At 49.2% G+C, this 144,179-nt stretch overlaps 2 protein-coding genes across 2 annotated transcripts; one reads left to right on the top strand and one right to left on the bottom strand.

Moving 5' to 3' along the window:
- Nucleotides 1-3,469: 3,469 nt before the first annotated feature.
- LOC119465794 (caveolin-1-like) lies at nucleotides 3,470-97,571 on the bottom strand. The gene is made up of 4 exons (XM_037726246.2): nucleotides 97,431-97,571; nucleotides 51,443-51,960; nucleotides 6,339-6,581; nucleotides 3,470-5,634 (listed from the first exon to the last, which is right to left on the bottom strand). The coding sequence occupies exons 2-4, from the start codon at nucleotides 51,851-51,853 to the stop codon at nucleotides 5,509-5,511; spliced, it is 780 nt and encodes a 259-aa protein (XP_037582174.1). The 5' UTR covers nucleotides 51,854-51,960; nucleotides 97,431-97,571; the 3' UTR covers nucleotides 3,470-5,508.
- Nucleotides 97,572-102,753: 5,182 nt separating this feature from the next.
- Nucleotides 102,754-120,242, top strand: LOC119465795 (ubiquitin-conjugating enzyme E2 N). The gene is made up of 5 exons (XM_037726247.2): nucleotides 102,754-102,899; nucleotides 103,445-103,546; nucleotides 105,393-105,537; nucleotides 109,621-109,761; nucleotides 119,210-120,242. Exons 1-5 carry the CDS (start codon nucleotides 102,870-102,872, stop codon nucleotides 119,245-119,247), a joined length of 456 nt encoding a protein of 151 aa, XP_037582175.1. The 5' UTR covers nucleotides 102,754-102,869; the 3' UTR covers nucleotides 119,248-120,242.
- The last annotated feature ends 23,937 nt before the right edge of the window (nucleotides 120,243-144,179 follow it).

Consider the following 144,179-nt stretch of genomic DNA (forward strand, 5'->3'; position numbering starts at 1 on the left):
GCCCTGCCGTGTTTAGAAAATCACGATTGCTTGGAAAATTAGAATGAAAAAGCGTAACAAAGTTACGCAGATGCAACCAACACGTTGGAATATAAGAAGCGAACTTTCGTGAAGCGGTTAAAGAAATGGCATGCGAGTGACTATGACCTGCATGGTGTTTTGCACCATAGCGATCATCTGCTTTTGCCAGTGAAGACGGCAAGACGCGGAGACACCCCACCACGTGACCTATGTGACCGCGCGTTATTACTACTTTCTCCGGGACTGGCCCTCTTTGCTATGCCACTGTTTCCATGGTCGGCTAGCTTGCCGACTAGAGCGCGCCGATACTATAGTTAGTGCAGTTCTAAACAACCCTTTTCTCGGCGAAAGATCGACCAAGCCGATGCGCCGAACCCCGAACCCTAGGAACGTAAGCGTAGAAAAGTTTGCTTTATTTATGGAATTGTGTGCTTGATGACGCATAATTGTTGCTGGAGGATAATTAGGTTTAGCGGTGAACTGGGGAGGCGACTGCAGGATTTCAATTTTTACATACATTTCACTGCCTCAATTATTGGTAATCTTCTGCACTAAAAAAATAGTGTGAAAAAAACGCTAAATAAATAGTGTTTTTTTTTTTTTTTTTTTTTTTTTTTGTAAAGATAGTTTTACAGCATCCATTCATTCTTGGAAAGCTTGTTTGCGACCAGGCTCTGAAGTTGTTGACAGGCTAATTCGGTACAGTTCCTTTAACGACAATTAGTGACTCTTTAATACTTATATTTTGTCCCCGACAGTTAGCTGCTGTTTTTTGCACTAGTCAGTACAAGCGTCGTACCTCACTAAACCAAAGTAATTATTCCTGCTTTAAATTAACGCATCTGCGTATGACTATTCGATATTCGTTGCTTACTATATATATTCGAAAGAGTTGATATTCGCCCATCTCTAGTGTATATGAGTGGTGTATGATACATCAATTTTGTCCTCTTTACATGTCTTAGCAGGTTTAATTTAGTAAAGTGCAACATCTTAAGCCGGGCCTAATGTCTCTGCTGAATCCAAAAATGTGGGCCGATCCTGGCGGCAGTGCAGAAAGGATCCAAGCGCAATGGCACGTACCTCTGTGAACTAGCGAAGCTGAGCCTGGCTGGCTAAGTCTAGCTAAGCATGGTTGGGACTACTTAAGCTTAGGCAGTCATCGATAGCGATTCATAGCCAATAAATAGCTGATCGGTAATCAATCAATAATCAATAAATTCAGGAAAACGCTGGGGATGACACAAGTGCTTCGCCTAGCCCAAATAAGTGGCAAATAGCTTGCGATAGCTAGTCGATAAACGATCAATAATAAATAAATTCTATAAAATGCTGGTAATGACTTGGTAGTGCTTAGCCTAGCCCAAAAGCGAGGACTAGCTAGGTGCCCATGAGCTCCGCTGCTTCTTTGGCATCGCGCCTCCAGTGCAAGCTACGCTAATTTTTTTACTAGCGGAGCTGTTTAAGCCGTAATTTGTAGCACGTTAACAGAAAAAAAGAGGGATGTGGGCCGATCCAGGCGGTTGTGCAGAAAGGGTCCAAGTGCAATGGAACATACCCCTGTGAACTAGCGTAGCTGGGCCTGGCTAATAATAATAATAATAATAATAATAATAATAATAATAATAATAATAATAATAATAATAATAATAATAATAATAATAGTCATCACTATTTAGTCGCTGGGTTCCGCCTGTATACTCAGTCGTAATATATACATATAAGATACTGTATTCATGACTCCATAGAGATATAAGCACCGTTATCCTCAGCATCAGTCACCAGAGTCATTGTCACTGTTTCTTCGCTCTTCGTAGTGTGGGTCATCATAGCTGGCATGGCGATGGGAGGTGTGATGGGCGTTGTGGGCCCGAGTCTCTCTAAGGGGATAAGGGTTCCAGACGCTCACACGCCGGTGGGGTCGACATGCGTCCAGGTTGTACGCGCAACTGAGGAGCGGCGATGGGTGGTGTGATGGGCGTTGTGGGCCCGAGTCTCTATAAGGGGATAAGGGTTCCAGACGCTCACACGCCGGTGGGGTCGACATGCGTCCAGGTTGTACGCGCAACTGAGGAGCGGCGATGGGTGGTGTGATGGGCGTTGTGGGCCCGAGTCTCTCTAAGGGGATAAGGGTTCCAGACGCTCACACGCCGGTGGGGTCGACATGCGTCCAGGTTGTACGCGCAACTGAGGAGCGGCGATGGGTGGTGTGATGGGCGTTGTGGGCCCGAGTCTCTATAAGGGGATAAGGGTTCCAGACGCTCACACGCCGGTGGGGTCGACATGCGTCCAGGTTGTACGCGCAACTGAGGAGCGGCGATGGGTGGTGTGATGGGCGTTGTGGACCCGAGTCTCTCTAAGGGGATAAGGGTTCCAGACGCTCACACGCCGGTGGGGTCGACAGGGGTCCAGGTTGTACACGCAACTGAGGAGCGGCGATGGGTGGTGTGATGGGCGTTATCGGCCCGAGGGATAAGGGTTCCAGACGCTCACACGCCGGTGGGGTCGACATGGGTCCAGGTTGTACACGCAACTGAGGAGCGGCGATGGGTGGTGTGATGGGCGTTATCGGCCCGAGGGATAAGGGTTCCAGACGCTCACACGCCCGTGGGGTCGACATGCGTCCAGGTTGTACACGCAACTGAGGAGCGGCGATGGGTGGTGTGATGGGCGTTGTGGGCCCGAGTCTCTCTAAGGGGATAAGGGTTCCAGACGCTCACACGCCGGTGGGGTCGACATGTAGAGCGCCGCATCTTGAATCGAGACTCAAGTCTCGGCGCCATTCTGACGCCACCGGGTAACTGAAAACATTCCGAGGAACATGATCAGTGTGTGTTGCCGGCCGAGTGTCCACTGGCATGGTGTGAGAAAAAAGCAATAGTGATCTGAAGAGGTATACGCTGCTCAATAGGGTGCCCCAGGCTGGGTGTTTTATTGACGGAACCAATATAGGCCACATTCAGTGAAGATGATTGTGGTGCGAATGCGTGTGGTGCGACAATGCAACACGAATTGCACTGGCTCCTGGATATTGGCCTTCATGCAACCGTGAACCGCATGTCCCTGGGTAGCTACAAGCTGTTCGGTTGACAGCTTCAGCACCCCATGCTGTCGTAAAGGGGCGTTGTTAGTAGATCTGCGCCAACGGTTTAGCGCAGCGCTCTGGTCTTTCGCGTATGAGGCATCGCAAGTGAATGAAGACAGTGCGATTTTAACAATTCGCATGGTGAACTGTGTTGTTGCATGTCATCATTTGCAAGGCAGTGAAGTTATAGCGTTGTGTATAGCTTGCACAGGCGTCGTGTATGGTTGTTTATCGTCCACCGGTTCCACCAATTCGAGCAATTCAGCAGCATCGCGAAGGCTGCTGTAGATTCTTTGTTGCCGTTACTGCCCGCAGGTGGGACTCGAACACAGAGGCACCCCAAAGAACGAAAGACGCAGGAGCTTAAAATGGATAAAAGATACTTTATTACTTTTTTTATTTCTTGCACGAAAAAAGGGGGAAGCATGGTTACAAACTTCGGCACATTCGGACCACAGAGCTACCTGCTCTGTCTTCTTCCTCGTAAAAATACTTGTGATGCTATTACACTCGCTGGCTGCAAAATGCAAACCTCGTATTGGTGGACCCACATTGCTATGAAAAGAATACGCACTTCGCTTGGTGAAAAATACGATGAGATAGGAGGAAAAAATAGTTTGTTCGTATACAGTTTTCTCCACTCGCCAAGGCTTCGGCGTTATGAAAACGTCTCATGTGAACAAAACAATATTTAAAAAAAAACATGCACAGTACGGACTGAAGCTTACGATGAAACGCAGTTGACATGCAAGAGAAGCGACGTCACATGCCGCCAATTGCTGCCTTGCTTGTGGTGTGACAATGAGTTCAGTGAGAAAAGCTGCGTATAAAAACTCTGCTTTAAAAAAAAAAAATGCAACACACGACGCCATCGCGCGTTACGATAAAAGATATACAGTAACTTTCACACACAGACACGCGCACACACATACAGACATAGGCTAAGTGAAAAATACTGTATCGGCGTGAGATTGCAGACACACATATATATAATTTTTTTTTTATTTCTCATCTCGAGCACCACGGGATTGTCGTGAAGTTCCAGAGTGCGCAAGCGTCGAACGGCCGGCTACACATTGCGCTTAGCACGAATTTGATGCTAAATTTAAGGGATTTTGGCAATGCAGAATGGCGTTCTGAAAACTGTACACACATGACTTGAGCTTGAGGCATAAAAGTCGGTGTTGCGAAAGACGCCGAGACAAGTCGTCATTGAGTGGGAAATGAGAAGGCTCACGAGGTCTTAGGCTTAGTACCCGCGGTAAGCCAAAACTGTGTTAACTTTTCCATATGTTTTTCCTCTATAGGCTATTCCTTGCAACTAGTTTGTACTATCCGTCAGTCTAGTTTAAAGTTATCTGGCTGATTCAAGCTTTTAACTATACAATGAGCTTCCGGAATTCACGGAGGACGGTTCTGAAACTTCACGACCAGCTCGTGGCGTTTTGGTTTATGCGCAATGTCATAAGGCACAAAAAAGGTATTTTTTGATGGTTTTTGATGGCAGCTTTGCGTTCCTGTGAGCAAGTATACAATGACATACAACGTGCTGTTGCAGAGTCGTTACGCAGTAGTACACTCGTCCACGTGCGCACAGTGTGCTAAAAAATGTTCGTTACGAACTCGAGAACGGTGGCCCGATACGAACCACGGGGCAGTAAAGAGGGCGACATGTTCACACTTAAAGGGGCGCTTAATCGAACGAAAACTCTATTAACGCTGGACCGTTATTCTCGGAGCTGTAGCGCCACTTCGGCGATGTGCTCCGACTTCCAAAATAAGCGTTCGGGGTACAGCAAGAATCCGCGACACTCAAGCGAAAAAAAAAAAAAAAGACAAGTTCTTTTAAGGCCGTCGGTGCAACATACTTTGGCAAAGATGCGTACAACACGTCAAGCCCTTCTTGCCCTGTTTTTCGCGCTGCAAGGCCAAGTCACAAAGAACCACCGCGTGTACTAGCTTCTTGAGCAAGGTCCAACAAGCCCACTCGTCAACACGGGTGGCCATTCACCGCAAAACTAAGGATCGGCCGAATGCCTTAGCTCGGACGCTCGTTCGAACATTTTTTTCCTTTGTTTCTCAGGATACTGCTTCGTTATCATCGAGGAGGTGTGGGAGGGGATCGGATTGCCAACCGAGAGAAAAGAACGAAACGAAACTGGCGTGGGGTAAGGGGTTGTTGGGCTAAGTGCGCGACGGGTCAGAGGTCATCGAAGCTCGGTGGGTGGGCCTCCTCGCCCCGTTGCCGAAGGGTCGACGAGGGGGGTGTGGGTCCACCGTCGTCGGGGCTTCCCGGCTGCGCTTCCGCTGGCCTCCGCAAAATTTGTTCCGGCACCGCCTCCATCCGCTGCCGCTGGCTCAACCGCGGACACGGGAGCCACGGAGCGTCCGCAGCGCCGCCTTTACGGGTCGTGGGCGAAGTCGTTCTTGGGGTAGACCTGCGTTCGGGTGACGCGCACGTCTCCGGCCACCTTGCCGATCGACTGGAACACCGGGTCCAGCAGGGTCCGCACGAGGCCGCCCCACACCTGCACACCACAGCGAAAAAAAAAAAAAAAAAAAAAAAAACGGGTTATGAGGTGAAGGAACTGTGTGTGACGGCGCTGTTCTGCCCTGCCTTCGACGGCCAACGAGATACTCTGCGGTACTAGGCCTCAGCTGATTAGACGATAGACCCTTCTCGGAAGAAAAGATACTGGCAAGCTGGCCGAAGTATGCTCTTCTATGCACAAGGCCAATAATGCGCATGCTTGCGCTTCTTGAAGGCGACCGGACTACGCTGCCACGTGTGATTACTTAAGTGGACATTTCTCCGAGGGCATGAACATTGATTCTCCCTCTATTGGCTACTGTTTTTTAGTTTCCCTTTCTCTAAGTGAAGGGTAGCCAATCGGGCACGGCCTTAACCTCCTCCCTAGCCTATTCCTTCTCCCTCAGCGAAGGACGACGTCAAGCTTCCTGCCGGGGAACCAGATGGTCGTAACCAATGCACGCGGGTCATCGCTGATAACACGGACTCGCGGAAGCACACTCTTCACGCGTCACGTCCAAGCACAATCACGGGGACCGATCGAGCGTCGTAAGGTTCATGAAACTCTAAACTGCCGTTCACCCTTAGAACTTATAACAGCCGGTTTCAAGTTGTCTACACCAACAGGTGCTCAACGGTTTCCTCGCTACTACAACATGAGTCATACACGTGCGTACAGACAGCAATAGACAAGCGTCGTACCCTGTGCACGACGTGCAGGATCACGTCGAAGATGCGCAGCGAGGGCGTCAGCAGCCACACGTGGACCAGTGAGAGCAGGGAGAAGAGGAGGCCCCAGGTGAGGCCGCAGGGCAGCGCCAGCAGGGCGGCCAGCAGCCGGTAGCACCACAGGCGCGTGGTGGAGAACACCAGGTAGGTGAGCTTCCAGGCGCCGTCGAAGCCGTGGCTCGCGTCGGGCTCGGCCAGCACGTCCTCGAACACCAGCTGCGTGGCAGAGGAAGGCACAACACGGGTCAGGCAATTGAGATGCTACAGGGTCAGTATATATAGACTAGTGCGCATTCTGGAAATGGACACGACGTGGACGAAGTATTATTTTCATGTCGGTACACGCGAATACGATAGGAACGCAGAGAGGAGAAAGAGCTAGCCGGCAAATGTCACCAGGAGGGGCACAGCGCCTGCCGGCTCTAGAAGTAGAGTCATAGAAAAAAGATAAGTGAGTGGAGAATAGGAGGGAAGTAATATGAGTGAAGAAGAGCAAGAGAATATAAGAAAAATGGTGGGTACAAAGAAAGGAAAGAAGTAAATGGGTAAATGGAGAGAAACACAAGAACGAAAGATGTATCAAACATTCATCAGGCGACATTTAACGTCCGGCATACGGTCCACAGATTAGCACAAAATTAGAACTTATCAGTGATCAGAATGTTTAGGCCTTAATTGGGAGTCTAAATGTGTCGCCTTCAAAAGTTATAGAAGGGCTCTGTGAGTTTGATCCCAAATCAGGGTAGCGGAAAAACATGCAAAGCACGGGCAGGGCAGGGGCCCGTCTGGTGGTAGCTTCAAGCGAAATGATCAATCGACCTATGTATGCATTTATTTTAATCCATTTCTGCAAAACATGGACAAAAGAGCAGCTATACTTTCAGAGGATCGTACGCGACGACCGGAAATGACAAACAAGGGTCGATACCTGCGTTAAATCCGTGAACGTTTGCTCAATTGTTTCCGCGCATTGCGAGCGCGCCGAACTAACAGCGACGCGCGCAATTTCAGCCGATAGCAACGATGTAGTGGAGTGGCTACACCATAACAGGCAGGTGTGATGAAGAACGATTGAATATGGGATGCACTCAATGATGACACCCTCATACTCATTACCGCTTGAAACATTTAAACGTGTCACGCCTTATACAGGGTATTACATTATAGAGGGAGCCGTGCACTTTATGAGCGTTTGGGCACCCAAGCGGAAGCGCACGGTATATATTCAGCTGTGATCTCCCCAGTCACCGACTTCAGTTTATTTTTTTACACGAAGTGGACGGGAAACCGAGCCATGCTAGAACCGAGAAGAGAAACAAGCGGCATCGGTGAGTATTGTGTCGTGACACGACAAATGGTATATCCTGAGAGCACCAGGGCAGATTGAGCACCTGTCGCCGCATCTGTACACAAGTCTTCTCGGCGCTGTACAGTTTTTAGGAACTTTTCTTTTGCTTAGCAACCAGCTAATGAGGGTACAATCACACTATAGAGCCAGGAGATCCACACGCGATATCAACAGATAGCGTGGAATGCATGAACGACGTATTAAACGAAGGCAGGCTGACGCCGCCCAAAGCGAGCACACGGAAGCCAGTGGAGTTACCGCTACGGCAGTGCGACGACTTTACGACTGAATGTTTTCTCTTTGTCCAACAGCCCGTCAGCTACTTTGATCGGAGACTTATCGCACGGTCCAATAACGTTCTTTATTGTAGCACAGTGAAACGAACAGCTAACTCCCCGACACCGAGCAAGATGACGAACGCCGGCCCCTCTTCTCCATCGACGAGCGAAGCGCTCGTCACTGAAATGGGGAGCCCGGCGTTGCCCCATCACACTGCTCTCGCGCGTGTCTCGGATGTAACACTTTTTTGAAACATCGCGACGGCGTACGCGCGGGGCACAATGTGCACCTTTATTGGCGTAACCGCGTGGGCCCGGCCATCAGCCTTCCTCGGCTTTACAACGCGGCAAAAAAGAGCACCCCCCCCCCCCTCCCTCCCTTACTCCTCAACCCCACTGTACAATCATCTCGGTCGCACGGGGCACGTCTTGACACCCTCGGGCGCGCGATCCCCAGAGAATTATATACCCCCGCAGCGCGAAGAGCGCCTGTCTCTTGGGAAGGCGTCGAAAGGCGGTGCTAGTCTACGACGACGACGCGGAAACGATCCCCCTTCCAAACAGAAAGGACCCGACCAACTAGACCAACCGACCGGCCGGGCCCGACTGATGCCGTATGCTGCAGCGCCGGCGTGTGATCCCAAATAAAGCGGATATAGACACGCTCCTTTGCGCGCCGTCAGCGGCTCGCTCGAATCAGCAAGCACTGGAAGCGGCGGGCCCTTTTCTTCGCACGCGAGGGACACACACGAGTGATGGGCTATATAGTCGCGCAGAGGAGGGGAGGGGTGAAAGAGCGCGGACAAAGGCGAGCCTTTCTTGCACGACTCTCGTGTATCGCTTAACAAGAACGAACGGAATTCAGGGCTTCCCCCCTCTTCACCCCCACATCTCTTGCTTGAGCTTCAACCCCCCCACCACCACCACCACGACTATACGCTCCCTCGACGAGAGAGGCTCAAAGGCACCCGCCGCACGCAGCGGCAGCGAGCGATGCGGCGGCCAGCTGAGTTTGGGGTCGAAGGAAGAGGCGGAGGCCCTCGGGGAATGCGGCGTCGAGAGCGCCTCAAAAACTCGCGGGCGGAAGCTTAGGCTTCATCTCTCAACGGCCCACACAGCAGCGGCCGTAGCGCGCTACATGTCGTCTTCTTCCGCCGTGGTCGTACGCCGTTACCGACCCCCCTCCTTTTTGGGCGACTCCGTGTGCTTGTGTGGAAGGAGGCGAGAGGACGGTGTCTGCTGAACGTCAAGTGACGAAGACGACGATGACGGGAAGAAGAGAAGGAGTGAGGCATGCGCGTGACGGGGAGGCCCCCGCGTAAGGGGGTAGTGGCCGGCGTTGTTTAGTTGCTTGGCCCGCGGAACTTGCGTGGCATGGCTATACGTCGCATCTCTTCTCCGTTTGGCACGGAACGATCGTATCGAGAGAGCTCGAGTCGGAAATGAACGTAGGGAGGAGGCTTTCACTTTGCAGGGACGGTGTACCGTCGAGTCCACAGCCGGAAAGTTTCGCCAGGACGATTATAGATAGCATGGTGCTCCGTATGGAGAAGAAGTAAGTCGTCAGTACGTCGTGCGTAAGTCGTCAAGAGGAAAAGAAACACAGGCAGGCGAGAATGACAAACTCGCCTGTTAGAACGATCCCGGTGTGTCTGTTCTACAGAAATATAAAATCGCCAAACTCAACGGCCAACTCCCCCTTCCTTCCAGTTCCACTCTTGTCGCGCAACAGTTAAGCGGTAATGACGATGTCATCACAAGTTAAAAAAAAAAAATTTAATTCAGGAATTTTTTTCGTGCCAAAACCACGATCTGATTATGAGGCGCGCCGTATAGTGGGGGACTCCGGATTGATTACAAATTGATTACAACCTTGATTGATTACGACTCTTCTCCAGCGGCACGCGTAGAATCTGCATCGTCGTGTCCAACTCTTCTCCAGCGGCACGCGTAGAAGTGCATGATTATGACAATACGTCATCCAGGACGCGTGGACACGTGACCATTAGCTTCCTGTAGCCTCTTTAGCTCAACAGGGCAACGCCGTATCGGAACGCGTACAGATGGAGCGCAGTTTTTGCCTGCAGGAAAAGCATTCCGTGGTTCATGCTCCCTGGCTCCAGACAGCTAATGAAGGATGGAAACGATCGGAATGCCTTGTGACGAGAAACAGGGCACGGAGCACGATTTGGCGCGGTCAGTATACCGCGGAGAAGTCAGGAGGTCGGCCGCCGCGGGGAGACGCGCAGACAAGACCTTGGCCGCGAACGAATGCCAGACACCGCGCCGGCAACGGCCTCACGTCAACGCTCGCCGTCGGGCGTACACACACACATACACACGGGACCCAAGAACCCCGAGTAAATACACGGGGCCTTGCACTCTCCGGGCTCACCAGAGTACGAGCGTATATATGTTATCTTTACGTGCCATTGTCCTTTCTGGCACCACGCGCTTGCGGGAGAGATTGCGCGTTCCACGACGGAGTCCTTCTTAGCGACCCTGCGGCCTTGTCCGTTTGTATACGGCGCGTTACAGGCGTCTAGTACGTATCGTAGCGGCGACTGTCTGTTCTTTGCAAAAAGCGTGATAACTGCCAGGATTGGGGCGTTTCCGGCCGAGCAAGCTGGAAGGAAGTCGTGTAAACACGCCAGGACTGAAGACTATGGACCGCAGACAGAGTGCTCTGGGTCGGGGGGACATCTGCCATCTTTATACTTGTCATCTTCTCGTGGCTTCGGTGTATGCGAGGGACCGTTTTATTTCGCGTGTACGGCTGACGAGCCCGACTGTTTCTATCCTATAGCAGTTCGCAGTGGCTTTTCACTCTTTTCTATTTCTCCTATAAGATACAGTCGCGTTGCAGCGGCCGTAGTCGGTGCATCCGACTGTAAGAAGCTGGCACGGCCGTCTCTTCGGCTGGGAATTGTTTCACTAAAGCAATAGAAATTCTCACTCCGTGTTTCGGTTGGCTCGTGTATATGCTTTGTGCGGGGAAGGAAGTCGTAAAAAAGATGGAGCGTGGATAAGTTGGCAGGCAGCTCGTTCTGCCGTCCCCTTACGGGTCGTGCATTCTGCAGTCTTCGGCCTGTTTCAGAAACAGCTTGACGTGGAGTTGCTTACACCAAAATTTGCTACCGAGCAGAACGACTGAAAGCGTATGGAGCCGCAGTCAACCTACGAGGAAACTAATTGATCTGAACGGGGCAAGCAAAAGAAAACCCAAAACACTCCACATGTGGCACTCGCGGACGAGTCAAGTCTTTATCGATGTGTCCAACGATAAGACGGCAGTTACGCCGAGGAGAAACGCCGCATTAATTGTGACCACGTCGTGCTCTTTAACGTGCACTTAAAACACAATACGCGAGCGTTCTCTCTCTCTCTCTCTCTCTCTCTTTTTTTTTTTTTTTTTTGCTCTCATGTTACACCTTTACCGGCAGCGAACAACGTCGTAACCATCGAGCAAAATACAGGCAGCAAGCTCGTGCGTCTACCATACTGAAAACTGATCTCTCTATGCCTGGGAAAAAAAGAAAAAAGAAAAAGCAGCCAACCGCAGAATATGGAGCGAACACAGTGCGAGCATCAGAATGCGCGGTTCGCACCTTTTGAAAGAAGAAAAAAAAATCATAAAATGAGAGTGCTTGTTTAGAAGCGGCCGGTTGGTGCTCCCGCGGTTGGGGTAAGCTCTTAAATTTTGGCTCGGCAGCGGGCGGTGGCGGCTGGCGTGTAAACAAATGCCGCGCGCCCCGTCGAAAACTGCGTAGACCTTTTGCGAGGGCGTTTCGAAAAAAAAAAATAATAAGGAATGAAGGACGGCCGGAGTTAAAAATATCTTTCTTTACCGTGGCGGGAGTGGCTCGCAAAGGCAAACACTACTGCCGCCTGGTCCGGCGAACGATATATAGGACCAACACGGCGAACGCAAGGAAGAGCCAGTGAGTGGGTTTTCAACGCGGGACTCACTCGATAGAAAAATAGCAGCATGACGCAGCAAGTTTTTCACGAAAGTACGCGGTACAACCGGAGAAGTCGGGCATAACCGCACCACATACTTTCTGCAACGGCGCTGGCATACATTTTCTTTAGCTCTTTTCTCCGCGGTGGTAAATGTGGTCAAACGCTAAGAAACGAAATTCTAGGGTATTGCGTGACAGAACCACGATCTAATTATGAGGCACGCCGTAGTTGGGGACTCCGGATTAATTATTACCATCTGGGGTTCTTCGTGAGCGTGTTAGAGAGCGCTTGCTATGTAGACATTACGATATAAAAAATTCTCAACTCTGACACCGCAATGTATCTCGTAAAAAGGCGAAGCAGTTTTTAGAAATATGTGGTCAGTAAGCATTTTGCCGTCAACATAGGCAAATCTCAGCCCGTATTAATTATACGAGTCTCAGATGTGTCTCTCCAATATCTGCAACGTCACAGCCATACAACTGATACTTGGAAAAATAGGAATGTCCCACTTACTGTATTTGATCTTTGTTTCGGCTGAAGCTTTTTTTTTTTTTTCTATGACATTTCTAGCGAATTCGCAAAAAGTGTTTAGCGAAAATGAACCTCAGATGCGTGTCGGACGTCATTAATGCGGTCGGAATTTTACGCTAACAGGATGTTGAAACGAATTGGACTAGCCATAAACCCGAGCCAGCCTATACCCCTGGTGTCAAGTGCCACACACGCTGCAAATAATGAATGGCTTCCGAGATCGAGGTAGCGCGCGAAGATCGAGCGCGCCACCCGAATCTCGGAGGCGTGAGTTCTCGTCCTACGCGTCCTCACATCGCGAGGCGCGTTTTCCCACAGCGTCACGTGCGGATTATGCGTGGCCGAAACCGTCGGTTCGACAGACAATTGCGTAACTCTATCCCGCTTCTGTCCCTGCCGCGACGCGGTCACCTTCTGTTGGCAACCGAACCTTCGACCTTGGTCTACCGGAAACGCGTCTACCTCTCTCGGCGTATAGTTATGATCCTAGTCGTACACACGTGGTGTGCATGCGACTCCACAATGCATAACGAGAACGACCGAGAAGAATGTGATTGTTCCTAGTGGGGAGCTCGCGCCAACTGCGCGGACGTCACGTGATACCGTTCCAGACGGGTCTGAACTGCACCGGGGAAGTATAGAGAGCGAAGGGAACGGAGCAACTGCTCACGCGACACCCCAGTTACTTGGCCAGGCTAATTGTCTGTATGATTATTTAGTTGTTTGCAAATGTTGGTCGTGACGTTGAGCGCGGTGCTTAGCGCAGTTGGAAAGGTTCCTCTGCAAAAATTACGAATGATGATCAATTTCATCTCAAAAGGAAGTAATGAAACACAAGAAAAAAAAATAGCAGAGATACAATATTTCCATAATGGCTTTTTGTAAGAGTTCCGATCACAGCGCAACCGCCCTTTTTTTAGGAGAATTTCAACATGTTTCCTATTGTCTGTCTTTTTTTTTTCAGTAACTGGTATGAATTTTGTTTTAATTCCTTATAATTCTTATAATAATAATACGGAAGAGATATGCGATTACTCGGTTACTCGACAGCATACTGAACTTTTTGCACTGGAGTACTACGATCCAAAGATCGAGTAACGAAAGAGTACTAATGCAAGCACGCGTAGGTTACACCTTATCTCAAATGGAGAGGTACGAACACTTAATTCGCGTTGTTTGCCGGTGGTTACACAAAGAGCTTTGTGTATTACTTTCTTTGACGTAGACTCCGCGACATACGTTCACTATCTCACACGAAGTATACGTGGCTGAAGTTTGCACTGGTTGGGAGCTTCCTAAGCGCAGTTCCGGGGCTGTTTATATATACTTAACTACGTGATCGGCGTTCTTTTCTCCGTGCCTTATCTCATTTGCGTGCAGACGAGAGGACAGGATTACCCGAGCGCGCGCCTCGCAATCTATGCGCACGTTAATGGCCGCCGGATGTATAGTTTCGTAATCGTGACTGATTACCCTTATTAGACGGTCGCCGATGCAGTGGCGGCTCTCCTTTATGCCTCTTCTAAAAGGCTTCGGACTATAACGCCCCAAAGCCTAAACCACGGATGCACGCAACGCCGCGTGAAACACAGTGGTTGAAAACGCTATCACGCGGGGCCCCGGCCTCGTGATGAACAACAAGCGGTTGCTTGTACTCGTCGCGGGAGCTCGCTTAAGTAAGCGTACGGATGTGGAAACGCATCCACCGCTAAATTGAGGCATCATGCCTATAGTATTACACCTGGTGGTCGGAAGTGAACCGCATCGCAACAAACAACGGCGGAAGCAAAACAAAATAATGACGAATAGCAAGCCTGTCACTCTCTCTCGTGCACTCTCCACCAACTTGCTTATTCTAGCCCCCGTTGGGCACAGCGGAAAGAGACATCCCATCTCGGTTCACCATGCATTCCTTCTCAAAAATTCATTTATAGGCGGTCTGTAGAAGGTCTCTAGACGTTTTCTCTGTGTCTATCGGCAGCACGCAGACTCGGCGACCTTCACTCAAAGTGAAGCTCTTTATGCCTCTCTTTGTCGAAGAAAACCTTCGCGAATTCGACCAAGGGTGAGTGAAACTTCGTTTTCTTTCCTCTCCCACTTTCTTTCCGCGCAAATAAACCACAGATTGTGCGACAAACTCGTCCTGGGTACATGGATAACGCTTCATATTGCAAGGCAACGCCTATGGTCCCGTAGCATTAGAGGATGCCGTGTAGTTGACGATGACGGATAACACCGAACTTGCCAGGTTACGGCCCCGTTTCGCGCCGTGCTTGGAACGGCCCCTTGTGCTTACGGCCCCTTGTGCTTGGAGCGTAAGGGCAACTTCTGCCACATTGCTCAGAGAGAATAAAGAAGGGGTGGGGGGGGGGGGAGAGAAAGAAAAAGGCGGGACACGAAACGAGCTTCTCTTAACTTCGTTACCAACTTCGTAACGGAACTTCACTCGAAAGTTGGTTATACGAACTCTGCAACGAACTCTAGCACTTTTCGCTGAACTGCAGAAGCAGGAGGAATACCAGAGGCCATTCATCTTCTCCGCCCGAGTCTATATATCTGTTTTCACCACTTAGTTTTCGCATTCCCTCTACGGTCACGAGCGTCGATATTTTTTTTGTACAAACGCGTAATAGTTACTCGCCGCAACGTCTGCGACAGTGCGCGCGCCTCTCGTTGCAAAGCGGCGGGGGGGGGGGGGGGGGGGGGGGGGATACGACGCGTTCCAGACACGACGACCCGACACACCTTCCGGTCCTGCCCTTCCTCGTTCCACTTTGCCTATTTTTACGTCTGCACGTTTGGCCAAGAAGAAGAAGAAGAAGTAGGCAGACAAACCGGAAGAAGAGTGGAGTCGGGATCTTTCTCGACGCAGAAGCGCGCACGCGACGACCTGCCCTTGCCCCCGTGACGTCGCCTCGTACAGAGACCGTTCGTCTCCTGCTTCTTAGCCACAAGCCGAGACGAAGCCGATCGCGAGAAAAAAAGAAAGGCCGGCGCTTGCACGCTGCTACCAATCCGGGCGTGCGTGTGTGCCTATAATTCAGCGCTGCAGTGACCGTGAGCATCCCCCCTCTCTCTCTTTAGTTCGGGCAACTCGTTACGTTCCAGACCTTCATAGCGGGTGCTCGCGACGGGCCCATCAGTGCATCTGCATGCGGAATCGAGGGAGGGTAAGGGAAGCCGAATCGGTCAAGACGAGAGAGAGAGAGAGAAGACCGGCTGTCTTTGAGAAGCCGTAAAGAAGCCAATGTTGGGCCTGCGGCCCGGGCCTGAGGAAACAAAAGACAGACGCAATAAGACGGGGATAGCAGAGCGCCCGGTCGCTTGAGAGGGCGATGGACATTTTGGCGCCGGGGATAGCAGCTCGCCCGTGCACGCATGGCTGACTGCTGCTCCCTCCTCTTCCTCCGCTGAGCTTCGAGTGAGTGAAGCGGCGCCGCTTTTCGACGCTGCTCCGTGTCTCTGCGTGTTTGTGTATACGTATATGTATATATGCTCCTTACTTGGGCCCCATGGAAACAAAGTTACGGGCTAAGTGCGAACAAAAAAATAATAGGAAAATGGATAGAAAAGCGGGGGTCAGGTAGGATAAGAAAAACAAGAAACAAGGAAGAGAGGGAGGCGCTGAGTGGAGAGGAGGAAAGAAGAAGGAGGAGGGTTGATTGGTCTCCCGGGCGGCAATGGCAACAAAGCCTGACACAACGGGCAAGCAAACAGATGCATGCGAAAAGAAGCACCGCGTCCGACTCGGTGGTCACGCGAACCGAACCTGAAGAGGAGGAGGGGAGAGGTTGTTGTTGAAGGGCGGAGAGTCCAGGGGGCGGTAGTGGGGGGTGAGGATGATGGTCTGCGAACCGCGAAGTTCGATGACCGCTGCCAGGCTTAACACCCCCCCCCCCCCCCTCCCCAACCCCCTGGTCTCCCCCGTCCCTGTTCCTCTGATGCTACTGCGTCCCCGTCACATGGCGACTGCGCGTTTTTTCGAGAGAAAGGGAAAAAGGGCTGTTGAGCTGCTGAAAGGGGATGTGAAGGAGGGAAGGGCTAGTGCGCCGAGTCCAGACGAGAGGATGTCGTCATCCTCCTTTCAATATTTTCTTTATTCCATTGTTTTTATTTGCTTTCTCTACTTTCTCTTCTGGCGAAGCGTCCGCTAGCCGCAGCGGAAGCAGTTGACGATCGTGCCCCTCCCCCTCTTCACTTCCAGCAGAGGCTCGCGCGCTGACCGCTGGTCTAGCGTCGCCGTACTCGGAACAGGACAGGCAGAGGACAGACACTTGACAATCGTGACTCGAGAAACTTTTAGACATAAGTTAGCGGCGATGAGGTAGGGACTGCGTCGGTGTCAAGTAGCACTTACACATCGCAACGGCTTTTTATTACTATAACACGCGGGCGCGTCCTCACAAACACACAGGCAGCGGGCATTAGAACTGCCAACAGAGGAACATGGAAACGCCAGCTAGTGACGCAACAGCCCACCTGAGCCAGCCTAATGAAAGTGCCTGTTCTTATGATACACGTCTCTTTCTCCGCCCATCTTCGATTCTTTTGTCCTTTATGAAGAGGGGCGTTAGCATTCATGGGCGTTTTGTACCGGATCTCGCCCACCGTTCAGTATTCAATCAAAGCGAGCATAGAGAAGGGAAACGCGCTTCACGGCACCTGTCCTTTTGTCTTTGAGCCAGTTAGAGCGCTGTGAAAAACCCGGACGTAAAAAAAAAAAAAAAAATATGGTTTGACCCGCGGACCCCCTGCATATACTAAGTGGAGCGACGCTCGTTGTTTAGAAACCTTTGTCGCCATCTGTTGAAGTGCGTGAAAGCTGTACGCGCTACCGAATCAAGCAAATAAGAAGTAACACGAAAAGGGAACACTTTCGCTTCCGCTTGTAGCTCGAGAATCACACACAGAGACGGATTTGCCAATAAAATCAGTAAATTTAATAGACGCTTACACGCGTGCTGTTGTTAGGTGTTCTATTAGTAAACGTATCAACAAATAAAAGCGGGAAGATGTGCTGAATATTTCTGGCACGCGCGCTCGTGCCAAAAAATTCGAAACGGCCTGCGAAGTGGAGGATGCTCGCCGTAACTTCAGCTATACTGTAACAACTTAAACGCTCCGTCACTGCATATTCAGCAGTGACGTCAGAGCTGTACGGGTCGCTTCAGCCATTCCGGAATGAGAACCAAGAAGAGGGAGTCTTTCTTATGTCCGCGCGCTTATTCTTCCGCGCGTGACCACACCAGTTGTATACGGAAGGATCACAGATAGATTAGCAGCGCGCAATTAAATAAACAGGACAGTGGTAGAACCCTTCACCTCGGTTTTTGTTCCTCAGAGGCAGGGGGAAATCGCTAGCTGCACGGATCTGCAGAGACCAAATGTAAGCATCGGATCACGCGTCTCCTCGAAAACTGCGCCTGATGCACATGACGTGAAGCAGGCATATTCTTCGCAAGGTAGCCGGAGGCTTTCTTTCTTTCGTTCTTTCTTTCTTTCGCGGTGCAATGGAGGCACACGAATTCTGTCCGAGTTCCCGAAACGAGACGAATCGCGCGCAGCTATAAGGGCCATAAAGCGATTTCCGCGCGCATGAGAAGTCCGCGCACTCGAAACCCCGAAAGAAAGAAAGAAAAAACACCGCGACACGCGGCCAGGGTTCAGTGTACACACATCGCACCGGAGGAGCACGGTAGCAGCAGCCGGCGAGCACACGCAGTGGTCGTTCTGTACGCGAGACATTAGTTTATATATGGCGGCGGCGCCACTGGATGTTGCTGTACACACACGTGAGGGGCGCACCAGCAGCAGATCCGCGCCCGGAGAAGGGACGCGCGAGCCATGGCGGGCGTCTCTTTCTGGCGGCCGTTTCGACTAATGGACCCCTTTCCTGCACCTGCGCACACGCGGGGTCTAAATTGCGTCCCGTGCACCCTCCACTTGGCGTCGGTGGGAGGGGACGGCCCCCTTTCAGCGGCGTCCGAGTCGCCCCCCCCCCCCCCCCCCCCCCACTTCGTCGGATGCGAGTGTGCGCGCACGCACGCGCGCTGCAGAGCGGACCGACCGACCGACCCACCACAAACGGCTGGACGGTTGGGGTCCCGGCCGAGGGCTATACCGTAATATCCGCCGTACGATACACGTTCACGTGTGCGGGGTGTGCGTTTTAGCTGAGCGAGAGAGGGAGAGACTTGAGACGTCATTAACCACCGCGAAAAAGAACAACGGACGACAACAGGAAGAAGTACACAGGGCAGAACGCTAGGTCCCGTGTGCTTCTTGCTGTTGTCCGTGGTCTTTTTCGCGCTAGTTAATGATGTCTAAAGTCTGGAAATAAGCACCAACTAGCCCAACTGGCTTATCTGAGAGAGAGAGAGAGAGAGAGAGAACTGTTCATTTAAAATCAGGTACGTTTGCCGGCGTAGGAGTATTCGTCTACGTGCAACTCTGCAAGGAAGAGGTGCAGAGAAAGTGAAAAAATAAGATAACACAACCTTGATATCTCGATTTAACTTTTGCAGCTTCTTCAACAAGAAGACCTGCGCGCATTTATTTAATTAAAATAATGCCGTGCGGCACCCTGTGCGGTCAAAAAAAAAAAAAAGGGGGGGGGGGAGAGAAGTGCAGCCATCTTTTTATGGAAGAGCGCTGAGCGACGGGACAAAGACAACACAAAGAAACGCTACATTTTCAACCCTTCTGCATCTTCGTTTCTTTTCCTCAGTAATCTACCGTTTAAGCTGTATAATGTCAGGGCCCTCGGTTGACTTCTCGCTACTTGAATTTTTATTGTAACTCTCACTTGAACGTAAAAAAGAGTGATCGCAACTACCGTAAGACGGAAGAATTGTCAGATAGGAAATAGCTTTTTTTTTTTTTTTTTTTTTTTTAGTTCTTTGATTCTCGTGTATTCAAGCACTAACGAGTTTTATACATTTTCTTAACTTGTTTCTATTGTTTTTCATTTTTTTTTTCATATTATACCCAGATAAGTCGCTTCCCCTTTCCACTCCGTCTTTTCGCAACCCCGACCATTGTATTTCATAACAACAAGCTTTCGAAATAGCCGCCTATAGAGAGAGTACCGTATGGAAGGAAAACGTCGCAACGACGGTACAGCGCATGCGCGAATCCCGAACTCGGCCGCAGCCACTATATCCTCGCGCAGGCCCAATATCGCGGGCTTATTAACTACGGGTCCGTTATATTTCCAACCCCCCCCTCCCCCCTCCCCCCCCCTCTTCCATTCGAGTTCGCATTATACGCGGGCATATACGGCAACTCGGCTACTACCGCCAGCTCTCACTCCCCGCTGCCGGAGAGAGCGAGGGTGGGCTTTCCTGCGACGCGTTGCCATTGTGCGCGCGTAATTCGCGCCGAGGTCGTTGAACGCCGTGCACCTATAGTCGACAGACACTGAGTGTCCCCCCAGCAGTGCGGCTGGCCGCACGTTGGCGTCGCTCTCTGCCTCTGCACTACGCACGTGACTGCACTGCGCGTCTGGCGGTGCCTGCGTCTCTTGCACTTGCGCGCAGTGCTTACGTAATGCGCCTATACAAGCGACCGAGAGACGCTGCCGGCTGTGCGCGCTTGACAGCGCAAACGTGCAGTGTAGTTAGTCACGCAGCTGCACCAGCCGTGGCACTGCGTCGTATCGGAGAACATCAGACACACCGGAAAACGGCGCATCGAATACAGCCCCGAAACTTCCGTATGTTTCCAGCGAAGTTATACACAGCACCCAAGCCTCGTAGGGGCGGGAGTCAAAGGAAAAACATATCGGCCGGTGTGTGTAATGTCAGAATTTCTTTTTTTCCAGGCCCGATTCTATTCCCTTCTCATAATTCACCAAAAAGGAGTTTGCCAAGAAACAGCTATCTGGTTGCGAGTGTATCCTATCGAAATGCATGCCGTCACGGGCGAGCGTACTAGAACTTAAAGGTGGCGTCGTCTATTCGCCCCCCCCCCCCCCCCCTGCTTTTTTTTTCTTTTTCGTTTTTGTGGCTTTTATAACGTATAAAGTGTTCGTGCGGGGTAAAACTGACATTTTCGGTGTCGTATAAATCAAATTTATCAATCCAGCTTAACTTAATGTTAAAATCAGATTGTCGGCGCTGTGGGTTTATGGATGCTGCAGTGGAGCACCTCCTGAGGATTAATTTTGACCCCCTGAGGTTCTTGAACGGGCACCGAAATCTCAGCACTATAGAGCGTGTGTTGCATTTTGCCTCCATCGAAACGTGGTCGCCGCGGTAGGGTATCGAACCTACGACCTCTCAGCGGTACAACGCCACAGCCACACAGTCGCCGCTGTGCCTCTAAAGAAAGAAAAAGAAATAGAAAAAAAAGCAAGGGAAAAAAACGAATTTGCACGTTGCGTTTGTAGGCCGCGTCAGGGCATATGTGGAGCACTGTATAGGTTTCACCCAAACAAGAAATGATAAATCAACAAGGCCCCGGAGTGGCAGCAGGAGCACAGAACGGTGTCTTTTCGATTCGTGCTTCCATATTTAGCCCCCCCCCCCCCCCCCCCCCCCCCGCTGCGCCGCTGAAGCGCGCAGAAGACAGCGCAAGAACAAAAAGGAAAGCAAGAAAGCTACTTTAAAGCCAATTCAAAGCCAAGACCATCCCAAGAAAGACGCGCTCGATTGGTTGACCCGCGGCCACGCTTCTCTTGGCATACATTATCGGCTCACGACGCCCCTGGCGTCAAAAAAAAAAAAAGGAGCCTGCTCATGATACGTGGAGTGTCGTCTATACGGTAACGATGTTACCTACATTCAAATATAAACGAAGAAAGAAAAGAAAGAAAGGGCTCGCTGAACCACGAGAAAGCGTCGAGCCATTGGGCGTAAGCTTTGCCTCACAATTCGTTTCGCTACGTAGCTACAGAGGGCCCCGTTTCACCTCAATCCTGAACGCCTTTAGCACGCCTCGTCGTACAATCTCACTTTCTTTTCTTTCTTTTTAACCCAACGCACGTGGAACTCCCAACCCGTCTCGACACAGCCCATCGCCGATGCCTAACCTGGCGGCTCCTCACAAAGCTTACGACGCTGCTAGAGAGATAAAAGAGAGAGGGCAGGCAGAAGCGAGCCCGCGTGGCGCGAAGCAAACCAGAAGCCAACGAGTTAGTGCTGTGCCACCCCTCCTCTCCGAGACTCCTTCCGCGTGTATATATATATATATATATATATATATATATATATATATATATATATATATATATATATGCGCGGTATACTAGACGCACGCGCATCGATGCGCGCACGTTCGATTAGCTCCGTTAAGCTGTCTGGTCCCGCCGCCGAGCGGGTTCACCGAGCATCGCTCGTTATTTATCGGCTCCGGGCCGGGAGTCTTTTGCTCGCCGCACGAGACCGCGCGGCGAATCGGTTTCTCAACGCGATGCGGGTTCTCGTTCTCTGCGAAGTCTGACTCGTGCGCGTTACCTAATGATGTCGCGTCGAAGAGTAAGGAGAAGCAAACGAGAAAAGAAAAGAAGTAGAAGCGTGTCCGATTTGCATCGTGTCCACTGCGGCCGCTCATAATGCGTGGATGAACCCGATCGATGTCTTAATCAGAGTGCGAGATGAAAATCCGCGAGAAATGATTAACGAAATATATACGAAACAATCAAAAAAAGAGTAAAGATGTAGGACACACTGAAACACAACTTGTGAGCATACCTCGGCGTTCGTCTCGCTTGGCCCCGATAGCCACGGGCTAGTCACGAGACCGCGTGATCGGCTTCTGGCGGAGGCGCCACTGCAAGCGCTGCCCCCCAAAAACCAACGCTGTTTTGTTACTCTCGTTGTTGCCGGCCTTCTCCGCTGTATCCGTTCTCGCGTTCCACCTTCAGCGGGAACTGTGGCTTTCCTGCAAAGCAGCGCGTCCCGCTCGGAGAGCCTACCGCGCAGGGGCGTTCACTGACGGGACGTGCCAGGAAGTGTATAACGCCTTCGATCGTCACGTGGACGGATGCAAACGGCGTTTAAGTTGTTCTAAGGGACTCGTTTGAAGGATCATGCTGGGCGTGTAAGTAGTCCGACAGCGCAGTGGGTTGCGGCTCAGTAGTGAATGTGGAAACACGCTTGCGATTCTCGAGTTCCCGCCCGAAAACGTTACGAATTACCAGCGCGCGGTCGAACGGCTTCATAACGAAGTTCTTGCGGCTCCCGAAATCATTCGCTATACAGGTCACTTCGTTGTAAAGGTCACCCACCGCCCAGCTCACAATAGAACGAGGACATAATTATTCCTTCGTTATACAGGTCATTTCGTTGTAGAGACGTTCGTTGTACAGAGGCGCTCGACTGTATTCGGTTGGTCGTCTCAGAGAGCTCTGGCAGCGTTATAACAAAAACAAAAGTAGCAATGATAAAGCAGCTTTTGAAAGCTGTATTGCGAGAATACCTAGTAGCGACGACTTGCAGCTTCTCCATCGTCATTGCAGCCCGCTTACGCTTGCAGTATACGCCAACGATCAATTGTCGTCTCGCGGGACCTCTGAATAGCGAGGCGCCCAGAAGTGCTCCCTATAACTACCAGTCGCATACGCGTGCCATTAGTTAAAACGCTAATCTCATGAAATAACTCGCGCGACGGTTTCAAGGCTTAAAGGGCAACTCCGGCGATTTTTCGATGTCAACGCATGTCGATGAAATTCGCTGGGTCTGTTCCTCTGAATACCTCCGTCATGTCCTAAAAAAAGCAGGCTTGAGAGTTGCACAGATTTTTTACAAATGAATTTAGTTTATTGCCTCGAGCACACTACCTTACCCCCTCCTCAGTTATAGGCCACATTGTGTATGACGTCAGGAATGGTCCACGTAGAGCATGCCGGGATCATGCAGACGACAGCGACGAGAGCGTGCAGGAGTCGACGATCGTTAGCTAGTGCTTGGCGTGAGATGTTGCTGTCGCGAGAAGTTGCATTCCCTATGGACGGGCAAGTGATGCGGGGTGGCAAGCGGTGTTGCGTTGTTGGCTGCACGAACTTCAGCCCTCGCCATCCGCAAACACAGTTTGAGCCGATGCCGATCGCGTTCAACCGAGGTTAAGCCTATCACAGTGGCCAAGTTCGTGCGTCTGCTGCTGGCGGACCAGACCCATTGATATGAAGCTAATTAAGCTATTAGGATGAGGAAAGCTGCTTCTGTAGTTCAGTTTTGACTATACGGATTTGAAGTAAGCCATTCCTCATTTCGTACAGTGCACACGCAAAAAGCTATAAGCGACAACACGACGCGCAATCAATATCCGTATACGTTGCCGTCCTCGAATGCGGCCAGTCGCACTCGCCGGCGCTTCCCTAAATAAAATGTGACTACGCAAATCCATGGGTGTATTATTACCCATTGTTATGCTGACATTATTTAGCTTACGAGGTGCACTGTTTGCCTCGTATCCCAAATGGGCAGCAAGCGGAGGCCCCTTCGATACAGCATATGCGTAAACAACCGTCTCGTTCAGCTGCCAACGATGTCATACTTCATTACATCGGCGTTTCCGCGAGAAACATTCTCACTGTACATTCTCTAAATGAACGATCATACGCGCAATGTCCCAATCTATGTCTACTTTACGGAACACTAATTGTGTGCATGAAGAGAATACGAAGAATAAATAAGCAGGCTGCACAACGCTTCCCTACTATACGGTCTCCCGCTCGCTGTTTCGAAGGTGCGTGGTATCAGCGCGATTCAGAGTGATGTAACGGTGCTTACATGCACAAAATCGACGTGTTTTGATATGTTCTGACATTAATTGATGTCACCGATGAGCGGATATCTCAAGCGAACGACGTACGAGTGGTCGCTGTACCTGCCGATGTAAAGAAATGCACCGGTCGGTGCTTTGGACTGTCAGCGGCGTTCTTGTGGGATACAAATGCGGAAAGTCGTGCTCCACATCTTACAGTGAGCATGCGAAGCGGTTCCCTGAGAGGGGTAAAACGCCTAAAATAGCAAGCAGCACGTATATCAGTGGTTAGGGCTACCCTTGGTCTTCATGTCGCAGCGCGATATGTTGCGCATGGGTGCTGGCTCTAGTGGTGGAGGACGGCGATTCGTGGCTATTGAATTCTTCTGAATCATAACTGCCACTGTTAGACAGATCCGAATAGGTGGTGCAGCTTACATGCAATGTCACCCGAAGGTCCGGCGCGGTCACGAATAAGCTGAGCGTCTGCTCTTCGCCGGTTTCGTTCACCCCGCGGGCGAGACCGGCATGCATAGCGCGCCTTCCACTGTACCGCCGGGGATACATTCGTGACGTCACATGCAGAGGTTGGCTCGGCTGCTTGCTCAGGTTTCGGTTTCGTTTTTGCGCTTCTTTGCTTATATAAAATTATTTTCGAATTTGCGGAACAATTCTGCTATCAGGTGCGTCACAGGAGGGTCTCGGGAACCTAAATATTTTATTAGCTCGACATGGTCAAAAAATCGCCGGCGTTGCCCTTTAAGGAGGGGCTCGAGCGAGAGCAGAGGGCGGCGATAACGAGGTGGCGGCGGGCAGAGACGACTTCTAAGAAGCTAACGCGAAAGAGAGAGAGAGAAAGAAAAGAGGAAAGAGTCTCTCGAGAGTCAGAAGACGAAGCAGAGTCGGCGCCGAAAAAGAGATTACTGACCCATGACAAATTGGAAGCCACCGCGCGACCGAACGCACCCGTTTTGGGGCGCGGCCTGCCTTCTGCGAACGCGAACGTATATACATAGATGCGCGGTCGGGAATGCGACCGCCACGCCGTCACACGGTCGCCCGAATGCGAAGAAGATGCCGGCAGTGGCGCTGGCAGCACGGAAGAGGAAAGGAGAGCGGTTGCGTCTTGTCGCTATAGCGGGACAGGTAACACTCCCCACGGGCCAGGCCAACACCCACACCCTGCAGATAGAGCTCTGGCGTCTCGCAGCTTCGAGGTCTTGCGTTTTCCTTGTTTCCTTGGATGTCTTCTACGCCGTCTCTTCTCACCTTATGAGACGGTTTCTATTATCCATTAGAGAATGACCCTTGGTGTAGATCAGTCTTGGGCTACCCACCCCCATCGCCTCGTGCATTGCCTGGGCGAGCTGTGCGGAAAAGGGAGACGAAACGCGAAAGCTCGTAATTCTCGTGTAATGAAACGGGGCGTGTACCACGGCCTCGGGTGGCAGCAAGTTGATACCTTGTGCCGTTATTGCTGAGATTTCGCGCGTTTGTATGCGCGCGCGGAGCTTGCGCTCGTATGTGCGTGTGGTGTGTATAGTACTTGCGCGTGTATAAGCGCCTTAGAACGTTAGGCGAAAATGGGTGTTCTCTGAAGTGACGCGTACGGCCTAGTGAATCCTCGGGTCCGAGGATTCACTGACGGGCTTGTTGGTTCGTTATTACAGGAAAAAAAAAACAGCACTATACCTGACGGGATAGTGATGTGTTTGCGCTTCCTCCAGTACCGGCACATCAATTAGCACCTAGTTTCTTTGATTTTGATTTTTAGAAACGAACATTTGAACATTAGAAACGAACATTCGTAATTTCCCTTCAGAAGGGTTGCAGTAAAAATAAGTAACACGCAAGCGCCCATAACAAAGGAGGAGAAGCGATTGTCATGATAACTTGCAGATCTCTTGCGGAACGCTTTGACATCTAACGACGGCTAAGCGTTATAATTGAACAGAGATGTGCACACTGCCTTACTAAGCAAAGGTATACGGAGCACATGCTCGCCGAAAAAAAAAATCTGGATTTATTCGTAAATCAGAAGCATAAACTAAAATTGACGAGTGTACTGGAAAGTTCGTAATGCCAAGCTGGGACTACAGTCCTCCAAGTCAAGAGTTACATTCATAGGCGCGAAAGAAAAGCTGGCCGGTCCGTGTGCTTTTGCTCAGGGGAGTACGAAGAATGCCCATGCTAGCATATACGTGACCCGAAAGTACAACAGGATAAATTTGCATGCTCGCATTAACGCCGCAAGCCGCAATGATAGATAGATAGATAGATAGATAGATAGATAGATAGATAGATAGATAGATAGATAGATAGATAGATAGATAGATAGATAGATAGATAGATAGATAGATAGATAGATAGATAGATAGATATCCAGTGTAGGTAAGTCGCACATCTTCGAAGAATCGTTTGCGGCATCGAGCGATACCCAGAAACGTATGAGACAGAGTTGCCTCACTGCGCTTTTCTCCGCAATTCGTAAGTTTGGGAGGAGCGCCACCTGGTAGCACCTTTGTCGAAATACCTTCAATTAAGACCGCCAGTCTTCGCACCACGCCCACACGCTTCTTCTTTGGCAAACACGCTTTTTGGTTCGTTTATTTTTTATTTCATTTATTCATTGGTTCGCTCGCACGGACGCGGTGGTGGCCCTAGGTCCTTTCCTCGGAGAAATTGGAAGCGTTTCACGCCACGGGAGTCTGTTCTCGCGCGCTTTTTTAGCTCGCTTAAACAATAACGGCTGGCGCCGCACAGCCGAGAATGCGGAACACGAACTCCGGATGGTAACAGCAGCAACCAAGCAAACAAACAAAGAAATAAAAGCCAGCCATCCTATACATTCTTCTCTGACAAACAATGATAAAAAGAAAAAAAAAACGCCGAAAAGACAAAGAGAAGCAAAGTGAACGCGTATAGCGAACCGTCGAGTGAGCAAAATCGATTACAGCGAAAAAGGCGCGTTGGCCGCGTTCGCAGTCCCGCGCGAGCGCGCGCGTCCCAAGCAATTTACGGCTGACCCGCTCGAGAAACAAACCACCACCACAAGCCACGAGACGCGTGGAGACGGGCTCTCTCCTCTCTCTCTCTAGTTTCTTGCTCCTTTCTTTTTTCTTTTTTTTTTCCCGGGGAATCAAGAAACGCCCCCTTGTGTAGTTCGCCTACAGTATGAGCCCAAGCACCGATGAGATCGGCCTTTGAAGTGTATGGATACGTCTTACACACCCTCGCCCGTACGCGGAAGAGTCCAGCGAACCAAGCGCACAGCGGGGCTGTTACTTCCCCGCAGGTGTTAGATTAGGACATAACTAACGACCGATAACGAGTTTTGGAAAATGGAACAGTAAAGAGAAAGAAAAAGAAAAACATCTCCCTGCAGTAAAGGGGGTTCGGCGAGATCCATTATGTATGCGCGCGAAGTGCACCTGCTAGGGTAAACATAACCGAGTGGCTCTCTCAACCACCGTCAAAATATATACGCGCTATCTGCAAGGCGTGTCATCGGTCGACGTCCCCGACAGGGTAGTCGAATATTTGCCACGTATACACAGCAGTAATAGAGGCATTGCGTAATCAAGGAGTGGAGGAGGCATACGTGAATATCTTGGCAAATATCTACAAGGATTCCACAGCTACCTTGGTTCTCCACAAGAAAAGTAGAAAGATACCTATCAAGAAAGGGGTCAGGCAAGGAGACACAATCTCTCCAATGCTATTCACTGCATGCTTAGAAGAAGTATTCAAGCTCTTAGACTGGGAAGGATTAGGAGTGAGGATCGATGGCGAATATCTCAGCAACCTTCGGTTTGCAGATGACATTGTCCTATTGAGCAACAATGGAGAGGAATTACAACAAATGATTGAGGACCTTCATCGAGAAGTGCAAGAATTGGGTTGAAGATGAATATGCAGAAGACAAAGATAATGTTCAATAGCCTGGCAAGGGAACAAGAATTCAGGATCGCCCGTCAGCCTCTAGAATCTGTAAAGGAATATGTTTATCTAGGTCAATTACTCACAGGGGACCCTGATCATGAGAAAGAAATTTACAGAAGAATAAAATTGGGTTGGAGTGCATACGGTAGGCATTGCCAAATCCTGACTGGGAGCTTACCACTGTCGTTGAAAAGAAAAGTGTACAATCATTGCATTCTACCGGTGCTAACATACGGGGCAGAAACTTGGAGGTTAACAAAGTGTACACACAAATGCCAAAATAGGAGTGAAAATAAAAGGTTGAAGTCAATACCACAACACTATCTACGTGCCTATCACAGGAAAAAACCAGTCGTTTCTGGAGAGCGAAACGAACATATGCTAAGAACGATGGGCTATACGAGAACGATAGCCTGTACGCCTTAGTTAAGAGTTAGTTTCCTAAGCTTCTGAAATACGTAAGTGCATTGTAAATTGATTCATACATACGTACGTACATTCATACATACCGAACAGCAAATGGAGGCCCCTCTTTGATTGCAGGGATAATTTAAGCAGCGCGTGTAATTAAAATACCACGTACCGATCGCGACTTTACATTTGCATTCGTAATGAGGGGGTCGTTATATAGGACCAGGTATAATTCCGATAACCAGAGCAATCATCAACGAGCACAGGAATGTCAGGACACGGGCCCTTTTATATGCATTTTGATTCCTTCCAAGCGCGGCAGCCCCCAAGCACAGAACTCGAGACCACATGCTTAAACGCAGGTCAGTGTGCCCTTAACAGTCACTGCCCCCGAACCGCAGTGACTCCACGTGGAGAAGTCGCAGTTCCTTCAAATCCACGTCACCATCGCCCATCTCCGTGAAGGGCGTCCGCAACGACCAGACGCGCCAAAGGCGCGCAACAGACGCGCCGCGCGGTTTACGCCGGTTTACAGTTTAACACGAACCTCTTGCATATGCAGCGGCACGGCAGCTACCGACCGCACTTTAGTCTCGGTCCGGCCATTCGCAACGCCTCTGCCGACCGCGGTGTGACGTTCGTCCATTCAGGTTTCTTGATTAATGCCGGCCTTAATGAACTTCGAACCGCCGGGCGTGCATCACGCCGACGCGCAGCCCCCTTCGCGATGAACACACAAACGCGCGTGCTTGATTTTCTTCACGCCTATACACACGCTACACCATCGCGTGCGATCGCTTCCTATATGCAGCTCAGCCACCAGAGACGCAGCTTTCGTCTTCTTATCGCGCTCGCACGCAGTAAAAGTAGCGGCGTAACAAAATTAAGCGCGGCAGGCGGGCCTTTTTCTTGTTTTTGTTTGTATTTGGGTGGGCTCCATATATAAGAAGGCAGCGCAGCGAAGTTGAGAAGCCAGCCCTCGAGTCCGTCTCCTTATTATGTAGGGGCTGTGCGCTAATTACGCAAGGCGGCTGCTGCTTGCTGCTGCGCATGGGAGAGGTCGTTATCACGATGAGGGCGATCAATTAAAAAGAACCGCGGTGCGTTACAGATGGAGCGTGAACTTAATGCGGCAGAGCTGATGACGATTATCATTATCTTTTTTTCCCCCGATTACACGGATCACACGAGCCCGAAGCTCTGGAGAGAAGCATGTCTATTAATAGCGATTCGTCACTGCTTGCTTACTCTCTATCAAATTTGTATTCATCTATTACCGTGCGACCGAGAATATCGTGGTAAGTGTTCTGTATAACCACCGGGCTGACGCACCTTTAAGTGAAACGCTTTGGTGCTAAATGCACCTTTTGTGTGACCCCTTTTTAGACTTATTTCAGCGAGCGTGTAAGATATGTCTCTAGACCTGCAGTAAAGATAGCCATCTGACTGCGTTGTCCTCACCTTTCTGGTACAACTGCGCCACAAGCATTTTCCTTACGCATATGCACAATTATTATCTCTTGTTATACATAAACCAAGATCCACTAAAAGCTTAATGTCTAAAATCTAGAGTCACTAATATTTTTATAAGCTCGAAGCCGCAATTTCTCTACATTGGAAGCAGCCTACAGAAACTTCTACAGACGAACGTCAGACTGCAAAGGCGCCTAGAGACTCTCCGTAAGTTGGCGAAATAAAATTTTGTAAGCGTTGAGTAAAAGAACTAAGACGCTCCTAGCAGGAGTATTACCGCGTCAGTGGCGAGTCACTTACATTTGGCGCCACATCACAGCAAGACGTGTTTTTCAAGCAGCGTATATAAACTAAAAAAACCAGCAGGCGATTCATGCGACGCGGTCGGGCGTTTCCGGCAACACTTGCGAGTACGTTAAGAACAAGCACGAGCGTTAGTGAGCTTCGAGGATTTTGCGGTTCGACGAGGACGTCCATCGCGAGATCGCTAACCTACGTGGGCGTGAAATGAAAATCGCGTACATCGCATAGCGCTCCCCGACACACACACACACACACACAAGCGAAGCACGTGACAAACTTTGCTGCCAGCGAATTGCTCTCTGCACACAAAAAGTACTGTAACAATGAACAATGATGAACGTCGACAGTTCCCTCCCAACCAATCATTCTTACATAACTTGCGGACAAACGCTGCGCCCAATTTCGCCTTTTGATTAGGACCTCGTAAATCATCAAGTCTTGTCTTTCCGAATCGAAACCCCATTCGTTTCGTGCCATTAACCGAGCCTCTGTCTGTGCATCGAATGGAACGACGCGGCTTGAGTCAATGAGTTCCAAAACTAAAACAAACACCGGGACGCTCGATCGAGCTCGGGTGTATTGATGATGCGAGTGGACATGTTCCGGAGGCGAGTTTTCCTATTCGACGGCGACGTAATTATTTCGGCGTAACGAACGACGCAAACGCGGCATCGTCTTGACCCGGCAAATGAGCCGAGACAAGACAAGACGAGCTCCCATGGCCGAGCCAGAGAAAGAAAGAAGGCGCGCGCGTAGATGTAAGTGGAACGTAATTATTTCTGTCCGGCTGTAATGGGGAATTGCGCAAGCGACGATGCCTGTGAGTGTGTGTTCCCATGCATTGACGAAGCGAGGAAAAGCGCCCGCTAAAGAAAGTCGCCGAGAAAGAATAAAATACGTAAAAAAAAAAAGAAAAGAAACTGAAGGGTATGAGAAGGAAAAAGACGGGTCGCGTAACAGCGGTTGGGGGGCATCCGACCGAGGGGTCACCGCGCATTCCTCCGCCAACATTTTTGTGTCGGCCACACGTGTTCCCCCCGCCTCGTCGCGGCAACTGCGAGACCGTGGGAAAAAATACAGAAGCGGCCTCGGCAACGAACCTGTAGCACCTCGAAACTTCAAATACATAGAGCGCGTCCCTCCCCCGTCTCCCAAAAATCTCTTCCCCCCTCCTCTTTCGCCCCACTTTCCCCGCCGACACCCCCCCCCCCCCTTCAACTCGGCTTACGGGAGACGCTTCACTCCACAACGGACTACACACTCTCGCTTTTCATTTGCTATCGGAAGGCTGGTCTTACGTGTATTTTTATCGTAACATTGTTATTATTTCGCTACTTTTCTACGCGGAGTGTTTCTAACGGACCAGTTTCGTCGTTTACTGTTCTTTTTTTTTTTTCTAACTCTCTTTCTCTTCGCTGATGGATACGTCTTCTTCGCAGCACAATTTTGCGGCGTTGTTTCTCTCTCCTTCTTTTTGTACTCCGTTTACGCGTTTCACTTGCCAAGCGCCCTTAGGATGTTTCTCTAGATATGTGTCTTTTTCTCTGTCGTTACGGAAAGGCTGCAGCCTGGAACGGTACACCATCAAATCAGGACGTGAATAGATTCATTGGTAAAATCAGGACGTGAATAGATTCATTGGTAGAGCGTCTAGACATATAGTAATGTGTGCCTGCGTACGTAACACACACACACACACACACACACACACACACACACGCACGCACACACACACACACACACAGACAGAAGAAGGTGCGGGCCAAATATTATGAATGATAAAAAAATAGTAAAAGTCTCAACAAAGATGTAAACACAGACAGAAAACCGAAAGCTCACTTGTTTTCAGTACTTTTGAGTGTCCGACTTCTGACTCGTTGTTCCTCCCTCAATTCACGCGATAGGTCTGAACTATTGTCAATCCTTCCTGTATTATGGTTTAAATGGTCGCTCATACAAAGATCTTTGTTAGTCAGTCATGCGTCATCGTGCTTCCCTCGTGTGTATCGTCCACTGTCTTATACAGGGTGCTCTCTGCAATAATTATCTTCCAACGCGAGCAGCGCACATCCTTCAGCGTCCTGATGCGGCGCGATCGTGGCATATCCTCCTCACGGGGACGTCGAAGGTGACGCCATGCATACCTGCTGACGCCCTGCCCATCCCTTTCGCCGGTCATTTTACAAATTATCGGCTCGCGTGCGCCAATCCGTCAAGGAGAGGCGCCCGAGCAGCGCCCCGATTAAACGACTCTGCCAGCGGGACCGCGCCAGATTTCCCGATCATGATGACGCCCGGCAACCTGAGCTGGGCCTCTCGCACCTCGGTCAAGTGCGAAGCGCCGCGTCCCAGCTACCTCCGCGTGGGGATCGCACACAAAAAAGTGTAGCACAGCGGAGGTTGGCAGGAAAATAAGAGAATAAGAAAGCAAATATAGATATGGTGCCCCTAGGGGGTAAAAGGGGCGGGGGGAGGGGGGTTTTATGGTTCGGCTCGCGAGGGTGGCGACAAAAGAAGCCGAAGGCATAGTAGAGATCAGCGGGGCACCGCGGAATGTTAAAGGCTCTATTCCAGGTGCACGCGGTCCTTCGAAAGCAGCTTCAAACAGAACTCGATGCGAGAGAGGGATGGATCGGGCAGGGGGGCGAGAGGCGAAGGAGTCGCGCAACAGAGCATTGATGTACGAAAAGAAAGTAAGAAACGAATATAAAACGAACGAAGGAGAGCGGGAGCGCTGTATGGGGCACCAAGGGTAGACCGTGCCAGCCGCTTTCCGCGAATCGAAGAACAGTCCATCACTCCGCTGCCATCTTGCGGAGAGGGTGGCGCAGCTAGGGGGTGGTGTCGCCGCTCGGACGGCGAAAAATGAAGCCCAGAGGGGGGGGGGGGGGGGGTGGAACGACCCCCAGCTGAACGGAGCGATTGCATGGCGAAGAAAAGGTGGGCCAGCAGCGTGGCGTGGTCCTTGCTACTCGCCCAGGGGCAAGGTCGTTCGGCGGCTTCCCCTTCCTCCATTAAGTGCGAGGGAAGCAGGCAGCCCTGCTAGTTAACGACGGGTCTGGACTCGGGACAGGGGCGCGGTGAAACTACAGATGCCGACGTCCCGAATGACGCCGCAGAGCGTTCCCTATCGCCTCTTAATGTGCAGCTCAGATGCCCCCCCCCCCCCCCCCCCTCATTTTTTCTCTTATCGTTGGTGCATGACGCAAGCGCAGGTTTTTGCACTCCTTATACTCTAGCTATTTGTCTTTGCGCATTTCTCTCTCTCTCTCTCTCTCCCACTGCATCACTGCCACCACACTCTCGGGACATCAAGCCCGTCTAAAAGGAAGCGCGCGAAGATCGACGCTCGTCACGCCATCTGGTGCGACGCGCGCCGCGCCCTCTCGCGATGGCCTTCGGTATCTGCGGTGGACGTGATCATTACGCGGCGCTGAGCTGCGAACACCCGTGTTTTCCTCGCTGCATCTATAGACGCTAGTATACGGGCGCTATAGCGAGCTATTGATATACATTTTCGGTCACTGGAGCGAGGAACTAACAGCGCGTGACGCTTCGATCACTGTGGTTTTGAGAGTAGTACGCGCGCTCGAAGGTTCAAAAGGCGCAGCGATGCCGAACAGAAGGGCGCAACGATGAGCTACGTTTACACTCGAGAATCCGCCACCACCCCTATATACCCCGATCCTGCGCCGCGTGTATCATTGCGGAAGAAAGTAGTAAGTTCTGGCAATAAAGGCGAGCAGGGCGGAGAACTACATAAAAACACACGATGAATAGAAGTTGGCACAGAAGGTCGATGTGTTGCCGGCAGTGTGTTGAGTTTCGAGGAAGAAAAGGGAGCGACCGCCAGCGAGAGATTAGCCTACTTTTCAGCTGGCCGCGAACTTGGAACGCGATCTCGGCATTATCGGTGCCTGCGTTCAATGACACGCTCGGACGCCACTGCCGCAGGAGGTCACTTAATATCAAAGGCGCCGACGAAGCATCGTCAGTAACGCTGAAGCTACCTGAACTAAACTTGGGCGTGCGATCTACGTTCGCGCATATATTTAACTTCGTCTTTTTTTTTTTGCGGTCTTTTTCTGTCTTGTTTTATAGCCTAGTGTTATTAAGAATTCCCAATAGACTTTGCCGCATGGCATAAACGCATTCGCGGAATCGCAAGTAACGAGAGAAGATGGACAAGGAGCCTCAAGGCTGTTGGGGACGGGGAACGAAACCTACAGCAAGAGTTCTAAGCATGCATAACTGTCGGAAACGAACAGCAGGCAACGCTGTTTGACAAAGGAGGATGTCAGGATAGTATAGTACGTATTACAGGATGAAATCAAAATCAGCAATTATTTGTGACTAGCGAAAAGGCTAAACGTATACGGTATACATGCTGTACTGTAAGCTCTTATTATTTATTACGACCTTACAGTAAAATCCCCCCTTTTTTTCGCACTTTCGCTTTTCAGACACCGCCAGTCAGCTTCGCTGGTCGGTAAACTATATTAGTTACATAAGTCGATCTACAATTTTCAGAGTCTCGTCGATCGAGCTTGCTTCCATCAGTGAGAGCGACATCCCTTCGGAGTCGACATGGAATGACAACTCGATGGTTTATTTGTTTGTTCGTTTTACATTGGGTTGAGGAGGGATGGGTCTTTTTTTTTCCGCCTGACGTAGTAAAGCTACACATATGGGAGGCCTTTCATGCATCAGCCAGACGACGCGTGGCTCATCGTACAGTAAGTACTATTCGGCACCCGCCACTGCAAACGGCATTTCTGATTCCTGAATGGCTGTCGTTTACGATGTCAGACTGGCTCGGAAATAGCTGGCAGCCGAAAATAGCCCACTCATCGAAATCCGCGCACTTTGCGGGCAAAGGTCAGGGCGACGTGTTCTATATCGACGTCAGCGAGATGATTGGACGGCGGACGCAACCAATCTTCGGTATACTCGCGGCTACAGCCGACAATTTCTGAATGACTGTCGTTTACTACGCGAACGTGGCAGGGAGAACATAGGTGGCAGCCGAAATAGCCCCGCCCGTCAGAGACTATACGCATGACCGCGGGCAAAACGTCACGTGACGCGCACGTGTTTTACGTCGGCGAGATGAATGGACGGCGAGAAGGCAAGGCACGCGCAGCTTTCTCCTCCGCGATCGACCGCTGGTGGCGCGACGAAAAACGAACGCTGACAGGCCTCTGACAGCAACGTCAAGTCGCGGAAGAAATACAGGTCCTGCCATTCGCGTTGTTCCGTCTAACGTCATACGTATGGACATATACACCAGCTCTCGGCACTAACAATAAGAAAAAAAGGCATGCGGCGCGTGCGTTTTCTCATGTTTAAGAGAACAGCCTCAAAACAATGACAGTTCGCACTCTCTCTCTCTCTCTCGTTGTGCCTGCCACACGCGATTCCGCTCGCGTAAACGAGAACCCCTGACATGCGCGCAGAGCACGGACGACGTCTGGAACACTCGACGCGAGCGCCGCCGAGCGGGCGGCTGGGGCGGCCGATGGTCGTGACCGAACCGCTGCGGCTAATCCCGGCAGCCCAGAAAGGAGACTATATTTAGCCGCGCGTATACAAAAACGGTCTAGAGAATGCGCACGCCCGCGGACTACGGCCCCGGGAGCGATATAGCAAAGCGAACGCGGGGCTTGCACTCGGGCCTGCAACTTTGGCGAGGGTGCAACGAGCCGAACAGTTTGTGTTTATACACGCGCACTAAAAGTCGTACACGCGGCGAGGAACGTTTCTTGCACTCCTCTGCGATACGTCAGCGAGCGAACAATGCGAGCCATGCGCTCACCGTATAGAAAGGGCAAGAGACTCGGCAGATACTCCCGTTTTATTTTATTTTTTTTCTTGCACGCGAGCTCGGGGTTCCGTCAGCTGGTCCTTGTTAACACGCGGGTTCTTCGACCTCCGGCTGGCACTAAATGTGCCTCCCAGGGTTGTCTGGACAATCGGAATTTTTCTTGGCCGGCTCGCGTATCCGGATGTATATACGCTGTCAAACGACTCGGTTTATTGGAGACAGCACTTAGAGAACTGTCGGTGACGTTGTTTAGGGAACACGTATATATATATATATATATATATATATATATATATATATATTTAGTCTCGCCAAATTCGTGTACTGCGGCGAATGCCATTGGGTATCAGCGAGCCAGTGAGGACAACCGGCTGTTTCTCAAGATGGCCTTCTACATATACTTTTATATAAGAGTCTATAGTCTCAAAGATGGAAGGATGGGAGTTGTTCATCGGACACCGCTAATCTCCCGTTGATCCTCCCATTTACGCTGGCGCCAAGCACGAACAGATTAGCAGGGGACAACGGACAAGGCAGTTCTGATGCCTCGCTCTGTGCTTGTCTGATGCGACCTATAACTTATGTAGTTGCGTTGGGTGGTATTATCGAGACCGAGTAGAAGCAGGATGCACTCTGGAAGAGCAGCCAATGATCGCCTCGCAAGCTATACACCACCGTCTAATCCAACGGTGATTTTTTTTCTTTCGTATTTTTCCCCTGTGGGACATATTGGAAATCACTAAATTTAGAATGACCAGGATACATATATCCTCCCAGAGCTCATTCCCATTTACAGGCCCTCTCGACGTGAAGCTTGTTGTCAGGCAAAATGTATCCGGCCACCCAGAAGCGTTCAAATTTTAAAAGATCGCACGTACATAAGAGCGCAGTTAATAGAAGAGCGCACCAGGTTCAAATACACAACCGATAGAGCCACACAAACAGAGCCGTCGACGTTTCCGACGCACGGAAGCCGGATCTGAGATCCGATCCCCAAAACGACTGGCGTTATAAAATGACCCGTTAAATGCAGCCTGTATTACTACCCGCACTTAAAAAAGGACAAACTTGGAAGCGCTTAAGCAAATTCACCCGCGAAAAAGAAAGAAAAAAAAAAAAAAACGCCATGTCAGCTCAGTGCTTCGTCGGAATACATTAGGCGTGTCGAAAGGTGCGCAGAGTAGGTAGGTAGTACAGGTCAAAAGAACTCTATATAGCTTCGCAGAAAAAAAAAAGAATTCGCAGCGTCCACTTCGTATACAGCATGGCGAAGCAAGCATCCGCGTCTTCAGAGATCGCGCGCCTTGCGTGTGAACTGGGCGCGTCGTCGTCCGGCGCACGCTCCCATTTCGGCCTCCCCAGCAGCGCGTGCGAATCGGCACCGCGCAGAAAGGGCCACGGGCGTTCCATCAAGGCCTGTCATAATTTGGCATTAGGGAGTATATACACTACACAGCACTCGCCGGAGGTACGTGGAGGGTGTACAGACGGCGATGAAGGAATGGAGATCTAGCCGCGCAGTCTTCCTTGCAGGTCACGTCGCGGTGCCACGCGAGGTGCCTCTGGCTGGGTGCGCGCGCAGTATGCCTCGTCGCTGCATGCCGCGCGCGCACGCGCGCTTAGGAACAATGAGAGAACATGTGCCGCATTTTCGCGGCAGTAATTGGGCTCGAGCGCGGGTCAGCCTACGGCGGCACCAAATAGAGAAGGGAATGACATAAGCATGCAGTCTGACTCCTGACAAAAAAAAAGAAAAAGAAAGAAAGAAGGAACAGCTCGCCGTTACATGCACTGTATTTAACCGCCATCACCATAGCAATCATCACATTTTAAGCACTCTGCAGGCCGAATGGGACTCCCGTATTCGCGAGAGCGTAACCCGACCCGAAACAATCGCGACTTTGACAAACAGCTGTAGTATAAGTTAACTAGTTAACTATAGTATAGGTGCTAGAGAGCCTTATAAGCCTCTCTCTACCTCACCCCATTATCTGCTTTAGCGCTCCTTGAACTTTGAAACTGTGAGACTAGAAACTTAAGGGCGTGTCCAGCGCTGCAGCTGGTGAGATCGGAGAGTCCCTGGGTGATTTTCGAAAACATTCAACTGACTCCGGCTTTCACTATAGGAGGTGTTGAGCTCCCACGAACTCAAGGGTACAAGCGGAATTACACAAAGTAAAGGAGAAAAGAGAGAGGGACAGATCGAAGATGAACGCCAAATGCCGGAAAATTTTAGCGCGTCTCACTCATTTGTCTGATGTCGCCGACTTCATCGTCATCATCATCCTGTTCTATACGTTCACAGCAGGACGAAGACCTCTCCCATCGGTGCCCAATTAACCCTGTCCTGCACCAACTTACGCCATCCTATACCTGCAACAATTTCCTCATTTCATCACACCCCCCAGTTCTTTGCCGTCCTCGACTGCGCTTCCTCCTTCCTTTGCGAGTTATGTGAGTGTAGATGAGGTACACGAGCATTACAACGCGCGCATACGGGGAAGGCACACGCGGTCATTCTTTTCACCGCCGTTTTGCTCGGGAGGGCCGCGCGATTGCCAAAATTAGCCATGCAGCGTCGCTTCCTTGCTGTACGAGCGGGTGCTGCATGGGTCACGTGCGCTCCATATGACGAGCAGAGACGAGGAGGCTGGCCCTCTCCCTTGTTCGAAGTGACCCCAGGTAACACGACGTAATGGCGTTCGGTGTATAACACTGACAAGAGGCGGACACACTTCACGCTCGAGAACAAAACAATTGCCGCATGTTGAGTCCGCTGCCGATGTGAGGTTGCTCCGCACCCTGCAGCAGCAATAATTCCCGTTTTCCGCGTTGTCATCGTTTAAACCTGTTTTCTTTGTCCCGCCACCAGCGACAAGCGTACGCTCATGAGTCATGGCACAAACCGGCAAACATCTGCAAAGCCGAGGGGAGCAGACGACTGAGCACGTGACGCCGGATTTAGCGCGGTGCGCGCGTCGCTCGTCAACTATACGTTAAAGAATTACGGGGTTTTACGTGCTAAAACCACCATCTGATTATGAGGCACGCCGTAGTGTGGGTCTCCGGATTAATTTAGACCACCTGGGATTCTTTATAATGTGCACCTAAATCTAAGTACACGGGTGTGTCCTGCATTTCGCCCGACGCGTCGCGTCGCCCGGCGTCAATAGGCGCATCTTGCACTGCGCGGCTGCCGTATATCCCGCTGCCCGTTCCTGAAGTGTATATACTCCCTTAATGCAAAATTATGACTGGCCTTGATGGAACGCCCGTGGCCCTCGCGCGACAGTCCAGAGAGAAGGTATTGTAGCATGCCGCGGTGTAAAGTATCTCGTGGTACATGTTCTTAGTATATATATATATATATATATATATATATATATAAAGCACACGTCTCAAAGACAAGAAGTAGCTGCAAGCGGTGTTCTCAATATGGAACACAGTGCACGACGTCTGTACCGTAAGCAGCGCGCTAATTGCATCACAGCCGCGTTTAGCTTCTTTTTTTATATTGTTACATACAGCGATTAGGCTTGAGGAAGCGCGCGCTAAAACACTCAGACAGCGATAAGGAGAAAAAAAAAGAAAGAAAGAAAGAGAGATGATAAGGAAAGCAGCCAACAAAACTCTTTCACGACGACCACCAAAGTTGAAATCTACTACCCTTCCTATTTCTTTATTTCCTCGTCTGTTTGCTTATCTCCATCCGCTATACACCTCTCTCCCCCCGACCCCCCCTCCCACTCCACCCGCGCACAGAGATTGCGTCAGCGGGGACCACCATAGTATATGCCAACCTCATATTCTATGCCACTTCTCCGTGGGGCCGGAAATCCCTCTTCCGTCGCTCGCGAAGACGCCGCCACGCGCGGGCCAAGCCCTCCTCCTCCTCCTGACTCCTCTTCTTTCTTTCTTTCGTCTACCTCTTTATCAGAACACACGCTCACGCGCGCGCGCGCCCAAATTCGAGCTCACGCCGAGCCCACGCCGCTGGAAGTAACATCGTCGTGGCCGGCATCCCCGCGGAGCGCGTGTCGGAAGTGCCGTCTCTTCGCTCGCGGCCGCGACCGAACAAGCAGCAGCAGCACGGCGAGTCACTGACCCTGAAAGATCGCCTGCTCGCCGCGTCCTTTCCTTCTAATTTTTTTTTGCCCTCCCCCTCTCTCTCTCGCGAAGTTGCCTATTGGTTTGCGCGTACGCGAATTGCCACGGGAACGTGAAGCTTAATTAATGAATTGAATGTGCACGCACGTTTGAAGTGTTATGAACGCAAAGGCGGCGAACTTCGGGGCTGCGTTTGGAAAACAGCTCGTACGCTAGGGCGCTTCGTTCTTGTAGACTTAGTTAACGTGCTACTTACAGTTTCTGAGTAGTCATGACTCCCGACTTGTTTTTACGAACGCAACGCTTCGTTCATTCCGCCCCTGATAAGCAGTTCCGAAACAGCTGTTCAGTTTGTCTTCAACTTCTATTTAGTTACTTGTTGGCTTGACTGACTCGTTGATTGATTGATTGATTGATTGATTGATTGATTGACTTATATATTTATACAGCTGTCGGTAAGCGCAGGAGCTAGCGGACCGATCAGCATTTTCAGGACTACTCCGAACTATTCCGAGAAGTGCTCAGCGGGACGGACCGGGCATTTCAATTGCGTTGCAGAAATATGACGCAAGTTCAGCTGCAAGCTTTGGTATAAGTGTTGGTCGTACACCCATTAAACGCAGCCGCATAATTGAAAAAAAAAAAAAAAGGACGGGAAAGCCGAGAAACACAATGGCCTCATTCTTTGCGTTCTACTGTCCATCTATCTCTCTTTTAATTCCACTTCCGAGATCACGTTTTCCTTAAGTATACCCTCGTGACGGAATATGAGACGCGTATGACAACACCGTTCCCGGGGGAGTTTCCGTGTTTGCGTGTGTATACCCTCTCACCCCAGGACAAATCGTGCGTATATATACGAGGCGCGTGGAATGCGGCGTGCCGTGAAGGACAGCTGACCTCCGCGCTAGATGCGTCGGATCGTGAGAGTATACAAACGCATGAACTCGCCAGGATAGGCATTATATACCGAATACACGGTGAGTGTGTACGATGAAAAACGACACGTGACCTCTGCGGAGCTCGCCCGCTCCTGGACTCCTGCTGAGCTACGACCTTTTCATAGCGTTTTGCGAAATCATGCGTCATCTTGCTATTTATGTTTGCAGCGGAGGCAAGTTATTGACGGAACCTTATTTAGAGACGTCGAGTGCAGATGATGAGTTCCGTAGCCACAGTTCATATTTCGCTTGAACGAACTCAGTGGTGCGGGCCAGTGTTATCGGACTGCAGTCGATTGGCACAAAAGGTTCGGACGGCTTGCGCAACTATCACGGCCGCTGACCTCAACTGCGGTGGTCAACGTTCTCGGCCGAGAGTGCCTCTGTCTTGTATTTCTTTCCGCGAAAGCCTCGTATAATAACGGCCGGCCTTGTTCACTCGGAAAGAGCCAAGCGTCGATGTACGTTTGCCGTCGTCCAAAGCCCGCCTATACAGACTGTGAAGACACATACTGCTTTTGGGCATAAGAGTCATTGTGCTTCGTGAATTCTGAAGCAAGATACAGGGAACGAAAATAAAATAAATTAGCGCTCACAAGAAACGTGGCTGGTGGTCGAGCAATTTCCGCCTGCGGCTTCTATAGAACACCCACGTGGAAGCGTTAGATTTGTGCCCACTAAAGTTATATGTATGCGCAAGTAAGCCTCGAGGAACGCCCCCTGACGAGGTATATGCTCTCGGAGTTGTGCCCTTCCGTCTTATGCACGACGCTGATGTTTACGCCTTGTATTACCGTGCGCTGCCACATCTTTCTTGATCCTTTCAAGCTGTCCTACCAGAACGAAGAAAGACCGGATAACTTTTTTTCCCCCAGCGAATGAGGAAATAAGCAGACTAATTACCACGTGCGCTGTGGTGTTGAGCCACGCTGAACCTTAGCTCCAGTGCGGAGAGAGAGAGAGAGAGAATAGAGGAAGGAAAGGCAGGGAGGTTAACTAGGTCCAGTGCGGAGATATACGCTCCAGGTAGGACGGTAGGACTTTGCGGTATGGAGTTTGTCATAGCATCCCGGCAAGCTCAGTTGGTTGCTCCTCGTGAGGCCATGGACCCGTGGGTTTGACCCCCGGATAAGTGCAAATTATTCCTCAACAACGAAGTTTTTCTTTTTTTTTTTTCCGAGGGAACCGGCGTGCGCGAACTATACATTTGTAGCTTTCTAGAGCAAAGATGTGCGAATTTTCTTTCGCGAATCCACCCAAGTAAAGATTGTGCTACTAAGGGCTACGTCAAACACTTGCCTTTTCTTCGAGTTGTTAATGAATTCTACTTCGCCCTGCCATCTGCTAGCCGCCTGGTTAGCTCAGATGGTAGAGCAACTGCCCCGGTAAGGCGGTGGTTCCGGGTTCGAGTCCCAGACCAGGACGAATTTTTCTTCAACTGCGAGGCTTTTCTTTCGAGGAACCCGTTTGGGTTTCCTTTGTAGCAATTGCTACGATTGGGCGGTTTGTCTCATTTTGCATTTTAATTACTTCTCTCCAGCTACCGGGTTTCCTCTGAACTGTTATGCGTCTATAACTGAAATTGTCGCCGTCCTCTATATATATATATGAAGTCCCAGCTCGGGTGATGTCATTCATCGACGCTTCGACGCTGCACATGTGCCTATAGCACGCCCTCACTCGCAAGATGCGTGACGCGCGCGTCACGTTTTGGTGGTTATAGCGCGCCCTGAACGCAATCAACGACCAACGACAGCCGGCGACTACTACAGCACGTCCCAGACAACCTGGCGTGTCCGCAAAAACGGTCCGCTGCGTCCCCGTACGCGAAGGCGATGAACCGCGAATTCGCTTTGTCCATCTGTCGACGTCCCGTCTGTTTGCGCAGCCGCAGAGACGGCATTTCCACAGAACAGCCGCAGCAGCGCGGCGCGGCTTTGGGCTTCGGCTTAGGCTCGGCTCGGCCCCGGATCAAGCCGAGCGTGCAGGTGTTCGTCGTCATGGCGGCGGCGTCGTCGGCACACATTTTTTTTTTTTTTTTTTTTGCTGACTACCAGACAGACGCACGCCCCCGCGTCTCTGTTTGAACAGAACCATTCTTGGTACTCTCAACCCTTCCGTTACCATAGCAACAACGCGTTTGGAATGGTTACACAGGTGACGCTTCGTCGGTTTTTCTTACGAATGACAGCAATCACGTGGTCACGTACCACGCTAGCCGGATGAGATGGCAGTTCGCACGGCACGCCATTCTGTACTCATACTGTTCTACACCGTCGCATATCCTGCTTGCAAAGGTCTGCGCACACAACGAATACATTTTCTACGAAAGGCCGAGAAATGCTAATAATATGTGTCCGTGCGTAAACGTCCGACAAAGACGTTCCAGTCTGGAAAAAAAAGTGTTAACGTACGCGTTCTTGCTATAGGGTGCATTGAACTTGTCCAAAAGAAGCCAAATCCCGCTTTTTTTTTTTCTCCCGTCTTTTCCGCGACTGTTTCCCCTCGCTCTCTGACGTGCAGGTGGTCCACATTCAACAAATTGAGTGCATGCCCTGCACTGCACGCGAGCCCTGCGGCAAAGCCGACTGTGGTGTTTGCTTTTGAGTGCGTGTAGCTATAGAACCCGGCGAAACCGTGGGAAAGTCAAACCACGCATACAACGTGACGCGATGCAAAGACGCGGATTTAACCACACAGCGCGCCGCAGTTTACTCAATCTACTTTCGTTTATTTATTTCTTTTTTTCTTCGGAGTGCTTGAGTACGTCTGCATGCGTGCTTGCAAGTCGGTGTACGCGGGAAAAAGAGGAGAGTAAGTGGTGGTAGTTTCCGACGTTTTCATTATTATTAATGTTATTTGCACATGCGCGTATTTCGTGACAACTTTCAATTCAGTTTTTATTTCTTGGTTTCGTGCTATTGTTTCTACCTGTCCTCGCTGAGAACCTCCTTTCCGCTAAAGAGAAAACGCAAGCGCGATCCCTGTCTCACTGGTTCATTATCTTTTTTTTTCTTTTTTTTTTTCGTTTGTACACGTCTCTTCATGCTCAATCATGTATGCGTTACATTTGGACTTTACCTTCGGTCTTCTATAGGAGCGGTAGGGGAGATCGTATAGCCGTCACGTGACTACTCTCGCTTAGACAACAAAGGCCTCTAAAGCCCTAGCTAGGCTAACCAGAAAGCTCCCGTACTCTTCGCTTTCACATACAGCACGACGCGCCCCAGTTCTTATGCGAACCGCCGTATAAGCTAAGGGTGTCACGTGACACGCCACCTGGCGACGGCTTTCGCATTGCGCTTCTGAACCACGAGGTCAGAAGGCGCTAACAGAAGAAAAAAAAAGAAATGATAATAATAATAAAGCAACATTAGCCAAAACGTCACTGTATGTATATCCGTATATACAACTCCCGGTGCCGAAGTGTCGACGCGAAACTTGAGACGTCGCGCGCGTCAGCGCGAGCAGACGTACACAAAGTTACCAACTGACATCCAGACGACGGGGTTCTCGAATGTCCCAGACGACAGAGACGCGCGCGAAATAAAACGCGTTGCTGGCAGGCAAAAGAAGCAGACGATCTTGCGTACGCAAACAGACGAAAATGAAACATGTGTGTACGGCTTTATATATGACGACCTGGCGGGATGCAGACGGCGCTTCCGTCGTCTGCTGCTGACGCACCAAAAAGTTTGCGCAGATTTTTCGGAGACGAAGCAAGGCCCGGATGGAGAGTGGACTCGTTTTGTTGGTCCAATTTTGCTAAATGTTTTTGTTTTAGGACAGCGGATGATTTATGACACGTCGTCGGGCGGGCGAGCCTGTTGCGTATATAGACGTAAGAAGCGGCGCGTTGAAAAGCGGGGAGGACCCGGTTCTCACGCTATAACTGCAGTTTTAGGACTATAAAACAGCGCTCCGGTTTGCGTGACTGTCGGTGTATATTTCAAGGTCGCCGGTTACTTCCATCGCTATCTCTGTTACTTTTCTGTTGCTATAGTAGGATACAAGATAAACTTAACACGTCAATCTGAGCAGTTTTATCATTAGAAGTAAGTTATTAATTCATTCACGAGAAGTGACTAGAGCTTTGTTTAGGCGAAAGTATACTTGATGAATATTTTCAGCACGCTATGGTCATTGCAGGCACATATAGGAAGCACTTGGCTGACGCAATATACAGAGGTATACTTGGAGATCGCTGGGCGAGGCCTTCGTCCTGCAGTGGTCATAAATGGTGACGATGATGATTCGAGTGTGCGGAGATTATTCGATTGATTGGTGGTCTGCTCCTGCGGAAGCGCAATGCCCCATTACAGCTGTCGTACTTAGCATTCTCCTTCAACGTCCCCTTATAAACAGACGCCAGGAAAGCCGTGGATATGTAGTACGCTCGACAGTAACAGCGAATATGTGCAGTCACGGAAAAATGAAATGCGAACAACAAAATAACGAAGTATAACGTCTTTGTCAAGTAAGAACTCGTCTCGACGGCAGAGACGGTGTATAGGCCTCACACTAAACGTACAAGCGGAAATCATGCCGATACTGCGCGTATTGGCGCAAGCAATTTAAAAGAAAGAACGCGGTCTAGTTAGGCCTAACTTCTCCGCGTAATTGTCCATGACCATGCTTTCCTTAAGGCGCTCGCCGGAGCACACACTGAAAGAGCTGTTCCAACTCAGGCCAACAAGAAGGGGCGGGGCTGAACTACAAGTGACAGCTGTTAACAGTTCAGAAGAACAGCAATGATGACGGAACGTGTCGCGAAGACGAGTCAGAAGAGTGGCGAGACGCCGTTGACCGAGCGTGACAGCCGCCGAAGCACAGCCAAGCGGCCGCCCACGTTCAGGCTAGGAAGGTGGCGCCGACGGGACAGCAGCGACGAATAATGCGTCCGACCGCGACGCAACAAGTTACCCGTGCCGCGAGATAAATAGAATAAACAAATAATAAATAAAAAGAAGCACGTCACCAAAAAAGATAGGAAGAAGGAAAGAAAGAAAGAAAGAAAGAAAGAAAGAAAGAAAGAAAGAAAGAAAGAAAGAAAGAAAGAAAGAAAGAAAAGAATACCATGTGGCACACATGCTGTGGGGGAAAAAAAAAAAAAAGAGCAACAATATGCTTTGAAGTTGCCGGGGCACCATCCCCGCTCCACAAACGACAAAGAGACCCCCGTTGTGTGCGGTTCAAAGGCGTCAATAGAGGGAGCAGAACGGATGGGTTCACAGTTGGCGCCTGCAGGCGTCAAGTTGCGCGGGGGAGGCTGCTTCCGTGCTGGCGAATGAAAACAGATAAGATCAGAACACCAGCGAGGAGCCAGATCGACGATCGGGACAGACGACTACGATCGGGACAGATGACCGTTAGTCTATAGACCATGCCGATGAACTGTTGCGCGCGCCCGAAATAGTCTTTATGTAAAAAAGAAAAACACGGGCACTGTCCGTCTGTGTCTTGTATTTAGCCGATTTGGCCTTTTGCGGTACTGCGTGCCACGATGTCCAGAATGTGTGGGCCGATGACGTGTGCAACACAGTTGGAAATCGGCTTTCATTTTTAAAGCCTGAACGGTATCCTTCGACACCCGGAGAAAGTTCGGCAGGGGCCGTATTATGTATCGGTGCTTTTCATTTTCCGTTCTCTTTTAAATTGGTAGGATTGACTGGCAGGACGCCATGACCACGTTATCGCCGGTGTCAGCCGCTGGTTGCGATAAGTGATAAGAAAAGAACATATTCAGTGGAAAAGTATCACTAAATCGGACGGCTTTAGGACACCGTTTACGTGAACAGGCGTCAAAACCAAAGTGCCGATAAAGCGATAGAAGACAAGGCGAAGCAGAGGAGCCCGTCAAAAACGAGTCATTGAAACGTAAATGTCGGAGGCCAGCTGTTCTCCGGAGCGTTCGTTTCCTCGCGACGACAAGTTCATCGCCTCTGACGGCAACACTGTGACGTCACCGACCAGCAAAACCAACCCCCATCTTTCCAGACACCGCCGCACCGACCGTCACACCCGAAACACATGTTCGACGCGTCACGGTCCAAACTCGGGAGTTATCTCGTGTCCCCCTCCTTCCGGTGTCAACTTCAAGCCGTTCTGCTCCCCGAGTGGGACGTCCCGCGCACCGACTCCGTGCCTTTCACGCAGTTTATCTCGACGAACCCAACACAGCCCGACCTTTCACGACACGTTGCTGCTGCTACATGCGCCGCTAAGCTCGTGGAACACACACACGCCGACTGAAAAGATTGATAGAGCAGACAAGGACCTTCCTCGTCCTCCTCCGACCGCCTACGCGTCCGCGCTGGTAGTTATAAAGGCAGGAGGGGGGGGGGGTCGACCGGCGTTTCCTTTTGTACATCCCAGTTCGTTTCACACATCCCTGCGTCCGAACACGTTCTCGTGCATACGAGATCTCCGCCCGCCATATAACTCCTCTCCTTTTATTTCTCCTCTTTCTTTTCTTCTTCATCTAGCGGCCGCCTCCCCCGTTCGTGCCAAAGCGTCGATGCCGGCCGGCGAATTCAATATGCGCCTAGCGTGCTGGCTTGCTCCTTATACGCGTACAAGCTGAGGAGAGACCCGAGCTGACGCCAACCGCATTGCCCTAAGGCAGTAAGTAGCCCAGGCGCGAGAGTGTCAATTTGCTTTTTTTTTTTTTTTTTTTTTTTCTGATACGAGGCGAATATCTCACGAAGGAGCGACTCTCATGGAGCTTTCAGAAGAGCGTCGAGGAGGTACGAGAGGCTACGGTGAGAGAGAGAGAGAGAGAGAGAGAGAGAGACACGCAACGGGTTCGGCCGTGTCCTGTGAAGGCAGGCGTAACGAAGTCGTGCTGGCGGCGTGATGGGCTGCGGCCGCCGGCTTCGGAGAAAGAGGGCCTCCTCAAGAGTTTGCCGGCCCTGATGTTTGCTGGCTCCCTTGCTCGGGCTGTTAACGTATTACCGCGCACACGCGCTCTGGCCCGGCCGAGAATAAAGGGATTCCCGGCGTGTGGCGAACAAAGGGCCGCGGAATTAACGGCGCTGCCCACCGAGGACCGCCGGTCACGCTGGTTAATTCGACCGTGAGTTCAGTTGCGTGCAGTACGTGTTTGTCTTAGCGCACCGCGCTATAGTAAACTGACAGATAAATGAGCGAGTGGTATTCGTAGCTGATTTATACAGTACGAGGAGACAAGGAAAAAAATGATCATGATATCCCACGTACTGTGGGAATCTCGTAGAGGATTTCAGCGAGGAGAGCGTCTCGTGTAACATTCATCGGCCACAGTTGCGTACCTTGCAGAGCAACGGTAAGTTTTATTCGGGCGCCATATTCTCGAGCGATACGACTTTCAGTGATATGCTATCACTTTGGCGAGAGATTCCGCGAGACTCGGCACCCGGACGCGTTGAAGTATACAGACGGCCGAAAGCGTGTACATGTTATGTACTGTGCGAATATGTATCGTGCATGGCATAGCACCAGAAACGCTGTCGGTCGCATGCCAACTCGTCCTGTGCCCAATCACGCCAAACCTCAGGCCGAAGTGACCCTGTCCTCAACACGACCCGCTTCTACATGGCGAGACTGCCGACGACCACGACACGCCAAATCGCGACACGCCAAACAAAGCCATGAAAGCGTCGTTTTTTTTTTCTTGTCTTTTTTTTTTTTTTTTGGCAGGACTCTCCGCAAAATAAGGATGGAGCTGACAAGACATGCGCAAGTAGGACTCGGAAGCTCCGAAACGCACACATCTAAGTCGCGCGCATGCCCCAGCCTCTGCCATTCCGGAACAGCTTCCCGAAAGGCCAACGCTGCTGCTGATGATGATGATTTAATGGCATCCCCTTTGAAACGGGGCGGTGACAAATAGCCACCTAGCCTGCTTGATTTAATCAGGTATGCTATATATGTGTTTTTATTTAGCACTTTTGTATACATCTCCTTATTTTTTTTTTTCATTCAATATCTACCTCGTACCGCACCTATGCCTGTAAGAGATCAAACCAGGTCGTATCAATCTCTTCCCCGCTTTCTTTTTTTCACCAATACCCTAAACGTCTCTCGCTTATCTCGACTGCTTACCGGTTGATGCTTCCGTCCACTTCCCACCAAGTTGATGCTACCATGTTGATGCTTCCTACCATGGTGATGCTCCCACCACGCGTCTCACGCCTGTGGCGCCCCTATCTCCCGGCGGCCGTCCGTTCAATGCGACCACGACGCGTTGCCTCAACTCTTGACGTTGGAGCACGGCGTCAGTGGCCGCGGATGAACCTTAAGCGCTCGACCGGGCCCACGTCGCCGTCGTTTCTCCAGCGCTGGGCCGCGCGCGGCGTCCGTCCCTGTATATTTCCATCCGCCCACGGCGCTCGACCCAATCGTGACCGGTTTGAGCGAAAAGGGCTGCTATTTTTTCCTGCTTCTCCGCTAGCTGACACTATACTGCGCGGAGTGGCCGCACCAGCAACCTCCCTCATACCCCCCTGCGGTCTCATCTCGACCTGGGCAGCAAGCAGCAGGTCTGTCGCCGCAGGCGTTATATACAACAACACACACACACACGCGCTCTCGCGTGATCTTCGAGCCGCTTGCATGTTTGCGTGTGTGTATATAAGGAGAATTGCGAGGCGCGCCCACCGGCAGAAAACAAGCCTGTGTCTGGGACTTTTTTTTCCTTTCTTCCTTCTTATTTTTGTTTCGCTTGCCATCCATGTATGTAGCGGACAGGCGCTGCCTCGCCCGCCCTTCGTGGGGGTTTTTTGGAACGTAAACAAAGCCGTAAAGAAGCTATATAGAGGCTCGCATCGAGACATCCAGGTCAAATCCTTACTCGCGCGGGATCGCGAAAAAGCCTTTGAGGGGCGGCAGCGAATGAAGTGCAGAGAAATGGCATGAGAAAACATGCGCGCATGTCACGCACAGCACGGCGCGCACGCTTACACTGACCTCGACCAATGAGCAAATAAGAAAAAAAATAATAATTGTACACGTCTTGGTTTATGGGCAGTAAGCTGGTCTCCAAGCTCGTGAAATGTGCGCGTTCGTGCGCGAACACTCAAATAATTGAGATGCGCACAGGTAGCCGGTTTGTAGAGGGGCAACGATATAACCGCGCACCTGAGAAGTAGACGTGCATAAACACTAGCTGCTATATATATATATATATATATATATATATATATATATATATATATATATATATATATAGGTGCGCCCGTGTATATACCTGAACGGGGATGGCGCGGGATGGCTATAACCGTGAGAGACGTGTCCGCCACGATCGCTGTTTGCGTTGAACGCCATACTTGCTGCAAATGTCTCGTAAAACTTTATGCACGGGGCAAAGAAAACAAGAGAAAAGAAAGAAAGACATATAGAAGAACAAATGGCATTTCCTTGAGATAATTGAATCGGGGACCAAGTTCATTAGGCTTGTCGCTGGGAGGATCTGCTTGCCATTCGCCGGCCGCATTCGCTAGTATATAGTCAAACACCACAATCAACCAGCGCCTGCCCTTACGATAAATTCTGGCGTAATAAAGCGTTTTTGTGAACATATATGGGCTCAGGAGAACACGCTTCTCGTTCATTTCCGTCACAGTCGTTTAACGTCGTCTACTATCATCAAGCTTCTCAACACCACTGCCTCTGGCAATTGCCCTCAGTCGAGCACTAACTTCGGAATTTTCGACAAATACCAAGTTCATCAAACGCGACGGCACTGCCCAGAAGTCGTACCGACAGGAGGATATTTCACCTCGAATCTTCGCTTAGGAAGTGAACTTGCAACCTGAGGAACCGGATCATACTAATCACCGAAGTACAGCAAAGGAACAAAGGGAACTCTTGGAGAGACGATTAAAGAAATGCCCCGCTTTCTTAGTAGCTGTCAGCCCCCACTGAATTTCCGATTGAATTCTCTGTATCGTAACGACGTTGCTTAGTAACCGGCACGTTTAGTGATACTATCAGTCATATACTAATCGGCTGGTAAGTTATATGGAACCATACGCGGAACCATTACAGGATAAGTTGAGCACTGGTCAGAAAAGAAAAGAAAAAGCACTTAAGTACACCGATTGTCCTTCCGTTTCCTGCAAAAATAGAGGAGAAAAAGAAAAGAGATCGTCTTCTGCGCAGATTATTAAAATTAGACGGAAATAAATTGAGAAAAAGCGAAAACTGTACAGGTCACGCGACATGACCCAGCAGTCCCACGACCAAAGGGCAAACACATTAACACTCACGTTCACGCTGTCGTTGACGTGCTTCTCGTCCCGGTCCAGCAGGTTGAGACCGATGGTGAGCGTCTCGACGCACGACGGCGAGCGCTTGTGCGACGCCTTCTTCTCCTTCTTCTCCTTCTTGTCCTTGGACTTCTTGTCCTTGCCCTTCTTGTCCTTCTTGGAGGACCCTCCCTCGGCGTCCGACTCGCCGGTCTCCTTGCCGCCGGCGTCCGAGCCGGGCTCGGCCGTGGCCGCGTTCGAGTCCTCGCCCTTGGAGCCCGAGTCGCCTCCCTTGAGCTCGAGCTCGATCTTCTCCTTGGACTCCTCGGCCGCCTTGACGTCGCCGCCGCCCACGTCCTCGAGCAGAGGAAGCGTCGACTCGTTCAGGTTGGCCCGCGAGCCCGACCGGGAGCTCTTGTCTTTGGACTCCATTGAGGTGTTAGGGTTGTTGTGGCTACTGTCGGAGAACACTGGGTCTAGATGTCAGCGAACTTCCTCGGCAATCTCCGGGTTGCACGTGTTCCTGGTGACGGTATCACCTGTGCACAAAAGAAGGCAGCAGAGGTAAAAAATACGGTCTTCATCAACTGCTTTGAACTCTTTCATCTAGTAGCAATAACATTAGTGACAGTAAAGGTATAGCAACAGTAGTAGTAGCAGTAGTAGTTGTTGTTTAATGGTACTGGTAAACAGCTGTTAAAGGGTACTGCAAGCAAACAAAGAAGAGCGCTACATGAAAAGCGACACAGTAACGCGACTTTAACCAATGAACTAGACCAACGCTAGTAGTCTTCGCTCTTGTCTAATCATTTCGTTTCATTTTAATTAGTACGATACATGATTAGCAGGAGCAGATTTAAGTACACGATCAAATGACCCGAAGTAACTACTGCCAGGGGGGAGGGGGGTGTACGTGGTCGTAGGCAATCCTTGTCGCTTCTCGTAGAGACCGTTCCTGTTTGTTCGTTCCTTCGTTTGTTTGATCGCTTTCTTGCTGTTTGCTTGTTTGTACCATTTAACAGCATGGCTTTTCGAAAACTGCGCACCTTCGCCCAGCTTGGCCGGCATACCAAAAAATGTTTACACGCAAGCGTTGTTCGTAAGAACGAGTCCCAGCCTATCCTGACGTCAGACATATTATTAGCGAAGGCGACCGGGAATAAGATGGCGGAACTAATCTCACAAAAGAAACCCTTTTGTATAAACTTGGCCCCTTTACTACTAACCATAACCCATACGGCTTCATGGTTAGCAGGGTTAACCCCTTTAGCCGGGCTCCTCGAGCGGAACACTTGCTCCGAAAAACAACTCTCCAATCCGCGGCTTATCATTGCGCAAAGCATCTTGCAGGGTTCGTTGGGCGCCTTTGGTTCCGAGGTCCGTGCCATATGTAACATTTCTGCGACGTGCTGTTCAAGAGAGCGTAGCGGCAAAAGCGTCGACGCAATTTCGGCGTCTTCGAACCACGTCGCGCTGTCTTTGCGGAGCTCGCTAAAGACGAGGAACTGGAGGGAGCGTTGGAGGAGGGAGGGGGGGGGGTGGAGAAGGGAGGAAGGGAGGCAAACGGAGCGGCCTTGCGACTCGTGCTCATCGGGCGTACATCCGGCGCCTCGGAGGGCGACCACGCAGAGTGCCCGGCGTGCCGGCAGATATACCGCGTTTGCGCGAGCACAGTCCCTGGCGTGTGCGTCTAAGATCTTTAGGTTCTTCATTTCCTTTTCTTTTTCGGCGGAAGGTTACCGTGTTTGTCATCGCAAAAGGCTCTTTGGCGTGTACAGACACGTGTCAACCAAGATGTACGTCATGAACATCATCTTCCGCACGTTGTCTTCGACTTCCCTGGCGAACTTACTTCGGGGACTTCCTCCCTCGCCTGAAGCGCGGGAAGCGATACTCATGAACCCGAACCTGGAGGTTCAACTTCGGGCCATCAAAAGAGTCGAGGAGGTGGCTGTAAGGCATCACCTGGTAGCCCCACCCCTCACTAAGCCAAATTAAGAAAATAAAGTTGTTTCCTCCTCTTCCGAACTTCGTTCCGAAGAACTAAGGAATACCGTCGCCATAGTCTTGGATTTAGGGGTAAAACATAGCCCCATAGGAGTAATCCATCTCCCATTCCCGTGCAAGATATGTTCGTATGAGAAAAAAGCAAGTGCAAATGGCCAGGTCCTATGTAATAGGCAGAACAGGCAAATCTTTTGTCTATTACTGAAACAGGATTTGGCGTTGTGCAGTTTAGGACATTCGCAGGCAGAGATAGGCTGAATCAGGGCCATAGAAGCTGGGGTTCATATCGTGAGGCCGTCTCCGTGAATATATAAACTGCATTATTATTATTCTTGTTCTTGTTCTTCTTATTCTTCTTCTTGTTCTTCTTCTTGTTCTTCTTGTTGTTGTTGTTGTTGTTGTTGTTGTTGTTGTTGTTGTTGTTGTTGTTGTTGTTGTTGTTGTTGTTACTAGTATTAATGATTACATTCTTCCTTCGCTAGGAAAGGATGGCAGTGCCGCTCTCATACGAGCCGATACGGTAAGCGCGGCACATCGCTCGTCTCGTCAACATGAAACGAAGACTATAGTCAACGGACTCCGCACTCACCCACTTGCAATCCCCCCCTTTTAGCGCGGGGCTCTCTCATTAGCGGCGAAGAGCGAGCGCGCGGTTTCGAACACGTACGCGCACGCGCCGCCGCTGATTGGCCCTCCATTACCTCGAGGCGAGAGCAATTAGGATTAATGGGCACGCTTTCATGCGACGCCGCGTGCTATGCGACGTCTGGCGCTGGTCGCGTGCTTTGACGACAGCTAGCGGCGGTAGACGCGAGAGTGCGTCCCTCAGGAAGGGGGGGGGGGGGGGGGGTCATATGAGATTACGAATGGATGGTGCATGTACCAGATGGGCGGCTGTGTGTGTACCGAGTGCCGACGCTGAGATCACCGCTGAGAGCGACCACGAAGCACTCGGGGAACGAAAGCACAAAGCAAGCAAGCAGGGCATGTGTGTTCGCATGTAACGGCTGTTTCAGTTTGAACGACCCATAACGATTGCTACGTGAGTCAACAGACGAATGAAAACGAGGTTGATGTTTCCAGAGCTATATACAAAATGCTCGAAAAAGCGTTCGCTCGCATTGCTTCCTAGACATTAGTAAGATTGGAGGTTGTGTCAGCTGAAAGGATTGCTGCTCTGTATACTGTCCATTGTGTTGTATAATTTAGATGTGGGCGTCCACTGCAATCACGGAGCTGTGCGTGAGAACCGACATGATTCATAGCGTCACAGTCGAAAGTTGCACACGAAGTGCAAATAAATACGGCCGTGTCAATAGAACAGCGTATGTTGCGCCGGTAGAGTATAAAGAGGCAGAGCGTCTACTTCTACTATACAAACAGATGGAGTAGTTGCATCGCGAACATCATTGTCCATCGCTTCTCTCCCCTCTCACTTCAAGTACCACTTCCTCAAGCATGCACTGTATATAGGCCAGTGGCGTGTCTATATCTATATATCTTGTCGCAGTGGCCGTTCGCCCGTGAAGATGTCAACGCCTATCTGATAAAAGTCCCCGAGGCCAGAAGGCATCAAGGTGTGTGGTAGTGGGGTGTTCGGCTTGGGACGTTTCTGCTTCACAAAAACGCGATCGTGGCTTCTCCCACCGGACACAAGCAGCCACAATCGACTGGGTGTTGCGATTAAATTCGCGACACCCTCATGACGTCATCGGCGCCGCGTTTAGCGGGAGAAATTCCGAGACCAGCTGTTCCTTCCCTCTTCCAGGATAATAAAACGTTCTTCTTCGCGGAAGGAACGGAAGAGATGGTTCTGAAAGAGCCATCTACGAGTCGAAACTAATCTAGTGCTTCTCTTGTGTGTTCCATTCAACGAACATGACGTGTTTAATTAAGGCTATATCATCTGCAAAATCGTGGCGAAGTGGGTTCCAAGGTATATATATATATATATATATATATATATATATATATATATATGCGTGTTGTGAAACTTTTGTAAAATCGGTGACGCGTTTTGTTTCGTTCATATGGCGGGTATGCCAAGTCACGGTCAACACAACAACTCGTTAGTAACAGCCCGTGCTCTATTCCACACAACTTGATAGCGATGTGTTTCTTAGTCTGCAAGGTAATCACGTGGTTCGCGCTCAACTTACTGTATAAACGATGCACCGGCTTGTTGTTGTTGTCGCTGTTTAGTGATAATTGAGGAAACGAAAAGGTACAGGCGACACCAGAGCCGCGGCTATCCCAACACACAGTAATATAGCCCAACTTCAAATTTCTACGCTATTCACAGGACACATCTCTACACGCGAGCACCGCAATTAACGCAGTTCTTTCTTCTCCCATTCCACAAACAACAGCCCTGAAAGACACGCGCCGGCTCCATCTTTAACAAGACCTATAATCGCGCCCAACGACGGATCAGACAGAGTACAGGAGAGGGTGACGCACTGTGACGCGTGCCAACGGGTCCTTGAAAGGAGGAAGCCATAAAGTTTGGCGCCCGTACACAACGCGGACGGCGCGGCGCAGCATGCAGTGCGGTGCCCGTTTATGCATACGCATATTCCGGCGCGCGCTGCCAAACTGGCGCCAAGGTCGCCCGAGTCTCAGCGGTGGTCGCTCGCCTCCAGAGAAAGAGGGGGCCATCACGCCGACGACACAATGAGGGTGTCGGCACAGACACAACCGCTACAGTACACGCCCAGGCAAAAGCCGTCCCGCAGCAAACAAAAAAAGAAGAAGAAGAAAAAAGAAAACAGCCCAGGACTGTTTTGTATACGAGAGAGTAAAAATAGGAGAACCCGTCGGGGCTCGATATTTGCTAACCATACCAAGCCTAAAGCAAACCGCATAGGGGGAGAGTTAACTGATCGCTTTATTCAACTGTACGATTAATTGTACATGGGGGCAAAATTTGCCATATACTTCATGTACAAAGAATGGGAAACGAAAGCTGAAGAAAAAGGCAACCTTGCCGCCGGTATGAGCCAAACCCGCAACCGGAGCATGACGCGTGTGGTACTGCCCTAACTGACGTACGGTGGTGGCTCCCACTCCACTGCATATACGTATATGATACTTATACGCGCATATATTTATAACCTATAGTCACGGAAGTGTTAGCCAGCGGAAACTCTCACTTTGTTAGTTGGTTAGTTGGCTTCGTACGGTTGTTCGCTTTGTACGGTTGTTCGCTTTATACGATCCTCAATGCTTCGTCCCGATTCCATATCGGCCACTTGCGAGCGTGTCACTGTCATAGCGCGTTCATTCGCTAAGCCAGGGCAAGCTGGCATGACAAAAGGAACGATGCCTCCCGTCGGTGTTATTTTCACGTCCCGCAGTTCTATAGCTTACATTAAGAGGAGACATGACGATGATGAGGATCTTAAATGCTGTGGCACGTATACCCCCCCCCCCCCCCCCCCTCCCTACGAGGCGTGTTGGCCAAGACTCGGGTGGTTAAAAGAAAAGCTTCAACTTCTTCACCTCAAAGCATATTCGGATCATGGGTTCATTCGTCTCACTCTGCGGGCAGCTACGTTCTATTTCAATATGTATATAAGAGCGAACGTTCCAAGGTGGAGAAGTTTACCGTTACGAGGCATGCTCCGGTTCTGTCCTAAAGCGTGCTTCATCGCAACCAAGGAAGTTTAAAATGTTACTGTTTATGAGTAGCGACATCACGACCTCCCATACCATTGGTCAATACGATCACGTGTCACCATAAAAAAAGTGCACACAAAGGTACACGTCGACCAGTGTCTATAGTGCAAAATTAGCCATCTCAAACCAGCCGAAAGTCAGAGCAAAGAACTTCCTATTTATTCTTCGCTATATATGCTACAGCGTTTTTCAATTCCCCTGGTAAGGCGGCGGCGGGCCGGCTTCACTTTCGGAACGTCATCTTCACTCCACAAGTATTTGTTTTTTTAAAACATCGTGTTGCCGAAAAGCCGTGTTGGCGATTCGTTCCAACACCTGCGAGACCTCGATGTGTGCGGATCACTGCGACATGTGTGCAGACTAGGTTACAAAAGCTGTTAATTTGCCTAGCGTTTAATTCCCTGCACGCGCCCTAAAATTAAGCCTTACTAGATTCCGGAATTGCTGTGTACCCGTTAAAAGCAGTTCTTATGTCTGCCTATACTCGGTAAGTATACAAATACGGGCCTTCACCACAGGACTGCTACACGAGATGTTGATGCACTTTCAAGGTTAACTTTTCACTTGGTCAGTGCGATTACTCGTATTAGTTGGCTTGGTCTTGTGGTGGTTCTTCGCAGTTGTGGTTCCACATACGAGAAATTCAATGTAACATGCACAACACGTCGCCGGTTTGAGTTTGTGCAATTTTCCAACGAAGTGCTCGTCGTTCAGGACTTCCACGACTTTCTGCGTTCGGTCTCCAATCACGAAACTCAAACTACAGAGAGAAAGAGAGAGACTTCAATGAGGGCCATTGATGTTTAGCCTATAGCGAAGTGCCTTACGTGCTACTCCTGATAATGAGGGTGAAAGATGAAATTTAAAAATAAAATTGAAAGGAATCGGAAAGAGCGAAAAGAAAAGGATGAAGACAAGAAACAATAAAAAAAAGGGGGGGCAATAAATTTTAATAAAATGAGAAAGCAATAACACTCATTCATGAAAACAGCCGACTTCGGCAACTTTAATTTCGGGATACTTCATACAATTAAAGTTCGTTCATGAACATCGCTCTGCTTTTCTTTCCTTCTCCTCCCCTTTTCATTAGCTGATCTGGTTAGCAGGCCTTCCTCCTCCTTTTCCGCCAGACTCTTCTTCCCTCTATATCCGCCCGTGTTTTTCCCAACCGTATGACGAATTCCTTTCCGCCGGAGGGTTTCAAATGTTTATTTCTTTTCACGGTATTTATTTACCCCCGAATGGAGCCGCCACGCCTGACCGGAAGTCGGAAAGCGCACGTGTGTTGGTGCAGCCCGATTTTTTTTTCTCTTTTCTCTCTCTTCCCCCCCTCTCTCTCTCTCTCTCTCCTTTTTTTTTTTTTTTTTTTTTTTTTACCAGCGTCTTACAGCGTTGACCAAAAGTGTCTACAGATGGTTCGAACAAACAACTGAGCCTGGGTTTCCCCCCAATAAACGTTTTCTTTTTTTTTTTTTCTATGTGTGGAATGACTTGTGCAGAACATTCACGGAGGCTTGCCCACAAAAAGAGAGAGAGAGAGAGAGTAAAAAAAAACAGAAATCTAATTCTTCTAGTGATCTGGAGGATCAACATGAAAAATCCGGGGTTTTAAGCGCCAAAAGCACAACCTGGTTATGAGGCACGCTATCTATGCGAAATGGATGGTGGTATACGAGCTACAAATATTCAGAAATACCGTTTTTCTTTCTTTTTTTTTTTTTGCGGACCCCGCGCTCCGAAAACGTACGTGATACTGCACACGCGTACCTGTGTTCGTAATATGTCATCGTAAGATATCATCTACTGCTGGCCTGTAACTTCTGCAGGCCAGCCCCTTTCACACTCATATGCATATACTTCGGTCAAGGAGTGATCGCAGCATTTCATGAATAAACATCTCTTGCAATTAAGCCAGCAAGTGAGTGAAACTTTACCGCGGCGCGTACAGCACTATCTTTCAATTCATTCATTCATTCATTCATTCATTCATTCATTGGTTTAATGTTTCACTGCAGTGGCTGTGGAAGTCGCCACAGTGGAAGGCTCGGGAATATATTTTGAGCGTACCTGGACCTTCTTTAACGTATCTATTATATCTAACGTAACATGTCTAATTATACACAAGCGTTTGTACGTTCCGTCCTCATTAAACGCGGCCTCTAACCGCCAGGAATCGCGCCCACGACCTCGTGCATGAGCGATAGATCGCAGACACCAGAGCGAGCCACCAGGGCAGGGCGGCAGGCATTCTCTTCCGGAGAGCTAGCAGGTGACACCCCACTCCCCATTCTCTAACGCTTCTTTTTTTTTTTTCTTTTTTTTTTTGTGCGGTGCCGCCGCACAGCGACTCGTGTCCCCAAACTACAGTGTACTAGAATATTGGGCAGTGTGCTCTCTGCCCTATGCGGCGCACGCTTCCAGCTGAAGCCGCGCATGTCGCCGGAGCCGGAGGCCGCTAGGGGCGCTGGAGCTAGTTCCACCTGAAGACCCGTGCCAGCGTGTGCGCTCCCGTCACTGCCATTCACTTGCTGCAGTCTGCACACGAGGACGCGAATCAACTTGATTTTGATTGTTTTTGTAAAGTGCAACGTTCGTCGACTTGCCTCGGCAACGTCCTCGGACTTCCTTTGTGCTCGTTCTACGGTGCGCTAAGAAACTCCGGCGCAATTACTGTTTTAACACGAAAGTGTTTTATGCCGGGGTCCACCAAGACTTCACTGACGTATTTCCGTCACGGAAATACGTCATAGAACATAATACAAAGAAAGAAACCAGAAGAAAAAGTTCCACAAACATGCAAAATTTGGGAATCGAACCCACGACCTCTCGGTCCGCGACGATAGATCGCCGAGCGTTTAACCCATTGCGCCACAAACGCATCTGCAGAGAGCTACACAGACGCGCCTTATATATCTAACACTCCTCCGTGTACCCGCGCTCTTGCTCGGGGCGGTGCCGCCGCCTACGAGCAGAAAAGAGAAGTACTGCATTATGACACTAACGCGCACCGACAGTGAACGCTTCGGTGGTCTCAGCACAACGACGTCTCGATGCCAGCATTCGAAGGGACGCTGGCATCAAGAAGCACTACCAACGCCACCTAGGTGGTGGCGTTCACCGTACTCAGCACAGCGGAGCTTGGCCTCCGCAATTAGCGCTGAAAATGGTTCTGAAGTTGATCGCGGAGGCTGCAATTACGACGCGCTGTACGCGCTGATTTGACTCGGTGACGATTCAGTTACGTGCTTTGTCTTGCGCGTTGTATTGTGTGTCAGTTACGTGCTTCGTCTTTCGCGTTGTGCTAGCGTGTGCAGCGTAGTGCAGCTTCCATATGCACGACGGTTGCTCATGGTCATCGACGTTGGTAGTCGTGACGGAGGAGACGTGCCACCAGGCGTCAGCGTGGGTGCATCAACGCCTAAGGGCGCTTTAGCCACAAAACACCAATAGACATTATATATCAATGTGCAATAAACATTACACTACTTCTGTGAAGACACGTTTCACTTTCGTGTTCTATACCGATTCCTATATAAGAGGGATCAACCACATTTTTTTTTTTCACCAGGGTGCCGGACAGGCTATAGTCGAGTGAAAGACTCGCCGAAGGCGTCTCTTTTCACCGTCCCACAAGACGAAAAAAGGAGACATCAGTGAGAAAGAAACTTACACCGTGAAGACAAGAAGCTTGATCAGACATTTGCCGTGTGCGAATTGCACTTTGAGCCGCGTTACATAATCAGAGACTTCGTTGACGTCGTTAACGGCAAAGAGTTTTTTTTTTTTTTTTCATTTCGCCGTACTGCATATTCTTAGGCATGCTCTAAAAGTGCTTTGTATCTAGTGTGTGCTCTTTGAGAAAAAAATGGTTTGTTTTATTTTGTAAACATTGTTATTGTTGTACGTAAAAAGAAATATTTTCCACATGCACTAGCAGGGAGATTTGTAATATTTTTGGAATCTGTGCAGTACTTTGAGTATTCTTATTTGGTTGTGCTGATTTTGCTTATTTTTCACTGCTGCAACAATAGTGTACATCGCTTTTGTTTCGATGCTGTTCCTAATAAATTTGCACGAACTTGAAAGTGCATTCGAAAACAAAAGCAATTTTATGCGCTCAAAGAGCAATGCCGCCTGCCCGCTGAAATCATTGCTCGAATTCAATTACAATTATACAATTAGAAATAAGCTTGTTTGATATTTTAAGGAACATAATTTTTGCATAAATATATGCGCCGTGTTTTTCTTTCCGGAGATGTGTACCCACACGTCGTGTATATGCATTTATGATGCAAGAAAACTGCCCGCAACTTGACCAAGTGCGGTCAGCTTGGGCAGCAGTCCACTGCTAATGAGAGCGGCGCGAGCTCGACACTGGCCTTAGTGGACCGCAGTGGACGATTACACGGTGATAACGACTGTTTACTTCAGCGTCACTACTACGTGACAATATATATATATATATATATATATATATATATATATATATATATATATTGTCACGTAGTAGTGACGCTGAAGTAAACAGTCGTAAAACTGTGTATGACGAAAGTGATTCTTTATTGGGCGAACCTGTGCCCACAAAAGCAAGCTACACTCGAAGCACAACGAAAGCGGCGAACACAGTCGGCGATCGTCGAAAATCTGCTCAGCGGCGAAACGCGTCGGCTTTTATACATGAGTCATCGAACGTTCCAGATTATTCCCTGGTGCCTGCGTGTCTTCCAGAAAGTTCTAGACAATTCGCGTCGGTCATACAATCAGATAACATTGCGTCGGTGAAAACAGGCAACGGAAAGAAGCATCGATAACGTTCTAGAAACTTCCGGTACAGGCGAGCAATAACCATTTGTTAGCCTATGGAAAGCGGCCACCGGTGAAAGATAAACATGTATACGTGTCAATATATATGACGAATCATCGTGCTCATATATATAAAACGAATCATCGTGCTCACATTATCGTCACAGTAACTGCTACAAACTACCGCAAGCTGCCCACTGCGGTGGCGAACCAGCGCCCAAATTCATGCACTCGCGAGGCTATCGATAACGCCGCCCGAGCCGTCGCAGTCACAATGGTAAACTTTATATATAGCACAAAATGCGAATTTATGCCTTTCAGGTAATACGGATAGCAAGAACTCCTTTAGATTTACGCTATGCAGTGAAATAACCCGCATAGCGTAGGCGCAAGACTGCAAAACGTTTCAGGTGAGAATGTTTGAAGCGCCATCTCTCGGAGGCGACATCAAGGACCTCAAGGGGAGCCGTCATCTGAGCCCACTACCCCTATTCTAGAACACTATACCCCAAACAAAACGCGACCGCGTCGCACGTGACAACGTCGCCGGAGGGAGCGGACAACCCGCATCAGCAACCACCCCTGTTGCCTCGATATGCCCGACCAAGGCCAGCTGTTGCTTGTTGCCGCTCAGAGGGAACCGCCTTGCGGTCGGGTCCCAGCTGTGTGTTGGCGGTGCAGCAAAGCTGCGTCGCAAAACACGCACGCGGATGGGGGGGGGTCTCCGGAATGGAATCCCAAGCAACGGAAACCGCCGGCCCCGCCCGCAAAGTTGCTGGACGGGCAAAACGGACGGCACGACTTCGCAAGCGAAAGAGGAGGAGGAAGGCACGCCTGATGAAGAGTCGCACGCATGCAGCTGGCTTGATCCTATAGCGCCAGTGGTGCTATAGCCCCACTGGCGCTTCTTCTCTCCTTCTTCCCTTCTTCTATCCCTTCTCTCCCACTCCCTATAGCTCGTTTCTTACTTTTTTATATATAGTTTACAGTTGTTTTCACGCACGCACGCACTCCAGCTGCGAAACGGCGTGTCCCCTGTTGACAAAATGATACGACCTCGGCCCCAGCCGGAACGCGGCTCCTCTTTGGGAAGATACTGGGCCGGCGATGCGGAGGGCTAATTGCCAGAAAGGAGAGAGAAGTGAAAGAAAGAAAGAAAGAAAGAAAGAAAGAAAGAAAGAAAGAAAGAAAGAAAGAAAGAAAAAAGTGCATCGTCTGTTAACATTTAGCGTTCTTGAAAAAGAAAAATAATATAGTCTGCACGCTGAAGTTTCAAGGGGCGCCTTGTAGTAGCCTTTCTTGCAAAGTGCAATTTCTCTGCCTCCGAGGCCTTCAAGTCTCTCCCGCTTCGTTGCAACACTGCCGATACGGTTGAACGCCTGCGTAAATTTAGAGATCTCGGTAAAACACGTTGCTGGGTTAGTCGCCCCCTTTTGTCTTGCTACGCCACAATTCTGATAAAGAAATTACAGTTGCTATGCGGACGGGGGCTGTATCAATACGCTATCCACGATGTAACTCGATGATAATCCGCTGTAAGTGGATAAGAATCCAATCGGAACCTAAGAGCATTCAACAAAAGATCGTCACGATCTACTCAAAGCCAAAATAAGAGATTGGAAGCAATCGCACCGCAGCTCGAAGCAAAAGTCCTCTTAGATTGAAGGAAGCGCTGTTTGAAAGTCGGTGCGAGAAACAGAGTATAAGGGCCGCTAACGTTCCTTTATTTATTCTCTTTTCCTTACAGAACGAGAACGTACGCAATAATCATCATTACAAATCACTTAGCGCCACAAATTGTGCCGAAAATTACAGAAACCACCACGTAGAAAGGCACGCGAAGGGTCGCGCAAAAAAATAAAGAAAAAAAAAAAACACCAGAACGGCACATCTTGGCATTTCGCTTCCTTATACCACTCGCCCCAGCTGAAGAGAATTCTTCGTTCACTCCGATCGCGAAAGGGTGCAATCAGCCGAAGGGCTCGAGCACTTTCGCGTTCGTCCTGCCTATGCTCGCGGAGATCTAAGCTTGCGATAGTACCGTACAGAGGTTGCGCTTCACCGCAAATCACACGTCGAGTCGATCCCGGGGTATACGTCGCGTTGTACCCCCTTCGCCCCCCGAACGTTTTAGGCAAGATGGGAGGACGCGAGCGACGATTCGAGGCATGGGGAAAGGAGGTAGAGGGGGGGGGGGGAGGGGATGTTGCGCGGACATTCCGTCTGCCACCCCCGCAGCCTGATATCAGCTACACACGCGACCCGGTGGTGCAGGGCCACACCCTGAGTTGGGACACGACTCCCAAACACGATTCGAAGGGGCGAAGAAACATCTGCGTGTTGCATCGAATTTCCTAGCGCGAGAAAAAAAAAATGCTCTCGCGTGGTATGGAGGATGCGATCGCGGTGAGGAGGAGAGAATGTCGTAAACGGAGGAATTAGCTCGAAACGGGGGGGGGCGGTGTCGCCGGGTGTCGCCGACCTCTGGCGAAATAAAACTTCCGGGTCGCGAGAAGTGCTTGCTTATTTGATTGACTAATTCCCTTCATTAACGCGGATGGGTCTACGGCTTCAGAAAAGTGCGTGTAACAGATATGCCACGAAATAACAAACGCATATGTTTAAAGTGTTTCAGGTGGGAAACACTCTAAACCAAGAAAGTGGATGGGAGAACGGCACCGCGGTAGCTCAATTGGTAAGAGCTATCGCACGCGCAATGCGAAGACGTGGGATCGTTCCCCACCTGCGGCAAGTTGTTTTTTTTCTTCCATTTTCATTTCGATTATTCTATAATTTCTTTAATTGGATTAGTAAGCAAAAGTAATTTCCCCTATGTTGTCCTTGGTGTCTTTGTTTGTTGGCTAATTCTTACGATCAGATGCGACAGAAGTTAAACAAACGAAAAATACTGCCGCGAAATAATTTGTCGCTTCGACGACATTTGTGTTTCAGCCCTCGCGTGAGCTTAAAGCGCGGACACCACGACTGGGCTGGCGCTGCTGTCTGCAGACTGATGGTGGCAGCTGATTTGGTTTATCTGCGCGCCCATGTGTCCACATGTGAGAATGTTTAAATGAAGACAGCCACGGCGGTATGCTTGTCACGCGGTTCAGCTAAACGAGAGAGAAAAAAGTAAAGAGAGAAAGCAGGGATGTTAACCATAAACGTATATTTGCGTTGGAAGAAAGGAAAAGGGGAGTTGAAAGAAGTGGGAGAGGATAACGGTGAATGCGCGCACATGCCCGGACGGAACCACGCAGCCAAGTCACATAAGAGTGGCCTTTATTTATTTTTTATTTTTGGTATCATAGAAGAGTAATCTACTAATATTTGTTCTCTCTTTAGTGACCCTTTCAACACAGCAATAATGTATTTTTTTTTCTGGGCTTTCCCTTCGCGCGGCTCAAATAAGAATCGCAACTCGCAACTGCGCAGTTTTTCCCCGCCGCTTGTAACACACACAAAAACCGCCACATGGCGAACCCGCGGAATCAGCAACACCGACAGCGCCGATGGTGACAAATGCCAGCCGCGAGCGTAAAAAGGGCTTGCGGCAATACCCCCCCACCGAGCGTACAAAACACGCGAGAACGCGAAGTGGGGGGTGCGAACGCCAAATGTTTTCGCTCGACGCATTCCGGGGATTCCGCCGCATACAGTCATTAAAGAGACGGATGAAACATGACGGGAGCGTATCTGTCTCTCGTTTTCCGAGGAGGCATGTGTGTGCACGAGCTCATGTCGCGCGAGCAACAACCACACAAGCCCCAGTCGTGCGCTCGCTCGAGAACTCTCAAGTTAGGAGTGATGGGGTCCCGGATGTTTTTGCTTTTCCGGCAACACCTACTTAGGACCGCTAAGCTGAAGCCGCGCGGTGCAATAAAAAAAACTGTATACAGCCGGGATTGGCGTTATAACGTTCTTATAACCCCATTGATCGACAATCCTTGACAGACCACACCGAGGTATAATTGGCTAGGTTGATTATCAAGCAAACGAGGAAAAGAGTGAATGCAGAGAGAGGTGCAGGCTTGAATGATATGGCTACGGGCCGAAAATGCGCCGCAGTTCAAAGCTCGCGTCCCTCTGCAAGTGTAGTGTCACCTTCAAAGACTGTCTCTCTCACAGTGGATATGTCGCAGTTGCCGCCTTTTGAAAACGCGAAGCCTTTCTTGGAACTCGTCTCTTGGTTTGCGTGATTCTTAGTGATGCATTACCCTCAGTACCGATGATGTCGGGTTCGGGAGCTTCCCTTTGAAGTCATTTGTACTTTACTATAGAAGGATTCAAATGTTAATAGGTAATGCGCTGACAACAAGCTATGATAGATGAACCATTGCCAACACTGTATATAGGCGTTCTCCGTTCCTCCAAATTTCTGAAGAAATAAGGCCCCAAGACCGCACACGGCGGTGCCGGCATACGAAAAAGATGGGAAAGTTAAACCCTGTTCCAATTACCGGCATTTGTTAAACCAAATTTTTCGTATGTTCGCTCCGCCATGCAACGCGGTCCCTCTTCGACCACGGGGACCGTGTTGCAGCTCGTATTGAACGCGACTCGTACTGTATGCGTTCAAGCTTCTATAGCCTGTATACTGCACGGTTCTAAAGACGCAGGGTGTGCAAACTCGGCGTTGTGAGCACACCGTGGGTGGGAGTTCGCATGTTCGGCCGCAATGCCTCGAGGAAATGATTCACGCAGGGGCATCCGTATCACGTCAAGCGCGACCGCCTGCAGAGAATTCCTCGTGTTTATCTTTCTCTCTCTCTCTCTCTCTCGATGCCATGCTTCCTGCGAGGCGAAGGAATCCGTGTTGCAAGCGAGCCGTGTTTGGCAAGCCAGTGCAAGAAAACCACAGTTGTCTTATCCGCGCGCGACTTATCCCTTCGCGTTATCGCGTTATCCCTCTGCCGCATTCGCGAGAGAGATATGAACGGGCACACGAATGCCATTCTGTTATCGCATTGGTACCCTGTTTATCAGCAGCAGCAGCCTGTTATCAAAGCTGTCAGTCATACTCTTGAACAAAGTTTCATCTCCACATAGAGAGGCACAGGCACTATCGTGCTGAATATGAGATACAATAACTCGCGAGTGCACTGCCACGCTTTCGAGTTGTATAACTGATTCTGAGCGCGATAGTTTTTCTTATCGCGTTAGATTTCTGCGGCCTTCGTCAGCGACTATTACAGAAACATGACGACGCTGAACACTCCCCATCTCCAAATAGCCGTTGGCTCGTACCTAAGATACTGCAGGCTTGCAAACAGCGATTCCTAAATCTGGCTTTCGAATAGATTGTGTGAAGGACATCAGCTTGCGTGACTCGATCGGTATAATGTGGCGATTCCTTTCGCGCGATTCTATTCCTTTCTTATCACTTACCGCTCACGACCGGTCGATCCTGGTGATAACGCAGGCGCAGCGCCGTTCTGACCACTGACGAAGCGAGTGAAGGAATAGATTTTCGGAATATATAATCGCTACGTTATCCCGGTCCATCTCTACGTCACTTCTCCTTGCCGTGTGCGCCGACAAGCTGGAGTTTTCTCTCATGTCCACCGAAGGTGGGGCTCATCGTTAGCCTTCTCCGCACGCGCGCAAGTGACACGGTGAAGCTACCTTTACAGTACTCGAACACCAAATCGCTTTTTATTCTTTTTCTTCTTCTTCCTTTCTTTCTTTCTTTTTGCATACAGCATATATCTTGCCTTCGAGAACAGCTTGCTTCCTTGACAATTTGACACTCCTTGCGTTAGAGTGCGCTTTCTCTTATGGCGATTTGCGACTTCGTCCCTTCCCGCAAACGTACCTCCTCGACTCTCCTCTTAAAGCTTCTTCTTATTCAGACTTTTCGAAGTATGAAATAGCAGCAGTTTAAAATGGCAACGAATTCTTAAGCAAATAAAACCATCCAGACAGCCGCACTACAGAACGCACAAGGTATGAGGATACGCGAGAACACACTTGTCGTGCGCGTGCGCGCGAATTTAAATAGTTAACAAGCTAACACGTTCTCGAGCCACGTCTTGAGAAACTCCGCGCCGGAGCAAAATGGGCGACTTATCCTAAATAACGTGATACCCTTCGGGACAGAAATGAGGACGCACGTATAACTACACCAGAGACAACTAACCTCGCTTCATGTATATAGAGCACCTCCTTCTCGAAGAGCGTCGTCATTTCGGCATCTCAAAATCAGAGGTGGCAGAGACGTTCAGTCTTGCCAGGGCATCGGTTAGCGCTTAACTCGACTACACAGCTAAGCTAACGCGGTTCCCACGCAAGGAGAGCTACGAGCTCACACGTTTGTGACTTCCAGTACTGGAATCACAGTAAACGATCCCGCGGGGCCGAGAAGAGCAACCATCCGAGACGATGGCTCCCACCTCTTCCTCCCGATGATATATATGTAACGTTCACACGAAAAGCTTATCGACGCGTCAGAGACGCATCGTGCCGTCAAGCCCGTTCGACCATCGCTGGAAGGAACGACTAATCGTATAGCAACACGTTAGCCGCCGTATAACTACACAGGCTCCGCCCAGTTAGACGCCTCGATCGATAACAACGCTCACGCAGAGGCCCGTCCAAGCGAGAAGTCCCGTATTCTTTACTAGCATGTCCACGGTGTTCCCAAAAATAAAGCAGAAGCGTACGTTAGACGGAATGTCGGCAAGGCCGCAGCCCGAGGCGGGAATTACACGGCCGACTGGAGGTGACGTGCTCGAGCAACGCGTGTAATCCTAACAATGTGGTAGTCCGCGCGTAACTAGGCTAATGTATACGTTTACTCTTGGAGGAGATTTAAAAAACAAAGAAAGCACGCACGCATGACCAAGCTCACGGCAAACCCGATTACGGCCGCGAGATTCGTAAACGAAGCGCGCAGGGAAGCCTAGAAAGAGGAGCAGATTGTTATTGTTGTTGTTGTTGTTCTTGTAGTTGTTGTTGTTCTTGTTTATTAAATGACGAGCAAATGGGGAAATAGGCCACCACAGGCTGGCTATCCCAATCGCCACAAATAAGCTCCAGCGACTAAGGAATGTGTGTAATAATCAAAACAAACGAAAAAAAGGGAGGAAAAGGAAAAATAAAGGAAGTAAATGTAGCGGAGGAATAGGTTATCACTTATCTCAGGAGCGATAGCACAGACCAGTTGAACCAAAAGCAAGCCTTCAATCGGTAAAAAAAAAGTGTGAAGATAAAACGCTTCAGGAAGTATAATTAGGCTAAGAACTATCGACCTCTTCACAGCGAAAGAAAACATTCAATGAAGGGAAGCCACCTGGCAGTAGATCTTTCTTTCTTTCTTTCGTTCGTTCTTTAACTTCGGGACCTCACAAAACGCTGAAGGATCACTCGCGGCTCTTGAATATCGTTTCTGCGCGACAAAAACAACATTAATCTTCACGGACCTTCAAGCTCCCGAGGCGAACCAGGTACAGCGCGTCGTAAACCGGAACGCACACTAGCATGACCCGAGAGCCCCCGAGCGCAGTTCGCGAGAACCCCCTTCGAATTACTACAGGACCAAACGCAAACGAGCGAAGCATAACAACGCGCCCACACACACCGTCTAACTAGGCTAATGTGCGTTGACCTCCGCAACGAAAAGAACGCTATAGTTTATATAATAAACGTTCGCCCGAGCCCAGGGCGAACCCAGTTCGGGCCGCGCGTTCGTCTTTTAACGGGGCGCGCATCCGAGAGTCACCGTGTACAGAAGAAGAGCCCGGACAGCCGACCGAGATGAGTTATACACAAGCAAGAGCCGTAAGGGTGGCTAATCATAACAAGGTCCTGTCCCTAATTGCTCCTCTCTGCTCGGATCGGTGTCACACTCCGCTGCCCGTACATGTGGCAACCCCTATTCGAGCGCCCCCTAGAGGCAAACTGGAGAGCTCGAAGGGGTCGCAACCCACCCGCGGCTCCTCGTAAAGCGAGGCTCGCGCGGAATGTAAACACGAGAGGGGGGTAGTGGAAAAGCCGGCGGCGAAGCCAAAGCCAGGAACAGAAACCGAGCAGACAGCCAGGCGCGGCCCAGCATGCCAGCTGGCGGAAGAAAATAATAATAATAATAATAAAGAAATGAAGAAGCAAACGAAACACTGGAGGATGCCCTGGTCTTGACACACGCCGCTTCGCGGAGCCAGATCTTTCTTCAAAGTCGGAGATGGCCGAGGCGGGTTGAATGGCATTACAAATTACTACGGCCGCGTCGAGCGTGTTGTCTTTTCCGTGAACTGTATCTCTCACGAGATGAGAGGCAGTTTGTTGATACGCGTTTTCTTATCGAGGTGGGACGCCCGCTATACTCTCCGGCACTACGCGTATTTGCGCCCGATGTTAATGGCCGTACATGCTGCCTTAAATCCTTCGGCGTTAATGGCATTCCCGTGGTGATACAAGGAAATTTAAGGGCATTAAACCTTAAACGCGGAACTCGTCCTGTGTAGAGCTCCGCGGAATTCGTCGCCGAAGGGTTTTGCACTCTTGAAACCTCGTAAGCGCCATAGCATTCAGTGAGAGAGACTAAATGAATTATAAACAAGTAGCAGCGCTTCGCGCTATACAAGTGATCGCAGAAAAGCCTTCCCGTCAACTTTGTTTAAACGTTTGCAAAATGTCTTTATGCACGAGGAAAAAAAAAATAAACATTTACTTTTGCAACCGGAAGTTCCAACCGCCTCATTGACACTATGTATCTCTCTCAATACGTATAATTTCTTTGGAGGCTGTACTAAACATCTGGTTTATGATCGTACTCCTGTGAATATAGAGTGCGCACGGAATGCCATGAAGGCGCAAAATATGTCAATTAACGCGTATTGCTCGTGACGCAATTTCAAGATTGATACTATAGACGCTAGATACTTAGGATTGACACCTAGCGTGTCAGGCAGGTCGTTCCCTTACTAAAGACTGAGGTCCTATTAATAGGCTGGTTTGTTCTCTTTCTCGGTTTTATCAGGTAAAAATTAACACTACCGTTTATTTTTAATACATGTATACACGTCAGCGTATTCGGCTAACATTTTACGAAACTGCCTTCGTCGAATTTTTCGTTTTTGTTTATTTTTTTTGCTATGCAAGGATCAACTTCTCTAAGGCCGGATCAGAGTGCTTTGATAACTGGCCTGATTAAAGTTACGTCACTCTAGACGTTGCATGATAATTTGGCACCTTTCTTATTTTAAGACTCCACGCCAACGACTTCACCTCTCTTGCTTTCATTAGTTCCTTCTGTCTTCCTTTTTTGTTTTTGCTTTCTTTATTTCTTCTTTATAAATTTTTTTTTTCGCTATTCAAAACAGCGCCACCTGCCGTTAAGCCGTGACGCGGACTCAAGTGACGTAATCTCCGCGGAACGCGGAACAGACCCCTCCGCACTACAAGCAAATATATTAAAAAAGAAGGAAGAATTCAGCATACAATACAGAAGAGAGGGCATTAACGACACGAGCGAGGAAAACGACTGCACACGACGCGAGCTTGCAACATTGACCTCCTGAGAGGAGGGCGAAAAAAAAGAAAAACAAGAAACATACATCAAAGTGCGACAAAGACTCACAAAGAAAAAAAGAGATCGCGAAGGGGAGCCACATTCTTTCTTTTCATCCAGTTTTCAAGGTCACTTATGCGCTCTCAAGTGAGGGGAGAGTGTCCTTTTTGACGGCTTTAAAATATACATGTACATATAAAGATAGTAGAGGGATGAAGGCGACGGAAGAAGATAGGGCGGAGTATACAGTAAGGCGGGAGACGATGGCCGCTGGGGCCGTTTTCCCCCCACGAGGAAGTCGGTCGATCAAAAGATACATTGTTGCCTTATCAGGCACGCCGAAGTGGCGCTCAAAAGACGCGCCGCGGCGTCGGGGGCTTGGACGACGAGACCCCCCTCCCGCCCCGCCAACACGAAGAAGAGGGGGGGGACCCGACCGCGGAGTGCTTTCTGTCGGTGCACATAAGCTCGCCCTTTCGCCGATGCTTTGCAGCAATCCGGGCGACTGCGAACGCCATGTGGAGTCCACTTGCGCCATACACGCCGACCAAGAAGAACACTTCCTCCTTTATGGGGGGTGCAAAAGAAAAGGGAGGGGGATTCCATCAGAGATTAACCCAGCAAAGATGGCTACCCCCAAGTGCTGGCTCGATGGTTACGCTGAGACGAGGGGAAGGGTAACCGTGGCTGGCAGATCCCCGACTGCTTGGCTGCTTCTGTGTGCTTTCTTTCTTTCTTTTTGATGATGCACGCTTCGTTCGGAGGAAGCGCGGGACTTGAATTTTTCAGCAGCCGTGAAAGATAAAATCAGAGATCCGGCGAAGGTGAAAACAAGACGGAGTGGATATGCCAAGTCCCGTGTTCTCGTTAAAAAGGCGAGAGGAGAGGGAAATAACGGGAAGAGAGAGAGACAGCTGGGAGACGGAAGGCAGGGATGCTTACCAGTAGATCGTCCTGTTCGCCACACTACACTGTAGATAAGGAAAAGGGGAAGAGAAAGAGACAGAGAGAGATAGTGAACATTGTGTGCACGCGGGAGGATGCGGAGGAGGAGGACTACAAGCAGTCACTCAGGCCGGCGCGTTTCGAGAGCAGCACTAGTGGGCGGATAACTTTCCGTGTCAGCGATGGATGTGGCCGCGGTGTCTGGAGTCCAGCCGGTTTAAAGAACGCGAAAAACATATAGGCACTAATCTGCTGGTCTTGTTCGCGGATGCAGAGTGTCGCATTCCTTATGCATATTTTTTTAACGATACAACTGATTGACTTTGACAAATAATAGCGTGAATAAACGGCTACTTATTCGCGCACTGACTTAAGCACGTAATCCCTAACGTATCACGGCACGCACACCATTCTATAGTTAGCAAGCGTCGTAGGGACACAGTATGTCCTTGGAATGTAGTAAACGCGCAAAAAGAGGTAAAATTGAAGGGAGATTGAAAAGAAAAAGCTAGCTCATAACATATTTCTGTAGCGCCCCAATAAATGGCATTCCCCATATCGCTCGTTCCGTCACATCGTCTCTTTTCTTTTTCCTTTTTTTTTTCTTGTACAGTTGTAAGCAGGGATAACACTGCACGCGAAATCGGTGTCTCGAGAAACGCTATACCGCAATCATTACGTAAGGCCGTCGCGTTCCTCTTTGCGTCAACGCTCTCTCCAACTCCAGAGTCTGGTCTACCACGTAATGCGGGCGAAAATTCAAACGAAGCAAACAACAGTGGGTTACCAGGCTAGCCGCACATGACATGCATCTTTCTCTCCCAGCACTGCATTCCTTATTCACGTTGCATTCCCACGGTATCCAGCTTGTTGTCTTACGCCCCCCAGCCCATATTTTTTTCATTCCATCGCCTTCTCTCGTCACCCGCTCGAGCAAGGCCCGCGCATCGCTGCTTGCATCGCCGGCTTTCAGGGTTACCGGGTCGACCGATCACTCGTCAATCGCCGTCACCGTATAATGAAATAGAAATAATAAAAAAAAAAAACGTACCCGCTGCTTCTCGCGCTTCTCTATATAATTCGCGCTGTCATTTTGTTGCTACCATTACTTCCTATACTATATGAAAGCCCCTGCCTCGCCTCCGTCGAAGTGCAACACAGCAGCATCGCTCGCAACGCTTGCCGAAACGAAAGCCTAACGAGGCGTGGAGTGAACTCTTTCCCCTCTTTCTCCCTCTGCTTTCCTCAATACCAAATCCCGGCGCGTTCACGAGACCCACCTTCCATCGTGTGTACCTGCCACGTGCTTGATGGATCTCCAGTCAAGGAGCGCCGCGGGCACTCCGTCGTCTCCCCAACCCAATATTAAAAAAAAAAAAAATGCAGAACGCGAGTGGCCCGATGCGCGGTATCGCGGAGCTAGAGGCGAGCGTAGTTACGGCCAACCCTGCGCCACAAGAGACCAACCAAAGGATCGGATCACCTGTTCTGTGTCGCACTTTAATACCGTGCAGTGGGGTGAAGACCCGCTACCAGGCAGCCGGGTCCCGCCACGCTTAGAAGCTCGACAGCGCTTGTGCTTAATAAGGCCCGCGTCGTATATGTATATATAGGCTCCGTCAACTGGTTCACGGAAACAGACCCTGTCGACGAGAATATGGGACAACTACCTCTTCACCGGCACGTGACATCGTTATCGTTCCGATTCACTTCTTTGCCAATGAGTCTTGTTTACTGCTCGAGGTGCTCGAGAGAATAACCCGTGATAACACGCTGCGAGCGTTGCGGGGTCGAATGTCTGCGCACAGTGTGTGGATAGCACGGCGACGAGTTTCGCGCAAATGCGGTACACGCTCGAAGCCTATTGGCTTGGCTGTGGTCAGCTGACGTGAAAGGTGTCGATGACAGTAAACATGCGCTAAAGCTTCTATAGAGACAAGTCAGCAGGAGCCCAACGAGGCCCCGCGCAGCTATAAACACGCAGATATCTCACAGTCGCTGTACACGTCTCGGAAAAACGCGCCGCAACGCATACCTGTCCGTCCTCTTATCGATGTATAAATATGCACTATTCCATATAGTTGACACTGCAGAGACATGCGATGTGTTCTTTTTACGATTACTAAACATTTCCTATATGCCTGAAGACCAACTGACCATCACTCAACTGCTGTTGACAAGGAAACCACATCCACTATACAGTTCTCAAGGTTCTCGCCATCGGCGTTTCGTACAAGTATACTACTACTAATATTTGCACCAGCGGTAGCAGTTCGCACCCAGCTTCACTGCACCCAGCGCGTACAACTCAAATTCTCAATGCACTCTCACAAACCCGCGCGTTAATTATAGCAGCCTGGTGATGCGCTGCCAGACATTCGGAAAAGGTGCCACGTGCGTATATACTATAGTTACATGTATAATTTTGCCATGTTTAACACCGGATCGCTAGCAACACGCGTTTGTTGAACAAGAAGCAAGTCAATACAAAACGCACGTGTTGGCAATTCTCCTGCATGCTCTCGAGCCAGGCTCGTTCACACTCCCCTCGCTTGAAAAGGTACGAGGCGAGCTCCATGCTTTGTAAAAAAGGCTGCACGCAGGATTCGCCGAGACAAACGCGCACCTCCACAGGGACTATATATACGCGCTGCGGTCCGCTTCGACGACGCGACAACGAAAACGAGGTACACAGTATAGAGAAGACCTCGGCATTGAAGAATAAAGGCGCCATCGCCTAGAAAAAAAGCGGGCAGCGTCGACGCAGCGAGGCTTGGCGGTGCGCGACAGAGCGAGACGGCCGTTCGCACCGCGGGCGCACGCAGCCGGGCGCGAGCGAACCCAACCACACAGGCGCGTCGATCTCCGCTGGCGCGCGCTCGCGCGAATGCGACGCGCCGTGTTGTATATACACCCGCACCGGCAGCGCCGAGGAGTTAGCGCCTAGAAGAGAACAACGACGACTCAACGGATTTAGCCTGCGTGAATGAGGAGCGGATCGCGGGCGCATTAGCGTGGCCTAGAAAAGCGCCGGCGGCGATGAGGTGCAGCCATGCGGGCGCGCTGACCGCGACGGAGCGGGCCCGGAGCGAACCCAATTGGACGTTTTGGATGCGCAGCGTTTGTTGTGAAGACAGACCTTGGAGCGTATTTTTTTTTTCTTTGAGTGCACTTTGATCGAGCCCGACGACACCCGAGATGCTAGTCTCTAGCACCTTCGGAGAGAAAGCGAGTGAAGGGAATCGGTTACGGGCCTATACGTATGTAGCTACGGACGCGCTGCTTAGTATTGTCACCGAGGACAGGTCGGTAACGAGGGTGACACATACAAGACGACGCGTGAGCTGGGCGAAGCAGCGGGCATGCGTTTCACGAACTGCCACCGTTGCTACATTCCAATAACACGTATGAGCGAGCGTATCCGATGATGATGGCGACCTAATCGATGTTAGGGTGTAAATTCGGCCACGCTGATTTTCTGCCGGTTTATACGCGTGTCGTCGCTTTCACCCGAAGGCCTAATAGAGAGAGACAACGGAGTCTCTCTTGACTCCTGCCGAAACGTTGACATCGTTTCGTGCGTGTCTATCAGCGAGCAAAAAGGCCAGCTAGCGCCGCTGACTCGGAGCAGCCAGTTAAGGCTTGAAACGCACGCGACGCAATCAAGAGCAAGATGCGCAATTGCTTAGATTACTTCGACGCTTAATGGGGTTTCCTCTAGTCTGCTTAAAGAGCTCACCCGTGATCAGGGTGTACTCATCCGTCAGGCCCAGAGTGAAACACTCCCTATGCCAGCGCGAATGCACCTCCTCCGCGGGCTATTACCTGAGGATCCCCCACCGTGCCGACACTGTGGCGAACACCCGAACACATCCCATATCCTCTGGTCCTGTGGACCGCCCCCACCTCCCTTGCCTGCCCCTACAAATCTTTCCCTTAAACCCCATGCCGGGTGGCTGACAGAAGCCACCAGCACCGACGACCAACGGTACCTTGCGGCGTTTATCGGTGCTGCACTGAAGAATGACGCAAGCGAGGCTCTGGACTGAGGGCCTTTTCACCACACCTCCCAACATGAAAATGAAGTTTTTCTCTCTCTCTTTCTAGTCTGCTCGCTTTTTACTCCATTACACCTCCTCACCCACGCCTTCTCGCTGGCCAATGTTCAGGTGTCGGAGGTCGGCTAGGCAGTTACGGTGCGACCAGAAGAATTTCCCTTTGTTTTTTCTTCTAACAATACATATTTTTAATTTTTTTAGTCAATAACGTACTAATTAATTATTTGAGGCCCCATACCTGGCGAATGGACGATTATTTTTAGGTTGACGGCAACGTTATCCGTTGTTCCAAGTGACGACGTTTCTTGCATTGTGTTTCATTTTCTATACTCCCGAGCACCACCCCCCCCCCCCCCCCCCCCACACACACACACACACACACTTTCTAGTAGCACGTGGTAGCCGCCACTTCAAGTGTCCCGAGCCAGATTTCTGCGCACGTGAAAAACAGCCACTTGAAACGTTGCAAACCAAGACTTCTATTTCAAGGAGTATAACGGTCTCCGGGCGAGCACGAGGAGAGTGCCGCAGGGCAAGGAGCCACTCGCACCCCCCCGGTGACCCCGTCGAGGAGGGTGGTGGGGAGGGAATGCGCGCCTGACCTTGTCACGTCAACGTCCCGCGACCCCGCCGTGCATCTTCGCCACCCCCCGAGCCGAACACCCCCCCCCTACGCTTGCTTCGCACCCCCCCCCCCCCTCCACATTTCACGACCGTTGCCTGTCCCACTGCAGCCCCCGCCGCTCTCTGGGGAGAGGAGATAGTCCTAGCTGGCACTTGTGGTCGCTCGTGCCCGAATTGCAGACAGAAAGCGAGCGAAGGGAGAAAGCCTGAAGCCCCTCAAAATAAGGCCGGGCCAGGCGCGGTGTCTCCCACCCCCACCCCAAGCAAGAGACCCGATGCTGACTTGGCTATTTCGTGGGGAGGACGACCCCTATGTGCGACTCTGGTTTCACTTTTTCGCACCCGGCTCGAAGCCGTCGAAGAAGCGCCGGCAAGTCAGAGTCGCTACGGCTTCGCTTCTCCGCATCGCTTTTGCCGAATCCGAGGAGGTGGGCGGTTGAGGTCAGAACCGGAAGATGTGAGATAAACTACAAACGCGAGCGCGCTGCTTGCCTCTGTAATCCATGTATTGGATGCGTAGGCTTGAGTGCGCGAACTGACTGATTCTTTCGCAAAGTTTTTCTTCCGAGTCCGCTGGCGCTGCATCACGATATGTCGGAGATATATCCCGGCGCCCAAAACAGCCCTTAATATTTTCACAAACAACGCTAGAAGAAACATATATGTGCTTAGAAAAGCACGTGAGAGACGTGCCTCGAGATATGGGGTTGCTGATTACGGTACTATTCGGAACTGAACGGTGCAACAACAACCACAATTACTACTATTACCACTACTAATACTACTAGACAGAGGGAACAAACGGACGGAAGCGTGCCCCTCAAGCCGTAGTCGCTTCATACGCGGGGAACTCCGATCGTAACCTCCCATCTTTATTGTTGCCCAGATTTAGCGGAAACTGCAAAGAGGACAACCGGAAGTACTTCAATGTCTCCGTTTGCAAACAGCGATGTGGTCTGACCGCTAATCCAACAGGTCAGTGGAATTCACGCCGATGGACGAACGCACGACGGTTGGCTCTAAGCAGCGCGACACTAATGATTTTACATAGCCTCACCACCTAGTCTATGCTTGTTGAAGACGACACCGACGAACCCTCCCCCGCCTGACCCCGTCAAAAAAAAAAAAAAGGGGGGGGGGAGGGGAGGGGGAGAGATAAACCTGTCACCCGCTCGTCACGGAGCGACGGATATGAAATACCGCCGCGACGCCAAACGATGTCTTTCCCATAGACAACGCATGGGAAAATAAAGAAAACAAGCCGTAATATCAGCCGTGACGTACGTCCGGCGCCTCCTTTTGTCTCCATCCCGAAGCAAAGCCGCCGCAGACTACTCGTTCCAGGTGTCTCCGATTCCTCGCAAACGGCTCGTGGGAAAACAGAGAGGAGGAGCCCACGAGTTCGAGAGGCACGCAGTGGGAAGAGAGAGGGGTTACAGAACTGTGCGACGACTGTGACGTCACTTGAGGTGTCGCGTTTAATCCGTTCGCGTTCCGCATGCGGCATCTCACGCGCGCGTAGCTCCAACGAACGCGTCTTGTGTTTTATTGCCCCATTGTCGAGCGCGACAGGGACCTCGACGACATGATTTTCGATACGTCGCGAGCGGTGCCGTCAGCGTCTGGGACTTTCGGATCACACCACACGAGGTTGCGTGTGCCGCCGTGCTTCGAGAATGACGTAAGAGTGCGATTATATTAAGATATGCGAATAGGGCTCACAACGCCACGCGAGGTGTGAAACGACTACAACTTGTCTGTACGCCTGAGCATAGAAAACGCATTGCACCGATCAACGCTGACGGATGATGACGCAGCGAAATAGAGAGACTTCATTAATGGAAACTGGAGATGTTTGCAACGGACCATGAGAAAGAAAGTACAGGACGTAGCGGCGGAATTGAGTATGTGATCAAAGGAAGTTACGGCAACCTGTTGCTGAGGTTGTAGACGTAAGGCTCGTGTGCAGTCGGAAGCATATGGAACGGAGCGGCGACTCCCAAACCTATATAACGTTTTAAATGGGATAAAAAAATTTGCGTACCCCCAACTACTTTCGTGCGTCTGGCTATCTGGCCTCGAAGCTGTACACCAACGCACGTACGTAGGTTACGTTTGTCAAAATAGTTTACTACGTTAGTCAGCCGAATACAAAATTGTACTTTGTATACGGAAATAGCATTTGCGTGCAGTAGCAGTTATGTCTTCGCTTACCCCCGCCCGCTTGAACATTGCTAGCTACCTCCGGTTCGAAGCCGTAGCAACGTAAAATAAGGATGAAAATAATTCTAATCATTCGTTGTAGTCCGAAGCAAGAAACACAACGGCTTTCATACGTTTCTTTCTATGTAGGAGGTGCGCAGACTTTCGAATTTCTTGCAGAGCACCCTCTCGTCTCCGTAAAAATAACCACTGCAACCAACTGAACCATGATTGCAATACGAGCAGCGGCAACATGGCACACTACTTGTTCAAGTTATGGCCCATTGTAATTTCGTCATTTGTTCGGTCGCTGTGATGATTACAAAGTTACGCAGCGCTACAAACAGCGGTTGCCCCCGAATCCCAGCGCAAAAGAGTTGAGCGCTTTCTCGTAACCATTTAGGCACGATAGCTAAATCACAAGTTTGGCAGTTTGGGCGAGTTTGGTGTTTTATGACGTTTTCATTAATTAGCGCAACTCAGGAAAGGAGTGGCGGAGCTAAAGCATATCTCCGGAATACCGCTTAAACCGCGCAAACCGTACATACGCGTACGAGTGGGGAGGGAGTTGCACAGCTCCTCGTAAGCAACGCTGACTTTACACGTTTAGCGTGACGGGACCCCGACTGCACGGAACCGCTTAATTTAGCCCCGGACGCTGAATAACTCCGCGTGCATTCACCGTTCGCATTTATAACCCGCCGTTTAAGGGACCGTCCGCAGCTGTCCTGGCTCCGTGAACTGACAGCGCTTAACCTGTAAAAGACGGCGCGGCTCGCAACAGCCAGCTGTGACGACCGTACGCCCGACGCAGCACACCCGAGACTCCTTGGGAAACTACGAAACGAGAGCCCTCGGTTAAAGAGCAGCTTCTGTACAGGAGGAGGAGGAGAGGGGTGAGGGAGGGGGGGAGAGAGAGAGAGAGCGCGTACTCCCGAAGACACAGGCGAGCTTTGCACGCAAATACATGCAGTGACGGTCGTCGACGTTGCGAGAGAGGACGTTCGCCGGAAACGGAGAGGCACCAGCGAAGGACGGCCGGAAGAACAGGAAAAGCTACAAAAGCTCAACTTCCGGTTGCTGCTTGGCTGGCTGGACGGACCCACCTAATGGAACTGCCTTCCTCCTCTTCCGAGACTCTCGCTCACTCTCAGCTTTTCCTCTCTCTCCTTGATCTCAGCGCAACGAGCTCCTCATCCTTTTTCTTCTCTCCGTCTCCTTCCTCTCGAGTCACTAAAAGCGTGCTGCAATGAGATAATAGCCGGTGTTATTAACCAACCAACTTGAGGGCCGCAAGATCTCGCGATCTTGCGGCCGTCCAGTTGATCGACGCCAGCTTTACCTGCCATAGAACGATGCACGCTACTACGAGAGTCAAAGCGAATGCGCATTCAGAGGACGGGTGACGTCCACGTCACGTGGTCCTGCCGTCTCCAGAGCTACCTTATGTAACTTTCTCTAAAAGACATGGCGGGCGAAGAAGAAGAAGTAAGGGGAAGGAGAGCGCGCTTCGAGCCCGCGTACACTTTATAGACTCGACTTTCGACTGCACAGCTTCGGGGTGAAGCGTCCCTTGACGGCGCAGCAGTTAAAGCGTGGAAGACAGAAAGAGGGAGAGAGAAGTCATCGGGGGATGCCCGTTTCGCCTCGGAGACTCCTGCGCTGCCGTCGTGTCATCAAGCGTATGCCAGAGCAGCAGATCCGCCTCGGTAAAGGAAAAAAAAAAAAAAAAGACTCGCTCGATGGGCGGCTAATGTGCATCGCGTTCTCGGGAACTCGCCGCCTCGTTTTCCGAGAGCAATGGAAGAAGAGAGGTAGCGAGGGAGAGCCGCCGAAGTCACTTGCTCGAGGGTTTGTGGCGGCGTCTGCTCCTCCTTTGCGTCGCTGCTTGTAGGAGTATCGTCTTGTTGCTTTCGCTCGTCGTATTCTTCTTCGGACGGAGAGACACAGCGTCGCCAGCCTTGGGTTCGACATCATGGTACTCGAACGGATCCGGCCTCTCTCTTCTACAAAGCCTGGACACTCACTCTTTCTTTTTTTCGGCAATGATGCAGTGACCCGCGTCTTGTGAAGTTGGTCCACCTTTCCTCGGAAGGGCATTCCGTGAAGTGGCTGACCGGCGAAGAGAGAGGCAGGCGGTCGTTCGGAAGTCGAGCCATTGTACTCTACACTATCTGCTGAGAAGCCAGGAGACACTCCCCCCTAGCTCACGACAGACCTACTGAACTTCACGAGCCAGAATGTCGATTTGAAGGAGGGAGGTCTGTTTTGTGTGCGTTTCGCTGCGTGGGGGGGTCAACGCCGACGTTACTCGATTTGAACGTCAATGGACCGGAATAGAGCGGACGGATGGAAGAATGACGCTGTTAGAGCATTGTTCTTTCCTTAAACTTGCTGTTTCGCTTGTTTTGTGCCTTAAATTATCTATAGTTTTTGTTGTAATTCTGTCGCATTTGTTACTATATGGCGCTGAAAGTGGCCCCCTCATCTGTATTATTTCCGCCACTGACCAATGAACAGCATTCTTCATTCGGATACCGTGGGATGCGCTTCTTTTAGTCTTAGTACCGCTTCGGGAGCGCCAGACCGGCATACCACAGGTTCGTCTTCGTTCCAGTGATTCTAATGACTAACAATTCAGTGGCGAACTGACTGAAAACTATTCGAACTGGCTTTGCAGTGGAGGGAATCATAGTGGAAGGCTTCGGATTATCCTAATCGACTAAGGGTAGATCTTAATTCTGTAAAATAAATCGCAGCTTAAGGCGGTAAAATGGGCGAGTGCGAAAAGATAACCGTGAGGGAAGAAGAAATACAACGCCGAGTAACAAGAAAGTGACATTGTACAATGGACGTCGCTTCACAAACGCGCTAATGAGCGTACGCATCTGTCCTCATAGAAGCAAAAGTGTTCCAAGCAGCACGCAGAGACAAAATGGTGTCGTTTAAACAGGTAAGACGCCGTACTCTACCTACGGAACCGTTCAGTGCTGTGAAGCGCGCTTGCGGTGTTTCGACTGGATCTGTTTTCATCGTGACGCTGCAATGACTACTAATTACGCATGGATTTGCGCGTCTTGTCGTTCGATTACGCATTCCTCTGGCTTCATTAGCAATCTTCTATAACTAATGTTCGTCTTTCTTCTCCGAGCGACCAATTTTCAGCCTGTGCGTCGCGGTGCGTCACGGTGGATTGACGTCACGGTTTAGAAACAACAGTAATATTGATGTACAGTCAACCGCAAAAGTTAACGGACCGCTGGATCCGGAAAAAAAGCTGAATATCTCCGCAGCCTGGGAACAAAACCTGGTATTTGCATTTCCAGCCTGCACTATATACGCTGTGAACAACATAGTGCTGTAAGGTTTTACTGGCTACAGTCACGAACATCTCGGATATTCACCGTTTTCTCTGATCCCGCGGTCCGTAAACTTTCGCGGTTGACTGTACATACACCGCTTGTGACTACAGTACAAAAGACGGCGAACAAAGAAAGACGGGACGAAACGACGTGCTACAGCTCGCATCCAGCTGGCCATTAAATGGCCCGCTAGAATCTCTCATCTACTGGACTCCCGTGGGTCTGCCAAATGGGCATGACAGTGGCTCGAATATATAGCCGCCGTGGAAATTAATGTGAGAAAGCTGCGCGGTGCGCGAGGCAGGGACAAGCTCTATAGAGTCGGCGACTTCCAGCCAATGGAGCGCGAAACGACAGACCCCGTCGCCGACAGGAGAGGGGGGGGGGGAGGCTGCCATGACCGAAGACCCGCAGGCCAGACATCGTTCGGTCATCGAGCACGCAAGGAGGACAGAGCCCGCGCAGCCCGTCGAGCCGAAGCGCGATGCGGGTAATCGTGCGCAGGCAGGTTGCGAGTTACCGCATTTACTCGTGTAGAATAGAACCCGCGCACACGTCCGAGTTTCGCCAGATGTTTATTCCACTGCTTATTAAAACGTACCGTAAGAAAAACCGGCGTGTAATCGATATACCAGCAACCTCTTGCCGTGAAGCACGCCTTAATAACGCGTGCGGCAGTTGCAGAAGGAAAGACGGAAGTGTTTTCACAAACTTTACAAAACGCTAACTCCGCTTCACTCTTCTTTGATCTTGTCGGAAAACGCACCTGACGATGTTCTTGAGCTTTGAAAGGCAACGGGCATTTTAATGAACTGTGAAGTAGTGATCGGTGTTGCTACAAGCGCTTCTATGCAACTATAAAATCTTATCTTGTGGTTGGCGCATACTAGCCTCGCTTGCTATTGCGCCATAAAAACATTCATAACTAACTAACTAACTAACTAACTAACTAACTAGCCAACTAATTAAGTAACTAACTAACTAATTAAGTAACTAATTAACATACAATACACAGCCACGGCCGGACGGGACAGGCGCGTGTTTTTGAAGTTACTGGACTATCTAACAGCATGGACGACGACCACATCTTATGGTAGAGTAGCAAAGATGACGCAGAAAGCTCCTGTGCTAACTTTCAATAATAACACAGCGCTACTTGAATTAAACTTTAGTAAATGCAACTATATGACGAAGGAACACAGAAACAACACACACCACACACACACACAGCTATTAACTTTCAACAATATGCCGTACAACCTTAAGCCCAGCGTGCAACCTTTATGTATTGTGTGAGCCAGCGTTCGCATTTTTCCGCACATCACTCGCGACGTCGCCCGCGTTTGCAGCGCGCGTAGTCCAACTTGAGCGAGAACCACGCCCCGCCAAGACTCCCAAAAACCAGACAAGTGCACGGATCCTATAGGTGTAAATGCGGTACACGCTTTTCTCGAATAGCTTCTTCTTGGAACATTTTTCTCTTCTTTTTGTCGCAATAATGGAGACGGATCTCCCGTCACTGCCATTTCTCGCCGTGTTTAGAGTCCCAGCTCGTTGTCGTGGCGAGCAGCTGTTACGTAAATGGGGGAGGGGGAGGCATCAGGGGTCGGTTTTTTTTTTTTTTAACCGATGCTGCTTAACGTCGGTCGTGACACTGTTTGCCGCCTCGTCTGTCTGAAGACGACCGTTTACTCTGCAATCCCTGGGTTATGCGCTGTGGGTCTAAGTGGGAGTGCACTGGCTACGGCTACGCCCAGGATGTACGGTCGTGCTCTGATCAACGCACCGGAGCACAGCGTTTTCGCGGTCGATCAAACACCATGTAGTACCATTGGTAGTACTGCGAAGCTGACGTCGTCCGGGATAGCTCTTTCGCTCGCACGAAGCACGACAGTCAGCGTCGCCCAAGAAAACGAAGAAACGAAAGATGTGGCGGGTGAAGCGAGTGACAGCGCTGGAGACATAATGAGCCGAACAAGGATAAAGCGCGTACAATATACAGAAAGGAGACATTGTTCCCGAGATGTCTACCGAGTCACAAGAAGTATGAAGCACGTCATCGATAATACTTGTGACATGCCAGTGATGCTTACCTCATCGCCCTGACGTCATCAGTTAAGCGGGGACCTGCTATTCGAAAACGAAACTATAGACACTTGGTCAGTGACAACAACAGAAAGAAGCGCGAGTTCTGGACGCTCTCAACAGATATGCAGAGCTTCGTATTATCTTGTAGTCTTTTCAATACTGCCTTTTGTTTATTTCCATTTCATCTCTTGGCACCGCCGCCACCGCTCGAGCGTGTCCGTGCACTCTCGGTTATCTCGCCATCCGGCTTACCGGTCCGCTAAGCTTCCGCAACGACGTAATGAAAGACTGCGTCCTTAGGGCTGTCGCGCTGGAGTAAACTAGTTTCACAGCACAAAAGAAAGAACGGTATTCCTCGGTATAAAGAAACGACAGTATTCGCTTAAGTGGAAAAGCAAGCAAGCAAGCAAGCAAGAAAGAAAGAAAGAAAGAAAGAAAGAAAGAAAGAAAGAAAGAAAGAAAAGGTACGCGCACGAGAACGAACAGCGGTGGATTCGAGCGGTGCAGTTCATTTCCCCCATCCAGCCGAAATACGCAGTAGCATTTGATGCAGTAAGGACGCTACCAGTTCCATCCGGAAAAAATACAAAACGAAGAGTCGCAGAAGGAAACCTCACTGAAGCAGGTGGCGCGTCTCTTCTTTACGGCCGCAAACCCCCCCTCCGGCTTTTATGCACGCTTAATTGCAGCCGCGCCAAGGTGTCCGAACCGGGTTCATCCTTTACTCGCCTCGCCGCAGGAGCGTTCTCACCGCCCCCTTGCGGGCATGCGCAGTAATATACACGGGAGCGCACGGCGCTGCGAGCGCTTTGCATATCCGGAGGGAGAAGATAGCCGAACGTAAAGAATGCGTTTGAGGCGCTCCCAGGTGCGTATAGTCAGCGCGGCGATTAATGAAAGCAAACATTGAGCGCGTTACCCCCTGCACGTCGAGGCCGTTTAACGCTAATTGCAAACGCCGCTTGCGCCCTCTGCTGGCAGCGGTGATTGCGGAGCATTATTATTATGCCTTTTGTCAACGTCGGAACCGACTGTGTGTACGTAACGCGTGACTCCTAAGCAGAAGAAGCTGGTTAGTCCGGTTTGTGCTGACTGTTTGTAAGGTAACTATAACCAAAGGTAACGCGTTCTCGCGAAGCGAACCGGCTCCCAGCGTGCGTTTCCACCGATGCGAACGAGGAAAGCGGTTTGACATGTGCGAATAGTTGGCGCGCGACGACGTACGGCTTCGCACGATCAAGATTGAACCCGGAGCTAATCACGCGCTCACATCTTCCGGTTCAGGACATTGAGAGGGGGTAGAGTTGGAGGAAAGACGCCATTTACAAATTATATACGATGAAGTAAAATGAAATAAAATACAGTGCCTATGTGATCGGTTAAAAAAAAGTAAAAAAAAAAAAGAAGTAAGAACGCATAGTTCGCTTGTGCTGACATTTCGACGATGTGTTTGTGACGCATTCAGGACGAGAAAGACATCGCCCGCGTACTCGCGGATGACGTAACACTCGAGGGCGAAGAGGTAAGGTTTTATACGAGAGACCCTAGCCTACGTACCAGAGAGATGGGTAAAGCATCGGGGGCCGGGGCAACGAAAGAGGGGGGGGGGGGGGGGGGGGGGGGGGCGTACGTACGCCTGTGCTAAAACGGCTCTCCGAGTCTCTCGTCACAGAACGATTACGGGAAGCTCCCTATATGTGTATGACCTATGAGTCAGCCTTTCTGCCTCTGTCGCCATTCCGCATGCTGCTGACCATTTGATTGTGTCGTAAATTAAACCAGTCCTTGTTTGCTCAGAATACTCCGACGTTCATATTCATATTTGCCTGGCTACTGAGACACCCGATTCACGGCACTGCCCCGCTACACGGAGACTCTGATGGCCCAACTGTGTGTTCGTGAACGCTTAGCCTAACAATTACTATTATTATTGCTACTGCTGCTGCATTTGTCAGCACGCTCCGTAAGGAGTTCCAACGCATCATATACCAAGTATAGACAAGCGTGCACCGTAAAACGAAGGGAGTGCTGAACACTGCTTTCATGGGTGTACATACCTCACGCCTAAAGAGTGTGAGCACTTGAAAATGCACTCAACTATTGGACACAGAGTTGCTCCAGCAAAATTACTCCTTGGACAGCGTTCTAAAGGGCGTATACAGCGTGTTCCGCAGTGCAATACTGTTTTATTTTCCGCCAGCGCGTCACGCCCACGTCGAGTGTGTGTGTCTTTCGCTATAGAATGAACGACAAGTACCCATTCTGAAAGTTCTCGCAATGTTTCGCTCTGCCAGGCTCCCTACTACTCGACCTTCGTGAAACTTTTCATTCTTTCCTTTTTTTCCTACCTCGAACAAATATAAAGTCCTCCGCTCACCCTTCTCCCGTGTTCTTTTCATCTGCCGCCTACTACAGTGAGTAAAACATCTGCTTGCTTTCCTGCTACAGACATGCGTGTTCTCTCTGTTTGTTGCCTTCCGCCTCCCCCCCCCCTTCTTCTTCCTATATGTTCTCGTTTTCTCATTATTTTTGCTTGTTTTTTACGTAGTCGTACCACAATGAGCGGCTCGCCGGCGCCGTGTACGCGAGGGCTAATGGCTAATTCCTCTGCCCGTTTTTCCAATGAAAAAGTAGCCCGTATCAGTAGGCTTTATCTTTCTCCCCTACGCCTTGCTTCCCCTCCTGCAGCAGAACGAGAAGAGAGATGGCGATGCAGTGAGCACACGCAAGTTGTACGAGAGAGAACGCCGGCGGCAGTGCGGTCGAAAACGCCCGGTTCCCACACGATGCCGACCGCGATAAACAACGCACGTCTCGTCTCATCTTTACCCCCTCCTCCTGCGTTTACACACACACACACACACGCACACGCACGCACGCACGCACGCACGCACACACACACACACACACACACACACACACACACACACACACACACACACACACACACACACACACACACACACACACACACACACACACACACACACACACACACACAAATACACAAACCGTTCGCTTGCGCTGCGCAGTCACTGAGCTCTGCGTCCCTGTAGTACGTACTTGCGCAGAAAGTTTGCTCAAGAACCGTGCGCGCGCGTGTATGTGTTGGTGCGTGTGAGAGGGAGAAAGACACAAAGAGAGAGTCTGCGTGTGTGTGTTTTACTGAGAGCGCGCAGCACGCGGATATGTGAAGACTATAATCTCGCGTGTCCGGCTCTTCGCGAGCCGCGGTGCGCGCCTTTGTGTTCGACTCGACGAATGATACAACAACCACCTGTGGATGCATAGCCCGATAGCGTGAGGGGGGTGTAGAGGGGTGGGGTAATAGAGAGAGAGTCGGGCGTCACCCGCATAGACCGTTGCGCTCTCGAGAAAAAAAGCATACTGCCCCACATTTGCGGCGCCTGTTTGCTTGCTCTATAGATGGCCCGCTCCTGGCCATCAACTCACGAGCGGCGTGGATGCGTAACGCCACCAGAGAGAAGGAACGCTGGCTGCATTACGAAGCGTCTTTATAACAGTGTAGTGTAACGCAGTGTCTTCGCTGGCTATCACGTGGCGTTCACCAAGTCGACGCTTCATTTCCCACTCGACAAAATGGACCGGTAACGCGTTACAAGCGTTACCGGTCTATATACTTCATGAACAAATAAGTTATATATATATTCGTTTTACTTTGTAAAAGTCACAAAACGGTTTTTCATTTTGTTTCACTACGTTGAATTTGGCCAGAGGGCGCTGCAACTACGAAAGGTCCGCTCTATGCTACGCTAAACTCATAACTAAAACGTGAAAATTGCCCTGCCGCTCCGCTGTGGCTTAACGGGGCTACTCGGAGCGGACCGTAAAGATGCTAAACATGCTAAAGATGCTAAACCCTAGCCGATCCGACAAAGCCGGAGACTAGGGTTGTCGGGCTGAAAACCGGTCTTCCGGTTCATAGCAAGTCGGGTCGCGAGCAAGCGTCGAAGCGAGTTGCGTCAAGCCGCTTGTAAGGATAAGGACCGGGTTCACTCGATCGACCCTCTCGGCAAGATATACATGCAAATGCAGTCGGGTCCGGTTAGCTCGACTTCCGACGCAACCCGTTCGCTCCAAGTTCGTGCTAACTACAGAAGGGTGGAGCGATTGGGCTAGCTGGCATACAGGGTGTTCCAGCGAACACTTTTTAAAAATTTGTAAAGGTTGCCTCTGGAAGATAGCACAATTCTAGTTCATTAGCTGGTCTACTCGAAGAGGCGGACATTACTTGCACAAAAAAAATTGCATAATCGACTAATCAACGAAAATCCACTAATTAAGTTTTAAGCTAATTACCTTATGGCCCTTATTGCAATTTACAAATTCTAGTCGCGGAGTTCGCAAGGCGGATCCACCTGAAACGAATTCTCAGGATGAGACCAGTTTCGAGATATGGATCACCGAACTCTGCGGAGAAATGCATTGGCGTTCCAGTTAATTTGCTGCTTCGATGCATAAAACGCCGTTTAAGAAAGTTAAGAAAAAGTGTGTTAAGTTCGTTAAGAAAGAGCGCGAGAAGTCGCTCATACTGCTTGGCTGTCTTCGATGTATCACTCAGATTGATACACACCTGCGAAGGACTTTGTTTTTCAGCACAGGTTTAGATATTGAGGTGTGCGTGGATCCGTATCGGATCCCCAGGTCCTACAGTATGTGTCTTCCTACTTGAGTTTTGGATAGCATCTCCAGTTGGGCTAGCCTGTGTGCCTCGACCAGCTCCATATATCTAAGCTTCCCCTAATATACCACAGGAATTTAAGGATAGACCCAATACCAAAAAACATGCATCCTGAACATCACAAGGACAGAAGGAGAGCAAGCGCTAAAGCTCTACATAAACACTACTCTGGTCTGCAGGATATAGTCCACGTCGACGTTGCGGAACAGCCAAGTAGAGATGCCTTCTCTATAGGCATAGTCAACAATCAAGGTCAGGCCCACTCCGCAGCAACAATTTGTTGCATGCATGCAGAGGAAGCAGAAGAGGCAGCTATAGCTCTGGCTATAAATGGCACCACCGCGGAAATCATTTTAGCGATTCCAAAACCGCAGTTAGAAACTTTGCCAGTGGCAAAATCCACAAACCGGCCATGCAAATTCTAAACAAATAGCCACCACCTGATCGCCAGATTCAAATCATCTGGGTCCCGGCACATTCCTCGCACCCAGGAAATGAGGCTGCCCACAATTATGCCCGAGGTTTCGTCAGCCGGGCGGTGGGAGGCCTCGACCTGGGTTCAGCGAGGGATCGCATGGTGACTTTCCATGAAATTACTGCGCACTACCGCGAAGGTAGACAAAGATATCCCCCTCCGCATAAATCACTGGATAAACTGCAACAGGTGACGTGGAGACAGTTGCAGACTGGCTCATTTGCCAACACTTACAAGTATTCACTAATATATCCGGGCTGCTTCTCACCTAAATGCAAGAACTGCGACGCCTATAAAGCGGACCTGACACATATATTGAGCGACTGCCCCGGGCTCAACCCTAGGGCGGAACTCGAACTTAATAACACTTCAGACTGGGAGGTAGGTAGCGGTGTCCAGCTCGGATCCCGCGGTCCAGCTGCGGACCGTCAACTGGGCTTTGGAGGTCGCCGAAAGTCAAGGGATTACGGCCACCTCACGCCGCCTAGCAGAAGAAACCCAGTAATTTAAATAACTCTGCATCTGACGATATTAAAATAAAGTTTTCCCTCCTCCTCCTCAGCACAGGTTTGGGGTAGAATTCACGAATCGCTTCGTTCAAAAGTGTTGTTTGCCGTCGACCGGCCGGCCACCTTTACTGTAGTCGGAGACAACCTAAGAATTCAGTAGAAGCTCCGCCCACAAAAAAGAAAAAAAAAAAAAAAAGAAAAACCGCAGTAGAGCTGCTCTGCGCCGATCAGCTGGAGCCCGCTCACAGCTTTTCCGTCGCCAGATTAAATGTTAGGCCGATTCTAAAATAAAAGCTCGTTGTTTCAAACTAAAATATTAATTTTGGCTGAACACTGATATCAGGATCACCCGTAAAATTTGCCAGGACGTTCCAGTTTCAACCTAAAGCCAGTGACGCAAGCTGCTCTAAACACGCAAGAACATTTGACGTCTCAGAAATGAGAGTAATTGGCTGGCGCACCCGGCCATATAATAAATTGTATTTGAATTGGACAGCGTATTTTCCTTTTTTTTTTTTTCATATGTCGCCACTACCTACATAGAGCGAGAGTATTAAAATCGGTAGAAATCCTTGCATAGCTCCACTAATGCTATCACCGCAAACAACCGTCATTGCCCTGGTTCGCTCAGGCAGAATAGGCTAAATATTTGTTGAGCGCTTGAAAATTTTCGCAGTACAAGAAGCATTCTTGAAATTCTACCACTAACAACGTACACCTTTATATTGTACTATCTCAAAAGCGTGAAGTCACGAGCCAAAAACTTTTGTTTTCAGCAAACATCGTGATCCCCTTTTCCGCATGTAAAACACGGGTGTGCTTTCACCATGCGCCAGCCATGCTCCTCGCTTGCCGTTTCCTGTCAAGTGTATACGTGTGTTAAAATCAAATAATAACAATAATAATAGCAATAACAACAACAAGCACTAGCTTCATTAATTCGTCGTATACGGTGGGTGAAATAAAGGACCCTCCCACCTCGAGCGACTAGTCAATCTTTCAAATAAACGCTCATTCATTAAACGAAGGGAAAAGAGTCACTGGGCTGCTAAGCCCAAACTTCTGAAAAATCAATTGGTACTGTTTAACTTCATATGTGCATTCAAATTTCCGAGTCCGACAAATGTGAAATATGAGAAAACTGCAGACGTGAAAAGTATAATACCGAGGCGCCAAGCTTACCGAACTCAGCAGGAAAGTAAGATAGTGTTGTCCTCCGAAGTACTGCTGACAAGCATTAGGGCGGACGAAGTAAGCGCCCTACATTACGTTGCGTGCGGTATTCGGAAGTTATAACGTTAACGCCCGTCTGTTTGTTCAAAGCCACCATGCGTGTTACGCTACGTTCGTTCACTTTAATTAGGCGCCCTACGGGTTAGTTCGGTTGCGGAATCACGGTGTTGCAATATCAATCGGCGTTTCTTTCTTTCTCGTTTTAGTTGCGTTATTTTCGTTCACATTTATAATATTTCTGCCGACATACAATCAAAAGTCTGATCCACTGGGAGTCGAACCCACCACTACAGTGTACCGCCACTCGTCTGGTTTGTCGTAAATTACGGCATTTCGTGCATTAAATGAACACCAAAGAGGAATATCAAGCGGGCACTAAATATTGGCATAGGTCGAGCTGTATTAGTAAATTATGCGCACGTTATTACAAAATGGACACTCTTACCCTAACATGAGGCTTGGTAGGCATGAAAATAGGCTTAAAAAACGATATACCGGTGGCGCCGCCACCGTGAAGTTCCCGCACTAACGCTCGCCGTTGTGTTATGGATTTTGACAGCGTCTACTCGGGTGTCTACTTGAATTTTTAACGGCGAATAACGGCTACAATGCATTCTAAAGGAACCGATGACACCTCCTAGCGCGTTTATAGATGTTAATCAGCGCCAAAACAATGCCAATATCTTGGAATCCGTGACGTCACACTGGCGTACCGGCGCTAATTCCCCGGCGCGAAATTTGAAGGGAAAAAAAAGTGGGCGGGGATTTCGGTCTTCATTTTCTCTTGCATCAATTATCCTTTTATCCACCGAATGATGCAAAATGAGGTTCCAAAAAAAAATGGCCTCACCATTACCAGTCAAAACTGCTGCGTCGGTCTTGAGTCTCCTGAAACCGGTGGCGAAAATGCGATTCGACCGAGAACGGAAATAAATCTGCTGAAAGAAATGTTGTAACCTTGTGTGCGCCACGATTCATCGGTTTATCTCTTTCCATCTGAACGCCACATCCTGTACAGACCTAAAGGGATGTCCATAGCGGCGTGACAAATAACCGCAGCCCGCTTACTCGAACGGCTGCACTAGCTGTCTCTTCGCACTACAGGGTAAGCATATACTATTGCCATCCTTGTGAAACGATGTCGCGTCTATCGAAGAAAAGACGGACGCGAGAGCTATCAGAAAGCCGCCTGCCGAGTTGGTGCAACCGTCTTTCTCACGGGAAAGACAGGATATATCGATGTCGTCGAGTGATAAAAAAAACGGAAACGACACAAGAAGTGCGCACCGAACTAACAGACGAAAAACCGACAAGGCCACACTTTGGCGCAAACGACAGCACCGGTCTCAAGTTGAACTGTCCATCAACTTCTGCTTTCCCTCAAAACTGCAAACGTGTGCGTGTGTGCGTAGCACAGAGAGAAATTATTGTACAGAAACCATCGACGTTGATTGTAAATATAAGCGAATAGCCAGCCGAACGGTTCTAGAACGGTATTCGCTTATTAAAGGACAGTACCAACCACACGAAGTAGATAGATAGATAGATAGATAGATAGATAGATAGATAGATAGATAGATAGATAGATAGATAGATAGATAGATAGATAGATAGATAGATAGATAGATAGATAGATAGATAGATAGATAGATAGATAGATAGCAGTGAGACCGACAAGACCGCGTTTATGTAAAAACGACCGCCAGCACTGTAATAGCCTCCACTTATTTCAATTTGTCTCGAAAAGACAACTTTTGCTAACGCTGTTCATACTACTGCGGTGCTTTATTTAATTTATATTTTGTTTTCTGAAAACTGACACATTCCCTCGGCATCTAACCGCCGTCTCTCTCCCCTACACACAAGCCTCCCAAATACCAGGCTCAACGTGACGGCCCTGCCACAAAGAATGCCGCCGCACGTTCATTTATTTTCGCGCACACAAAGTGCCAACCGCGTTCGAGCATTTTTACAACGCTTTGCGAGAGACAGGCCGTACATATTGCAGTCGGTCGCCTCCAGGTTGCGCATCAGGTGAAACGTTAAAAAAAAAAAAGAACGTTCAACGTGACTTTAAAATAAAATAAGGCAACGGTCTTGTACGGACAGCTTTGCTAATGCTCTTTTTCTCGATGCTTACGGCGTAAATCGCTCAATAAATAACACCCTCTACAACAAAGAAACAACAGCGCTGTCAGTGGGGGGCGTGAATGCACTCCAAGATGAGAAAGAAAAAAAAAAACATGAATTGGGGAAGGGGGGTGCGCTCCCTCACTTTTCGGGTCACGAGGATCAACGCGAGAGGTGCAAAAGCACGGGGACGTAGTAGTGACAATACGCGGCAAAACGTGTACAGTACAGAGGTGGGGCATCCGCTATACTATTACGTGTCCTTACGCCTGCAATGGTTTCGTTTCAACTCCACAAAACATCATACGTTATGTGGTGAATAGTTTAGTCCCGCAGTAATTACTGCCGTTGTCCTTGTTATTCTTATCCTGGAATGTTCTTTTTTTTTTTCTTCTTTGACGCAGCAAAACGGCGTCACGCCCAGCTAGAGTGAAAACTTGACCGTGGGGCCTTTATTCTATGGTGGGGCCGCCACCACCGTTTCGCTATTGTATACAGCTTCACTTAATACAACTATTTAGCGTCCCTTTAAAATAAGTGTATTGTGTAAAAGAACACAACTTCAGATAGAAACACGAATATGGCGCGGATTATAACAGCTGCTGGTCGACTCGCGCGATATGCACGATGTCACAAAAAAGGTATGATGTTTGTCCGCGTTACATAACAAAACACTGAGGGACGGCTGTGTTTATTGCGGCCAAAGACGACGTTATCCGGACATGCTTTGCTCTTCCGAGCTCCTCAAAGGCCGCTTGTGACCGCGGACAGGGGAGCGTTCACACTCCCGTCGCGTGACTCGTCCATTTCAAGGCCGCGCTGTGGTAATTGCCGCTAATATGCGAGTGCCGGGCGGTAGCCCGAAAATTGACGCCGCATACTTTCCGCCTATTAAGTGTTTATACCGCGGGCTACCGTTAGGGAGGTCCCATTACTTATACCGTGCAACAGCTTATTCTCTCTCTTCATTGTTTTCGCTTTTTTTTTTTTCATGACTTGGTACTATAGTACGTCCACCAGATCACTCCGCATAAGTTTCTGAGCGTGACTGCATACACCGTCAGCGCGAAGTGTAGTACAAGTGCCGGATGCTCTTAAATCCGGTGCTTGCAAATCTCGAGTAAGCTTCATGGCTCACCCGCAGCCTCATATACTGGCCCTTGGGTCATCCCAGATGTCTTCAACGCACGTCACCAGCTATGGGACTACGGTGTCACGGTGCACACAGAGCAGTGTTCGCTCTCTCCTTCTTTCTAATCCCCTTTCCCTTACCCCCAGTGTAGGGTAGCAAACCGGACGCTCGTCTGGTTTGACCTCCCTGCTTTTCCTAAATGTTGCACGGCTTATGTTCTACGACGAACCACAGATACACTACAACAGACCCCGCATACGATGGTAAATAGAACAAGCTATAAATGGCGCCAGCCACAATCCGTTTCTAAAGGGGATGCGCATAGAATACAGCCATCCTCTTCAACGTAGTTGTCTCGGAGTACAGTGTTTGGAGACTGGCAAGACTTGAGAAACCTCGTGTCATTCTAGAGGTCTCGACGCCAGACCGTCTGGACCATCCAGCCCCTCCCCTGCGGCAGCTCCGTCACTCCACGTTCAGCGCCTCGAGCCAAGCCGAGACGGCGCGAAGCCAACCTGTTTTTGTGGCAGACGATTTCCGAACGCAGCAGACGGACACAACAGATCGGCCGGTGAAGGTCGGTCCCCCTCTCATTTACCTCGCCGGTCGCTCACATCTGCACGCGTTTTGTGAAGGTCAATGCTGACCAGCGAGCGGGAGGAAGTACAAAAGGGAGCGGGGTGGAGCTGCGCGCGAGTTCACGAAAAAAAAAAAAAAAAAACGAGAAGAAGAAAGGAAAAAAAAAAGGTTAGGAGTAGGAGAGAGAACAGCCGACTATGGCGCCCCCTGTATTCTTCCTGCATTTGTGCTTTCGGCTTCTCGCGGGCGTAGCAAATTTCGCCCGCGCGGAGAATGACCAGTGGCTCCCCCCTTTTTCGAAGACTTGTATTCGGCGAAGGAGACCTGCCCACTTCGAGCTTCGGACACACGACAATGCTACGATGACCTTTCGGAATACTGTCCTGGCGCGGTGACAGTGAAAGTTGCAAGCTAACTCATTGCAGCTAGAAAACGACACCTGCCAAGATGTCGTTGATTCGGGGTAACCAAGAAAAAATGAGGTACCATGAAAGCCTTTCTAATCTGGTTACTGACCGTCGTCTCTTCTCCGTCGGCGTGTTTAGTACTCCACCTACGCTTCTGGAACTTCCAAGTAGTGTTCACATTCCTCTAGCCAATGCTGCGTTCAACTAAGACCACGTGATCCGTGGTTTGTGGCAAAATATCGCCGAGCCAGATTTAGCTTAAAAAGGGAAATGATGTGTTTGAAGGAAATACTGGTCGGCAGGAATTGGTGCGAAAAAGGCGATTCAATTCGACAAATTTATAGGACGAATGAACAACGTGCTTTCACATTTGGGCCGAAGCTAAGTGCCGAACAAAAGTAAACAATGTCGCAATAAATAAGCCTGAAACAAAACTGTCTGTTCACCCAACAGTATGGGCGGGTACCACCCGCTTTATGTCACATTTTCCACATTGATGTCCGAAGCTGTGCACAATAACTTGATGTCACAAAAAGCGAATTGTATGGAGGGGCGTGGCAGGTGCTTGTAGGCTCTAAATAGCTTACAAGTAGGTCGTTATGAACGGAAGCTAAGCACCAGATAATCTTCACCAAGCCTGCTCACACGTTAATGCATAAACATGTGACATCTACGAGCACTGACAATCATTCAAACACGTTCATACCCACAGAAGCGAAGTTGTCTTATTGGTGCGATTCAGGTAAACATTTGTCCAGCGCATTTTTAGGAATGATTTCTGAAAGGATTATCTCTGGAAAGGAATTCAAAATAGACTAAGCAGAAGCTGCTTGCAAGAGAAGCCGACTTTTGCGGTGGTAGTTGATTTTATGTTTTCTTTGGCACTGAAATCATACTTCTACCAGCCACCATTGCCAAATTTGCTTTTCCGGGAAGGGTGTGTTTAGGACGACGTTTTTCGATAACGCGTCAACACTTGATTAATCATCAGGGAGAACTTCCGTCTGTTTGTCGTCTGGAGGACCCTGTTGATGAAATTACGCTTGCATTCACCATTAAACGACAGGTAGGCGTACGGTTTATGAGGGGTTGTAACTAACTAAACGTTTGCTTAAGTTTACCGAGACATCGAAGAAAATAATTTATTTGCGCTTGCTGCTAACGTCGAAAAATTCTTCGAAACGCCTCTGGCTTTTGGGGCACGGGCGTAACGAAACACGTTGCCCTCGTCGGAGGCTCAAAACGCTCGCCCACCGACTAATCCATAAGTATCGGCATTGCGTGCCAAGAATTTATCGGAAGAACCTTTGGCATGCTTGTAAATGGCGCATACAAAGCGAGTCTTGCCTTTCAAGCACAGATATCGCGACTTCAGCCGTCGCATTTCCCGCCCGGCTCGGTTTGGTCGTCTGCTCCGCGCCGCCGGAACAGACGGAGCGCGCGCGCGGAAGCAGACGACGCCTCTCCTGCGGCTCCAGCGCAAACTCCGGCAACGTCGCTAACAGCGCAAAAATGTTCTCATCACCTAAACACATTCGCAGCAATGAAGTCGTAGTCGTTAACTCACCGGCTGCAATGGGTGATGCAGTTGCGCTCCTGTAACCTTCGTCGGGGTTCTCGTGGCAACGAGCAGGGGACAGCTTACAAAGCAACAACGTGCGCTCGACGTTCACGACTGCGAGTTCGCCCGTTTCCGAAAAGATGGCCCTGCGCCCGGGAGCCACCGGGACCAATCAGCGCGAGCCGGCGCCCCTCGACTAGCCAATGGGAGCGCTCCGCGCGCAGGCGGCTTTTTTGAGGAGGAGGGCGAGCGGACGGTCTCTCCCATTTTTGAATTCGGCTGGCTCTCTGCTCGCTCGCCTTGATCAGGCGCGTTGATTCACGCTTCGTTTTTAGCTTTCAATCTTCCGAACCATGGAGAAAGAAACATCTTTTCTTTTTTTCTTTTTGCTCCGTACTTTCAGCGTAGCAAGTCCTAGCTTGACGTTCAGACGCGTTGAATCACGCTTGTTCTTTGTTTGGCTATCAGTTTTCTGGGCGCACCGGGAGCTACGTATTCTCGCACGGGGGTTCAAAGCGCTCGGAGCAGTTACGAGGGCTCTGCCCTCCGAATGGCTTCACGAGGGCGATGCGCATGAACGCATCGCCACTCTTCTGAAAAATTTATTACACATTGGGAGTAAAAAGAGATGTGTATGGTACACGTGGGACCACAGCGTGAAATGCAGTGGTAAATAGAGTGATTTCCTCCGCCATAATACAAGGAAAACGAATAATGACACAGAAAGGGGTAATCGCAAACATCATCACTCTCATTATGAAGGAGTAATACTAAACCAGTCACATCAATGAGAATTTGAGGGGGGGGGGGGGGGGGCAATGAATGTGTACGCGTACGGACATGTTCCAAGCAGACGACATTTAAGCACTGAATAAGAAATGTGACACAGCTAGTTTCAGGTCAAGACACCTGGAGAGTGTGTCCGCATCTGCTGTATTCTTTTGTCACTCGGGAGAGAAAGCGAACGCTAGTTACGTTTCAGCAGTGCTAACCTTTTTTTTTTTTTTTTCCGGGGAAAGAACGATATCACTCAGTGTTCCTTAATTTCGGTTTCAACTAATCCCGAATCGAAGACTCGCGTGCCCTAAGTCAACAGCTATATACTAGGACAGTGTTCACTTATATAAATCCCAGAATCCGAGCCTGGAAACCTGGCCACACGAACCACCGAGCATGCAAGATACCTATACATGTTACGGAATTAAGTAATTGACTGTCATCGGACCATTAGTGGGACATTATCGTACCCCCAGGCTGGACCATGTAATCTGGATGACGTATCAAACATAATCTGGGTGTTATTCGATCCCCAAGCAAGCATATATAGCATTTCAATCAAGATACGAGTGTGAAAGTACCAATGTTTTATTTAGCAAAACTGTAATTACAAAAAGAGAAAGCAGGCAACGCAACACATGCACAGCTGTCCGCACCTCTAGAAGCTGGGAGTGAGTGATATTATCACAACACAACGGTCGACGTTCACTCGTCAGCCGAGCCGTCCACTCCTTTATCAATTCTTAGATCTACCGAAATGCCTTAAAAAGCCACGGGGCACATGGTGTTACTGGGAAGACGCGACGGCCTCAACGCCTTGAAGGCTCGACACACCAGCAAATTCTCTATATATAGACAGCTGTGTGCCGAGAAACGCACGGCACGCACACATTCACATGCTATCGCGAGTGTTGTCCGTATCTGCGACACTTTTTCAAAAGCGCCATCCCTGTAGGCTATCTGTCGGCTGGCTTCGTAGCCTGCGCTGGGGTGGTTAGCGTGGGGAGTCCGAGGATAGCACGGGGGGAGAAGTAAAGGGGTCCAATATGTTTGGGGCGTTGCCGCGTTTCCGGCAGCCGATAATTCCCAGAAGCGCGGGCTTTCAACCAGACAGGCGGTAATTATTTCGTCCCGGAGGAGCGAAGTCTTTCTCGACCGGCCGCGGCATGTCTTTCCGTTTGTACCGTAAGTTCACGCGTATATGATACCGACCCGACGAAAAAGGAGCGACGGACGATCAGAGGACAGTGAAGAAATTGAATTGAGTAAGTATTTACTGAAGAGAAGGATAGCTCGTGGTGTGATTCGTTGTCGTTGTTTTAAGGGGAAGGGGGTATTAATAGGATGGAGTTATATGCGCCTTTCTGTCACTGACCATGCAGTGTTCTCTACTGTCCCTTGTATATTTGTTTCTGACTGGTTTTGGAAACTGTAAAGTCAAAACAGACGTTTCAAGTCTGCTGTGCTGCTGTCACATTTGAAACAGGTTACTTCGGTTGCTGCTGCCGAGTATTCCGTATGCCGTATTCGGGCTGTATCTGATCACCACCTGTTGCGTGCGGGTACTTACAAAGGCGCACGCTGCGTGCATCTTCCGCAGTGATTTCAAGGTGGGGCCACGGGTGTACAGAGGGAATTTCTGTCGACGCCCACAGAGCATTTGTCGAAAAGGTCTTGAATTAACAACTACACGACAAAGAAAAGAAGAAGAAAGACGTGGATGCCACGCCCTGTGGGAATCGGTATAAGCGAAGCTTTCATTTGTGTTTATGAAGAACACTGTTCTATACTTGGCGATCATTCGCAAGTAGGGACCACGGACAGATTTTTCATAGGGAAATGCCTCGCTCAACCTAAATTCGTTGCTTTCAGTTGTGTTACGAAGGGAATCGCGGAGCTGACTAATGACAACGACGAATGACTACAATGGATTAAAGGGAAACTGAGACATCCACCCAAATGTAGCAATTTGCTACAATGGAAAACCAACCGGGTTCCTCGAAAGAAAGCCTCGCAGTTGAAGAAAAATTCGTCCTGGTCCGGGACTCGAACCCGGGACCACCGCCTTTCCGGGGCAGCCGCTCTACCATCTGTGCTAACCAGGCAGCTAGCCGATGGCAGGGCGAAGTCGAATTTGTCGACAACTCGAAGCAAAGGCAAGTATATGACGTAATAGTTCAGCGGAAATCCGCTAGGTGGAGATGAGTAATTAACGCGGATTTCCGCTGAACTATTACGTCACATGACTACAATGGGTACGACGGCGTGATGACGACATTACTTTCACTATGACTTACGCATTCGGCACGAGTCGCCTCGATTCGCACTATATATCCGGTGCCAGCGAATCATCCGAGGCTGTAGCCTGTAGCCAGCAAGAACGACAGCGGCAAGACGACGGGACGACGACATTACTTTCAGTACAACCAACGCCACCTAGATAGCGCAAGGCCTGTTCACTCCGATCCGTGACGTCATGCTATACCTGGCCCGAAATTTCCATTGCCAAGGCTGGCGTGACGAAAGCGGTGACGTCAAAATCACCGTGGCTTACTCGGGAGCACTGCCATTAGATTCTCTGGCAGTCGGGCCAGGTGCCACGACGTCATGGATCGGAGTGAACAGGCCTTGTGCCATCTAGGTGGTGTTGGTATAACCCACGTACTCGGCATGACATAAGCCAGCAGCAGCCGCGGAAATGTAGGAGAAATTATATTTTTTGCCCCACGCCGCATTCCGCGCTCGTGGTCTCCATCAGTCGCTTTGATTTTTTTTTCGGGGTAGAGGGGCGATGGGGGGAGACCACACCATGGTCCGAAAAGTGTACTAAACCTCCACCTTTGGTGGGAGTCGAACCCACGACATTTGGGGTTAATTAAGGAACAGTTAATTGAGGTAGGGTTGATAAGGCGCTCTAACCCGCGACCTTTGGTGAGAGTCGATCCCATGGCCTCTGGTGTTATTTAAGGCGAAGTTAATTAAGGTGGAGTTAATCATTTCGAACCCACGAACTTTGGTGGGAGTCGAACCGACGACCTTGCGTTGTGCGGACCTTGTGAGGAACACTGGTGGTCGCGTGACGTCACGCGCTTCCGCTGACGTCTCCGCACAAGTCACGTGACTCCGCCAGTGGCGCCACCGCACGTCGTCGCGCTGCTGCTGACGTGGCCGCAATGCTTTCGCATTCGTTCACGTAGGGATAACAAGTGCCCCTTGAATGTCTTGCTAGGGGGTAAGCACATGACCGGGGACGAGGAAAAGGGAGGGCGGGGGCGGCTGGGCAGAATGCATATTAAGTGTGAGGTTTCGGAAGGGGGGACGGGCACGTGCTCAGTGATGAACCTCCCTCCCCATCCCCACTCTGCTACGCCATCCTTGCGAGGTTACTGCGTTTGAACGAAGAGAACATTCCGTGGTTCTTCTTCGCCATTCAGGGTCCTTGGTGGACCGCTCACGATGGGAAAGGAGACATACAGTGCAGGAGTGACTTATCCGACATTCTGTGTGCGGAAGCATGCGTAATAAGGAGAGGAACATGAGGTATCTCCACGTTTCCGATGTTACTGCCGTTCTGAGTTTAAGAAGAATTAAAAAAAAAAAAAAAAAAAAAAACTTACCCCCAGCAACACGACGTTCTCCTTAGGCTATTCAGTGCTGTATCGGCGCTCTCATCGGCTAGGCCGTCCCTTCGAAGTGCGAATAATGCTCGGAACCATAATTGAAGATGGTCGACTGGGCCGACCCGAAGTTTTAACTCTTGACCGAAGTAAAAAACGGACAAATTTTGACAAAATCGCGCGCCAGTTTCTTCCCCTACATACCGCGCGTCCCTTTTGGTTTGGTGGCGCCATCTATCGTGTAAAACATGAAAACGTTGTCGAAATCTTTTGCTTTAATTTGCTTCTTCCACCGTGAGACGAAGTTTCGATTTGGTTACATCCTTTAACGCCATATTTGATTGTAGTTCTATCTAGAAGACACTGTTTCGAAATTATAATTAAACAGATAATCTAACGTAAGGAAGACTTGTGATATACATATTTCACGAGTTTGAAAGAAAGCGCTTCGACTGTTAACCAGACACAAGAAAAATGCAACGCAGACACAGGACGATTGTGTGTGCAGCTTGTAGTGCGTTGAATTGACGTCCCGTTTCCATTTTATTGTAATTTTTTATTACTTTACTCCGTAAATACACTCTACGTCGCTCTCGCTACTTCAGTGCGCTTTGTTCTGAGCATCACATATCGTTGCATTTTTTCTCCGCACAACGGACATGTCCAGAACCCACCGTACGACCATTGGTGCCACAACCACCCAATTTCTGTACAACGACTGCGCTGGAATGCGAGCACGAGTTCTACCGCGGCCATAGTGCGACAAAACGCACGAGCGGAACCGCCCACTTCTAATACCTTCGGTTTCGATTTGGAATCTTTAAATATCAGAAAAAATAATAAATTATTATTATTACGTTTCATAAAATTTACAGCTTATGTGACGGAAAACAAGAAAGAAGCACTTATAAGGAAGAAAAAAAAAGAGCCGACGTACGGAGCTGCGGCTCATGGGCGTCAGCGAGCGGTGATGTTCGCCGTATGAGAGTGCTAGGCGCTGTGCTTTCTTTGTTCCCTCCTTGGGTAAAATAATTGTAGTAATTTCAGCACAATGTCTGGATTACCGAGGAGAATCATCAAGGTAAATAGGCGCAAGTCCATCGGCGAGCGAGGACACCTCGCGCGCTCACTGAACGTTGCCTCGCCAACGCCGGTGCTGTGGGCCATGGAGCCTTGCCAGTATGACGTTGACATTAGGCCTTACTTTGGATAGCCGGCTTTTGGGAACTCGGGCCGCTAAACGCCCGCTCGCGAGCAGCGGTGCCGGAAAAGCGTGCGAGCGTCAGTCGCTTCAAACGATGTCGAGCACCGTTCTGGCGTCCGCTAGACGCGCAACGACCGTTGCTGGGGAAGCCGAAAGCAAGTCCGGTTTAAGCCGTCATGGGCGGAGTGCAATTACTTGCGATTCGAGCAAGTTCCCCGGCAGGCATGCACGGAAAGAACGATTGTGATCGCGCCACTCTCCGTGGCCCCGCGAACGGACAAACCCAGCTTGCCTAAACGTTGCGTGTTGCGTCTTGTGTGCACTTCGGGTGCGACAGTTTTGTTTTGGGTGCTCGTGGTCGAGATCGCGATCCGGTGGCGGTTTGCTCTCTGACCAAGCTCCGTTCGCTACCTCGTTTGCAGGAAACGCAGCGCCTCATGGCCGAACCAGTACCGGGTATTAGTGCAATTCCAGATGAACAGAACGCCAGGTACTTTCACGTCGTCGTAGCCGGTCCTGAAGGGGTAAGTGCGCCGGTCATCTTTACGAAACCTTGACCTCCGAGCGTCGGACGTTCCCCCTCTTCAACGAAAAAAAAAAAAAAAAGAGTGGGCGATGCCACTGTCTGCAGCAAACCATAGTCGGGCTGTAAACAGAAGCTCGTAAACTGCACCGAAGTTATTCTAGGCCTTCTACTGGTTGCGTCTCGCAATGGGAGGAACTTTCCTTATTATTATTTTTTTTTTCTGGAACGTTCGGTGACTTTAGCCTCAGCGGTCATCGTACCGTTGCATACTCTGGATAATAAAGGATCGGCAGAATGCTATGCTGAGAGATAACCTGGCTTATAGCATTATGCAACCTATGACCTGCCCGTGCCGTGTCGAAATTTTTTGCCAAAATTTTACCCGTAATATTACTCTTTACAGGCGCTTCAGACGTAATAATGTGCTTGTATGTCAATTCATGCGACACTAAAGTGGCCGGAAATTATAAATGCAAAGTATGAAGCTATACTAGTCATAATGCCCTCTTGCAGTTTATTTAGTACAGACATAGTCAAACACGAGTTTCACGTTTCGGTCTCCATACAAAAACATCGTTCACTAAGCAGTAAAGGAACATCGTTACAGCTGAAACTGCTTGTGTACTCTTGCACATGTGACGAAGTGACTTCGCATAGATGGGGTGAAGATTGCCATCCATTCTGTTAAGGGTTAAGGTTATCACTCATCAAACTACTGACAAAATGCATAACAGAATGGATGGCAATCTTGATCCCATCTATGCGAAGTCACATATACAAGAGTTGACAAGTTGTTTCAGCTGTGACCGTTTTCCTTTGCTGCGTTGTGAACAAGGTTCTCGTGCGGGCACCAAAACGTCAAATTCGGCATTGTGTTCGTCAGTGACAAGATTTATAGTTGCTGTACTATGAATTTACCTAGCAAGATGGTTCTCCCATCAAACCTTTGGTTCTACTCTTGCTGTTTCCAGACCTGTAAAGGTCGCACAGTGTGCAACTTTGCATACTGCTATATCCAAAAATGTTACATAGGGTTTCATGGAAAGCCACACAGTGTGTTCTGTGATGTACTGTGCAAAAAGGTTTTTGGTGATAAGGCAGTGTCTTTTATGGGAGTGGGTATTTTACCGCAGTGGTTATCATGTTTATATGGTAACCTCGCATAACTAGAAGCCAGCTTCGGAAGCAGCTTCTGCTGTTGACGATGGTGGCTATGTACAATTCGTAGCGTGTGAGCATTGTTTTAACCAAACTGGCTGTATGCGATGTATGTTGGTGTGGTAGAGTCTGCATGCTTTTCAAGTTCACTGTAATACACTCACATTGCTTACAAGGTGGACATGTATTTTCACTTCCATTAACCCTTTCTGTTCCACTGGAAAATACAAAGTGTACTAAATTTTTCAGATATTTCTAGGTGGCTTAAAATTTAAAGTTACTTTAGATCCCATTACCTGTGCAATGATAGGTGCATTTATTGGATCCCATTTGCTAGAACATTGCTGGTTGCTGTATTCAGTGTAGACCTAAAATTTGTGGTATTGACGTTGGCTGAAACGAAACGAGCTATCACTGAAATTTTTTGCCACTATATTAAGCACTTCATGGTTTGAAACGTTTAGACAACCTCTGCACAGGTATGTGAAGCTACTACAGAGGTTACAAGGTTACTTTCAGGCCACAAGCCACTGACATGTAGGCACCAGGAATCGAAATAATCCTTAATTCATGTAAAAATTGATCAAGATATGGCCCTCTCTTGCTTTACCCTTCTGTCTTGTCTGTGGCTTCCAGCGCTTGCCACTTTAGTTCCCTGCTAATTCAAATTTTCTGTTTGCTTGCAGTCACCGTTTGAAGGAGGGGTGTTTAAATTGGAGCTGTTTCTTCCCGAAGAGTACCCGATGCTTGCTCCCAAAGTGCGCTTCATGACGAAGATCTACCACCCCAACATAGACAAGCTAGGTCGCATATGTCTGGACATCCTTAAAGGTGGGAACTTGGCAACGTTTGTCAGACACAAAGCACTCAAAGAAGCTTCATTTAATAAAGGCCACATTTAGGAAGTTGGCCGCCTGCAGCAAAAACACGGCGAACAGAGGTCACTTTCTGTCGATTTCAAATAGGCCACATGGATGGCACACACTTTATCTCTTAACAGTGATCCTCCTGTCTGTGGGAAATGTGGCAAGACACTAGCTGTGCTCCACGTCTTGCTTGAATGTCGGGAAGTAGAAGAGCAAGGGAAAAAAAAAGCATTTTCCTTTAGCATACAGACGACGTATCCCATTACACCTGGCATTGTTCTCTCGGCAAAGACCCGCTCTTTCACAGGAAATCAGTGTTAGGCTTTTAAATGACGTTCGTTTACTTAATGTTATACACCAGAGCGATCCGTAGCATGACCTCTCAGTGGAGGCCTATGCTGCGGTATTAGTATCTGCTGCAGCACACGCCTCCAGGCCCTTTCGCACAAGGGTCCTGGGGAGGCAGTAGTGCTGTTTGGAAATTATCAATAAACGAGTGTTTTAAATTTGTCATTTATATAGATAGCGCACCTCACTGTAGTCATTGTCATAGTGTTATTGCAGGTACATGTGTTATGCATCTATACAGTGACCAGTTTTAGGCCTCTATACAGCCACGATACAACTACTTAACGCTATTCATCTATCGATCACTCTATACCATTTCTTGGCGCTCTTTGGCCCTTTTGCCACTAAATGCTATTCATCATCAAAGGTGGGAACAGCTTCCTTTGACGTTTCAGTTTGCATCCAGAAAGTTCTCAAAACCTTTGTCTGTCTTGGCAAGCTGTGCAATGCCAGCACACACGCTGCATTTAAGTGACTATAGCATTGCTTCTTTTGGCGTTTCATGCGAAGTGCAAACTATACGCGTGGCTGTGGGTCTGAACTCTCATCAACTCCGTGCAGTCCAGCCAAAGGTACGGGTTTCATCAGCAGGCACAGGGGGAAGGATCGATTGACACTGCCAATCCCCCTCTGTCCGAGACTAGTTTGGAAAAGATTGTAAGGGGATTACCAGCACAAGGTCACCATAAGGTCATTACAGGTGTATTGCCAAGTGTATCGCAACAAAATTATGCAAACCCACAATGGAATCTGTGTAAAGTGGAGTTTTGTTAGACAGTAATTAAATACTACGCAACTAATTGCGATGCATACAATTTTCCACAGCCTTCATTTTCATCCTATGCAACATGTTATCTCATGCAGTATTTGTTTACGCACCACGTAGATCACAACAATTATCTCATGCACTGCACGGTCAAAACCTCGTTAAACGAAGAAGCATTGGACACAAGGATACCTACCTTACCGCCGCTATTCTTATAAGCATATGTACACGCCGAGATCAGTGGAAGACATTTTAGATTTACCTTGTTATATCAAATAATTCATTTTATCAGTGTTCGTGATATGGGGGTTCAACTGTATATGTTTATGCACTACACCGTTCACAGGCTATGCAAAATGCAAAAAAAAAGCCTATTTAGGCGGATGCACACTGAGACATCGGTGTACCGATATCACGAGGTCGCAGGGAATGTTTGTTGATCCGCGTGGAAGGTAGAATTATGAGGGGGGAGGCGTAACCACAGAGAAGGAGAACTCTTATGCAGTGGTGGAACTGTTGCTACATTGTACCAAAACTGCTACAAAAGTGCAAAATCTGGTACTTGCTGCTACAAAAGCCCGATTTTGGGGAAAATTGCACCGTGTTTGCACCATAAGGGCTCCCGGAGTGTTCTCTATAGGTCTGGTGGTAGGATTTGTGAAAACAAAACTGCAACTTGCACTTTGCGTTCGTGTGTGTGGGGTGGCACGTCAGTGCGTCCGGTTACGAATTGGAATCTGTTATGGTTGCTGGGCCTGTGTCAGAAAAGCGACAAGCAAGCAAAGTGGGCTGTCGTTTTGTTCGTTTGTTTGAGAAAAATATTCTGGCTTGGTGCTACAAGCTATTATGTATCTGCTGCTCAGCACCTGCTTTCTAGACTTTCGCTGGACAACACTGTACTCATAGACCGTAGGTGTGTATGCCCAAGCGGCTCCAAAGAACTTGGCAAAAAAAGTGCACGTAGTCATTCCAACTCATAAAGTGTCTTCCCTGATGGGCAAATTCAGCCTCGTCATGACTTAGTGTGGACGCTGCGCATGCGGCACATCTGGATGACTTCTGGCAGAACATTTTCCAGCTAAGGTTGGCTGGTGGGACGGGGAAGTACCCCTAGCTGTGTGCGTTAGTGAAAACTATTCCAAGCCTGTCACATGGAAATGGGAGCGTAGAGAGGGGCTTTGAAGAAAATAGGTGCATGATGCGAGAATGTGTCAGCGGTGTCCGCTAAAATGTACACCGCATGATAATATCGCATTCAGAAATGTTTGGGCGAGGTCAAAGAGCGATTTGCCTTTACGGTGTTGGGCTGCTGAGCATGCGATCGCGGGATCGAATCCCGGCCACGGCGGCCGCGTTTTGATGGGGGCAAAATGCAGAAAACGCGCATGTACTTAGCTTTAGGTGCACGTTAAAAAACCGCAGGTGGTCAAAATTAATCCGGAGTCCCCCACTACGGCATGTGTCATAATTAAATGGTATTTTTGGCACGTTAACCCAATAATTTGACTTTTTTTTTAGCGATTCGCCTTACTTGTTAAAGCAGTGTAGAGTTCGTGCAAACCACAGCTTTAACGACTGGAAAAGGAGGCTTCAGTACTTTCACGTGCAAGGAAAGTAGCACGATAGTCCTGTAAACTAGGCGCTTTAGCAGAAAAAGACAATCGGCAAAAGGAAATTAATTCATCCAAGCAGATGCTGATTAATGCGCAACTACTCTTGGCAAAGTAAATGAAGTCAAAATGCTTTCCTAAAATTGAGAGGGGTCAAGCCATCTTGCAGGAGGGACAGAAGAAGCTGTCGGAGGCTCGCACAAACCAGGAGGCATTTAAAAATAACACGGAAAATTATAGACCACACTAACTTGATAAAGCATCGAATGTTATTGCCCATTTATGTAGCGTTCTTGAAAACTTATCAGGGTGCATGTGTAAATAAATTTTTCTGTGTTCTGCCAGATATTAAACTTCATTGTTTTGCTTTTTATGGCGTTTTAGATCCAACTGAAAAGGTGTGGGGCCCCTCGGATTGTCACTTTCAGGGATACCTTAAATTTCGCGTGACAAGCACAGGAAGCATTGGCGTCCAAGAGCAGTGGTATTCTTGGCAGAGTGCCAAGCACACTATCTTATCACAGTGTGGAAATGCCACCGCCCGTGGACTCCTTTGGTGCTAGTCACGTGAAATATCGGGAAAATCAAAGTATCTTCGAAAGTGTTCGTCCAAGAACACGGCCCAAGTTTTTCAACATGTTGCTTGCACGCACATATCCACAAGGCCTTTGTACATTTATAATACTATGTGTATAAGGAGCCCTTATGCATAAGCCTTTGGCCTAGACAGTCCAAAGCCTTGATTTTCTAGCAATGCCTTTTATGCTACCCCCTTTCATGCTTTGTCAGTGGTCAGGGCAATGCTCTGCATGTATTATCAACGGGGTCGGCCATCCATATACGGTGGATGATAAGATTGGCACAGAACCGAGTGGAAGGCATTGCTGCAAAATCGCAGCCCCTATCTCGACCATTGTCATGCTGTCGCCGCAGATAAACGAAAGTAGTCAGTGCATGCACTGAACCTTGATTGGCGACTACTAGATCGACTAGGCTTCGCTAGTTTCGTTTTCGAGGTGGCGCCAGCGGCATGGCCGACGACCACGTCAGCGACTTACGAAAACAAAAATCGATATTCCTGCTTGACTGTGTGGCAAAATTAGTGCACATTCGTGCAGTCGGAGTCTGAATTGGGGCACGGTGCACTGTAAGGTGTCCGAAATTTTGCTCGCCCTTATACATTAAGTCTTTGTGGCCAGTGGCGGTATTGCGGAACTGTCCGAATAATCAAGCATGTCCAAATTATTGGTGACCAAGTATCGGTGGTGACTGCAGTTCATAATGGTGGCAAAATTCTCAACACGTGCATACTGTTGTATTTCAGACAAGTGGAGCCCAGCGCTGCAGATTCGCACGGTGCTGCTGTCTATCCAAGCTCTGCTCAGTGCCCCGAACCCCGACGACCCCTTGGCAAACGATGTGGCAGAGCAGTGGAAGGTCAACGAGGCAGAAGCCATCAGAACAGGTCTGTCCCGAGGGCTGGGGCCACAACCTGCCTCACCTGTCGCCGCCGTGTGGTGTGGTACTTTACCATACATTGCCAGATGCAGCGGAACCTCATTTTTACTTTCCTGTTGGTTACCTTTGCCTGGGTCTTATGCTCTGAAGCGCCGGTCCTGTTTAGTTTCCATAGGGTCATGTGTATCAGCTTCCCGTTCATTATGGTTCTCTTCCCAGTTACGTCCAAAAACTGCGCCAGATGTAAATTAGTGTGATTTGTGGCTGTGACTTCTCAGGAAAAGGGTTTAAGGATCAACCAAACTGCCAGGCAGCAATAATGGTCTTTAATGAGCGGATTTTCAATAGTTTGTTGGTTCCTATTCAACTTCGAATAAAGTTTTGTGTTAGTAGCTTGGTGCCTCATCAGGACTGCCGCCACAAGCATTATAAGATGTTATGTTTTCCCCGATCGTATGTTTTTTTGTTTTTTTTTTCTGTGGTGTCCCCGAAAATATATCAACAGGTGTCTACTGTATACCATATAATCCACTTTTAATGCAAGCATTTTTTCTATGAAAATGTGTCTGAAAGCTGCCTGCGCATAACAATCGTATACAAAACCAAAACAACATTCACGGCTTTTGCAGTAGCCTACATTGAGAGCAAGCTTTAGCACCATCATCATCACAAGGTGGCAACAGAAAAGTTTCCACGGGCAGTTTGCCGGCAGTGACACATCACACTCATTCAAAAGATGAGGTATTTCACGTGCTAAGCTAGCAGCACAAAATCTGCCTCATTTGTTTTTGTCCTTCGGGAGACTTCCATGGGTAGTACAAGCTAGCAAAGTGGTTAGTCAAGGCAAAGGCTGCCATCACATAGGAGATTGCCACGGAGTTGTTCAGGAAATGCGAGATATCAAATGCAGTGGACCACATGGAGGATGACATGTTTGGGTTTGGTCTAACTTCAAACCTGTAAAAACTGGATGTGTTCAGAAGTATGTTACAATCAGGTAATGACAGTAAGTCAACTGTGAGCATAGGTTGCTCCTGTTCCAACTCTGACTCCTGAGACAAAAAAAACAAATTTCTGAACCATGAGTTAGGACAAATTTATTTGGCACATCTAAGTCACAGCCCTGCTTGCTGTGGAAACCGTACACCGCATTACTACCTGCATCAGTTTGGCTGTAGTTTTAGCTGTCATTGCCATCTGTGCTGTCTTTTTGAAAGCTAGCCACTGCAGGCATCATTGAAACTGAAGTTCCTCGCAAACGCCTCATACTTATTTTGGCCAATATATATGCTGCGATACTTCGGCAATTGCGCCAGATTGTGCCAAGAGTGGTCCTTTGTGCCATCCTGCTCTAAACCGGCGTTCTAGCGGGAAACTGCATCAAGCCTGCTCCAGATGATACATAAGAACGAAAGTCTGCGTCCGTTGAAGCTGCCTCAAAATCAAAACCTAAAGTACACCGCCATAGTCGTCGTCATTATTGTGGAAGTCAGTGAAGTAGCCACAGTCGTATAGCTGATGCCGTCAGTTCTCCATTCGTTGTTTTGGTGCTTTTCTTGCATTTCTCTATGGAATATGTTCCAATGTGCTGCCGCTGTACTGTGTTTGTGCCCTTAGTGTTGCAGTTTGGCATTTATCGTATTAGCATGGCACGGAGCTCGCTCGAGGAGGATGTCGAATTAAAATGAAGTCTCGAATAATGTCCTCTCACATATTGTTTAGTGCAGTTGTTGGCAGTGCGACTTAAAAAAAATATCTTGTGTACGTACACTCAACTGCTGACATATAATTTGCTTTGCTTACGAGTGAGGACCTTCTTTGCAACTCTGCACGATCGGAAGAGCAGATTTCATGGTTGTAATTTAAACAGCCTTCACATGTTCCACGGCAGAATTAATGCAGGAGAGCTTGTAAACATCTGAAAAAACCTGTAGACATTGCGCATCATAGGGCGTGGTCTTGTTGACAGGCTCTAGTTTGCACTTTTGTTTGCTCGTTTGAAGCGCGTCAAAGACACACTGCTTATAGCATGCCTTAATTGTAAAAGCCGCTTGATCCATCTGACACATTTCTAGTATAACTCCTCAATCCTTCTTCCATGTGCAGAATGGGGCCCTTGGATTTGGGCTAGTAAATTGTCTAGAAGCCAAATTAGCCACTGCTAAGGTTGAATAGAAATTGTGTGCAAAGCCTGTTCCAAGTGAGTGCCACAGACAATACTTGACCCTTTGCATCTATGTTTACTCCTTTTCTGTATTCAGGATTCTTAATACAGTAGACTTCCGTTAATTCGATCCTGACTGTAGTTCCTGTTTTTTGCTCACACATTTATATAGGCCAAATCTTCTGTTATTTTGATCTGTAAATTTGTCTTTGCCAGATAACTCAAACTTGATTGGTCAGCATCCATGCGCCTGACCTCTAGGGTGACCCCATATATGACATTGATGGCTGCAGCATCTCTCTTCGTGGCGCTTAGGAACAGTGAATGCATTGAAGACACGCAACTTCCCCTCAATAACACCGATTTTCTGCCTACCTTCAATATATTTCCAAGTGATAAAAGCACCTCACAGAGAATTATTACTATATTTACCCAGTCCTAATGGGCACCTTTTCTTAAAATTTTACCCTCAGGGCCAATTGGCATTACAGAGGGGAGTGGGTTGTTACGCCACTTCTTGAAGCAATTTTGTCAAAGAGAACCTCCTGGCCTTTGCTAGGTGTAGCTGCAGCTACTGCTGTCTTGCCAAATAACCAGTTGTGTTGGTTCGCACTTTTCATCAGGCCGCAGACGCCAGAATGAAATGGGCAAATATAATAGTCACACCACTGACTTCCTTGTCGTACTTCTCACTGTGTACACTTCTCATCACATCACCGTGTTGACGTCTCGGAGTGTGCATTTGCATGTGTTGCTGTTTGCATTTTGTCATAGCTTGCGAACAGTGCAGTCTATAAACGCTGCATGACAATAAAGTGGCAACCTGTGCAGTGCATAAACAAAAACTTGCGCACATCCCATTTACTTTGCATTAAATTAGCCACCTCATGAGAGCATCGATTCACATGTATTTCAACATGTGCATTGGATCTGTGTAATTCCTTTGTAAGAAAATTGGTCCAAAAATTTTCTGTATGTTACAATTGGACAAAAAAATGTCCGCCTCCATTCCACCCTGTGAAAGTGGATATACAGCGAAGCTGTTGCCGACGTTACACAAGCGCCACCACCACAAGGCATCGCGCCGTAGAGATCAATGTAGCGTCCGCGACCTTGTTCACGCCCTTTCCGTTGGTGCTTTGACGCCGCAGTGCACGTTCGCGGCGTCCATACGCTTGCGTGTAATCCACTTTCACGAAGTGAACGTCAGTGTCATTTTTTCAAGTCTTGCCCTGATGTCCATAACGGTCGCAGCACACTCTGCGCGACCGGTGCAACGGACAGAGCGCCCACTTATGAATGACAGATACATCGTGTGCACACGTTCATCAAGTGCGCGCGAAGGTGTGCCGGAGTGCGGCATATATCCTATTTCTAGTAGACCCTCCGGAGGGCCTGGTGCAAGTGCGTTATTGAACTAATTCAATTTCTCAAAGTAAAGTGCATCACAAAATTTGTAAAGTACGACTTACACACAACCTGCATACATGATCGCATCGGATTGTAATTTGAACATACGAGAAAACATTATCTGTTACGGCGGAAACTCAAAATTACACTAGCTCTGGAGACTAAATTTTTCTTTGTCAACGCGATGGTGTACACGCATAGACGCAGAAAATTTTCTGGGGTAGCCATATACAGCTTCGCTGTTAAATTAAAACTGCATTTGCGTTGTTAGCAAGAGCCACCATCAGCATAAGCGTCATAGCGATTGTCATCCCAAGATGGTAGCAAAAGAAGTTTTTACATATGGTGGCAACAACAATGTGCTGCTTTTAGGCTTTATCATTACATGAGTTCATTCAAGAGATAAGTTGTTTTACATGCTAAGGTAGTGACAACAGAGTTGCAGAGCATGTTTTCGCATGCATGGCAGGACGAACTCGCAAAATTTCTAGTCTAAGCATGGGCCACCATCTCGTTAGCAATGGCGTCATATTGTAAGAAGCAAAGCACAACTTAGTGAATACTGCTCATTTGCTTAAACTGTTTTGTGCCAAATGAATTTGTGTTTCAGCGTCACACTTTAGTCATTGCTTATCCATAAGTTCGGCAGTCACTGTACACAATCATCGACTGGCTTTGCAGGGACCGCCTAAAAATAAGTACGGATGAGCCCGATAATGTATCTGCAGGCAAACAAGTGTCTTTATACCATAAATGGCCAGATAAGCTGTTCAACACGTTGCTGCACGCATATCTCATGCATGCGACTTGTTCAGTCTGTATTTTTAACATTGTCATGCTGTTGCTACCAGATAGACGAAAGTAAGCTCAATCCAGCGCACTAAATCTTGAACCCAACACGAACTCGACTTGAACACAAGTCAACTGCACTCTGACAACTTAGTGATCACGGGTTTCTTTGGAACAGTTGTTGCCTGGCACTACCCTCTTTTTATCATTTGGCTTATTGATGCTGACATTGAGGGTGTAGTTGGTGCCATTTGAAGCTGCTTGTCAATTAGTAGACAACAAAGTTACCTTAGACCATGTTGCTATAACTCTTTTTCTACCTGATTCACAAATATCAACACTGAAAAGCAGGTAGAAGTGCTCTAAAAAATTTGTTGTATCAGCCAAGGTGGCGAAAAATCTCGCGGGAATCGCGAAAGAGCGGTGTTTTTCAAGCCACGATATCTCCGAAACGGCGCAAACGCGCGCCGCCATCTTGGTCTCGTCGGAAACCGCATTTCTTTGTCTTCAAATTTGCCGCTTCAGCTATCTCCTCCATACAGAAACAAGCGCACAAAAAGCAAATAATTGAAGGTCGTTCCGGAGTCTCTCTGATTAGCCGCGCGCACCCGCCACGTGACTCCAGCGCGGTTTGCCAGTCTGGTGCTCGCTCCATGATGGCGTCGTCTGCTCTGCTCGATGCGGTCTCCTTGCGAGCTCTGGATAGTTTCCGTAATCTCGACAAGTGTCAAAACGGGCGCTACGCGGACATCACAGTAGCGTGACCGATCCCGCTTTTTGTGGACGTCTCAGACCCGCGGCTAAGCATTCCGAGCATCGGCGACGCGGACTTCGCGACCAAGCTTCGGGCACGGAATCCTCGGACACACGGCTAAGCCTTTTGCGCGTAGACATCTCCGACTCTGTGATCAAGCAAATCGCGTGCTGACTTCTCGGACCCTTGCCCAAGCATTTCGTGCATCGGCGCCTCCGACTGTGCGACTAGGCACATCGAGCATCGACTCCACGGACCCGCGGCTAGGCACTTCATGCGTTGGCACCTCAAGCGTTGACTCCTCGGCCAGCGCCTAGGCATTTCGCGCGTCGGCACCTCAGACTACGCGACTGAACTCATTGAGCATGTATTCCTCGTACCTGCGACCAGGCATTTCGTGCATCGACACCTCGAACTCGCGACTTACCACATCGCGCGCCGACTCTATTATCGTATTGCCACAATATCTTGTAACAATACCTATCATACCACCCCTTCATAAAGAGAACCTCATCATGAGTTCTGTTCACTATGCCACTTAGGCTGGCACAGACACCTGGCTGCAGAAGTGAGGCATGATACAAAAGTACAGGCTGGAAAGCACCTAGCAGCTGCATTGCTGCCTATCTATCAGTGGCTCTCCTAACCTCCATAGCCATTGTCAATGGAAGATGATTCAGAAGGCTGCTGAGAGCCTTCATTCAGTAACATGGTCGATTCTACCAAAAGAAAACAATGCCTCACTGACTGCACTAGAAACTGCTATCAATGAGGCAGTCTGCAGGTAGAATTCATGCCCACGTAAGAGTTTTACACCTCACTTGGTTTGAAACCCAGGCACCATGCTCTTTGTAGAGCAGTAGTAAAGAATGCCATACAAAAATGAAAAAGGCGGAACGAAAGGTGCACCAGATCAGAAGCAACATGTCCAAGAAGCCCCACATCACAAAACACATCAAAGATGACAAATTGTGGTGCATTTTAGAGAACTGAAGAGAAGGTGAAACTTTGAGAGCCGTTTTCTCAAAACTGTTCTTTTTTCCTTTCTGCTCAGTTTCTGGAGCTGATTTCTTCGTTACTGTTTAGCCTATTTTGATTGTTTTCTTTTTGTCACGTTCCTTGGACTGCAGTGCAGGTCGCGACAGTCTCGCATTTTTATCTTGACTTTTTATAAATTTATGGTGTGGCTATTCGTTCAATCCGAAAGTGTGCTTGGTGCGAAGGTAACTTGAACAATGACTACCAAAAAAATTTGTGTTGCGAAAAAAAAAAGTAAGACTGTCATGACTTTCAGCACGCATTGAGCTATGCAGTCAATACTCAACAAGCCTTCCATCATGTTTTTTAAGCTCCCCAGGCCCTCCAGAAAGTTCGAGAGAAAAATTCTGCTCAATAAAATGTTCTCAAGGTATCACTCTGAAACTTTCATGGAAGTATCAGGGAGACGTTCTAAACATTTGTGCCAATTTTCACCAAAATCCATGAAGAAATCAGGAAGTTGATTTTCAAAGCCACGTCCCCTCTTGATCCATAAAGGAACAAAAGTGGTACATGGTGAACATGTACGACAAACCGCAAATGCAGCCCCTTTTACAACTCAGCGGATTTATTTGGCTTGTTGTGCTGTTTAGGCTTGGTCAGCAACGACTTTCAGTTTCAAGGAAGCACCGGCAACATATTGAAACAAAAACATAGCACTTTCTGCTAATCTCGGCGACGAAATTAACACGAGATCATGCAGGCGGAGTCCAAATTATTGGTGTTGAATAATCAATCGGTGACTGCACTACCACCAGTGGCCTTGTGAAGCGGTGGGACAGTAAGCATGCTGACACCCAAGTTGATGGGATCACGAAATGCTTTTGTGCAGCCCTGTTGCTTGCAGAATGGCCTTCACACTTTAGATTTAGCAATACAGCTAGTCAAACCCACTTATAACAATCTGTCAGTTCTAACGACTACATTTCATCACATGTACGAATTTTCGACCCTGCCTATTGAAACTGCGTCCAGATATAACACATTTTCAAAAGCGCTTACTGTTACAACGAACATTTCAAACCTGGTCGCTGTAAAAAGAGGGTGCACACAAAGTTTCAAAGCATGGAAGCACGACCGAACTGGGCGCGCAGCAGCGCACCCCCCAGCTCCAGTCCGACTGCATCGAAGATCGACTGCCGAGATGAGCGAGCGCTGTGCACGGTTTTCAGAAGCTGCAAGTAAAGTCACTTGCTTTCAACCATGCTAGGGTAACCGTGCTTTCAAAGCATGTCTCCAGCGTGCTTCAGGACAAAGCAGTACAGCATATGGCGGCCGTGGCCTCTGATCTCCGAAGTCATGGCGGTGGCACACTAGTGTGGAGTGTGGTGCCTTGGTGGCGCTGCATGCGGTCTCGGAAGCTACAGCGGCGGCATTCTCATTTTTTGCACAGTTCTCCGCATGACACTGTGAGCACTACATTATGTACGCTATTTGGATGAATTCGAACCAACAGCTGCTCAAGCGTTGCTATCGATACTCATTGATAATACACGATGCACCGCTGCCACGCAAAGTTGCAAAGAGTTGGCTGTTACAGTTCGTTGGTGCTTTGTTTACATTCTTGTGTATAATGCTTTGCGATGGCACTGTATGTTTTGAAATTAGCAACTTTTTCGGCCTAAGCGACATAAACAAACAGCGTCGTGGCTCTAAGCATGCGTATGGCCAATGCTGCAGCCGTCACCTTTGCAAAATGCTGTCAAGCCGCAGTAGTTCCCACTTCCAGCCAACTAGAACGCATCACTGTCATATGCAGGATCCACTCAAGTCCCGTTAATGGTAAAATATATTACAGGCTCCCAAAGAAAAAAATGTCGGCGGAGGCGGTCATAGTTTCGAAATGGCAGGTGATCGGAACTGGCTGGGCACCGCTTGGAAGGAGCTGCGCCGCCGCATTTTTTTTTTTCTTTAGGTGATGTGTTTAATGGAAGCTTGCAGATAGATGCAGAAAAATAAAGGTTCTGAAATTCCTATTTTCGGACCCAAGTGGTGTCGAAATCGCAACTGCCGACACCAACTACAGTGTTGTTAATTTTTGCACATTTTGGTCCGTAACGAACTATTGATACAATGACCACTTCTCCCGGAACTATCAGGTTCGTTATACTGTATAGACCACTTATAACGTAACCGCTTATAGTGCAGGACCGGATATAATACGGTCTTTTCAGACTCCCGTTAATTTTCCCATAGCACTCCATGTATACGCATACCGCTTACAGTGCAGCCACGTGAGACGAAATACCGGTTATAATGCGGCTTCCACGGGAAAATCTCGCCGACAAGGGCGGCAGCGAGCACGCTTCTCAACAAGATGCGTGCTGCCGGCCGGCGTATGCATTATTCAATGCAATCAAACTCTCGTTAATTCGGACTTATTTGGCTGCACATCGGTTAATCCGGACTACTTTCGGAGCTCTGTGAGCGAGGATCGCTGCAAATGTGCAACGCAAAAGAGCAAGAACGGCGCTAGCGTCCAACAGAAACGAAGCGGCGGAGTCCGCATCGCCACAGCCATCAGTTGAAATCGCACGTGAATGACAGCAACGCCGGAACGCTTCGAGCCTATTTGTGTCTTTATAGCCGGAATTCTTGCGTTTACCGCCGCGTATAACATCGCGTTGGCCGCGGGCTTTCGTAACTGCGTAGTCGTCCGCGATCGCATCGATAGCGGCCGCGGTTTTCTCCGCAGCAGTTGCGGCGAACAGTAGTTTTCGTTTTTACTCAGCACGCGCATCGGCCGCGTGCCTGGAAAACTGCGTAGTCGCCATCGATGATCGCATAGATAGCGACCGCGGTTTCGACTGCAGTTGTTGCCACAAATGGTAGTTAATTCGTCCAGACTCGGTGCGTGCGTCGGGCGCGTGCCTTCAGCACCGCAAAGTCGCGGTTCGTAATCGTGTCGATAGCGGTCACGGTTTTTTCCGCAGCGGTTGCGGCAAAGAGTTGTTTCGTTTTGACTCTGTGCAAAGCTGTTGAGCTTGAAGATCACCGGCTACATCGCGATAGTACAAAGCGCGTCTATATGCTTGGTCTACATGTTTTGCATACGTGCAGTGCTTAAAAATTGTTGTTTTGGTTATAGTGTGGTACCGCTTATAGTGCAGATATTTGCGACTCCGGCGACTTACGTTATAAGCGGTCTACACTGTATATGGGTTCAACTGTATACCAGTGTCATGCAGGCATCTTGAAGGCCTTTTTCTCTCTAGTAATTTTTGTGGGATACTCTTGTCATCACTGCCGCAACTTTCACTCACAGCTGCTCCTTATTCTTCTCTTCCCGCTTTGTTTCAGCGAGAGAATGGACAAGGCAATACGCAATGGATGTCTGAGGCATAGCAAGAGGAGGTGGCAATGGCTGATGGCGACAATGCTTTGAGGAAGTGTTTTTTCTTAAAACTGCAACTTGAGAGGAACTAAGTACACAAACAAGAACCGAAGAAGAAGAAAAGGACACTGTCGCTGACGTGGCCCAAACATGGCACCGGCGCGGTGCTCCCCAGGGGGCCACGATTGTGTTTTTCCGCCACGTTTTTCATCATCCATCGCTCTTCTAGAGGGGGCTTGGCCAGACTGTGGGTGAAACTGGTGCAAGAGGCGGGGAAGGGCCGTCGTCGTCGTCGTCATCAGTGTGTCTCCGTTTCGAGCTCGTGCTCTGATAAGGAATTTTGACCCGGTCCTTTTATAATTTTTTTTTCTTTGACTTTTTTTTTCCCCCATCTCTCTCTACCCTGATTGAAATCCCACTTGCTCTCTCTCTCCTGACTCGTCTCCCTTTATCTCTTCTTTCTTTTATTTTGCCTTGAATTGCCGGTGTTTTCGTGAAACTGTGAATACAATCGTACGGTCGTGGCCTTGTAAATAATTGCCCCCCCACTTCTCGTTATTTTCTTAAGTGAATGACGGTTATGTTGATTGTGCTACTAGTGAATGAAATGGTGACTTATGATTGCCGCTGCAACTACCCCTGCACCCCGCCTTGCCTGGATGATGATGATGATACCTTGCTTATCTCCTCTTGCTCGAGTGTCCTTCCCGGCTCGTGCTTATTTTATTCCTTCTGTCTTGTGTTTGTGGTTCAGTTGAGACACGGATGACGACAGACGCCCAACTCTTCTCTGGATTACGACAACAGTGTGTGCTTGTGCGCAGTTGGGTTTTTTGCCACTTATTTTTTTTTTCTCTAGGGGGGAGGGGGGAGAGGGGGCCTGGGAGGGTGTATGAAGCTATACATGAAATGTGCACTTAGGAATCCATTATTATTAATTTTCCTTTTCAAAGGTCTTGTACAAAGTCTCAAAATAAATTTTTTTTCTTTTTAAAAATTGAACGGAGTCTGCTGTGTTCTTTTATTATTTACAGGGTTGGTACACCTCCTTAAAAACCATTAAATTTGGAAAGAGATTCAAGGGCCCTTAAACCTCCTTCAAAATAAATGTGCTCCTTGAATTCCTTGAAAACGGGTTATGGCTGACTTTTGACCATTCAAAGTAAGAAACTCGGCATAGGGGCTTTGCCATGGGCACTGTCTATCGGTAAACGATCTTATCCATTTTCAGTAAATGATTGCAATGTGGCATGTTCACAGCCACCAACGACGGACTTGTTTAAATAACCGTTGCAACCAAGCCATGCCACCTTTTTGTTGTTCTGCTAGTTGGTTCACAGTGCAGCCATCATGGCTTTATTTTCGAAGCTTAAGACTCTAGAAAGGCCTGACGTAATGTAAGTTTCAGCCACTTGGGCTTTAACACGATGAGTATCTTAAGCTGAAATCAGGCGTTACTAAATCGTATTGGAAGACGATTGACTCTATTACAATGGATAAGTCAACTTTCAAAAGCCACCTGCAGAGTGTGCATCTAACACAGCAGCTGCTTGGCTGCAATTTTTTGCAGCTAAGAAAGATGTTTCTATTTCAGTGCATGGGGTGTACAAATAGGTTTGTTTCGCCCGCTTTGAATTTTATTCTTCAGCATCTTTGAATTTTGAGTCTGGTGTCCTGTATGAACCCCGATTGCTTAAAAGGATGCTGAGAAGAATACGAACCATTTTTAATTACACTTTAGCTACTCTTATCATGAGAGGAGATAAAAGCGAAAGAAGTGCTCTAACTATCTGTAACAAATTTCAACATCTACTTGACTCCAGTTAATTCTTTATTGGTATAGAGCGACTATCCAGATTTAATTTTAAAGGAGCCGATTGGTCAACTTAGTGAGCTTCAAGAATATTTCCTCTGCCAAAACATCTTAAATACAAGAAAATACTTCAATATCCATGACATTACATTGATGTGCACCAGCACTGGGGCTTCTACATGGCATTCAATTATTCATTTGTCTCTATTTTCCTCTCTTAATAATCAACCCTTTTTTTTTTGCTAGATGAAATAATATAACCGTACTGAAAGAACCCCATAATGGCCATATTCATTAGCACCACAGGACACAGAAAAAAAAAACGGGCTTTAACGCGATAGCGTTAAAGGCCCCGTGTCGCAGAAAATCTGGCGTCGGTCTCGGCGTCCGCAGCTGAGAAAATCATCCCGAACCAATCCGACCACACAGGTGCTGGTGAACTAATTGAATTTCTCGAAGTAAAAGCTGTCGGGAAAATCGTAAAGTACGACTTAACCAGAACCTACAGACGCGATGGCGTCGGATTGTAATTTGAATATACGAGAAAACATAATTCTGTTACGAGGAAACTCAAAAACAAACCCCTTTTCCAGCATTTCTACCATTCATACAGCGGCGCGCCCGGGTAGGTTACTTGCGAAAACACCATCCAGATGGTGCTCGCTTCCTCGGTAGCGTTTTAACAGCAGCGGCGTGCAGAGGCGAAGGTGTAGAAAAAAAGCTGACAAGCATTCGGGGGCCTTTGAATGCTATCGAGTTACACTCTTAAAGGTGAAGCTTAAGCATCGTCCAAATTTTTACAAGGTTTCTATATGTTTCATATTGGATTACTGGATATGGGAGTTATGAGGCATATGGGCTTTTTTCAATGGGGGATGCTTTACAACACCAGTATATAAAGTTTATTATTGCTCTTTGGTGTCCCTTTAATGCAGAAAACGTGTCTTAGTGCTCGTGGTCATTGGAGGTAATGTGTGCATGCCAGCTTACTGGGTTTATCAAAAGTAACAAATTTGTAACAGAAGGCGGCCTTCCGGTCTTTTGTTGCAGCAGGAGATTCACAGTTGAAGTACCACTGTGCATTGTTCGCTACATCAGCATAAAATTAAGCATGAGCAAGTTGAAATCAACTGTGTGTGCTTGCCTTTCTACATTTGCCACTGTTGGTGAGTTGTGTGATTTTGGCAATGGAGGATAGTGTTTGGTTTGCAGCATGTCGGGAACTAGCTTCACAGCACTTGCACTCTGAAGTAAGGTTGGGTGTAAAAGCAACCTTGTTCATTCTTTGTCTATTGTTTTTTTTTTTCACTTGCATCAATGTTACGCTTTATGTTTTGACCAAGTACCAACTTTTTCATAACATTCAAGATCATGAAGGTCCAATGTGTAACCCTGTTTACATACCAGCATATGATCAATTGGCATGGTTGTGTTTGTAATTTACGGAGTTGTGCTTTTTCAAAAAAAAGTTATCTCAGGTGGCTAAAGCATTGGGACCGTTGAGGCTTGTTCTCAATGTATCTAGCTGAATATTAAAATTTTGTATAGGAGAGCTACACGAAAATTTGCAAGGCTGTAAGTTGCAATTCTACTAAGTGTGCCCATGGCTTGTATTTTGTCACACTGGGATGGTTCCATGAGGAGGTTCTTTACGGATTATTATCTATTATTGCGATAGCAATTATATGGACACTTCAACCAGATTTCTGCCGTCGCCGTCGCCGTGAGGTTCCGTATAGATAAAATCTTCGCCGCGCGCCGTATGCCCCAGCGGAAGCGTGCGGGGACGCGCGCTATCACAGAGAGCGAACGCACTCAAATCTCCCACGCGCAAGCAAGGAAGCGGGAAGCCAGCGCCGGAGGGGGGGGCGCACTTCTCCTCTGCCAACAACCGCGCTCGTCGCTCGACCGCATCTTCTCTTATCTCCACACGGCTCTGACCTTTATGCACTGTGCATTCGCCGCTCAGTTTCTGTTGCAGCGATAGACCGCACGTACCTTCGCCGGCTGCAGCGTATGGGCTTGCTGCCAGCGTTTTGACAGTCGTTGTCTGCAGTCATTCAGTGTGATCTATTCATGTTTGTTTGTGCGCGCTCACACCACGCTTGTTCATTCAGTTAGTAATAGTCGGGCCACATTTTCCAACGCACGCTACACATGTAATGCTGCCCGGATCGGCAGTGCTACAGGTGTGTCCCTTCGCATGCGCTGCCCACGGTAAGCGCTTCTCATCAACACCACCATTTCACACGCGCCTTCTCGTGGTCATCGAGTCTCTCTTCATGTCGGTCTACTTACGCCGCAGCACACCTGCTTACTTAATCAGCTCATGTTTACTACAATTCATATTGCTACCAAAGCCGCTCACCTTACTTCGTATGACATTGCTGTGTTGCTATCGCATTCATTGCTTCGCCCTTAGGGTGAAACTGTGACATTTTTTTTTTTTTGATTTCGATGACAGCACAGTTGTTATCTCAGTGGCTTGCGAAATCCACACTATCGTTCGGTTGTGCATCTCTTCACCCCGGCAAGTCCTCCGCTGTCAGCTGCTACCGGTATTAAAAGTCAAGGCTACTTGCTGAAAAAACATTTGTGACTCCTCGTATTGCACCCGAATGCCCGGCACATCGCTCGGGTGTCTCAGCAGCATGCCGCTGTCTCTCCGTCTCCTTGCTTCAATGTTCCGGCAGCAAAAGCACAGCGTTTTATCTATATACAATATAACTCTGCGTTGGTCCACTCAGCGCGTGCTTCTCCAATGCCACCTGAAATAACCAGCTTTTCTCGGTCGTTCCATCAGTAACATCAGCGCTTGCCAACCCCTTTACCTAATCACGGCACTCCTCTGAAGTAGTGTGGCGTGACATCGAGGCACTCGTTAACTAATCGAGACACTGATGTGCTCAACCATTTGGCATGCTGTACCTTGAACCTGTGCAACAAGCTGGCACTGGTGCCAGACTGCCGAACAGAGAACGCAAATTGGGTGCAAAAGATGAAAACAAAAAGTACCTTGGAGGTTGACAAATGAGGCAAGAAAGAAATCAGGAGGGAGGATCTGTCTGATAATACAAAAGGCAGTGCCTCGCCACTTGGAGCCCAAGGTGGATGCCAGAGCACAAAATCCAGTGGGGGGAATGCTGCCACAATTGTTCCAATCTGCTACATTCCGTTCAAGCTGATACATCCATGCTACAAATGAGAAAAACTGCTCCAAAGCTGCTCCAAAACGAGCCATGTCATGCAGTCTCGGAGGCCACTGCAAAGAGGAATTGTGGTCAATGCCTGGTGACGGTCACCGCCACCCTAGAGGCAAAGAGTTCCATCTTGTCTCCTGCCATAAAGCAAAATGAACTAAAGGGCCACTAAGCTAGTCCAATCCAGTGCATGTTGGCGGTCTGCCATTAGGAAACTATGCGCCGTATTCGCGAGTTTTGCGTCGTTTGGGATGAAGTTTTGTCGGGCCTAGTAGTGCGCGCACTGCCCATTCCGTGTTGTTGGTGTCTCGCATTTGCACTTCGTACCGCAGGCGTGGCCTTCATTGGTGGTAGAGGTGTTCCTCAACTGACGGTGCGGACTGCACGCGTTCGGCATGGTGGCTGGGCCATGGCGCTCAGAAAACTGATACTTAACCCATTTCATGTTATTATCTGCTTTGCTGTGTCCTGTTTATCGGCGTGCGCCCGTAATACAGCGGATTTCTAGCTGTGCCATTTTACTAGCCAGATGACATTAGACTTGGAATAAAATTGCTCGAAATAGCTACTTTGCTGTGTCTTGTTTATCGGTGTGCGCTCGTAATGCAGCTGATTTCTAGCTCTGCCATTTTACTAGCCAGATGACTTTAGGCTTAGAATAAAATTGCTCGAATGGCCATTCTGCATACCACGCGACTGTATTGCTGTCGGTATTTTGTGCCTTTGGGTGGCTTGCTTTACTGCTAAGGATGCGCAGTATTGTCTTTTATTCTTATAACAATTATATGGACACTCAAGCGGATTTCTGCCATCGGCGTCGTCGTCGCCGTGAGGTTCTGTATGAAGTCCAAGGGCGATAAAATCGTCGCCGCGCGCGGTATGTGCGAGTGAAAGCGCACAAGGGACGCGCGCTTTCACGAAGAGCGAAACACGTCGGAGAGCAAACGCGACCGTCGCGCGAAAGGCAGTGGGAGAATGGGAGGGAAGGAGGGGGGCGACGTCTGCGGCACCAACGGCGCAAGGGGAACTGGTGAGTCTCGCACGAGAAAAGAAAGCGGGAGGAAGAGGTTGCTTGCGTCTTCTACTCTGCCCACAACTGCGCACTTGTACTTTGAGCGGCCAGTCGCCCGCACCGTATCTTGAAAGCGATCGGCGGACGGCTCATAGCTTTGTATGCGCTGTGCTTTCGCCGCTCAGTTTCCGTTGAAGCGATAGACCCCACGAACCTTCGCTCGCTGCTGCTGCGCTTACTCACGCTACCGTTTTGTCAGCGGTCGTCGAGTGGGATCGTCGAGCGTTTGCTTGTTAATTCAGTTAGTAAGCGAATGTGTCCAAGTTTATACAGCCGATAAAACTACTATCCTTACTCGGTATAGCTCTCTACTAATTTGCTATCGCAATTGATGTTTCGCCTTTCCGGCGAAACTGCGACTTTTTTTGAGCGTGCAGATTGACTCCGTGTGGCCACATGATGGTTGTAATTTGTACGTGAGTGGGCGCGTATGCGAATTATCATTCTCCAGAAAATTCGCAATAATGTGCGCCGGTACTCTGGAACCATTTTTGACGTGCAGGAATAGTGTCCGGCCCACAATCATTCAGGCTCGTCATGGTTCTTTTCCACAAAATCTGCTCCAAATCCTCATTTTTGTTGCTCCGAAACTTGCTCCAAAACGCTCTTGGCCATTCCCATCACTGAAAATCATACCCGAGCAAATACTGTCAATAGGATGAAGCACGTGCCTGCGGCAGGAAAAGTCCGGAAATGGTTCATCACATCTTTCATTGAATGCCAAGATATTCACCTAGCTAGAGCTGAAGGGACGTCCACCTCCTAGAAGCACTTGGATTCAAAGTTAATGGAAGCATCAGTGGGTCAGCAGTAGAAATAAGCAAGGGATATGTTTAGAGTATTGGTGGAAAAGAAGGGAAGAGATTTAGAGCCGGGAGTCGTTTAGGCATATTTAAGTACAGTATAAATATAGATGCTTTAATGAAGACAGGAAAAGGAGCAACAGTCAAAATGTTAAATTGCTATGCATGTAATACCGGATGAGCAGGCTAGGAGACTATTTTGTCAATGCCCCATTTCGAAGAGGATGCCAACAGAAATCGTCATTATCGGAGCATTGGTATGTGCATATTCGGAATATCGAATACATAATTGAAGAGTCTTTTCTATTCAATAGGAGAACTCACTATTTGATTTATGAAATGTTCATTCTATTCGAATACTATGGGGGGCAAAAGGTTGCAGTTTCGGCCGAAAGGCGCAGCATCGATTGCGATAACAAATTAGTAGACAGCTATACGAAGTAAGGATAGTAGTTTTATCGGCCTTATAAACTTGCTTATGTGTAGGCATACTTACTAAAGTAACAAGCATGGTGTCACATGTGCACAAGCTAACGGGAACACACCTCACTCAATGACTGCGCATACTCGCTGTCAAAGCGCTGTAGTGAGATAGTGCGGCCGCAGCAGCGAGCGAATTGACCTTCGTGCTGCCTCTAGCTTCAACGCGAACTACGCGGCACAGTGCACACGACGCTATTTGCACTCTGTACACTCTGTCCCCGTCGTAGATCGCTTTCAAGATAGGGCCCGCGCGGCCGCGCCATACGCAGCAGCCCCCGAAGTAAAACGCCCCTCGGTGCCTTGCGCACGACGGAAGACGGCGCGCTTCCTCCCCGTTTTCGTTCGTTGCGCGCGCAATATTGATTCACCATCGTCGGCTTACCCTCGCACGCTATCACTCGCACATACAGCATACGGCGCGCGGCGAAGATGCATGTTGTCGCCCTTCGGCTTTATACGAAACATCACGGTGACGCCGACGGCAGAAATGCGCCTGGAATGTCCATATAATTGCTATCGGAATAATAATAGTTGTTGCAGTCTACCGGGAGAAAGACCAATGCATGTGATGATTCTGCCGTATATAGGAGAATCGCGGTTATTGGGCGCACGAACAATTTTTCGAGTGAGTGCCTCGAGAAGATCACTTAATAAAACGTTGTTGGGATATATAGTTGGTACATGCTTCATACAACGAAAAGACAACGCGCTTTCCTTTCGCCTGTCTTTTTTCCTTGAGGTGTTGCGTCTTTTCGTTGTATGAAGAGATCACTTATGTAGAATACTTTCAAGTAATTAAATAACCCTGCATTGTTTTAGGCAGCATATGTGAATTTGTTGTCTTCATTTAGGCAAACCATATTATTTGGCCAACCTCGCCATGTTTGGATTCCTTTAGAACAATATGCGGTTCTGCAAATTACACTTACGTATAATACGTCATGAGCCAGTCCGCCATTGACCCCGCCGCGCAGAACAAAGCAGCCTGCGCTTCGAACTGGGCCGGATCGCGTCAGCCGGACTATTTCTTTAGTCGCCTTCTCGCGGAAGCAATCGTCTGCCGTGCTTCAGTCATCTGGGCGGGGCCTCTCCTGCCTGCTTTAGTTGTACCCGACTATAGTTCCTTAGCGCTTATTTCCAAGGAACTGCATGCATATAGGTGCATCTTTAAGTAGGATGGACAGCTGGCCAGACCAATTAGAAATACTTTATCCTTAAAATTTCAGCGTGGAAACGGAACTAAGACGAAATACAAAAAGGGCGCCATCCAGTTAACTCCTGTTTCGTCCTAAAGACCTGTTTTGGCGCTGCATTTTCAAGCAAATGTGAATCTTGTGAAGTGTTTGGTCCTTCGTTGCATTACGATAATTGTCAGTGCACCATATGCGATCATTTTTGTTCTTATTGCGATAGCAATTATATGAACACTCCAGGCACATTTCTGCCGTCGCCGTGATGTTCCGTATACAGTCCTAACAGGACTGTATACCGCGCGCCGTATGCTGTATGTGCGAGTGAAAGCGTGCGAGGTAAAGCCGAAGATGGCGCCCCAATCTCGCGCGCGCGAGGGAATGAATGAATAAAACATTTATTGAAAAATTATGTGTTTCATTAGTTATTGCTGGAAAAGGTGTGGCGGGTCCCTATTCCGGGACTCCGTTGGACAGGGCTGTCGCCCGCTCCACGAGGCTCCGCTGGTGCTCGAGAGCCGGGCTGGACTAAGCCTCCTCCCACCCCTCCCACGTCGGCTGCCTAATTTGCGCGATGCTGTTGTTAACGAAACCACGTGATACATGTCAGCTCGGCCGCCACAGAATTTACATGTAGCGTTAAATTGTTCGGTATTTTGGACAGCGCGGCCGGGCTGCCGTATACGACATAGTTTGGAGCCTGCGCAGGTGAGTCTTTTCTGTTTTAGTAAGTCCCGTAGCGGGATGAGGTAGAGTTTGTATGCGCAGGCGATATAGTTGCAGTATATCTGCGTATGTTGTAATCGGTGTTGGTAACTGAATGCCGAGGTCTGAGGGGTCGGTAGACAACAGCCCGGGGAAGGAATGCTCGGGCCGAGTTGCGTGCCAACTCGTTTCCGTCTACCTCCTGATGACCCGGCACCCAGATGAGCTGTTTTCTCGTGGCTCGTGTTCGTGCCTGCCATAGGATGGCGTGAGCTCGAGGTGAACTTCGTCCTCTCATGTAGTTCCTATATGCTACCTTAGAGTCGGTAAGTATATACATATAGACCGCAGCATAGTGCATTGCTGCGAGGGCGATCGCGATTTCTGCTACGATCGATGCATCCGAGCATCTTACTGATACACCGCGTCAACTACCTGATTTTGGTGGATGACTGCTACTGTGGAAATCCCTCCCACTGGGCCCGCAGCATCCACGAAGTAGGCTCCCTCCGTGCTGCGGTAGCGTTCATTCAGGGCTTTTTAGCTCGGGATGTTCTTCTTCCTTGGTAAGTAATCTGGGTGCAGGTTGCGGGGTAAAGGTAGTGTCAGGAAACGGCACCGCCATTCACTGGGTATGTCTGCCTGCCTGACGCTGTAGGAGGAATAGAAATCTGGTCATCCAGGACTTTTCAGCCTGTTTTGGTAGTGGTCGGGCGCATAATTTGGTTCGTGAGATGAGCCTCGATAAGCTCCTCGGCCGTGATGTGTATATACCTAATTTAAGAAGCCGCGAGGTGGATGTTTTACGTGGTAAATTTAGTGCCTTCTTGTAGACGTTACGGATGATAAGGACATCTAATTTGTGTAGGTCGCACTTCCGTAAGCGAAGGTAAGGGGTGCTGTAAGTTATCCTGTATATCCTAGCTGCAAGAGACGAGTAATTACGTGCTCAACTCAACAGCAAGTCATACACATTGTCAAGCAGTCAACCTCGGCATATACATAAACGAAGGAAAGACCTACTCAAGCTCCCACCAAGGTAATCGGAAAATAAAAGGGAAGGGCAATGAAGCAATAATAAAACAGCACTGTGGGGCCATGATTAAGTATAAAGTGGTGCGTGGAATCTGGAAAGGAGTAATGGTGCCAGCGCTAACGTTCGCAAATGTCATTCTATGCTTAAAATCGGATATCTTGGCGGGGTTGGAAGTTAATCAAAGATCAGTAGGCCGGTTGGTTTGGGAACCCACGGTAAAACTACAAATGAGGCCGTGCAGGATGACATGAGTTGGGCCTCTTTTTGAAGTCGGAGAAGCACAAAGCAAAATTAGTTTTGAAGACTCGGGAACATCAATCAAAATAAATGGGCTGCTAAAGTGAACAAGTATCTGTACCTGAAAAGCGTGGACACATAATGGAGAAATAATAGCGTCGAGAAAGTTGGCAACCAAGTACAGGATAATCGAAACCGTAAATAGACAACAAGGAGTCATCAGAAATAGAGACAGTGAATTGAACGCAAAGAATGGAAACAAAAAGGACCATGAAGATTTTCAAGAATGAGAAGAAATTAAAAGGGAAAATCTGTACGATGACACAAATGGCAATGCTTGCTATTTTAGGCTCGAGCCGGTTGCCTAAGGACCAGAACATACCGGAGCAAATATTCGAAGCTAGATGAGGCATGTGCATGCTGCAGCAAAGATCCGGAGACCACTCAGCACATCCTAATGGACTGTGAAGGGATTCACCCAGTTAGAACAGTAGGTTACGTACACCTTCCAGAAGCGCTTGGGTTTAAAGTGGACGGAAGCATCAGCCGGTCAGCAGTCGAGATAAGCAAGAGACGTTTAAAGTACTGGTGGAAAAAAATCAGGGAAGAGATTGATACGAGATGATTTGATCTCTTACAGTCATAGTTAACGGTACAAGGCAGATATTGAGGAAAAAAGAAAAAAAAAAAAAGATTAATGAAATGTATACAAAAAGGCTAGATAAAAAACATATATAGCATGATTAAATCAAGCAGGCTAGGTGACCATTTGTCAACGCCCCGTTTCAAAGGGGATGCCATTAAATCATCATCATCATCATCATATGATGAAAGCCTGTATAAGCCGTAGGATGTCGTGTTCCTGCAAGCCCCGGTTCCTGTTGGCGATTCTGGAGATCATACGCGTGATTTGCTCGCATGTGCCTTGTAGTGCGGCCGCATTGACCCCGTTGTTGCTCAGTATGACTCTGAGAATCCGGATGTTGTCTCGCTCGGGAATGGGAGTGTCGTGTACCTGAATGTGAACCGCAGCCGTGTCTCTCTTCCTCCGGAACAGCAGCATGCAGTTCAGATTTCTCAGGTGCGCACCGGAGACCGCATGCTTCTGCTTGGTCTTGTACCTCGTCGGTTGTCATTTGGAGAGCTTCTTGAATTTGTCCTAGATTTCCGCGTGTAGTCTAGATTGCGACGTCGTCTGCGTATAGTGCGTGTCGAATATGCGGTATGGCATTGAGCTTTCCAGGGTGCTGCATGAGTGCTATGTTAAAGAGCAGCGGGGATAGGACGGCTCCTTGGGGCGTCCCTCTATAGTGTCCATGCTTATCGGTGCAGACCTAATGTCTCCAGTTTTGATGATCGATCGCCTTGCGGCCGGATAAGAAGTTCCTGATGTATATAGTGGAAAATTATTCTGTCACATTCCGTTCCCTGCAGATTATCCAATATTTTCGAGTGCTTGATGTGGTCAAATGCCCACTTGAAGTCCAATACAAGAATGGCCCTGTGATTATATTTGCTGTTAGGTTCTATAACTTCTCTCTTGAGTTGTAGCAGAACTTGTGTAGATAGATGTGCCCTGAACTTGAACATGGTGTCGAGGATAAGTCCGCAGTCCTCGAGGTAGGTGGATAGCCGTAGCTGTACTGCTTTCTCCATGAGTTTACCCGTGCATGACGTGAGGGAGATCGGGCGGAAGTTATTGATGGGAACTTCTTTGCCTGGTTTAGGGATGAAGCTAACTTCCACCATTTTCCAGGCCATGGGCAAGGTGCTGGTTCGCCAGCACTCATTGATGTATTTTGTGAGGCTTTCAAGCATCTTAGCCCTGAGATTAGCCAGGATCCCGACAGTAATTTTGTCGCCGCCGTGCGTCGTGCCTCGCATCATGGCCATGAGTGCAGCCTGGATTTCGCGGGCGCTGAATTCGCGATCCAGTTCCTCGTTTTCGGTGCCGATATATTCTTGCTCAGGCACGTTATCTTGGGTCTTGCATTAATATTATCCTGAAGTGCTTGAACGAGTTCCTCGTTTGTGCAAACGAACCCGTGAAGTACCCGTTTCAAGTTCCGCTGTTGCTCCTTTCAAGTTCCGCTGACTGCTTGAAGTGTGCGTTCGATCTATTGTGTCTCTGATGTTCTCTTTGATGGCTGTTTGCACGCTTCGTTCAATGACAATTTGGAGTTCTCGCTCCTTGTCTGCCTGCACGCGCTATATGCACCGCATCACTATAACTTCTATTTTAGCCTCATAAATGGCGCCGCGATTACCTTTTATAGCGTTAAAGGCCCCGTGTCGCAGAAAATCCAGCGTCGGCGTTGGCGCCGCGGCGTCGCGGCCCAAAAAATCATCCCGAACCACCCCGACCACGCAGGCCCTCCGTGTGGCGCAAGAGGTACTAGTGAACTAAATGAATTTCTCAAAGTAATATGCGTAAGAAAAATCGTTAAATATGACTTAACCGCAACCTACAGGTATGATACCGTCGGATTGTAATTTGAATATACGAGAAAACAGAATTCTCTTACGCGGAAACTCAACCACAAACCCCTTTTCCAGCATTTCTACCATTCATACAGCGGCGCCCCGCAGTTAGTTCCTTGCAAAAACACCATACAGATGGCGCTCGCCTCCTCGGCAGCCTATAGCGGCAGCCTAAAGGGCTTTACGGCAGGCGCGCGCGGAGGCGAATTTGGAGCAAAAGGAAAGCTGCAGTTGCCAGGAAGCCCGATAAGCAGCCAGGGACCTTTGAATGCTATTGCGTTCCACTCTTAAAGGCGAAGCATAAGCGTCCTCCAAATTTTTTGTATTGCTTTCCGCACTGGCCCCGACATAGATAGCTCAACTTGTGAGTTCCTGCCTGTGTCGTGGGGTAGTGGATGTCTTCCTCCATCTCTGTTTCATCTACTGCGTTTGCGTATGAGGCCATATGACTATCGATTGTTTTCGCGCGCTAACACTTCAGCTCGATTAATTTTTGCCTTAATCGGATATTTTCTAATTTAGGCCTTTCTTCAGTCGACGTGGGGGGCCCGGAGGCAGCAGTGCCATTCCAGCTCACCTTGTTAGGGTTCTTGTCTTCTCTTCTGCCTGGCGTGTGATCCAGGGCTGCTGGACGACTGCTTTCCTTGGCCTGGTGCCGGTGGTTGTGCGCTGCATTTTTGGAGAGTCTACCGGCTGTGTCGGTTAGTTCCGCCTTGCCGGCCCTCCCAGGTGATGGTGATATGTTGAGTGTCGACGCGGTTTAACGTTCTGTTGCCCTTGATTGTTGGAGATGTTGGCGTTCCTGACCTGGCTTCGTCCTCATTGACCGCCGATGGCTTGCACTCAGTGGACCCCGTGAGGTGCGGACCATTGCACATGTGCGCACAGCACTTGGCGTAGCATTCGTGTCCGGCCTCTGGATTTAGCGTTCCACAAGTTGAACAGCGCGCGACATGCGGATTAGGGGCATATATATACGCCCGTCCGATGGCCCACTGTGCCGCAGGGGGTGCATACTGGTGTGGTCTTTCGGTAGAGGCGCACAGGGACTGCCTCTCCCCAGCGGCTTTACTCCCCTCAGTAGAAGATGGTGTACGGTACCTTACTGCCTTCGAATGTAAGCACTGCTGCATTTGAGTTGCCCAGTTTTCGGACCCCTGCAACCGGTGCATCCGGCCAGTATATCGCAGGGTTTACTTGAATTAGCCCACGGCACATGTCGTCCGTCGCCTTGAGGTAGGTATGCACAGCGCACTTGCGGCCGCCTAGCAGTATATGTGCGTTACTGCCAGGACTTGCCGTATGTGATGCGCCTCTCGTGTTCCAATGACTACGATGTTTTGTTCCCACTCCGGCCAAATGGAGAGTACCTGAGCCCCGTGCGGGGGTGCGGCAGCTGTATATGGTTGCGCAAATCTGTGGGTTTCATCACTGCGACGGTGTCCTCCGCCCCTATCGTCGGGTTCGTTGTTGGCTTCCAGCGCTTCCGTCGCCCCTGCTCGCCGGTAGCAGGCCCGGTTCCGTAGTTGCCTGCACAGTTCTCGTAGCGAAGCGATGCCCGTTGTTGTATCGCGGCGGAAGTCGGCCCCACGCTGGTTCAAACTGCTGTCTTCTGGATTACATGTTCGGTGACCTTTATCAAACACTGGTGTTGTTACAGTTCGCACTTCCTGCACCTCCATAGTTTCTGGGTCGTACCTCTGCACGGTACTCATGGCGACGTACTGCACCTGCTGCCGAGCTGGCAACTGCGCAGCGGCTGCGCGAAGCCTTAGGCTTAGCGCCGGCTCCGCGTGGGAAATGTCTAAGATCCCTAGAATTAAGCCCAAAAGTTGACCCACCTGATTGAAGCTGGTCTCTACGGATTCCTCGCGCCGACCTTGACAAGGTCCTGCTGATTTCCGAGCTCTGCGATGAAATTATCCGCCGTGAGGATTTCACGAAAACGAAGTCTATCTAGAGCCCAACCACTCGGCGCGGACGCCCTCCGCGTCTGTCCCCGCTCGAGGATGAAGCGCGCCGTGTTCCGTCGCGCGCAAGGCACCGGGTTGGTGGGGGGGGGGGGGGGGGGGGGTTATTCCGACGGATGCTGCGTATGCCGCGTCCGGGCTGGCCCCATCTTGAAGGCGATCGGCGATGGAGGCGGAGTCCGCCGAGTGCTGATAGCTTCGGCCAGCTATAGGCCTTCGACGCCTGGTTCGCATCGGTAGCAGGCCCGGTTCCGTTCGCTATACGGCAGCACGAAGGTCAATTCGAAGCGATAGGCAACACGAAGGTCAATTCGCTCGCTGCTGCTGCTGCCGCGCTGTCAAAACGCTCTTCCTCACTCCAGCGTTTTGACAGCGAGTTTCCGCGATCATCGAGTGAGATGTGTTCATGTTTACTTGTGCGCGCGTGACACCGTGCTTGTCAATTTAGTTAGTAAGCGAATGTTTAGAAATTTATGCGGCTGATAATACTACTATGCTTACTTCGTATAGCTGTTTACTAATTTGCTATCGCAATCGATACTTCGCTTTTCGGGTGAAACTGCGACTTCTTTATTTACAAGCATCTCAGTTGACCTGACAGCCATGATCATTTCGTTATATACAGATTTCACAGAACCTTAGAAATTTCACACAGTTCTAGAAATGGGAAATATTCCACATTCGAACACCTCTAAAAATAATTGTGCGCGTAGCTCTCACAAGATCTTGTTTATAGAAAATCACGTTGTTCGGCTATAGGTAATATCGAGGACGACTGGCAACACGCTTTTTGAATGCATTATCAACCTGAGATGACAAATTAAAATGAAAAGTAACGCAAATGCGTTGAGTGCTCACAGAACTCCGCAAATACTTTAGGATCAGCTAATAATCTGGGCATTTAAAAGCGAATATATTGCTTGCAATAATAAATTTTGATGCAGAAATCAAAAAAGAAAACGATATAACGTATATATCGTTGCGCTAGTTGTCATATTGCTATTTTTTATCGTCGAGACGGGGCAGTCAAATAGAACGAGCGCTACCTTGTGATACCGGCGCATAAAATCAGTTGTAATTTGAATTCTGGAATAGTTAATGATATCAAATTGAATTCACAGGTTCTATTTAAAGGTCCATTTAGACTGATGAAGTTTTGTTTAGAATATCTACTTTCATTTATTCGGCAGGAAAAGAAGTATTGGAAAATGAACACCGGACTTCTATATCGCGAATTTCGCTTTGAAACCTGTAACAACCCGCTACTTCAAATTGACGTCACAAATTTCAAGTTATCTTTTTCTTGTCCTTGGGGTCGCTTAGACGCTGGAAAAGTTCTCGAAACTTGCTAAAAACTAAGTATTTGGGTCCGTGTAGGCATTTATCAATAAACGATTAGCCAGACTTGAGTCTATAGACTCTGTCAAACTCCATGACGTCATGGGTAGTTTGTGCGTAAATTTCAGACATGTCTCCACCCGTCGTTAGGTTTTGCGTCTCGATCGAGGTCTCTCGCGGATAGGAGTGGTGCTTTATCTATTGCGTAATTTATCAATCTAGCCCAATTCTACTCATGGATTACCGACTATAGCACGCTCCCAATTGCCTTGCTAACGTTTCTCTTTGGCGTGCCGTTGACATAAACATGCATATACATGTATACTGTGTGAATAAGATTGAGTTGCGTTGTAGTGAAAGGTGCAGTTGGTGGTTTCGGAATTGCGCACCACCGGCGTCGGGTTGCACCAGCTGATGACGCTAACAACAGTGGTGGTTGCGCGATGAAAAAGTACCGCTGCTGAATGCTGTGGTAGTGCACTGTCCTAAAAAATTGGCAGTTCTGTCCGTAGTCAGCAATGACAGCGATCATGGTTTACCGTAGCGCTTAAATTCCTCGTATGTTCTATATACGCGGGTGCGAATTGTTATAATGCGACGCAGCGCGCCAGGCAACTGCTGCTGGTTGGTAGGAAGAGCGCCACGGCAGCTATATACCAGGCGTCTCAGAACGCTGGTGTTATGAGGAGCGCACAGGATGAGACGATGGTGCTCGACGATGGCGCTTTCGCACCATCCTCTCATCTCGTGCGATATGAGATGGACGGTGAAATATTAGATAGCGTTAGCTTGACCTTTACTGCTCGGGCTAGCATACACACAGCAGCTCAAAGTTCAAAAACGGTAGTGTGCTTATAGTGCGCATGCGCACAATGATCATGCCCGCAGCGTAAGGCAGGCTGCTGTGCTGCCTACCGAGCAAGAGAGCACCTATAACCGAGCCGATTGAGCGAAGCGTTAACGGTGCGTCCACTTCGCTTCATCGTTTTTGCAGCCAAACGCGCTTCGCATCTCTGGACAACCCTAATCCTTTGCGGGCGAATCACGCATGCGTCGTTGATGGTAGGACAGCACGACGACGGCAGCGACAATGCGCCTCGAGCGTCCGTGTAGTTGCTATCGTAATAAAATAAACAAAGAAACTAAACAGAAGGTTCAGACAAATATGAAGTAATGTAAGTAATCATATAATAAAGAAAAGAGTAAATATGGAAGGAAAGCGAATGGACAACGTTAGCAGAAAGTCGCAGGAGGATCAACGTTGGTCGAACAAGGGCCGTCGAAACGTCGGCCCCAGCGGCTTGCCTTGATCGACAACTATATTGATCAATTTCAAGTTTCCGTGCGTTTTCCTGTAAACTTCGGTCCTGTTCGAATAGAAAGGAGTTTCACAAGGACGTCGAAAGACAATAATCGAACAATAACAATTCAGGCGTCATTGTTATAACGCGCCTTGCAGTCACTCAAGTTTGACAAGGACGTTTTTTTTTTTTTCTTTCTTTCGACGTACCAGGCTTTCTGCTGTTCATTCCGATTCAACGAAAACCTTTGGACGCTATTACATATGGAGAAGGAAATAACTATGGAGGGAGCGTCGTGTAAACACGATTGAAGCCAGATGAGTCGGCCCAACACGTGAGCGTCACGTCAGAGCGCGCGGTAGGTTTTAGTGCTCCCGCTCTGCAGACAGGGCGGGCAGTGCGCATCGATTAAAAACTACCGGGGACCAAACATTGTTGACCCTGACTCTCGGAGGGCAAGTGTTGGGCCGGTACTGCGATGGGCAATAAGCCAAAGGGATGGCTTGACCGAGAGTCCGCTTGCCGAGGCTGGCTGCGAGACGTAATGCTCCCTCCTAGTTTATTTTCTCGCCTCCGGGACAAAAATGTCTGCCACGCCACACAAAACGACGTCAAGTGCTTCAAACTACTGCTTGGACAACGAATACATATCGGACGCTTAAAATCGACGAAAGTCCCGTGTTCCCAGCGGCCAGTACGAACGATTGTGCGAGCAGGCGTCTGTGGGGAGTGTGTGTGAGTTAAGGACCCTGTTTCCTCCTTCTCTTAGACGCGCGCTGCGCATGGGACAGCGAGCCACGTTCGACACAGGAAGGCCGTCAGCAGAAAACAATTTCCTTCCTCCATGGAAAGCAAGCATATCCAGGAACTTGAGCACAGACACGGCGACTGTGCACCGGCCACGCGTGTTGCGGGTGGTGGTCCACTCCCTCTCCTCGGCGAGAGCGTTCCCGGGAGGGTACAAAAGCGAGAGCCTTCGCCTTTCCTTCTCGAGCAACTTTAGGAGCTGACCGCTGTTTACGTATAACAATGTAAATAAACGTCGTGTTTTATTGATAGCTAGCAATTGTAAGGACGCCGGAGGCGCACCTGCGCCGTCGGCGTTGCCGTGATGTCCCGATATGGACGGCGCACACGCGACCCACGCGTAAAAGGTTTAGAAGGCTTCCAGAGAAGCTAAGTGGGTGTGGCTCCAAAGGCGACGATGCCAAGTGGACGCACCGTCAGGCTCCGCTGAATAGGTTCTACCGGAGTCAGCGCAGCATATTCTCGTTTCCACTGTGGCACTTCCACTACGCACTCAATTAACGTTCCTGCTGAGCAGCCGTGTGCATAGCAAACCGTCGTGAACATTAAGATAAATTTATGCAATCCTTTATTTGGACGCTGACCAACGGAGAGGGTTTTCCTTCGGTCCATCGTCTCGTGCATCATATCCAACGACGTCTGCAACGGCAACACCCAACGACCTCCTGTTCCCGTCACCTCCCCATTATCGATCTCTCCACAGCCTCTTGTAGTTTGAGCAGGTGAACAGGATCACCGCCTACCGATAAGATCCCGCACCCCGCCGGCAACTGCCTTCACCATCGGCCTCCTCCATGAACGGATGAGAGTCCTGCTGCTTCTCCCTCTCTTCCCTTCTTCTCATCTTTATTTCCCACTTCCCCTTTTCCTGACGCTGCGCCGTGCTCCCTATTGGGCTGCAGAAATAAGCGTCATTTCCCTTAATAAACCACTGCTATAGTACTGCAACGCAACTGGCACGCTCTTCATCACGCCACTGTTCTGGACGTCTTCAGCGAAACCCCAAACGTTACTATCGTTTTCAGTGTCTTGCCTTCGGGCGAAACTGACATTTTTTTTTACAGAGAAGCTGTTAGCCTCTAGTTAGTCGGGATTTCTCGTGTCTGCGTGTGGGACCTTTGCTCACACAAAAACGTGGGCCCATCCCGGAGACAATGCGAAAAAGCGGGAAGCGCACGGTGAGCTGCTTCTCCAAGAAGCATATCACATGACGTCACCAGGTGACATCATCACTTGACAAGACGTCATCGCGTGACGTCAAGGTTGACGCAATGACGTCATCCGATTATGGCATCAGGTGATATCGTCACGTAACGGTGCCGTTATTACGTAACGTAGCGTTTGGCGTGACGATGTTATCACGCACCCTTTGGTGTAAACACGTTACGTCATCGTGGGCCGATCCCGGAGACTGTGAAAAGAAGCGGGAAGTGCAGTGTGCCGCTTCTCGGAGAAGCATCATATGACGTCATCAGGCGACATCATTGCTTGTTGATGACGTCATAGAGTGACGTCACGTTTGACGCGATGACGTCGTCACGTGACGTCATCAGGCGACACCGTGACGCGACAACGCCGTTATCGCGTAGCATAATGTTTGACGGGATGACGTCATCACGCGATCTTTAGTGTGATGACAACGTCACGCGACGTTTGAGGTGATGACGCAATCACGTTTCGTCATCATGGGTCGACTCTGAGACAGAGCAAAATGGGTAGCGCTCAGTTGCACAGTGGGCTGTTTCTCCAAGAGGCATCACATGGCGTCATCAGGTGACATCATCACTTGACAATGACGCCATCGCGTGACGTCACATTTGACGGCATGACGTCATCAGTCGATATCGTGACGTGCCGATGGCGTTGTCACGTAACGTAACGTTCGATGTAATGATGTTATCATGCGACCTTTGGTGTGATGATGTCATCACGCGACGTTTGAGGTGATGACTTAATCACGTTTCGTCATCATGTCAAACGTAACGTCCCCACTTGCATGGTCACTCGGGATTTGGTACCATGGGATGTTAACACCGGATTTTTCGCTTCATGGGCCATAGAACGATTTCTTATTTATAAAGAATACCCCCTTCAGCAGTTGTAGGGCGGTTTTCCACAGCTTCGCCGGACATCCACTTTCGCAGGATGGCGAGTCATTTTTAAAGTGAAAGCTTTACTAACCCAGTCGAGCCGAGTTTCGCCGTCGCCAGCAATTTGACCTTCATTTGACCGCAGCTGCGCCGTATCATGGCAACGCATCATGTGACTCACCGCGCCGAGCTCCGCCGGCGTCTCACCACCCCGCGGATATCGCCCGGCGAGCTGCTTCACTAGAGAGGATCCGGAATGCCAAGCGCGCGAAGCTAGCGTCGGAGACCGAGGAAGAGCGAGCCGACTCGCAAAACGCTTGGACTTGTCGGCTTATAATTTATACCTGGCTTAACGATGAGTGTATACCTAAGTATATATAATTACAGCTAAATCAAAGGTTAACCAAATGAAACCAAGACTTGACCAGGCTAAACCAAGCTTTCGTTTTGCATATCCAGGATTAGCTAAGCTAAGCTGCAGCCGTTTTTTTTTTTTTTTTGTCCTACGTCGCCTCGTCACTGCCCGTGGGCCCTCTCGCTAATCTATCTATAATGAAGCTCTAGGCCGTTGGGCCAACGCTACCCCTGAGACAGGAGGCAGCGGTAATACAGCGTCATTGAGCGAGATAAAAAGATACATGCGCGGCAAAAGCTTTGTTGGAATGGCTAACTGGTGGATAATTTGGTGGCACAGGATGTACTGCAGGTCTTGTCGACACCTTCGAAGCCACGGCGCACGTAGCTTGCTGTTGCCGGGTAGCCATAGTATAGCGTTATGCAAGCAAAGTGATGATTTGTATGCGTCGCGATTTAACCTGCTTAAGTCATGACGTGACCATTCATACCTCTAACGAATATGTATGTCTGACTTCAAAACATAAGCGACGTTTAATCTACGTCATTTACGGTGGTTCCATCCTAGCAACATTTGCATCCTTTCCGAGCCGTGGCACTAAAGCAAGGTCGACGTGAAGTGGAAGTAGCTGAAGATTATTGTCAATTACTCATATAGGCGCATCAACTTCACCGGCATCGCTTTCCTATTGCGACTCACTACCATCTTGTGACGATCGCCTCGATCTGCCGTTCACTATGCATGAGCTGGACCACAAATCGTCTTCAACAGCTACAGAACTTATTGCAATACGGGAAGCTGTCCGTTTTGTCTCTTGCGTGACACCGCGTACATGGACTATACTTTCTTACGCAAGATCAGCACTGTAAGCCATTGATTCTCTCTCGACAAGAGGCCAGTATTACATGCTAGCATTAGACGTCCTACATATATTTGATCTTGCTCAGAGGAACGGGCACTCAATTACCTTCCAATGGGCATACTGCAGTCAATGTGGCTTCTGATGCGGAAACAAGAACGCTGTTTCTAAAGCCGTCCACATAAATATTCCATACTCGCGAAGTGATGCAAACTCTTTGTTGACTGCGCTCATGCGAGATTGCACAGCAAGTTACTGGGCTCAACCAGACCATCAGTACAGGCGTGCGCGGGCTGTGGCAGGACTTTTCGCCTCCCAGCTAAAGTCAAGCGATGCCAAGCAAACATGCTTCACCGGATTCGCCTGGGCGTCGCCTTCATTCGACGCTATGCACATGTTATCGGCCGTGCGGACAGCCCAAACTGTGAACGCTGCCAACTGTCCGAGACTCTCTAACCCTCCCCGCCTTTCGCTCACAGAAGATATAACCAATAACTACGTATCCACATCTCCCCCGCGTTCTGGTAACGCCCTTCCAAAATCGAAATTCTGAATAAACCCCTGGCGGTTTGAAACTTCAGCGCCGTTACATGATTGTGACGTCCGGCTCACAAATGGGCAATCATTTTCTTTTATAGGTCGCTTTAGCGCAGGAAAGCTCGAACCTTGCTATGTACGTCTAGTCCTAGCTTTTTACCCGCCGCGTAGGCTTCGTGGCTATGGAGTTCCGCTGCTGAGCGCCAAGTCGCGCGGACTTGACTCCCGGCCGCGGCGGCCATATTCCTATCCATGAGGGCGGAATGCAAAAACGCTCATGTACGGCACTTTGGGTACGTGCTAAAGAACCACAGGTGGTCGAAATTAATCCGTACACTCCTAAAAATGTTTGCACCCTTAGGGGCGTATCTTGTCTCGCCCCAGTAGTCGTCATCTGCCTTGCGTCTCCTTTCTGGAAAACTCTGCGCTCTATATACTTTCCCGTCGAGAATGCTATTTATATGTCACGCTGACAACCTGCCGCATGCCGTTCGTGACCTGGAAATACCGGGCGCGTAGCGTTGTAAAGAAATGAAATGCGGGCAAGATAGATGGCGGTTATCGTTGTGGGACAGGTTGAGCCCTAAAGGGCGCAAACATTTTTACGATTGTATAGCCCTCCGCCATGCGGCGTCCTTCACGAGTCATAACCCACAGTGCAGGTTCGTCACTTGTAATTATTCTAATAATTGTAATATTGTAATAATTATTGCAATGCATGCCGAAAGCCCACGATATTCACTCAGTCAAAACCGTATGGAACGTTGATCTTCCAGAAGCGTTGGATTCCAATGCTGACGCCCGGAGCGTTAAACCAGCCAGCGATAGAGATTAGCTGTTGAGAAGAGACGATGCTGGGATCGTTACATACAACTTTACAATATAAAGAGATACGCAAAATACTAGGCTGCATTGTATACAGAAAAACTCGACTAGTTCACATAGGCTCCGTGACTATTTGTCACAAGTGCATTTCAAAGGGATACCGGTAGAAATCGCCACCACCACCACCACCACCACCACCACCACCACCACCACCACCACCACCACCACCACCACCACCACCACCACCACCATCATCATCATCATCATCATCATCATCATCTACGCCGGAGGTGACCATGCATGTTCGAATGGATTACGATTGTACGCTGCTTGTACAGCTTGTACAGCTTACGATTGCACAGCTTGTCTTCGCGCAAATTTAAGTGTAGGAGCGACACGAAGTACTCGCCAACGATGACCCCCTGCAACCATTTGACACCCCCTTCACCTCCCCCACCCCCCTCCACACACACACACACACTTTTCACCTCTCTCCGACCACGCGACTTCGCTGTATTCCGCTCGACCCACAAAGAGCCACGCGTGGCCAGCAGTCGTCCAGGTTCCCTTTTGGAAGTCAAAATTTTCTTCTTCCCACCCGCATGATGATAGTTGAGACAACAAACGCCTCGTGCACTCTCGCGCACCTGCTGCTGCTGCTGCTGCTGACCCGCTTTCCCGCGCGAAACAAAACGGAATAACTGCGGCACCGTGACCCATAGCGGTGAAGCGTATTCTTTTGTTGTCTCTCGGCCCCCACCGCCAAGAGGGTCCACCGCGGTGTGTGTAGGAACTGTGTGCCGACAAGCTTCTCTCTCGTTTTTTGAATTCTTTCTCGTTCGTTTGAGCTTTCATTTTTTTACTCGCCTTGCAGACGTTGCTTGTTATGCAGGCGCCGGCGAAAAGACCCTCCGCTGCGGCCCACGTTCCAAACTCGGTCGCCAGAGAGTGTTCTTCGAGCTGGTGTTGGCGGGCGAGTCGCGCGGAGGTGGTGTAGTGGCGGTTTGTTGCATCGGCGCCAGGCGATGACGGAATGCGCCTGGAATTGAAAAAAAGAAAAAAGAAAAAGGTAATAGCCGGCGCGTCGACTGTGACTCGTGTAAACCGACCAACGCTGAGCTGTACGTGCTTCGGTTTTATTTTTATTATTATTTTTTTCTGCGCGAGCGGGGACCTGTTGTGGGTGCTGGGGTCGGAAAGCGAGCGTTTTGCGTCACGCTTTCACCGCTTGACATGTGCAGTACATGCTTAAGATGCATTTATCTCTTTTTCGCCCACCGGTCTCATCTTTCAGCTATAGCTGCGAACATGGAGCAGGATATCATCCCATTTCTCATTGCCATTATAAGGTGGTAGCTAAAAGACAACGTAATTACGCGTTGCACTCTTGAGGAATTGAGGATCTCCGTAGCGTAATTAATTCCATTTAGAGTAAACTCATATACCCCGTATCGTAATATTGTATGGTGATATGGGTTTATATTGTAACATATGGGTTTTCATACACATCCCATATAAGATCATATAGGAGGATTATGGATGTAGGACATATGTTGCATGTGTGTGTGTGTGTGTGTGTGTGTGTGTGTGTGTGTGTGTGTGTGTGTGTGTGTGTGTGTGTGTGTGTGTGTGTGTGTGCGCGCGTGTGGTTTTCTAATATGGCTGCTTCGACAGCTATCAATAAATAAATAAAAACGAGGCAATAATGTTGGACAAAACATTGACAAAAATGTGTCAGTACTTGCAGAAGAAATATTTCCCGGCGATATGTCAAAACCTTTCAAATATGCTTGTTCGCACGTCTCCGTCTTTCGCTCTATCTTTCTCTATCCCT

The sequence above is a fragment of the Dermacentor silvarum genome, chromosome 10, assembly GCF_013339745.2.
Source record: "Dermacentor silvarum isolate Dsil-2018 chromosome 10, BIME_Dsil_1.4, whole genome shotgun sequence".
In the NCBI taxonomy this organism is placed as follows: domain Eukaryota; kingdom Metazoa; phylum Arthropoda; class Arachnida; order Ixodida; family Ixodidae; genus Dermacentor; species Dermacentor silvarum.

Excerpts from the sequence above, each read along its gene's own strand:
- LOC119465794 (XM_037726246.2), bottom strand. The coding sequence starts at position 51,853 with ATGGAGTCCAAAGACAAGAGCTCCCGGTCGGGCTCGCGGGCCAACCTG. Across the intron at positions 6,582-51,442 it reads ACGTCAACGACAGCGTGAAC|CTGGTGTTCGAGGACGTGCT; the intron begins GTGAGTGTTAAT and ends TCTGCCACGCAG. Across the intron at positions 5,635-6,338 it reads TCCTGCACGTCGTGCACAGG|GTGTGGGGCGGCCTCGTGCG; the intron begins GTACGACGCTTG and ends TGTGGTGTGCAG.
- LOC119465795 (XM_037726247.2), top strand. The coding sequence starts at position 102,870 with ATGTCTGGATTACCGAGGAGAATCATCAAG. Across the intron at positions 105,538-109,620 it reads ATGTCTGGACATCCTTAAAG|ACAAGTGGAGCCCAGCGCTG; the intron begins GTGGGAACTTGG and ends GTTGTATTTCAG. Across the intron at positions 109,762-119,209 it reads GGCAGAAGCCATCAGAACAG|CGAGAGAATGGACAAGGCAA; the intron begins GTCTGTCCCGAG and ends GCTTTGTTTCAG.